The sequence below is a fragment of the Pseudophryne corroboree genome, chromosome 4 (genome assembly GCF_028390025.1).
Source record: "Pseudophryne corroboree isolate aPseCor3 chromosome 4, aPseCor3.hap2, whole genome shotgun sequence".
NCBI lineage: Eukaryota > Metazoa > Chordata > Amphibia > Anura > Myobatrachidae > Pseudophryne > Pseudophryne corroboree.
The window spans coordinates 599,305,339-599,435,562 of NC_086447.1; the positions used below are offsets into that span (position 1 = coordinate 599,305,339).

Consider the following 130,224-nt stretch of genomic DNA (forward strand, 5'->3'; position numbering starts at 1 on the left):
TACTGTATGTCCCTTGGTCCCGTCTATGTGTTTAATAATGTGGCTTGTGTTTTCTGTCTAGGGCAGGGCTGGCCAAACCAGTCCTCGAGATCTACCAACGGTTCACATTTTCCAGCCCACCTAGCTAGAGCACAGGTGTAGTCATTACTAATTAAGATGTGCTGCATTCATTCCTAACTGACAATTCTACAGATCTCCAGGAGGCCTGGAAAACATGAACTGTTGGTAGATCTCGAGGACCGCTTTGGCCAGCCCTGGTCTAGGGGATCTATATTGACTATGTGTCCTACTACTCCTACAATCTCTGGCAAAATGTCCTTCCTTCCTACAAGTGTAACATATTATTGACCATTAGGTATCTGGGGTTTGGACTGATGGGTCTCTCCTTTATGTGCCAGTATACTTACCGTCCTCAACCTCTCCACCTGTTGTTCTCTGCGCCTAGCACTATTCTTGTGATGTTCAATAGCACACTATCTAAGATTAGCTACTGTGACCCCTTTCCAATTTTGCAAAGAAGTCTACACCCTGACACTTAATGCCTTATTGAGCCCGTCCATTTGCACAGAGACAACCACCTCCCATTTGCCGAATTAGTGTTTACCAGTGGTCTTATCCAGATGGAGAGTTTTCTATTACTGCAAGAGACAAAAAAAAAAAAGTTTAACAAGCTTCTAGGTCATGCAAAGTATTTCATTCAATCCTTCTCATCCCGTATTAAGGGTCTGTACATGGTCAAACAAACATTTGCGAGCTCATCTTTACTAGGGGCATTACTAGGAATGAATACTTCTTATATTGTAACTGAAAGAAATACTCGGGGGTTACCTTGTCTCTGTCTGCTTTCCTACTGGCAAATACTAATGTGCGGACAGATTTTTCTCCATTTCTGACGTTACTTTCTTGATTTTTTTTGTTTTATTTTTGGGTTTTACTATATATGTAAACAAATTATACCATACTTACCTGTTCCACTGGTCTCAGCCACTTCCCCCACAGGCTACTGCTCTTCTTTTACCGGTTGGATACTCCTCTGGGTGCATGAGAAATGGCTGAAAACAATCAGGTCACCTTCTCCTCCTAAATAAAACTTCAACATTCATTAGTACATATATAGGTTAGTCATATTTTTCATATTTTTATTATTTTCTATAGTTTGTATGCTGGCCGTAACTGCTTCCACATCTACATATGGCGGTGTACTTGCATTCTCTTTTTTATTCTTCCTACTTGTTTATTGTTGCTACAAGTTCAAACAGTTCTTATATTTCCATTCTTGTCTTATATGACTTTGGTTAGACATACCACCTGCAATACCTTAGGATCAAACTCACCAACCCCTCTTGCTGCCACAGGTTTAAACACTTTGTATGTCTGACCCTTTGTTTTCTGGATTTTATCAGACATATCCTTATCCTTAAGTTCTGCAATACCTCTGGTTCAAAGCTGCTCACCTTGGGGAATGGTACCCTATCTTTGTCAGTCATACATAACCATTCATTGCAAAAAGCCTCCATGTGTGAACCATACTTTTCACACATAATAAACCTTGCTGACCATCTCGGTCGCAATTCTGACCTTTTCGGACCCTCTTCCTTAGCCTGAACCCTAGCTACTAAACGCCCACTGCTTGTGCAATTGGATCCCATCGCGGACTTTTTGCCAATAAACGCAATCCCCAATGCACACCGCAGATAGACGGTAAAAGACACCTAGCGCTTTCACTCGCTCCTTCTCCGCTGAGTACCACGACTCACTCCAATAGTGACCACCGCGTACCCAGTGAGGCCCTATCTAGTTTTTATTTACTGGAAGTTGTTAGGAGTGACTTACCTTTTCCAATAAATATCTGCCACTGGAGATTTTCCTGAGAGAGACCAGTGAAAATTCCCTATACTCTTATACATAAATCACGCTTGCGTATGCTCTATACAGCGCTAATTATACCACAATTCTGGGGCGTGGCTTGGACAGGCATGGAGTAGCAGCGGGAAGATTTAGCTCTCCATAAAAATCCTGTCTAATAATCCGTTTATCCCCTAACCCGTGGCTCCTGTGACTTGCCAGCTGGCACAAGAAGTTATACTGCCCCTCTACATACCCGCACTGGTCCGGTGTGCAGCGCGGCTCCCTGCATCTAACACCTCCGGCGGGCCGCCCCGGCTCCCTGCTTCTTTGCGGGACGGCGCGTGACGGCGCTTGTAGCGGCGGACTTGCCCTGATCCTCCGGCCGGGGGACCGAGACAGGAGAGGCTCTGACTGGCGGGCATATCGCGGCAGCACTTGCCTGGAATCCCGCGGAGGTGCTGTGGACGGGTGAGTGCGGGCAGGAAAGCCCGCGAAAACCGCCATCTTGCAGGCTCACATTCTTCTCCCTGCACCTGATATCCTCTCCGTCCTGAGGTGCCGTGCGGCGGAGTGAGCTGCGGCTGGGGCTGCCCCTCTCTCTCCCTCCTGGGCTTAATAGTTATATACAGAGAGATTCCCTGTGTATGGTTCCTCCCCACATATACTAAGAAATACATATAGCTGCAAAGAGGGGAGAGGTGAAAAAAGGAGAAAGGGAGAATACTCTCTGTGAACGCTTCCTGCATCTCTGCAATAGCCACACTTGTGCCCATAAATCAGCTTCCATGCAGGAATACTCCTTGTACACAGAATACTCTGCAGTGTGCCCATAAGCATACTCTGCCCTGCTATATTATTGTTTATCATATCTGCCTGACCCAGGCGGCCCCCGGTGCTGACCCCATACTGATTGGAGACTTTTTTGCTGTAATATCCTGACTCCGCGTCCAGTGCTGCAATGGTGAAAGGAGGTCATAACGCGGCTAACGCCGCTGCGAAACTAGAGAAATATGCTAGGTCGCAGCCCTCTCATTCGACAAAGCAGGGTGACACTGACCCATCCTCGCCTGCGACAGAGGTTGCTGCCTCTGATCCCGCTGAGCAAGTTCACTCTACCCAGCAAATACTACAGGCCATCTCTGCGTCTGAACAGAGGGTCACAGACAGAATTGGGCAGGTGCAGGCGGACGTCTCTCTGCTTAGACAAGATCTACAGAAAATCCGGGAAAGAGTGGGTGAAACTGAACATCGGATATCGACTTTGGAAGATAATACGTCACCCCTACAGACGAAAGTGGCCGACCTGTCTACCCAGATGGTATCTATGCAGGCTAAAATTTCCGATATAGAGGGGAGACTGCGGCGCAACAACATTCGTTTTGTTGGGCTCCCTGAAAGAGCGGAAGGCACCTCCCCGGAATTATTTCTGGAAACTTGGCTTATTGGTGTATTGGGCAGGGAAGCATTTACCTCTCAATTTGCAGTGGAAAGAGCACACAGACTCCCGCCTAGGATGCCGCCACCTGGGGCTCCGTCTAGAACATTTATTGCCCGTTTCCTACATTTTAAGGACCGTGACGCTATACTCCGTCTGGCCCGGACGCAGGGCCCTCTCCAACTGGATGGACATAATATATCCGTTTTCCCTGATTTTGCTCTGGAGGTGCAAAAGAGTAGATCACAGTTTCTGCATATCAAACGTCAGCTCCGTGATCGTAATATACAGTACTCTATGCTGTTTCCGGCCAGGCTGCGAGTGGTGTCCGCTAACACCACTCACTTTTTCTCAACTCCTCAAGATGCTGCTGCATGGCTGGAACGACAGCCTCACCCTCCTTGATGACGTGTTACTGCACAATTGTTGATTTATTGCTCTCTTAATGCTAAGCCTAATTGTCTCATTTTTCTTCTTATGATAGTCACACTGTGGTTCATATGCAATGTTTTGATGGGGCAATGTCGGGCAGCCTAATATTGATGTTGGTTCTCGTGCTTTCCCCCTATTTTATGTTGGGGTACGCTGCTAGATATGTTTTTTCAGGGTTAGGGCACTACTTCTATCGGTATTCTGTGGAGAGCCTATGCCGAAGATAGTGTAGGGGCTTTTCTTTGGGTTCTTGGTTAGGCCCCTATCCCTTAGTTTAGTTAATTTGGTGGGAGTTATGGGATCCAGGTATACCTTAAGTTTCCAAGGTGATACAGGGTGGGTGTGGGGGGGGTTAGTTTGTTTTTTTTCATGCCATCAATTTTTGCTTATGTGTGCGCTCTGTTATGCTGCGATGTTTGCGAACGATATTGCTTTGATTTCCTCTGTTTCCAGGGACATGGGGGGACTGGGTGTCCCTATTCACGACCTGCACTGCTCTGCGACCCGGGCTCTGATATTTGTCTCTCTTTTATATCCTGCCACCCTTTTCTCACCTACTTTCTATGTCTGCTGATTCTAAGGGGCTTCGTCTGCTCAGCTGGAACGTCAGGGGTTTGAACGAAAAGATTAAGAGAGCGTTGATCTTGACTCAGGTTAAAAAATACCAGGCAGACATAATTTGTCTTTCTGAAACCCATTTGTTTGGAAGTAGGGTGTTGGCACTTAAGAAACCCTGGATTAGTCATGTTTACCACTCCACTTTTTCAGGTAGCGCTAGGGGTGTCTCTGTACTAATTAGAAAATCTATACAATTTCACCTAGACGTCTGTGAAACAGATCAATATGGCAGATACGTCTTCTTGCGCGCACATATTAATCGTAGACTATTCCACATTTTGGCTGTCTATGTTCCCCCGCCATATAACAATGAGGTTCTGCGTCATGCTGCCCGATTTCTAGCCCAATCCCCTGCTACCCCAGTGATATGCTTGGGGGATTTTAACAATGTGATGGATCATGCCCTGGACAGATGGAGAGAGTCGGTTGCTTCTCCCTCCCCTTCTGTATCCCCTACTCCATTTGCACGACTGGTGGGGGAACTGGGGTTGGTGGATGTATGGAGGAGTCGCAATCCCACGGCTACTCAGTTCTCCTGCCACTCCGCTACCTACCATGCCTTCTCTCGCATTGATTTGATCTTGATCTCTCCTGACTTGTCCCCAGATGTGTTGGCGGTGGACTATCTTCCTAGGGGTATATCGGATCACTCTCCTGTATCACTTACAGTTAGTGTTGGTTGGGAGCGCGGTGCAAAAATGTGGAAACTTAATCCCTTCTGGTTAACCTTAATAGGGGAGGGTGCGGATTTGGTGGATGCCTGGGAGGGGTTCCAGGTTTGTAATCTGTCTTGCACCGAACTGGCGGTCAAACATGACGCTTTCAAAGCGTTCCAGCGGGGCTCCTTTATAAAACGAATATCTGAGGTTAAATTATCTAGTAAAAAGGAGGAAATAAGACTGGAGGCCCTATGCCAGCAATTGGAATCCCAATATATAGCTACCCATTTACGTTCTGATGAACTGTTGTGGCGAGACGCACAAGGAGAGTGGTCCGATTGCTTATTTGAGAAGTCCAGGCGTAGACTCCTTTTTGCGGGACATGCACACTATTTTCAGGCGGAGATGAATGGCAGTTATTTAGCTTTTCTGGCTCGGTCAGAATCTACTAGAACAATGATTCAATGTGTGAGGAACTCTGACAGCCAAATGTGTTACTCTGGCTCGGCGGTGTCTGAGACATTTCGTAGTTACTATTCCTCGCTATATACATCCCGAGCCACTTACTCCAATGATCAATTGAGGGACTATTTGGCTCGGTTGGATTTGCCCTGTCTGTCCCGGGAAGACTCTGGGGCTCTAGATGCACCAATTACTCTGGAGGAGGTGAACGCTGCGATCCTGTCCCTCCCAGCGTCTAAGGCACCGGGTTGTGATGGACTTCCGGGTGAAGTCTATAAGAAATTTAGCAGCTTTTTTGCCCCCTATCTTTTACAATTATTTGACCTATTGCTGGAGGGCGGGACTCTCCCTCGCTCTATGGCCGAGGCAAATATAATTGTCTTGCTGAAACCGGGGAAAGACCCCCTACGCCCCGAATCTTACAGACCTATTTCCCTCCTCAATACGGATGTCAAGATACTAGCAAAGATCTTGGCATCTAGATTGAACTTAGTTATTACAACAATCATTCACCCGGACCAGACGGGATTTATGCCAGGTAAATCAACTGCCCAAAATTTACGTAGACTGTTTTGTCATCTGCAGAGGCGTGATCTGGGGGAGTTGGATGCGGTGGTGGTGTCTCTAGATGCAGCCAAAGCATTCGACTCAGTGGAGTGGACATATTTGTGGGGGGTACTGGAGAAGTTTGCTTTTGGCCCTCGTTTTATTAAATTTCTCCAGTTATTGTATTTTTTGCCTGTGGCCCGTGTGACGGCCAATGGTTTCACGTCGGAGATGTTTGCGTTAGAGAGGGGCACTCGACAGGGTTGCCCCCTATCCCCTGCGCTGTTCGCTATTGCCGTGGAACCATTGGCCGCCTTGCTGCGATCTAATGACGAGATTAGGGGTATTAAGGTTGGGGATCATGTGGATGTTGTGGCCCTGTATGCAGACGATATGCTCCTTTTCTTGCAGGACTCTGAGGACTCCTTGCAGGCTTTGCTGCGGGTAGTGGAGGAATTTGGAGTATTTTCTGGTTTACTGATCAACTGGGATAAATCGCATATTTTTCCCTTGTCTGGTTTTCTCCCTGAAAATACCCGGGGGGCGTACCCCTTGCAGTGGACGCTGCGGTTTAAATACTTGGGTATCTGGATCACCCCTATGGCACGTAGTTATGTGGCCCAAAATATCGACCCCATTACGATGTCATTTAAAGAAAGGGCTCATAGCTGGAAAAAGCTACCACTGTCTATCCTGGGTCGGGTTAATTTATTCAAAATGATAATGCAGCCAAAGTTCCTATATGCCCTACATAACTCTCCGGTCTACCTCCCGAAAAAAGTCTTCACTGTAATTGAGGGCGTTATGTCCTCATTTATATGGGGTAATAAACCAGCAAGAGTCTCTATTAAAACGCTGAGTAGATCACAACTCTCGGGGGGTGCGAGTCTTCCCAATCTGAGACTATATTACGTAGCAGCACAAATGTCCCAGCTTGGTGAATGGACTGGAGATTCCTTGGATCCAACAATGGGGGGTCTTCTGGCTGAGCGGGCGAGGTGCTCTCCTGCTTTCTCCTTTTCTCCTCTTCAACTCCTTCTTTCTGGCCGTGCGGCTTCTGGTTTGCCTCCCTTGTTACGCCAAGCCTTGCTAATCTGGCGCTATGCACATACTCTATATGATTGGGAGGGGCAAGACGCCAATACTCCGCTATGGTTTAATAGTACGTATTCAGAGCTGTACAAGATATCTCCAGATAATATTTGGATAACTAAGGGTGTAATATCTCTAAAACAACTCTACCAAGATGGAGTGCTCAAGTCTTTTCAGCAATTGAAACTCGAATTTGATATACCTAACACTGCCTTGTTTCGGTACTTTCAACTTAGACACGCTGTGCAGACCCAGTTTCCTCATGGCCCACCTCCAATTGCAGATTCACCCGTTAAGTCGTTGCTCACCTCTCTTAGTCGAAGGGGAAAAATATCTGTCATATATACTGCTTTGAATAACAAATATGGTCATGATCATTTGAATACACTTCGCATCAAATGGGAGACTGATTTGGGACCTCTATCCCAGGAGCAGTGGATCCAGATCCTGGGCTCCATTAAATATACTACGCCATGTATACGATATAAACAAGTCTTTTTCTACATTCTGCACAGGGTGTATCGAACTCCTGTCACTATGCAGAGGGCTGGTCTTAGAGATAACGCTTGCTGCCCCAGATGCCGGGAGACCGATGCCGGATTCTGGCATTTGTTATGGGACTGCCCTGCAATTTCCCTTTTCTGGTGTAAGGTATGGGGCGATATAACCATGACTGCCCCATCCCTCCCCGTATTGGACCCCGGCCTATGCCTGTTTGGATTAGATCTTGAGGAAACACACTCTGTGGTATTGTACAAGTATGTCCTGTGTCTTACTACGCTGGCGAGGGTTGTCATTGCCAGGGTTTGGTTCTCAGCTGACATGCCTAGGGTGGAGCAGTGGAGGGCGTTAGTAAATTCAGTAATACGACACGAGAGATATATGTATAAGATAAGGGGTTCCTCCTCTCAATTTACAGAGAAGTGGGACCGCTGGTGCAGCACAAGGCTGGCCAGACCGACACTGGACACCTAGTCCTTCTTTACATAGATATCGTTTGATAAGAAACCTTAAGTGAATATAATTGACGCACACTACATGTTGAACTTTAACATATATAATTTTTATTGATGGCAATTGTTACAGTCAATAGAATGCTGATGTTTGTTTTGAGTTATGTATAAATGTCAAAAAAACAAATAAAAAAGTACTTGATTTAAAAAAAATTATACCACAATTCTACGCAAAAAGCTTGTAAAAGGAGTATCAAGTTGAGCTATATATCACACCCACAAACGCGCGGTCCAATCGCACAGCGTATAGGTACTTGTTACCTATCTGCCGTACAACCACGGGTCGATGTACAAACTGCGACCCTCAGCTCGGAGCGTAACAAAAAAACCTTTTTACTTCAATACTACACAATGCACAATTCCCTATTATGCTCCTCTGCAAATCTCCTCACGATTTGCGTATTTCAAGCTATATTAACGTGAGTCAGCCGCCTCACGCCACCAAGCCTCCACTTACTTGGTGTACCATGGGACCCGACTTTCGGATTTCAAATTTACTCACTCCTACGTTTGCTCACTCAAATGCACTTTGGTTTTTCTGTACAGAAAATTTAAATTCATTCAGATAGGCAGCTTTACCAATACAGTTTTTAAACTAAATTTAGAGTAACCTGCTTTTGAAATCTGATAGTTATACGCTATTGTATTAAATGTCTATTATCCCACCTTTGAACTAAACGACACTATTGTATAATTTGTACTCAGCGCCCGCATTCTTACACACTTTGCGTAAACATGCGACCGTGCGTGTCCCTTACGCTGCGTGCGCAGTCCTTTACTTTGTCCGAGACACGTATACAAAACCCTGCATCCGCAATAAATCACACAGCTCTATAAATGTGAACAATACTAATTACTATTGCCCACTAGACACAACTTGTTCTGTATAAACTTTTATGCAGACCTGCGTTTGTGTCTTTACACTTACTTCCTTAAAATACTGTTATTTCAAATTTACCTATATAGCAACAAATGTATCCTATTTCACACAGATCTATAATGACTCTTGCAATAATCAATAATTTCAATGATATGATTCAGATTGGATAGCTATCTTGCATAGACTGATATAAATATACACATAATTATAATAATATTATATATATGTACCATTCACTGGTCTCCTATGAGACACCTTACCACTTATTTGCATATCAAAGCTATTTGGTTTTCACTGCTAAAAAAAAAGTAGTTAAACAGGTTAATTTGCATTTCAATGGCTATCCTATAGCAAACAGAGAGTTAACTAAATCCTGGGAAAGAAGAAGACAAAAAAAAGTTTTTTGTTTTTTGTTTTTCAATTTCTTACAGCAAGCCAAGCATTTATCTCACCATTTACTCTCACTAGACCCAACTGAAACTATTTGTAATTGACTATGGCATGGGTTAAATAAATGCATTAGTAACTCATAAATGGTGTTTGATGTGACCAAGGAAACTGATTATTCTGAGCAGACTGAAAATCAGCTATTTAGAAAATGACCTTCCTAAAATGACCACTGCTTCCCCCCCCTTCCACATGCATGAGGTTTACACAAAATGGTGGACAGGCCATGTGGTTAGTCCAAAATGGAGGACAGACCATGTGGCTTCCTTTGTCACAAAGAAATCACACATTATACAAGCACCAGAAGTTATTTTAGGCCTGAGTTAAAAAAAACTATATCAAGGCTATGCAGCAACTCTTAAACGTACTTTTAAACCTACTTAACAGATAAACAATCCAATCTGAATCAAACACAATATGACTTATTTGAACTTTGTTTTGCAACAATAAAAATACATTTTAGCATCTTAAATATTATGAGAAATGCATTGTCCCTTGAAATTTCATATCATTGGCTTACTGATATCACAATACACGTGGATGTTATTTTCATCAGTGTCGCGATGCGTCCATCGGAGCCGGTCGATTACAGCCGCGTTTGTAATGTACAGTGCATCATTAAGACCCTGATATCCCGAAAGAGTACTCATCTGTGATGCCAAATTGCTTTCTCACAAATATTTAAAATGCCCACTCTGATATATATTGCAGACGCCAGGCACATCTTATTACCATATACGATAAAAGTGTGCTGTACATTGCAAAACACTGCATCCCATAAGAGAAAACAATACACCCACACATTATCTGAGTTCCAAAGCTCATTGATGTATATATTTGTTATTAAAAGGATATGGATTCAATATATTACAAAGTACAGTATACCTATAGTTACATGGTTACAACTCACACAGCAAGCAGTTAAAACATACAGTTACAGTCACAGTTACATACAGTTACAGGCCAGCATACAATACCATTATCCTTAACTTATATAAATTCGTCTTTCCAGATCACTCTCTCTCTCTGTAAATAAATGCAGGAACTGGCCTGCCAGCAACTCCTTCATCCTTTGGTACCAAAAAGCAATTGACCTCCTGTGTGGTCAGCAATGTGTTATCTAGTTTCTGGGGGAGGGGACTCACTCATTCATGATGAGTCACTAGTCTCTTTGTATATGCTGAACAGGTTCAGCCTTGGGGACGTCTAAAGGGGCTGGCCTGAGCTTCCTGTTCACTACCTGTTTGGAATATCTATTGTTCTAATAAAAGTGATTTTAGCTTACATACATTTAATCATAATTATTTGTTGCAATGTCCTACAACTTTATAACAAGTATCAAATGAATCTACACATTAATCTGGTTGCTTTAATAGTAAATATGACCGGTCTATCTTGTTTTGTTCAAATAATACACATACATGACACCACTTCATTACATAATTCCAAATCACCATGATGTCCGGCGCTTGACACTATCATAATTATGTACTGCATGAAACAAGTGTCGAATCCATCTCTGTGGCATGTCCGTGTAAATGCGTGTGTTACCATATACTGCTGTGCTCGCTGCGCGTATTTGCAAGTATAGTGACTTATATGTGTGTAGTTTGTATGTTCTTTTTATGTAATATTTTTTTGACTTCGACAAACCTTAATAGGGGTAACTGTGGTCACTCAACCCCAAAATTGTGTGGACAAGGGTGAGATTGGTACATCAGCCAGGTGTTGGTTATACCATGCCACATTTATGACAGACACCTGGGATATAATGTGTAACAGGACAGTAAAAAGATAATTATACTCAAATGCTGAGATCAGTGTAGCTGGCCCCATCAGGACTGCCACCAGGAGGAGACTGCAAGGACAGGAGTACAATGTCAGAACTGAGAGGGGGCCCACCTCTGCAGCTACAAACAATGATATCTGTATAGAAATGTCCTCAACAAAATGGCCACTGCTATGGAGGGGACAAAATAAATGACAATATGGATCAACAGATGCATAGAAACAGAAGGAAACATCATGTTTAATATTAATCAGAGTAAAGGCAGTATTATCTCTGCATGATCATGGCAGACCAAGTATCACCGTAATGATAGATCCAAGTGGGCAAAAGGACCTCTGACGTCTCAATCATATGCGCTGTGTCGGCAGGGGGAGGGGCAAGGTCAGTGGGCTAGCACTTTTACCTGTGGCGAGCGAAGCGGAGCGAGCAAGTGAGGGTACAAATTGATACAACCTTTCTTCTTCCCCTGCCATCGCGGATCATATGCTTGTGATGTCAGAGGTCCTTTAGATTTTAGACACAACTCAAGTATGACACTGACTGGGAAACTCCAGCTGACCAGTGAGACAGGACTACAGTATTTATATGTGTGAGGGAGGCGTCTAGGACAGGAGCATATATATGTGTGAGAGGTAGGTGTCTAGGATATATGTGTGAGAGAGGGACATATATACCCAGCCCTGGGAAAGTGCTGGGTATATATGTGTAAGAGGTAGGTGACTGGGGTATATGTATGTGATAGAGAGGTGGCTGGGGCAGGGCTGGGTATATATGTCTGAGAGGTAAGTGGTTGGGGGTACGTGTGTGTGTGTGTGTGTGTGTGTGTGTGTGTGTGTGTGTGTGTGTGTGTGTGTGTGTGTGTGTGTGTGTGTGTGTGTGTGTGTGTGTGTGTGAGAGGTGTAGCTGCCATGAGGGTATTTATATATCATACTAAGGTGGCTGACGCAGGACTAGGGTATCATATTATTTATATGATAAACTGAATTGTTATAATAACAATCACCCCCACAGCCCAAACTTTGTCAAATTGATGCTCTACCCCCACCATAGCTCCACCCACATTAACCATAGATCCACCCCAAGAGGGGCCCTGCATTTTTTTGTCAGTCCCAGGCCCCACAATTTCTGATAGTAGCCCTGGGTCCCATCAAACTATTTGGCACAGAACATTTTCCCCCGATACCCCACTGCACTCTAGGAAGCTATCATGGGGTTAATTGGTCTCCCAATGGCTCCTGCCTCTTGATGGATTAAGGACCATTATTGTTCCACTGCTGATTGTATTCAAACTCCGTGTGCCCTGGCCTTCCACAATGGAAACAACTGTGTTAACTAAAGTTCCCCACTCGACCATCTTGGGTTACTAGGGACCTGGGACATTTCTTCATTGAATTGCAATGTTAATTGCCCCTCTTATTCACACATGTTCTTTACTAAACTGACAACTCTTCAGATTGTACCTCTCTCATCAATTGTAAGAGGGAATTTGTTGTTTAATAGTGATATAATGTAACCTTTGACCTATAGGTTGTAGGGTCTGATGTTAAAGCTCCTAACAATTGCTGTATATACTGTAGCTTTCATATTTCCATCTTAATACTCTGGAGTTTTTTTTTTTTGTACAATATGAAGAATAAGCTTTTATATATATATATATATATATATATATATATATATATATATATATATATATATACGGACAGAAGTGCAGCACTCCAATAAACCAAACTGATAGCAGCAGTATTGAACAACGTTTCAATGCCTTTATTGACGTGGCATTTTCATCAGTCAATAAAGGCATTGAAACGTTGTCCAATACTGCTGCTATCAGTTTGGTTTATTGGAGTGCCGCACTTCTGTCCGCTTGTCCAAATCTCCCTCTGTGAAGGCACCCGCAACTAAGGACTTGTAAGTGGCTGTGCCAGACCCTTCTGCTTTCTATATATATATACACACATATATAAAATCGGGAACGCAAGTTGTTACAAAGAGAATCTTTTTGGATTAATAGATTAGAGACAATGGGGGCATGTACTAAGCAGTGATTAAAGTGGAGAAGTGAGCCAGTGGAGAAGTTGCCTATGGCAACCAATCAGCATTGACGTAACATTTATAATTTGCATACTATATAAGTATACGGAGCAGCTGATTGGTTGCCATGAGCAGCTTCTCCACTGGCTCACTTCTCCACTTTTATCACTGCTTGGTACATGTCCCCCAATGTCTCCTAAGGGGTTAAATGAACAACTTACTTTTGCTTGTTTCCTATTGTCCTCTTGTTACAGGAGAGGTAGTGAGAGTGCTTAGTTGGTTACTTTGTATATGGGAGCATGTATTGAAACTTTGTAATAAACACATATGACACACTGTATCATGATAGCTATTTTGAGAAAAATATGCTGATCTGTGTTTTTTTTATGGCAGTGATACACATGTTCTGACATTACCTATATTTATAGATGGAATTGATAAACAGTTTTTTTATCATTATGGAGTTCATTATAGATTACTATATATCAATTCAGAAGTGTTCTAATAATGGTACATACTGTACAGTAAAACTATAGGTTCAGTTTATTTACAGTTTTGTACAGAGAGATTGTGGTACATCTGTATGCGGCTGCCATGCAATTAACAATCTAATAGGATTTTCTTGAGATACCATATGTAGATTGTAGTTTGTTCCCTTTGGGGCTCTGTATCTGTTCATTGGGGGTAATTCTGAGTTGATCGCAGCAGGATTTTTGTTAGCAGTTGGGCAAAACCATGTGCACTGCAGGGGAGGCAGATATAACATGTGCAGAGAGAAAAGATTTGGGTGTGGTGAGTTAAATCTGCAATCTAAATTGCAGTGTAAAAGTAAAGCAGCCAGTATTTACCCTGCACAGAAACAAAATAACCCACCCAAATCTAACTCTGTCTGCAAATGTTATATCTGCCCCCCTGCAGTGCACATGGGGGGTAATTCCAAGTTGATCGCAGCAGGATATTTTTTAGCAGTTGGGCAAAACCATGTGCACTGCAGGGGGGGCAGATATAACATTTGCAGAGAGAGTTAGATTTGGGTGGGTTATTTTGTTTCTGTGCAGGGTAAATACTGGCTGCTTTATTTTTACACTGCAATTTAGATTGCAGATTGAACTCACCACACCCAAATCTATCTCTCTCTCTGCACATGTTATATCTGCCCCCCCTGCAGTGCACATGGTTTTGCCCAACTGCTAAAAAATTTCCTGCCGCGATCAACTCAGAATTAGGCCCATGGTTTTGCCCAATTGCTAACAAAAATCCTGCTGCGATCAACTCAGAATTACCCCCATTATGTGGTGAAGGAATGCTTCACATATGTTACTAAATCTCCACACCTGTCTGCAGACATGGGGGGTGATTCTGAGTTGATCGCAGCAGGAACTTTGTTAGCAGTTGGGCAATACCATGTGCACTGCAGGGGGGGCAGATATAACATGTGCAGAGAGAGTTAGATTTGGGTGTGGTGTGTTCAATCTGCAATCTAAATTGCAGTGTAAAAATAAAGCAGCCAGTAGTTACCCTGCACAGAAACAATATAACCCACCCAAATCTAACTCTCTCTGCACATGTTATATCTGCCTCCCCTGCAGTGCACATGCTTTTGCCCAATTGCTAACAAAGTTCCTGCTGTGATCAACTCAGAATTACCCCCATGGTTCACTTTTGGGTGGGGAGTGTTTTTAAGACAAGTTGGTGTCATTTTATAACTTTGTATCCTGACAAAAGGGTCTAAATAAATTATCCTGAAACGTTGAAAGAAACCAGAGTGATGGTGCTTTAATTTGGAAAAGACTTGAAAAGATGCCTCTAAGTGCCGTTGCTGCAAACTGCATATATATACACAGGTTCTGTGGCTGGCTGACTTCAAGACTCCATGTCACCTGGTTTTAATCAGCCACAGAACCTGTGTAATTAATATGTGTTCAGAATTAAAGGGATGAGGTAGCAACCCTAATATATATAATTTTTGTGATTTATTTTGTATTTATTAACAGTGCAGCATATTCCATTGCGCTTTACAATTGGAACAGCAATAGAACAAAACTCAAAATTGGGTAATAACAGACAGACAGATACAGTAGAGCAGTGTTTCCCAACCGCGGTCCTCAAGGCACACTAACAGTCCTGGTTTTAGTGATATCCAGGCTTGAACACAGGTGACTTAATTATTACCTCAGTTATTTTGATTTAACCATCTGTGCTGAAGCCTGGATATCACGAAAACCTGCACTGTTGGTGTGCCTTGAGGACCACGGTTGGGAATGCCTGCAGTAGAGGAAGGAAGGCTCTGCTCACATGATTACAATCAGGAATTGGCTTCCGATGCTGTATGGGAGCTGTAGCTACTGGAAACCAATTCCTTGTGTATTCTGTATTTTTGTACTGATATACTTGGCAATAAACTGATTCTGATCAATAGAGAAATAAGATTGATACACAAAGATAGGTTCTACCTACTGCATAAGAGATGCAGTTAAAATACCGGCTTTTGGGATCCCGACATTCAGGAGACCAATGCCAGAAACCTGACAGCTGGTAAAATACCGACGCCCCGAATCCCCGACCACTTCCTGGTATTCTCACTCAATTGATGATCCATGCCACCAACTGAGTGGGAATATATCCAGTGGTGACAGCATTGAGCCACCGGGCCTGAAGCGTGGCAAGTGCAGTGAGACCGTGAGGGGACTCACTGCCGGGATTCCAGCAGATGGGATGCCACTGTTGGTGTTCCCTGCATAATGGTCTGGCCAGATTTCAAAGGTTCTTAATGGACTATATATCACCCAGCAATGTTGGTCAAGGGTCAGGAGGATGTGAAGGTGAAGAAAGACAAAATATGTGAGGTTATGTGTGGACTGTACAGAGGGAATGTAACTAGATAGGGAGGCATTGAAGGTTATGTGGGTGGGTCTGGAATGTAATAAGTTTGTGAGGTGAGATTTCGGGGAACACTTGCAGGTTTGGAGACTAGGGGAGAATTGTAATAGGGTGAGAGAATCAGAAAGGGAGAGATTTTGGTAAAATTCTCCTGGTTTTTTTTAAAGTGGCAATCGTTTACATGGCAAAATCAACCTGGTTTTGCCATGTAAATGCCACTTTAAAAAAACAGGACTAGGTATAGTCTTATTTTGGATATGTTTTTTAGATGCATGTAACATGATTGTGAGACAGATGGAACGTGGGGAACAAAGGACAGATCAGAGTCAAGAATGACACCTAGGCAGCGAGCTTGTGGGGTAGGGTTGATTGCTGAGTTATCAACAGTGATAAAGATATCAGGTTCATAACTATTATTGGCCGGTGGAAATACAATTAATTCTGTTTTGGAATATTACGTTTGAGGTGGCGAGATGACATCCAAGATGAAATGGCAGACAGGCATTCAGTGACACGGACCAATACAGATGGGGACAAATCTGGGGAGAATAGGTAGATTTGAGTATCATCCACATACAGTACAGATGATACTGAAATCCAAAGCAGCTGATTAATATATATCATACATACTCAGCACTCACCTAATTAAATTCCAAATCGTATTTAATTTAAAAACTAAGAAATGTTAGTTTTCAATATATTGCAATAAATTGTCAAGCTCACCAAACCCGTCACTGTCTTCCCTTTTAATAAGTCTCTACATGGACTCTTAAAAAAAATGAGCATTGCTCTGCATTATTGGGCTCAGCGTATCACACACACAGATTTTAAATGCAACTTATACTTCTTCAATAGGTTTAGGTTCTGGCTTACTGTCTTAAAGAGCCAGAACCACACCCAAGCATATCAATAATACACCTTTCACACAGACCAAAATTTCCCGGGTTATTGCACATGAACGCGCATCAAACCGGGAATTTGCTCAGTGTGAAAGGGTCCCGGGACAAAATCCCGGGAATCATGCAACGGCATTTCACTCTTTGACCCCATCAACCTGTCATCCTCCAGCTCTGCCACTCCCTCACCCTTTGTGGTTGCTGATGAGAGTGAGTCCAGCATGGAAAGTACCCAATGTGGGCCATCAACATAATCCCCCATACTATTCCCAGATTACCCTATCTACCCCAATCTGGACTCATCCGTCAACCCAATTGATGACAGTATACCCGGCAACAGTGCAGACGCTGTGATTGTCCAGGAAACAGATGTGGCCGCGACACTCCAGGCAAATCACCCTGGACCAATAGTAAGTATTTGTCCTTGCTTAGCATAATTTCTGTTCAAAACACCCGCATTCCAAAAAATATGAATTCTGCACTATACGCCACCATAACCTCCCGCCATAAAGTTTATTGTCGCAGAGTATATCTACTGGGTGGGAGGAGGCCACAAACATGTACGATCACAACACTGCTTTTTCTTATATGCCCTTTTACTCCCCTTGCAGTATATACAGTTCCCAAGAGGAAACACAAAGCCACCAAAGTGGAGCTTGCTGCACGGGCAATGACCACAGTACTGGTTGCAGAACTGCGCGACATGGACAACAACATGCAGCAACAGGAGGATGCCCGCCAACTCCGTTTTATAGAGGCAGAAAGAGAGCTGCAGCAATCCTTCATAATGCAGATTATGGGACACCAATAACGCATCTTGTGTGACTACCAAGACCGCCAATTTCAGTTCCTGGAACGCTTCTTGCCTCACATTCAGAGTCCCAATATGTACCCAGCTATCCAGGCCCCTCCTGTCCCTGAAAACAGTTATCCCCCATATTCTCGAGGTCCGTACTATGACCCCCCAAACCCTAACCATAATCCATCATCTCCAGATTACAAAATATATAGGCAATTACCATTGGCAGTCTTTGGACTGTATATTTTTCTTTGATAGTTTTGTGCTTTTCTAAGTCACAATTTTCATGTTTGGGGGTGGGGAGGGGGGGTTGGGTTTGTGTTTTTTGTGTGTTATATTAATATAAGTTTGCTATGTGTTCCCCACATGTTGTCATTTTATGCAAAGTTGCACTCTATATATGCCTGTGCATTTAACATGTTACTTTTGCACCATTAAAACCAAGGATAAAACAGTGCAAACCTTTTGTTTATGTAAAATTGTTTACATTATTAATCACTTAACATCTCGTTAAGGTGGGTACAAATGGTTTCCCTAATGAGTTCGGCACTAGAGGAACTCATCTTTGTGGGCCTTAAAAAGGGCCATTTCTAATGACATTCTCACAAAATGCAGGGCCATCCCAGGTTCAGTATGAAAGGTGCCGACCCGGGATGTCCCGGCTCCAAATGCTGGTATAAACGGGGCCAACCCAGGAATGTCCCTGCATGATCCCGGGACCGAATTCCCGGGTTAAGTCCCTGCATTTTTGGTGTGAAAGGGATACTGCTGAGCACCTTGGGAGTATGGATGCGGTCACCATACCGGCATTTGTGATGCCAGCAGATGGAATAGCGATGCCGGAATCCTGACACTAGTGAGAATACTGACACTGAGATCCCAACATCGTTCGCAGCGCCGTGCTGGGAAGGGTTAGTCCATGTTGGGGGGGGGGGAAGATTTAGACACCACCCATGTTAGGCTGCGGGGGGAAGGTTAGGCTGTGGTGAGGGAGGGTAAAGCTTAGGCACCATCGGGGTGGGTTAGGGCTAGGCTGCGGGGGTGGGATGGTTACGGTCAGGCTGCAGGAGGGAGAGTGGGATTAGGGCAACACCCGGGGAGTATAGGTTTAGGCTGCAGGGGATGGGGTTGGTAAGGTCAGGCTGCGGGTAGGGAGAGCTAGTATTAGTGGGGTAGGATTCATGTTTGAACGCATGTGCAATTGCAATTATCTAGGCTACGAAGCTGCTAATTAGCAAGTGACAAAAAAGAAAAGAGAGCGCAAGCAGACTGAACTAAATCAAATTTAATCTTAAAATATGCATAATCCCAACATGATAAAATTAACCATATACTCACAACACATAGCATAAAAACAATAAATTTCGTATTGATATAGTATCCACACTGAAATTCCTAGATGTTCCCACAAACTAGTGCACTAGTAATTACCAAATTGACTGCTGTAGTGATCCTTATAGGAACCAATATATCCTGTGGTCCGTATTTTAAATGCACACAACTAATGGCTCGATTAAAGGGAATTCCAGATAGTACTCATAAGTCAGTTCCGTGGTTACCAGGTTACTTTTCTTTTGGCAAATAAAGATAGTAGACTATGTAGCAAATACTCTGCTACTTATGATGTTTAGTGTCTCTATTCCTTAAGCATCAATATGCCTATATCAAAGCACACTGCAGAAGCTCCGTCTGCCACTCTCTCACTGTGACAGCATGACGGAGCGATGTGTGCTTACCACTACCAATGTTCTGGCGGCACTGGAGATGACCGGGCGCCGCTCACTCCAGCGGCTTCGTCTGTCGCTCTCTCACCGTGTTGTGTCAGAGCAGTTGCCACTTGCCGCTTACAGGAGATTTGGCGGTGTTAAAGATGGCCAGATGCCACTGGCTCCAAGCAGGTTTAACTGACGGCCACGGTCCCTGTTTAGCAAGGGGAACCCGTGTAAGTGGCTCCAATCTGACAGCCTGGCGGTACGGATGGAAGTGGAGTGAATGAAGCCGTGGAGCTGTGAAGAGTACTTGAATCCTGATACAGCCCTGATGCGTTTCTCGACCGGCACACACTGGTCGTTTCCTCAGAGGGTTGGATTCCAGGCTGTCAGATTGGAGCCACTTGCACGTGTTCCCCTTGCTAAACGGGGACCGTGGCCGTCAGTTAAACCTGCTTGGAGCCAGCGGCGTCTGGCCATCTTTAACACCGCCAAATCTCCTGTAAGCGGCAAGCGGCAACTGCTCTGACACATCACGGTGAGAGAGCGACAGACGAAGCCGCTGGAGTGAGCGGCGCCTGGTCATCTGCCAGTGCCGCCAGAACATTGGAAGTGGTAAGCACACATTGCTCCGTCATGCTGTCACAGTGAGAGAGTGGCAGACGGAGCTTCTGCAGTGTGCTTTGATCGAGCCATTAGTTGTGTGCATTTAAAATACGGACCACAGGATATATTGGTTCCTATAAGGATCACTACAGCAGTCAATTTGGTAATTACTAGTGCACTAGTTTGTGGGAACATCTAGGAATTTCAGTGTGGATCCTATATCAATACGAAATTTATTGTTTTTATGCTATGTATTGTGAGTATATGGTTAATTTTATCATGTTGGGATTATGCATATTTTAAGATTAAATTTGATTTAGTTCAGTCTGCTTGCGCTCTCTTTTCTTTTTTGTTTCTTGCATTTGTATAGGGTTTGCTAATACCCTATTCCTGTGAGAGCGGCAGGCAGCAGATCAGCATTGGCTCAGTGAGGCGCCTTTTCTTTCGTAAGTTTGTATAATTAGCAAGTGAGGCTGCAGCCCTAACATGAAAAAAACAAAACGCACACCAGAGCCATTGCAAAGTCAATTGCAATTTTGTACACATTAGTGGACTATGGGGTAGAATACGAAGCATTGGAGAGGGAAAACGTGGAGAGAGATAAAAGCACCAGCCATCAGCTCTTAACTGCCAAGTTACAGGCTGTGTTTGAAAAATGACAGGAGCTGATTGGTTGTACTCTGCACTTTATCAAACTCACAGACTGGCCACAGCAGTAGTGACTCAGATGCCATGTACTTGCATGTACGATCACGCAGCAATCTGACAATACGTGCCCTGAAAATGGCCAAACTCCCTTAAACTCCCTGTTAGCACCTCCTAATGGCCACTTCCTATCAATCACTCTGCACCAAAGTTCTCAGTGCATGCGGGATCGCAGTGGCACCCATGCGCATGCACATTGCGATCACAGCACATGGGCAGTTTGCTTATAATCGCTCTGTTGCGCGATAATCATCCATTGCATACAGACATAAATTTGGCCCAGTATACAGAATGCCTCATTCCACCAAATCTGCCTCGCTCTGCTCTCTAATGGGCCCATTTATCATTGATTGCATATTCAATGCAGTCTAAGCAAGATATTAGCACCCAGGATAGTATTGCAATATGTGATTATTTTGGATGAATGTATTAACAGGATCAGGGGCTCCAGGCTGTAAGGTCTGCCAGGGCTTCTGCACATGTCCCACTGACTGCACATGCAGTGTGGCTATTTCTAGCAGAGGGTTTACATTGGGTAAATTGCAGCATAGAAACCTAAGGGGGATGCGGCTGCCGGTGATATTTGCTGCGGTCCCTCTGTAAAACATTCAGGGGATACTTCATATTTGCAGTTAACCCAAGAAAAAGTGTGTTTTGGGGGATTAAGCTCTAATTATTCAATGATAAAAGGGCTCCTAGGGGCAGCCAATATACAGCTAATCACACACATAACTGCACTTCTCTTTCTCCTGCACATGGGACAGCAGTATACAGACTTCTACCTTTACAGCTCTGACAGCTGCAGCCCACTCCTTTTCTACAGGAATAACTCATCTAGCCACACTATACCTCCCAACATGACCCTCTCCCGGAGGGACAGAATGCTCTGCTCCTGGACGTCCCTCTTAATGTATGATTGCCCTCACCTGTGCTGAAACACCTTCCTTATCCATTAACCTGTTCAACACAGGTGCCGGCAATCATACATTAAGAGAAAAGTCCAGGAGCAGAGCATTGTGTCCCTCCTGGAGAGGGTCCTGTTGGGAGGTATGGCCACACTGCCCCTATAGTGACCTCTCCTATAATGGCTGCTGGGAGGCTTCTATATGTAGAAGACACCTACTCCCCCTTACTCTTTCCTCCCAAATGTCGCAATTTTGGCATGACAGTCCCGTTTTTCACTGTCTGTCCTGCTGTTCCAGCCATGGGTCGCAGTGTCCAGTGGTGAAGGGAAGGGGGGTGGTGTTGTTGGGAGTCCCCCCCCCCCCCCCCTGTCACTCTCACTGATCTGAGCAGAGCAGTGGTGAATAGATGCTGTGCGCATGTGCACAGCGTCTATTCCCTGACAGAGAGAGGGGGCATGACCACTGAGTGCTGTCCATACCCCCATAGTGACAAAATTGGGGTGTGGTTTGCGATCACAGAGCTTCCCAGAGGCCACACACTCCTTACAATGAGACCACGAACCTTACAACAAGGGCACCCCCCCCCCCTAATTTTGGGCGCACGCCTTTGGCGCGTGTTGCTGTCCCTCTTCCACTTTTAAAAAATAGTTGGGAGATATGCCTTGATAGTAAAGCAAATTATAATTTGGAGACTTCTCTTCCCCTCTATCAGCAATACCTCTGCAGCTCAAACCCTCTCCTGCATGCCACATGATAGAGATCTCACTGGGCTGCTGACACTGCATGTGTCATGAATCAGGGACTACCAGAGGCGTCACTAGGGTTGGTGTCACCCGGTGTGGTAACTCATGGTGTCACCCCCCATGGACCTTCTCCCGTAGCACACCACACGGTTTCTTATCAGTGTGTGTGTATAAAATATATATATATATACACATATACATACATATATATATATATATATATATATATATATACACACACACACATACATATACACACATACGGTAATCGAAGAGGGAATTTTGAAGTGGGGGTATGGAAAATTGAAAGGGGTAGTGTCCACTCGAGGGTGTACTGTGGCAGATACCGAAAAAGGAGTGTGGCCAATCAGTAGGCGGGTGTCCTTAAGAGGCACTGGGAAAGAGGGAGGACACATGATGGAGGAAGGGACTGAGGAGGTTGGGGGCTTTAGGTGAGAGGGGGATGCAGGGTGGGAGAAAGACATAATGGATAGAGGATAGAGGGACAGAGGAAGGGGGAGATGCTGGGTGGGAGAGGATGCAGAGAGGGAGGGGGACATACCGGGGATTGGGACGCTGGGTGGGAGAGGACGCAGAGTGGGAGGAGGACATACTGGGGACTGGGACACTGGGTGGGAGAGGACGGAGAGTGGGAGAAGGGCATACTGGAGATTGGGATGCTGGGTGGGAGAGGACGCAGAGTGGGAGGGGGACATACTGAAGATTGGGATGCTGGGTGGGAGGGGGACATGCTGGGGATTGGGAGGCTGGGTGGGAGAGGACGCAGAGTGGGAGGAGGACATACTGAAGATTGGGACACTGGGTGGGAGGGGGACATGCTGGGGATTGGGACGCTGGGTGGGAGAGGACGCAGAGTTGGAGGAGGACATACTGGGGATTGGTACGCTGGGTTGGAGAGGACGCAGAGTGGGAGGTGGACATACTGGGGATTGGGACACTGGGTGGGAGAGGACGCAGAGTGGGAGGAGGACATACTGGGGACTGGGACACTGGGTGGGAGAGGACGGAGAGTGGGAGAAGGGCATACTGGAGATTGGGATGCTGGGTGGGAGAGGACGCAGAGTGGGAGGGGGACATACTGAAGATTGGGATGCTGGGTGGGAGGGGGACATGCTGGGGATTGGGAGGCTGGGTGGGAGAGGACGCAGAGTGGGAGGAGGACATACTGAAGATTGGGACACTGGGTGGGAGGAGGACATGCTGGGGATTGGGACGCTGGGTGGGAGAGGACGCAGAGTTGGAGGAGGACATACTGGGGATTGGTACGCTGGGTTGGAGAGGACGCAGAGTGGGAGGTGGACATACTGGGGATTGGGACGCTGGGTGGGAGAGGACGCAGGGTGGGAGGGGGACATACTAGGGATTGGGACGCTGGGTGGGAGAGGACGCAAGGTGGGAGGGGGACATACTGAGGATTGGGACACTGGGTGGGAGAGGACGCAGAGTGGGAGGGGGACATACTGGGGATTGGGACGCAGGGTGGGCGAGGACGCAGAGTGAGAGGGGGACATACTAGGGATTGGGACACTGGGTGGGAGAGGACGCAGAGTGGGAGGAGGACATACTGGGGATTGAGACGCTGGGTGGGAGAGGACGCAGAGTGGGACATACTGGGGATTGGGACGCTGGGTGGGAGAGGATGCAGAGTCGGAGGGGGACATACTGGGGATTGAGACGCTGGGTGGAAGAGGACGCAGAGTGGGGAGGGGGACATACTGGGGATTGGGAAGCTGGGTGGGATAGGATGCAGAGTGGGAGGGGGACATACTGGGGATTGGGACGCTGTGATTGGAGAGGATGCAGAGTGGGACATACCGGGAATTGGGACGCTGGGTAGGAGAGGACGCAGAGTGGGAGGGGGACATACTGGGGATTGAGACGCTGGGTGGGAGAGGATGCAGAGTGGGAGAGGGACAGACTGGGGATTAGGACGCTGGGTTGGAGAGGAACATACTGGAGATTGTCATTTAATTTTAAAGCCTACCAGCTCCAGCAGCGATAGGTACAGGAACCAAGCGCCCGGCGGTGCTCCTTCAGTGGCAGGGACGAGATCCAGGCGCATCTCCTGTGCGCGCCCGGCGGTGCTCCTTCAGCGGCAGGGATGAGATCCAGGCGCATCTCCTGTGCGCGCCCGGCAGTGCTCCGGCGGTGGCAGGCAGGGAGGAGAGCCGGGTACCCCGCTAGCTGCAAGACGGGAGCCGGGCGCACCCCACGTGGGCACCATGCACTCGACTCCCATTCTCCCTCACAGAATGATCTGCCCTGCGGTGCCGGCGTGCGTGGTGACGTCACAAGAGTGACGTCCTGCACCCGGCATCTATAGATTGCGGCAGTACAGATCAGGCGGCACCGCGGCGGTGAATAGAGTGTGGGTGTACAACTCTTTTTGGTGTCACCCCATTGAAGGGTGACACCTGGGTGCGGGCCGCACCCCCCGCACCCCCCTCATGACGCCACTGGGGACTACTAAGCATTACTTACCAAACCCTGGGGGTGAATCAGACCTCATCATAGATGTGCTAAATTTAGCACATCTACGATCAGCTTCCCTGACATGCGGGGGGACACCCAGCACAGGGCTAGTCCACCCCACGTGTCAGGCCCTGCCCCGTTGCACAAGTACAAATGCATCACACAGCAGCGATGCTTTTGTACTGCTAGAGTAGCTCCCCACCAGTGCAGGTCCTGCACGCTGATAGGGAGCTACTTGTCGCAGCCCGGGTCGCAGAAGCTGCATGTGACATCATGCAGCCGCCACAGCTTGCCCCCTCCCACCCAGCGACCGCCTCTGCCTTTTAATCAGGCAGAGGCAATTGCAGGGCTAAGACAGCCGTCGACTTTCTGGCATGCACCGGCGCATGTGCAGTTCAGACCTGATCGCTGCTGTGCAAACACGCACAGCAGCGATCAAGTCTGAATTAGTCCCCCAGTACTGTTATAGCAACTTACCCTGCAAGTCTCCAGTCTTATCATTGCTCTGTTCTGACTGTGCTGTTTCAGGTATGGTGGTCTTCAGGTTGCCGGCGGCCAGGCTCCCGGCGACCACCATACCTGCGCCGGAATCCCGACCGCCGGCATACGACATCTTTTCTCCCTCTTGGGGGTCCACGACCCCCCTGGAGGGAGAATAGATAGCGTACAGCATGGCGAGCGCAGCGAGCCTGCAAGGTGCTCATTTGCGCTCGCCCAGCTGTCGGTATGCCGGCGGTCGGGATTCCGGCGCCGGTATGCTGGTCGCTGGGAGCCCGACCGCCGGCATACCATACTACACCTCTGTTTCAGAAATCACCTGTGATTGCCATACTGTAGCTACTAATTGCACAAGTTGCTGGTTAATACTTATGACTACAGCAGTGATCTAACACCCTGATCTGTTATTAACCTCTAAACAAACTGCATGCTCTCTGTAGCCATCTTGGACTCTGTCATGTGTCTGTCATTCAGCCAACCTCAGTGCTGCAGTGGTCATCTGACTTCACCCACGAATGGACTTCCTCTTGTTCTTACTTAAATCTGAGACTGCAGAACCAGAAGAAAAAGTATTCCCTATTGTGGGCATGCATGGACTAATATATTCTCATAAAGTCAAATATCCTTATGGTAGATGAGCATTAATTCTAAAATGTAACCTTTTTTGTTGTCATTAAAACATTAGCAAAATATAGTGCATGTGAAATAATTTGTGTGAAAAAAAAATTAATAATAAAGCATATTAAAAAGCTTAGCCACTGAGGTTCACTGTTTTTTCACTATCTCTAGTATTCTTAAACAATGTTTCAATGTTTGTTGCAATATTGGTTGCTGAGTGTCTTCTACCGATACATTAGTATCTCAGTGTTTCCCAACCTCGATCCTCAAGGCACACTAAAGGGCCCTACTCACTGGCCGACCCGCCGCCGAGCTGCCCGACGGTGGATACGGCCGACGAACGACCCGGCGGCGGGGGGGCAGTGACGGGGGGAGTGAAGTTTCTTCACTCCCCCCGTCACGCGGCTGCATTGAAGTGCAGGCAAATATGGACGAGATCGTCCATATTGGCCTGCATGCACAGCCGACGGGAGACCAGCGATGAACGAGCGCGGGGCCGCGCATCGTTCATCGCAGGAGTCTACACACTAAAAGATATGAACGAGTTCTCGTTCATTTATGAACGAGATCGTTCATATCTTTCAAAAAATCGGCCAGTGTGTAGGGCCTATAACAGTCCTGGTTTTAATTATATCCAGGCTTGAACACAGGTGACTTAATTAGTACCTCAGTTATTTTGATTTAACCATCTGTGCTGAAGCCTGGATATCACTAAAACCTGCATTGTTGGTGTGCCTTGAGGACCGCGGTTGGGAATGCCTGCACTAGATAATGTGAGCGATTTGACTTTACGATTTGGCACAAAATGAAAAATCGTCTGATTTATCATCTAGTGAGTACCATAGGCGGATCCAGGAGGTAATGAGCTCCAGCCTCCCTCTGCTCACACTGCAACCTACCTCCCCCACTGCCAACCAGCCAGAGTCCAGCCCAGGCGCGGGGTTCAAATGCCAGCATCGAGTAAGACTGTTACTTATGATGGCGCAGAAGGCTTCATTAACCCTCACTGCACCGCACAGTTTCCCAGCACTTCCTCCTCCACTTCCTTTACCATCATGCTAGGTGCAGTCAGACTCAGCCTCAGCTTTGAGAAGGCGGCCCCTGTGGTTGTGACAGAGCTGCCCTGCAGATGTCTTATGCTGCTTGTTGGAGATCCAGCTGGCTGCTTCTGCTAATCAAAGATGGGCAGTTTGTGTCCTGCAGTCTGAAGGTGGGTACACACTAATAGATATATCTGCAGATCAATTGATCTGCAGATATGCAGAATGATGTGATCATACATACAAGCGCCCAGACAAGGGACTAGATGGTGTTTCGGAGTCCTTCCGCAGTCAGTTTTCAATGTTATTGTAACAAAGAAAAAAAGTGCATATAGTGATGTACCGTAAAAACATTTAATATACAATCACATAAAACATGACAATGGTTAAAACATAAAGTGCATGGAATCCAAAGTGCAAGGAGTGTCCAAAGTGCGTAATTACCAGCAGCAGGTTAAGTTCAGGCAAGAGATTTTTTTGTTCCACGGCAACTGCAAGTGTCACTTCCTCCCTTGGCTGTCCTGCAGACTGTCACACCCGGTCTCCTTTGGATATAAAAGCCAACACGTTTCTACCCTTCACGGGTCTTTTTCAAGGCATCCAGCAGAATGATCTGCAGATATATCTATGGACGGATCGGGCAGTGTGTTGAGCATACACACTGCCCGATCCGTCGGGGACTGACGTCACGAACTGGGCCAGTGTGTACACACGCCCGCCCAGTTCAGCTGTCAATCACCGCCGGCTGCCGCAGCATGTGTACGGGCGGTCGGCCAACCGCCCCGCACACACACAGCGACACGCCAATATATCGGTAGATATATTGGCCGTCGGCTGTGCTGCGGGGCCGACGCGATACGTCTGTGAACGACGGAGTTCACAGACGTATCGGCCGTACACACTGGCCGACGGTCCCGCGATATATCGGCCGTTCAAGAGAATGGCCGATATAACGGTTAGTGTGTACGGGCCTTATGTCTCAGTGCAGTGCCCAAAACAAGGTATGCTGCACCTGCCACCACCAACTAAAAACTATAATAATTATATTGTGCTGGGGTGCCATCCAGGCTCCCATAACTAATGGAACAGGTGACCAACATTTCAAGGCCCAATCAGCCTTTTCATCAGGGTGAAACATTGGCAATAAACCAGGATGCGCTCCTACAGCCAATCATTACCTGATGGCGTATTCTGTGAGGCCACGCCCCCTGTGATACCACACCCCTTATCTGGGAACACGCGTGCCTTAGATGCATGTAAATATAACTATTACCGTTCCCCTATCATGGTGCGCCCCCCCCCCCCCCCCCTTTCATTTTCTCCTGGATCCACCCCTGGTGAGTACCCAGGAGAGAAAAAAGTGCTGCTTGTAAAATTTCTGCTTTCTAATTTATACAGACCGCCTTTTCATACATGTGGTGAAGCAGTAATAACCCTTTTTTCAGTGAAAACAGAAGTCATCTCTGGAGGGTATGCATTTCCCCATATTTCCTAACCCTAAATGCAGCAATATAACAAGTATTATGTTCTTCTTATTCCTTCATTCTTTTAAGGAAAGCTGTAAATCAGCCTTAGATGGTGTGTGTAGAGTATACAGGCTGTCTGCAGCTGAGTAGAAGCACTACTATATAATCTGTACTACGGGGGCAGGAAAGGGAGGAGCGATCAGGATTTGGACTTCTCTGATGTTAACCACATAATAGCAGAGTATATATGTGTTTATTCACACACAGCAGTGGAGCCTGAGCTATGAAGCACGACATGAGTACAATCCTCCTCCAATCCTGTTAATGAACTGTGAGTATTCATCAAGCCCCAATGGGTTATCTCAGACAGTGCGGGAGAGAATATTATGCTCGCACAGCACATCTTATCTATAAATAACAGAATTGTATCGTCCTATGTAGGCTGCTGCTGCTGCACTCACACAAGTGTCATTTTTCCGCTAGATAGTGGGAAGATCGGCTATTTGTTCACACTGTTTTCTAGGCTATAGCAACAGATGCAACCCCGTCTGATAGCTACACTGTGTTTACATATCATGCTTGTGCCTGATTCAAAATCGGCGATCGCATAGCAATAGTGGAATGGGAACGGATGCAAGGTGGCATACACAGGGTGGCTGGGAATGTTTGTGGGGGAATGATAAAAATAGATCTTGCTCTCTCCGCGAGCCAGCCTACTGTGTGTAATAACTGATGATGCCCATGCCATCTGTCGCGGTCCTGTGTGTGGCTAAACTGAAGGTTGCTTTAAAATAATAAATCTATATATATATATATTTTTTATTATTTTTTCTTGGTTATAGATATGGATCGTGGTCAGTTTTTCCACGCTTTGCCATCAGTCAGGGAGTATCACAGGTGTGTTTAGCACCATATGGATGAGGAGTCAGAAATGAAGAAAACATGCACCATCTGATTTAGCACAGTGTATATGCTCTTGCTGGCAGACTTCCACTTTTTCCAGGCCACAATATACGGGTTATATAAGGAATATTTATTTATTTATTTTTTGTCAGAAAATACTGTCAGATTAACTACACCTGTGGTATAATGGAAGACTTTTCACATGCTGTTCCAATGCTCATTAACACGGTGGGAGGAGCACTATGTGCTGTCCAGGAAACTTAGGGCATATTTATATGCAGTATGCCCACAATGAGCGGGTGTACTATGGTATGCCGGGCTCCCGGCGTCCAGCATACTGGCTCCGGCATACCGACAGTGTGACGAGCGCAAATGAGCCCCTTGCGGGCTCGCTGCGGGCACGGTGGCGCGCTACGCATACCACGCTATTTATTCTCCCTCCAGGGGGGTCGTGGACCCCCAAGAGGGAGAAAAAGTGTCGGGATTCTGGCGCCGGTATACTGTGCGCCGGGATCCCGTCAGGCGGCAAACTGAAGACCACCCCAATGAGCAATATGTCGTCCGTTGCAGGAGATTGGACCGACGTATTGCTCACAACAGCACATATCGGACACTGGGGCAGATGTATTAAGCCTGGAGAAGGCATAAGGAAGTGATAAAACAGTGATAAGTGCACGGTGATAATGCACCAGCCAATCTGCTCCAATATGAAAATTAACAGTTCGGAGCTGATTGGCTGGTGTGATATCACCTTGCACTTATCATGGCTTTATCACTTTTTTTTTTTTTATGCCTTCTCCAGACTTAATACATAGTAACATAGTATCTAAGGTTGAAAAAAGACAATTGTCCATCGAGTTATGCCCCAGTGTGTATGCCCGATATGTGGGTTCCCATGGTCACTAGAAACTTTGTCAGGTTTGATGACAGTGGGGTAAATGTATGAAGCAGTGATAAGAGTGGAGAAGTTGCCCATGGCAACCAATCAGCTGCTCTGTATAATTTTGTAGTATGCAAATTATAAATGTTACTTCAGTGCTGATTGGTTGCCATGGGCAACTTCTCCACTGGCTCATTTCTCCGCTCTTATCGCTGCTTCATACATTTACCCCAGTATCATTAGCGTCCTGTAGTATGCTAATGAAGGACTGGTGAATGTGATCATTCCATCCTTTATTAACATCGCTAAATGTGTACCCAGGTTCTGATATGTAGGCCTGTTGGTCACACACATTGGCTGGGTTCACATCGCTAAAGATTCCTTTTTTGCTTAAATGTATTACTTCTAAGGAGTTCATCCCGGAGATCAGTAGAAGTATGCTTCAACCAGCTGTGCATATGTCTGGCAGAGCATGAGTGTGCAGACAGCAGTGGAGATCCCGTTCCCACTAAATTCTGCTAATTGTACCCTATGGGCTACAATGGGGTACCGTCATATAAAGATGGAGTTAGCTGCCAGGGCCAAGCTCAGGAGTGGAAAATAAATCTGTCAGTCTAGCAGCCTCGATAGAAAGCTATGAAGGTTGCTTTTGCTGTAAGAAATTTTCAGGAACTTGTTCCCAATGGCATTGCTTATTCTATGGGAATTCATAGGGACTGCAGTGCCAGAAGCCTGCAGCGTATATCTCCTATATACACTTCGTAGCACCTTAATGCATATGTGGATTGCTGCTAACCACCGAAAATGGCAGTTTTCAGAGGTTTGACAATATTTGTGGCAGTTAGTACATCCCGTCCTAGCTGATTTCAGCTAACATCCGTATTTGCACTTATGTGTGCAGCGTGATCTGCCAGTGGTAGCTCATGTGTAATTGAATCTGCTACTTAGCTGCAGACATGCAGTAGGTGAAAGTGTTACAGTGCCAGGTGCTTGCCATTGTATTAGGGCAGAGCTTCCCAAACTGTGTGCCGTGGCTCCCTGGGGTGGCTCGGGACACTTGCAGGGGTGCCCTGGATTGGTGGTCCAGGATCAATTCAAATTATTCATGGTCAATATAATAGGCAAAACCAGTGCTGGTGGCTGTCAGTCATAAAATATGTGGCCAAACAGAAGCAAATCTTGTCCCTCACCACACAACTGACCCTAAGGATGACATATACACGCAATCTACTTAATGTAATATTTCTTTCTAAATTTTTCAATAAGAAATTTTTGGCCTAGGGGTGCCGTGAAAAAAATTCTGATATTCTAGGGCGCTGTGATTCAAAAAAGTTTGGAAACCACTGTATTAGGGTAATAAAACATTTCTAATTTTTGATTGCACATCTATAGGCTGCAACCAACATTAATGTTTGTTTCCTGTAATATCCCATATAACACTAGTTCCCAAACTTTTTTGAATCACGGTGCCCTAGAGTATCAGAATTCTTTTCACGGCACCGCTAGGCCAAAAGCTTCTTATTGAGATATTTAGAAAGAGATATTAAATTAAGTTAGTTGTGTTTATATGTCATCCTTAGGATCCGTTCTGTGGTGAGGGACAAGATTTCTTCTGTTTGTCCACATATTTTATGATTGGAAGCCACAAACACTCGTTCTGCCTATTACATTGACCATAAATAATTTGAATTGGTGCTGGTCCACCAACCCAAGGCACCCCTGCAAATGTCCCGAGGCACCCCAGGGGGACACGGTTTGCGAACCACTGCCATAGAGTGTTATTGTGACCTTGCGCTTAATAAACTGTACTTTTACTAAGGAAATATGCTACTGTAGATATATAAATTGACTTGTTTTTATGTTATGTTTTCATATATCTTTAGGATGTGTCCTTTTATATTTTTGACAAATGTTTAAGATCTGTATTTATACAGATCTGCATTTATCAGTATATATACCTTTTTTAGAGTACTATTATACACTCTTGCTAATATATTAAACAAGCCAATCGCGCTGTTCCCGCCTGCACACCAGAATAATCTTGTGGTTTATTCGCTTTCATTTCTGTTTATCTATTATACAGGGTGTTTCACTCGCTATTGGCCCAAAAGTTTTTCTTATAACTTTTAAAGTAATTTATGTTAATTTAGTGAAATTTAACACAGACATGCCTTGGTCTATAAGATACATGAGGAAGTCATATCAAGTGTTGAAAGTAAAGGCGGGGCTACAGCGCATTCCAATGTTCAAATTGGGGAGCCACACCAACTGCCAGTGAGTCAGTTAGGGATGACAGTTTGTGGCAATAGGTGTTGCTCGCCTATTTGAAATTGGTTAAAACCTTCTATAACATGGAGCGACACATTCAAGCTTGCCTCAATGCTAAAAGCGAACAATCTCAACACTTGCTTACGACATCCTCATGTTTCTCATAGACCAAGGAATCTCCATGTGAAATTTCTCTAAATTAACGTAAATTACTTTAAAAATTATAAGAAAAACTTTGGGGCCAGTAGCAAGTGAAACGCCCTGTATGACATGTACTTTTATATATAAACATTTTTACCTAAACTTAGCTTATATTGCTGGTTTAACTCAAGTGGCTCAAGGTTATTACAATCAGAAATTCTGTATTTTATGTATAACACACCCACTGTGATGCTCTACGAACATGCCTTCAGCTTTGTATCAGGATACAATGTCACAAATCCTGCTCACACTTTTACAGTTTATGATGTTTAGGGGGCATCTTTATCACACACTGCATTTTTTTAAATGTTATTGAGAAGATCACAAAGTACAGAAAAATATACATGGTACAGAAAGTCAGAAACTGGCAAATATGAAAACACAGACTACCTGACCATTAAACAAAATCATAATCTAATTTTATCTCTGTAACAAAGAATGTAGAGAAGGGTTTTCAACAGAGATAATGCTGTGGCGAACCACAAAAGGTGAAAGCAAATGGAATGGAAAGAGAAAAAATAATCCAAAGGGGTGGTTCCCTCTTATAGAAAGAGGCTAGACTAGGCCAATATATTATCTATCATATGTCAAATATGGAGGGTGTGTTTTGCAAGGCCAGACACGGACCCCAATGATTTACTCCATGCGATATATATGTATCATATGCAAGAACTAACGGAATGCAAGGATGTGAAGGGGGGATGGGGGGGAGGTAGCAGATCACATGGGATAAGTAATCGAAGCATCTGGGAAATTAGGCTAATTATCTCCTGCTAAAGATTCCAAAGTCTTGGGCACGACCACCATATATGGAGAAAGAGTTTTCAGAGGCTCAACAACAACTGTACCTTTAGTTTTGATACAAATAGAGGTAGATGCTATTAGACAAGTCTTTATCAAAAGTATCACTGAGATCAGCCCCCCAAGCAATTATGTGAATCCCGTATAGGCCCTACACACTGGGCGATAATACTCAAAGATATGAACGATAGAACGAGATACCATTCATATCTTTGAGTGTGGAGGCTCCAGCGATGAACGATGCGCGGCCCCGCGCTCGTTCATCGCTGGTGCCCCGTCGCCTGTGCATGCAGGCCAATATGTACGATCTCGTCCATATTTGCCTGCCTTCTATGGTGACTGGGGGAGTGAAAAAACTTCACTCCCCCGTCACTGACACCCCCTCCCCCCCCCCTCCCCCCCATATCCCCCCTGTTGCTGGGTCGCCCGTCAGCCGTATCCGCCGTCGGATCACTCAATGTGTAGGGCCCATAGTCAGGAGGTTTCTTCGCTAAGCAGCGTGTATAATAAAAAGATTAAACCTTTGGTAAAGGAGCATCACAAGCCACAGTGAAAATTAATATTTTTCACACATTTTCTAACAATATCGTGCTAGGAGACAGCCTCAGATGAAAGCCGTTCCTGGCGAAGAGCTGGAAGCAGTGTGACAGCATAAAGTTATGACACTGCTTCCTGTTTCTGGTTCTGGCCTGCTCCCTCTACATAAAAATAAATAAATTGTGAATTAGCAGCCCATATGCTACTATATGGTAACGCATTCATGAGCTTGGTTAATCTGACAGCATTGCAGCCCCTATGGGGGCCGGGGCTGCGGCTACTGTCAGAAATAGAGGGACCACAGCGGATATCCGAGATGTCCGCTGCGGCCACTCCATGGTAAATTTGGTGGATACTAAATATTTGTGGGTTTTCCCCTGAAAATGTCTGTTTTTAAGGAATATCCTGCAAATATCTCCTATCTATTTGCCTTGTCTGTGCCTGGCCCTCTAACGCCCCCATAGTGTATGTGATTATCATATATATATATATATATATATATATATATATATATATATATATATATATATATATATATATAATATTCTCTCCTATATATTTACCTTGTGACTCTGTGCCTGCAGTTCTAACGCTGGGTGGAGTCACAGGGCTGGGAGGAGTTAGCAGCTCCTGCCCTGTCCCAGCACACCACTAGCAGACCGGGAGCAGCAGCCACACAATCCCCCCCACCATCCCCAGCCACCAGGGGACGGACCCACCACAGTGCCAGGTAACCATGGCCACCTACACTCCAATGCCACCCGCAGCACACACCCCCAAACCCCCCTCCACCAGCTCCCACATGCAGCCACTGACGGCCCAGACCCGACGCATAACGGACCAGCACACACACCCGCTAACCCCACAGCACTGATCCCACCTGCCGCACAAGCCCACCATCTCCCAGACTCTCACACCCATCCGCAGCACGGACACGGTGGCCGGGCCGCACCACAGCCGACCAGACAGCCGCAGGCCGCACCACCCCTCCCGCCCTCCGCACACCCCCAGCGCCAGCTCCCGCACTGCAGCCGCGCCTGGGACCCACTGTCACGCCAGTTACGGCGCAGCATCACCCGCGCCTGACTGCTGCCTCCCCGTCCGTCTCCTGCGCCACCCGTCCCTCCTAATGTGTATGGCGGCTTCATAGGCCTCCCTGCGCCGCGTACAGACACCCGCCGCCTCCTCCGCGCACCTAAGACAACGCTGCCTCCCACCATCCCCAGAGACCCGGACTGCACACCACAGGGACTGGCCTGCTGGCTGCACAAGCCTGAGAAGCGGGACAGCACACCTGGTACTGTGGACGCTGCCCCAACCTCACAGGTGAGAGAGAGTACATAGGCAGCACCGCGTCTCTGCGTCCCCTCTCTGCCGCCCAGCCTCTTTGCGTCCCCTCCCTGCCTCTCTGCGTCCCCTCCCTGCTGACCCAAATCTCTGCGTCCCCTCCCTGCCGCCCCGCCTCTCTGCGTCCCCTCCCTGCCGCCCCGCCTCTCTGCGTCCCCTCCCTGCCGCCCCGCCTCTCTGCATCCCCTCCCTGCCGCCCCACCTCTCTGCATCCCCTCCCTGCTGCACCGCGTCTCTGCGTCCCCTCCATGCCGCCCCGCGTCTCTGCGTTCCCTCCCTGCCACCCCGCCTCTCTGCAACCCCTCCCTGCCTTCCCGCGTCTCTTTATCCTCTCCCTGCCTTCCCGCCTCTCTGCGTCCCTCTCCCTGCCTTCCCGCCTCTCTGCGTCCCTCTCCCTGCCTTCCCGCCTCTCTGCGTCCCTCTCCCTGCCTTCCCGCCTCTCTGCGTCCCTCTCCCTGCCTTCCCGCCTCTCTGCGTCCCTCTCCCTGCCTTCCCGCCTCTCTGCGTCCCTCTCCCTGCCTCTCTGCGTCCCTCTCCCTGCCTCTCTGCGTCCCTCTCCCTGCCTTCCCGCCTCTCTGCGTCCCTCTCCCTGCCTTCCCGCCTCTCTGCGTCCCTTTCCTGCCTTCCCGCCTCTCTGCGTCCCTTTCCTGCCTTCCCGCCTCTCTGCGTCCCTTTCCTGCCGCCCCACATCTCTGCATCCGCTCCCTACCGCCCCGCATCTCTGCGTCCGCACCCTGCCACCCCGCGTCTGTGTCCCCTCCCTGCCACCCCGCCTCTCTGCGTCCCGCGTCTCTGCATCCCCTCCCTGCCGCCCCGCCTCTCTGCGTCCCGCGTCTCTGCATCCCCTCCCTGCCGCCCCGCCTCTCTGCATCCCCTCCCTGCCACCCGCATATCTGCATCCCCCTCCCTGCGCCTCTGCGTCCCCCTCCCTGCCGCCCCGCGTCTCTGCGTCCCCTCCCTGCCGCCCAGCCTCTCTGCGTCCCCTCCCTGCCGCCCAGCCTCTCTGCGTCCCCTCCCTGCCACCCAGCCTCTCTGCATCCCCTCCCTACCGCCCGCATCTCTGCCTCCCGCTTCTCTGCGTCCCCTCCCTGCATCTCTGCGTCCCCTCCCTGCGTCCCCTCCCTGCCGCTCTGCGTCTCTGCGTCCCCTCCTTGCGTCTCTGCGTCCCCTCCTTGCGTCTCTGGGTCCCCGCCCTGCTGCCCCGCGTCTCTGGGTCCCCTCCTTGCGTCTCTGGGTCCCCTCCTTGCATCTCTTGGTCCCCGCCCTGCCGCCCCGCATCTCTGCGTCCCCTCCTTGCGTCTCTGCGTCCCCTCCTTGCGTCTCTGGGTCCCCGCCCTGCCGCCCCACGTCTCTGCGTCCCCTCCTTGCGTCTCTGCATCCCCTCGCGTCCCCGCCCCGCGTCTCTGGGTCCCCGCACTGTGTCTCTGCGTCCCCTCCCTGCCGCCCCGCGTCTCTGCGTCCCCTCCTTGCGTCTCTGCGTCCCCGCCCTGCCGCCCCGCGTCTCTGGGTCCCCGCACTGTGTCTCTGCGTCCCCTCCCTGCCGCCCCGCGTCTCTGCGTCCCCTCCTTGCGTCCCCGCCCTGCCGCCCCGCGTCTCTGGGTCCCCGCACTGTGTCTCTGCGTCCCCTCCCTGCCGCCCCGCGTCTCTGCGTCCCCTCCCTGCCGCCCCATGTCTGTGCATCACCTTGCAGACGCGGACACACAGTAACGGCAACACGCCGCACGCACCACAGCCGCTCAGACCGCTGCCGCCCGCCCCACAACCTCTCTCATACACCCGGCCCACACTGTACCGCCAGATGCACAACGCAGCAACCCCCTCCACTTCCACATCCCCGTCACCCACACCTGTCTGCAGGCGCCCAGCCTCACGCCACTCCTGCCCCCAGCTCCACATAAAGTCGCTCCCCTACCTGCAGCTCTCCTGGCGCCATGCTGCCTGGGGGAGTGCTCAGTATCAGGGCCGGCTCCAGCATTAGGCAACTGCCTATGGGCACCTGCCACGCTCCCGCTTCACTAACTTTTTACTGGATTGGGATCGGAGGAGGCTCCGGCGGGGGACCAGAGCACGCTGCAGCTGTATGGGGAAGGGACGGCCTCGGGGGATGCCGGTCCACTGTCCACCTGACGGAGGCGCCGGGGAGCGGAAGAGGCTGCGGCAACCGACCCGAACGTGCTGCTGCTGCTGTGTGAAGAGGTGACTCTCTCAGGGCCTTCTGTGGATAACGACACCGAGGAGCGGAGGAGGAGTTGGCGGCGGTGTACAGCATTCTGCAGCTGTGTGAGGAAATGGCCATGGGAATGCCGGGGCCCATCCCAGCCACAAGTGGTGAGTGCGGACAGGAGTGCAGTTGCTGTGTCTGTATATGTCCATGCTGTACAGACCAGTATCATGCTGTGTGTGTATAGGAACCCGTCCCCCACCCACTGCTACCCCCACAACTGCGCCTCCACCACCCGCAACACTTCCAGACCCCCTCCCCCATCTGCCAAACCACCCCACCTACCTCTCTTCCACCCGCACCACCCATGCTTCTCCCACCCCACACGGCACCTCCCTACCCCACCAGCAGCACCCCCCCTCCTCCACCCGTGGCATCCACGCACCCCCACAACTGCGCCTCCACCACCAACGGCACTTCCAGACCCCCTCACCATCCGCCACACCACCGCGCCTGCTGCTCTTCCACCCGTGCTTCTCCCCCCCCCGACACTGCACCTCCCAACCCCCTACCCCACCTGCAGCACCCCCCCTCCCCCACCCGTGTCATCCACGTACACCCCCACACCTGCTCCTCCACCACCCGCGGCACTTCCAGACCCCCTCCCCCATCTGCCAAACCACCGCAACTGCCTCTCTTCCACCACCCATGCTTCTCCCCCCCCCCCCCCCCCACGGCACCTCCCTACCCCACCTGCAGCACCCCACCTCCCCTACAGTGCACCCCCACACCTGCCCCTCCACCACCCGCAGCACCTCCGGACCCCCTCCGCCACACCCTCGCAATCAACCCCTTCTCCACCCTGAGCACCTTCGGAGTCCTTACTCCATCCCCAACAGCCTGCACCTGCCCCTCCCCCACCACACCCCCTCTCCTACACTATACACACCGCCTCCAAATCCATTCTCCCATTCGCAGCCTCCCCCCCCCCCCCCCCCTCCCCAGCACCTCCCAACCCCCTCACCCATCTGCGCCAGCCCCATCAAACCCACCCGTACCATCTACAGACACCCTCCCCCACACAGCAGCAAACCCCGCACCCCTCCCCCACCCTCGGAACACCCACAACTGCCCCTCCCCTACTGCCCCCCACATGGCACCTCCCAACCCCACCTGCAGCATCCCCGCACCTGCCCCTCCACCACCCGCAGCCCCCTCACCCATCCGCACACCCCCTCCCTGCATCAAACCCCCTCCACCCGTACCATCTACGGACACCCTCCCCCACACCGCAGCAACCCCCGCACCTGTCCCTTCCCCACCCGCGACCCCCCCCGCCCTTCCCCCACCCATAGCACCTCCGGACCCCACTCCCCCGCCCAACCCCACCCGCAGCACCTCCCAACTCCCTTCCCCTTTCGCCCCTCCACCTGCAGCATCTACAGACACTCTCCCCCATCCACTGTCCCCCACACACCCGCTACATTCTCTACATCGGGCCTTGCAGCCACTGTTCACGCCGTAGCAAGAGGCAACGCCCCCATCACCATCCGCTGCCCTTACATTGCGCAATATTTTACCTCTAACAACAGTAGGAATGCAGGTAATACTCCATATAATCATATATTCAACCACACAAAGAAGTGAAGGGGGCGTAGCCCCCTACGACGGTGTGAAGAGCGCCCGTAGGGCGCGATGAAGCACCTAGTACTTTGATAAATAGGCTCCTAAATCTGCTATTACTTCTGGAAACTTCAGATGCTCACTTAGGGCCTCATTTAAAGTTTGATGTTAATATAATATGCATCTAAAAAATGCAATTATGTATGTTTGCTCAGCTGCATGTATCTTAAAATATGTTACATTCTGCATACTATAAAAAGATATCTTCATGCTGCAGATAAATTAAACAAAGTGTATCATATTGTACTGTGCAAAAGTATTAGGCAAGTGTAGAAAAAATGCTGCAACGTAAGAATGCTGTTAAAAATAGAAGTTTTAATAGTTGATTATTTTTTTTTTAACAAAATACAAAGTGAATGAACAGAAGCTAAATCTAATCAATATGTGGTGTGACCACCCTTTGCCTTAAAAACGGCATCAATTTCTTGGAAAACTAACCACAGATCTTCTGTGGATGTAGGCTTGCGCAAATCCTTCTGTTTCTTCATGTAATCCCAGACAGACTCGATGTTGAGATCAGGGCTCTGTGGGGGCCATATCATAACTTCCAGGACTCCTTGGTTTTTTTTACGCTGAAAATAGTTCTTAATGACATTGGTTGTGTGTTAAATGGCTCTGATGGGGGACCTGTGGACGGTTCCGGTATGAATGGTCGACCATGTTATGGTCGACAGTCATTAGGTCGACCACTATTGGTCGACATTGACATGGTCGACATGGACACATGGTCGACACATGAAAATGGTCGACATGGGGTTTTTTACTTTTTTTGTGTCGTTTTTTGCGTAAAGTGACTGGGAACCCCAATTAGTGCACCGCGACCCCTCGCATGGCTCGCTTCGCTCGCCATGCTTCGGGCATGGTGCCTTCGCTCCGCTACCGCTTCGCTCGGCACACTTTACCGTTCCAATCGTAGTCCATGAGGATCGTAAAGTATGGAAAAGTTCCCCAAAAGAAAAAAAAGTTAAACTCATGTCGACCTTTTCATGTGTCGACATTTTTATGTGTCGACCATGTGTCCATGTCGACCATGTCAATGTCGACCAATAGTGGTCGACCTAATGACTGTCGACCATGTGAACGGATACCCCTGTGGACACAGAAGCTGGCAGGGAGGTTGAATATAGCTCTTTTTCATGGCCTAGATTGTAGATTTAGCTTGAACCGAACTGGTAGTAGTCATAGTAGAACCGGTCTGGAACTGGTGAATGCTGTAGTAGAAAAGAGCTGGACTCACGGAAGCTGTGGCAGAACCGGGCTGGTACCATCCCCTTGTTTTATTTCTGGCACAGCTTAACGTTTCCGGTCTGTGACGAATTTGTAGCGGCATGATGCTTTCTTTAGGGAAAATTGTATCTCTTTTCAAGCCTGAGCGAGTTTCTTAAGTTATGAGGATGTGGCTAGTACATCTAACAATGGTAATGTTTGAAATTCTGGAATACATGGATGCTGGTCATAGTTTGCATAGACTGGAGTCATGTTGGTGGCTGAATGATAGTGGAAATTATGGAAGAACTCTGCCTAGGGTTGGTGTTCAGACCAGTTGTCTTGTGACAAAGTAATATATAACTGAAGGAATATCTTACTGCTGATTCACTCTTTCGACTTGCCGACTGATTTGGTGGTGATTTGCAGAAGAAAACATGAGTTTGATCTGCATGGCAGAATAGAATACCCACCAGAATCTTGTGACAAACTGAACACCGCGATCAGAAACTATTTCCTGTGGTAAAAAGAGGTTGACCATAATTCCTATTTAAATTATAAGAGTGCGCATCACTAATCACGGAAAAATAACATTCCCAAGGGACAATTGTTACGTATTAAACGAAATTGCTCAAGAATCCAAGCTTATGAGACTCAAGCGACCGGTTTACTAGAATCCTTTGGTGATAGGGATTATCCACAACACATACTTAAAAAAGCAGTATCAGAAGTCAACAAAATAGAAAGATCCACTCTTCTTTATCCTAAATCGAAAAATGTATCTGATAACGAAAATGAATTGGCATTTATTTCTAAATTCAATAACAGGTCAAATCAAATAAAGAACACAATTAAACAAAATTATCATATGCTCCTAAATGATCCAGTACTGAGTAACATCCTTCCATCGAAACCTACTTTTATTTTAAAAAAGAACAGATCTCTAAAGAATATATTGGCCCCAAGCCAAATTAAAACTCTTACATCAAATAAAGGGGTTAAATCTGTACAAGGTTGGCTAGCAAAAAAGCCCAAAGGATTTTTTAAATGCGGAGCCAACAGATGCACCACATGTGCTCATGCATGCAATAAAACTAAACTAATAGATCTAACCCCAGAAGGGAGAACTATAAATATTTCCACCTTTATTAATTGCAATTCATCATGGGTTATTTATCTACTCAAGTGTGGATGTAATTTAAAATATGTTGGTAGAACAACTCGTACACTGAAATTGAGATTTATGGAACATCGTAGGAATATTATCAATGGATTTACGAAACATAGTCTATCAAGACACTTTCTATATCACCATAATAAAGATCCCAGTTCTCTACGATTAGTTGGACTAGAACATATTACACCGACATGCAGGGGGGGAGATAGATACACTCGTTTATGCCGACAAGAAATCTTTTGGATATTCCGATTGAATTCTCTATATCCAAATGGCCTCAACGAGGCACTTGGACTGAATGCAGTATTATGATCTCTAGTATTGTTAACAATAAATAGGGATATCACTTAATTAATTTATTATATTTAACCTCTACTAATATTAATTGTTACCATTATTGATACCATTGATGAGTTTATTAATTTTACTTTTTGGCCACAAGAGGTCAACAAAGAGTTTTTTCTATGGGTAATAACCTGGTTCGCTATAATCCATTTTCCTACATATCAGAATCCGATAGAAACAGTCCATCTCTATTAAACTCAGTATTACTATACCATTTTATTTATATATATATATATATATATATATATATATATATACATACATACATACATACATACATACATACATATTTTTTTAGAAGATCTATGCCATTTATTGTTTTTCTGTTCCTGTGTGGTATACCTTACTCTTATGTTTAGTACAACATTGTCATTATCGTAAGAAGAGATCGAATATAAATATTCTATACAGAGGAGATAAAAGAAATGATGCTTATTCTTTAATTGTAAACTCTATTCCGACTGTGGGCAAAATTTGCCCTTCCACAGGTCTATTCACGTGACCGGAGTTACACATAAACAGAAATGATGTTCTTCCTGTGACCGGCGTCACAGACGGAAAAAAACCCCGGTCATGTGATCACTATTTTCCACAAAAGATTAGAGGAACCGTGTCATCACTGCGGGACTGCAGCCGATCACGTGGCCGGATACAAGACCACGTGATCGGCGCCATCCCGCAAACTCACCAATCAGGCTCTGGTATGCGTTCCGGAGACCGGAAGTATTACCCCGCGGTCATGTGATTCTCATGAAATGTTTCTTACTTTACACAGTTGTAAACGATGAATTATTATTCAAATTAAATCGTTAAATACATATCACCTTATCTCCGCTAATTACAATTCTATCTAACTGGTTAAAATTTTAGTTTTACGCTTTTTTAACTGTATGTTACCTACAATGAGCTACAGCTGCAATCATTGGGCAATCAGCACAGCCTTTATAAGGGGCACTCTCACTATGGAGACTTACACCTTGATGAAGCTGTTGTACAGCGAAACGCGTCGGTTTGGAGAAGCCTACACCACTATTCCTATAGATGTCCCCGAATAACGCCTAGAAGTCCAACATTGGTTCAAACAGGGACTCACTGTCGTCCACAATAAGGAGTAAAAGACCAAGCTCTGCATGGGAATTTGATGCTCGAATTCAAGCTCTAAAGGTCTGTGCAAACTACTCCGCAAGGACTACCAATATTCCTACAGTTTTTCATGCACCCCTGGGACTGTGGCAATCATTTCCATGGACTCTTAACAAAGGATCATGTGAGGCTTCCATTTGTGATATTAATTCATTTTAACTTGCTGTGCTGAGATTGCCCCATCTGCTCTAAGTTTTTAATTAGTGCTCATTGTGTTATTATAGTAATACTCACGTGATATTGCAATTTTTCTTTTAATAAATTATATATATCTACATATTCAGTTTATAGCGCTGCATGTTTCTCTTTCTATATTGTTCTTCAAGGGGTTAACTACCCCTTAAAGCAGCTGCTCCAGGTCAAACACCTCGTTTTAAAGGCGCCGGACTAATTACATTGGTAATTTTTCTCTTGCTATTTCCTGTGGTAAGTCATATATTCTAAAAACATTTCGGAAGAAAATTTTGCAAAGCCTGGCTGTTGTCGGTAACACAGTTAGAGGAACAAAATGGGCAATTTTAGTAAAACGATTGACCACTAGTAAAATGGTGTTGAAACACTTGGATTCTGGCAAGTCAGTGATCAAGTCCATAGCTAGGTGAGACCAAGGCTGAGTTGGTCTTGGAAGAGGTCGGAGAAGTCCACCAGGCAAAAGACGGGATGACTTGTGTTGCGCACATGTAGGACAAGAGTTGAGAAAATCTTGAATATCTGACCTCATCGATGGCCACAAATGGCTCCTCTGCAGGAACTTATAAGTTTTAAGTTCTCCTGTATGACCTGTGAACAAAGAGGTATGGGCCCAAGCTTCCGGCACAGGTCAGGTGGCTATACTGACATTCCTGGAGGAGGAATTTGAGCCAAGGAGGTGGTGGCAAAAGCAAGTGGGTGGATAATAGGGTTAGCATTCAGGGAATCCTCCCCTTCCATTAACACAGACCTAGATAATGCGTTGGCCTTGGAATTTAGAGAGCCTGGATGGTATTTGATTCTGAAGACAAACCTAGAAAAGAAGAGATCCCATCTAGCTTGACGAGTTTTCAGACATTGGGCTGGTTTCAAGTGAAGCCGGTTTTTGTGATCTGTATAGATTGTAATAGGATGCCTTGCAACCACCAGAAGATATCTCCATTCGTCAAGCTCTTGTTTTATGGCTAGAAGTTCTTGATCACCGATGGCGTAATTTCTCTCTGCTGTAAGTAAATCTCCTGAAGAAAAACCCACAAGGGTGGAGGCTTTTGTCCGAAGCATATTTTGGTAGCACTGCCCCAACCCCAATAGCTGACACGTCTACCTCTACAGTGAAGGGTCCTCTAAATCAGGGTGAAGGAGGACTGGTGCGGATATAAAAGCTTGCTTGAGATGTTGAGAAGCTGAGACTGCGGCTGGTGGGCATTGTGTAGGATGAGTCCCTTTTTTAGTTAGGGCCATGATTGGAGAAACAATAGTGGAGAATGCCCTTGATAAATTTACTGTAATAATTGGTTAAGCCAAGGAATCGCTGAGTTGACTTCAGAGTGGTCGGTAGTTCCCAATCTTGTATTGCACTTCATTTCTCTGGATTCATCCGAAGTTCTGAATTTGAGATTCTATATCCAAGAAATGAGGTACTGGGAACCTCAAAGATGATTTTGGATAACTTTCCATATAAGTGATTGGTTCGAAGATGTTGCAGTACTTCCCGCACTTGCCGACAATGGGTCTTTAAGTTTTGCAAGAAGATGAGGATATCTTCCAAATAGACGACCAAGAACTTGTATAAAATGTCTCAGAAAAAAAATCTTGTTTGCAAAGTACTGAAAGACCGCAGGTGCATTAAAGAGACCAAACAGCATGACTAAATACTCGTAGTGGCCATCCCTGGTGTTGAAAGTGGTCTTCCACTCATCTACTTTTATTCATATCAAATGATAGGCTCCTCTTAGGTCTAATTTGGTAAAGACAGTGGTACCTCAGACCCTATCAAACAGTTCTGTAATTAGAGGCAATGGGTATCTGTTCTTCAAGGTTATCTTGGTAAATCCATGTTAGTAGATGTAAGGCTGAAGACCCCCATCCCTTTTTTTTTTTTTTTTTTCTTTTTTTTCTTCTTCACAAAAAAAGCCAGCCCAGTCTGGAGCAGTAGAAAGCCGGATGAACCCTTTTTTTTTGATACGTCTACCATTAACTGTGGTTAGAGCAACTGGAGTTTAAGAGGCAGACCGAGTTCTTGGACCACGGCTGGAGAGATAAAGTTACTGACTGCCCCAGAGTCCACCAAAGCCATGAATTCATGAGTTTGTCGGAACACACAAACTGACTTGGGAGGGTGTTTTACTATTACTCCCAACCTGACTCCTCCGATACAGGTCAAGACTGATTGTTTCCCAGCCGGGAATCACAGGTTTTCAAGAAATGATCAGGGGAAGTGCAGTAAAGGCATAGTCTCTCTTGGTAATGCCAGAGATGTTAATCCTCTGTGAGACATGAATGACTGATCTATGTCCGTTCCTCAGTAGTTGGGGTCGTGGAGGAGGAACAGATCTGACCCTGGACCATTCCCCCTCTGCTTGTCTCGACACCCTGTTCATGAAGACATGGGTCTATCCTGATGCATAAAGAAATGTGATCTTCCAAGTGGACAGGCAAGTCTCTGGTGGGTAACTCATCTTTTAGCCTATTGGACAATCCTTTTTGTTAAGCTGCCTTAAGAGCATCGTTGTTCCACTTTACCTCAGAAGCCAGGGTTTGGAACTGAATTATGTACTGCCCTTCTGGGTGAGTCCCTTGCCTGAGCCAAAGCAGGTTAGTAGAGGCAGCAACTAGTCTATCAGGTTCATCGAAAATCCTTTTGAAGGCTGCAATGAATTCTGTGTAGCTAAAGAGGATAGTGGCTGAACATGGCCATAATGGAGAGACCCATTTCAGAGCAGAACCTCCCAAGAAATAAATAATGTACACCAATTTTTAGATCTGGAAGTCGGAAAGTTTTGTGGCAGTAACTCAAAGGGCACCTCGCACTGATTAAGGAAACCCCAACAGTGTTTTGGATTTACATTGTAATGATTTTGCATGGGAAGCTGGAGATGTGACTTGGGTGTAGAGGAAGGAGCCACAACTGGAGCTATAAGAGCTGTTACTAGATTTGGTGTAGCGGCAGGGGTCAAGAGAGCAGACTGAATTCTTTCCAGGTGAATGGAAAGCTTTTGCAAGTAGTATAGAACTTAGCCATGGGCATTTTCCGGTGTCTCCAATCTGGAGGTTAGATTTTGAAGAGTGTCAGCAGCCGTGTCTTGAGCCTACTTCGAGTCCATTTGGCCTGAATAAACTGTCATGACTTAAGATTCAGGATTACCTGCAACTGGCCCTGACTGGGGACTTGTGGACACGGAAGCTGGCAGGAATCAGGGAGTTGAATATAGCTCTTTCTCATGAATAGATAATGGCAGTGAAAACTGCCTAGATTGTAGATTTTAGCTTGAAGGACATCCAAACTGGTAGTAGTCATAGTAGAACAGGTTTGGAACCAGTGGAGACTAGTAGAACAGGGCTGGTACTGACTGGAGTTGTGGCAGAACTGGGCTGGACCAACGGAAGCTGTAACAGAACCAGGCAGGACCCAGTGGAAGTTGCAGCAGAACCGGGATGGTACCAGCAGAACTGGGCTCGTACTGGTAGAGTCTGTAGCAGAACTTGGCTGGTACCGGTGGAAACTGTAGTAGAACTTGGCTGGTACTTGCAGAAGCTGTAGCAGAACCAGACTTGTGCCGGTGGAGGCTGTACTAAATCCGGGCTGGTACCGGTGAGGCTGTTGTAGAACCAGGCTGGTACCGGTGGGAACTGTGGCAGAATCAGGCAAGGTGGAGGTTCCTTGCAAGTTTGGGGCTGCATTTAAGCAAATGGATTTGGTCAGGATTAATGGTGACCTCAATGCTTAGAAATACAGGCAGGTACCTATCCATCATGCATTACCATCAGGGAGGCATGTTGTTGGCTCCAAATTTATTCTGCAGCAGGACAATGACCCCCAAACATGCAGACAATGGGCCTAATTCAGATCTGATCGCAGCAGCAAATTTGTTAGCTAATGGGCAAAACCATGTGTACTGCAGGGGGAGCAGATATAATAATAATATTATTATTATTATTATTATTATTATTATTATTATTATTATTTTATTATTTTTATTTTTTTGGGACTGTCCTGCTGTCACACCTGCGGCCTTCAGTGTCCCACGGTGGTGGAGGGGGGAGTTGGGAGGCTCCTGTAGTCACTGCTCTGGCAAAGCAGCGGTGCATCTATTCATGGGAGAGAGAGGGACAGGGGGCATGCCAGCAGCTCTCAGAGCCCTGGCCATGCCCCCACAGTGATTAAAATGAAGGCGTGGCACATGATTGCTTGTACTCCACAAAGCCACGCCCCCTTTCATATAGGCCTCGCCTCTACCCCAGAACGTCGCTCCTTATCTTTTCCCAATGTTAGCAGCTATGATGCTGTGACAACGAAAGTACAGTATGGGCATGTAATTGCAAAATGAGACTTGTATGGCTGTAATTGTGGGAAAAACACCCATTTCTTCAAATTTAATAAAACAACAAGAGCCGTGTTTAAAAAGTCATTTTACACTACATGTACTATATATATATATATATATCTCTGTAGGGCAGCACACCTTTTATGAAATGATGGTCCCGGTGCCAGCCGAATAACTTCCCCAGCCAGGAGTCCAAATAAACAGCAAATGGTATCGGCAGCACACTGTAAATAATGACACAAGGAGTCAGGATGACTCCTTGTGTCATTATTTACCGTGTGCTGCCGATACCATTTGCATATATATATATATATATATGTGTGTGTGTGTGTGTGTGTGTGTGTATATATATATATATATGTGTATATATGTATATATATATATATATATATATATATATATATATATATATATATATATATATATACATAAAATTTATTTATTTAAAAAAAAAATTATATATAAAAAAAGATTACATATATGATTTGCATATACTTTGCAGAGGCCTATCCTGCCATTAATTTCAATATGTTTGTATTGTGTGCTGTGATTTTAGCATTTTCAATATTGTCTATGAAGCAAAACCTCCAGTCGCAATCCAGTCTCATCTCTGCCACATTGCAATTAAGTTTGAGACTGACTCTGGGCCCAGATTGTTTGTTTAAGTTTACCTGAGAATTTGTTTGGGAGCTTATTTGGTGAAATAGCTTTGTTTATATGGATTGCTTTTAAGGGCCCTACACACTTAAAGACATTAGTGAACGATATGAACATTCTCGTTCATTACTGAACAAGAACACGTTAATATCGTTCAGTGTGTAGGCACGAACGATGAATGATGCGCGGCCCCTCGCTTGTTCATCGTTGGTGCTGGGTCGCTTATGCATGCAGGGCAATATGGCCTATCTCGACCATATTAGAATGCAGTGCTATGGAGCCGGGTGATGGGGGTAGTGAAGAGACTAAACTACCCCCCCCCCCTCCTCCCCCTGCCGCCGGGTCGCCCATCGACCATATCCGCAGTCGGGCAGCTCAGCGGCGGGTCGCTAAATGTGTAGCGAGCATAAGTCTGTTTCTGTGTTGTTTTTTTACTTTGCTATTCAATAAACTATGATGGTGGGCTGTTTCAATGGCTAAATGTGATAATCTCTGAAAACCGCCATTTTCTGACTTTTTCCGTTTTCCTCATATGTTTTAAGTTGTGGAAAACAAACCTTTTTTTTTTTTTTTTTTTTTGTACCCAGTAGTCAGTGCCATCTATATTGGGCATTGTGACATTGTCTATAGAAGCCTAAGGGCTTCTTTCCACCATATTCCCAGAGAGGTCAATTTGTGATTGGAAAACTGTGGAAACTGTTCCCAGCTATCACTAGGAAGGTTCATTCCTTTAATGTAAAGTTACTTAACAGGGTATTGGGCCACCACGCTATGCTTGTATGTAACATGGCATTGAGGCTACAAATGTCTGATATTGTGCAAGAGGGACTAAGAGGGAGATGTACTAAGCCTTGGAGAGAGATAAACTACCAGCCAATCGGCTCCTAACTGCCATGCACTGGGAGGGATCTGATTCGCATTGCGAATAGTAGCCCATAGGCAGGGCCGAAACTAGGGTTCCTGTCACCCGGGGCAAGGCATGAATTTGGCGCCCCCCCCACCCCCCCATAAAATGATTATGTATACACATAATATATATATATACACAGAGCAGTGAAAGCAGCACTCGAAAACTGATAGAAAACAAAAGCATTAGATGACCGGTGCCCTCCACGGGTAACCAAACAGTGACCAGACATGTACTATAGCAGCTGGCGGCACTCACGGCTCCATTAAAAGGATGACACAGACGCAGTTTTAGTAGTCAACGTTTCAATGTTAAAGTCCTGATGAAAATTTTACTCTTTTAACATTGAAACGTTGACTAGTAAGACTGCGTCTGTGTCATCCTTTTAATGGAGCCGTGAGTGCGCCAACTGCTATAGTGTGTGTGTGTGTATAATATATATATATATATATATATATATATATATATATATATATATATATATATATATATATATATATATATATAATAATAATAATAATAATAATAATTTTTTTTGTTTTGTTTCCATTTGCCCGGCACTCCTACGGATAACAGGATTACTTGCTGGGGTGCCCTCTTAAGCTTATGCAAGCTAATTGTAGAGGAGGTAATGAAGCGGCACTCACCACACTTGCGATCAACTTGCATAAAGGTCCTTTATTTCTAAATTTCTATGTGCCTACGTTTCGGGGCACAACCTCCATCGTCATGGACAGCATAGTGGTGTCCCCGACGACGGGGTTGTGCCCCGAAATGTACGATTCAAATAAAGTACTTTAATTCAAGTTGATCGCAAGTGTGGTGAGTGCCGCTTCATTACCTTCTCTCTCTCTCTCTCTCTCTCTCTCTCTCTCTCTCTCTCTCTCTCTCTCTCTCTCTCTCTATATCTATATCTATATAAACAAAGCAATGAACCAGCACTCCCCTGATGCAAATGTAGATGCCAGGGTGCCCTCTGCAATGGTGAGTTATATAAGAAAGAAAGCATTGGCACTCCCAGTTGTCTTTGTAAAAAAAAAAATTTTGTAATTATTCAAGCATGAAGTATAAATTCAAGCGTATATTACATCTTATGCTGCATAGCCACCCTATGCAGCATAAGATGTAATATACGCTTGAATTTGTATTTCATTCTTGAATAATTACTAAAGAAGTTTACAAAGACAACTGAGAGTGCCGCTGCTTTCTTCCTGGCACTGGCTGCTACTCTGATTCACTACCCCTCCCTACCTCCCCACCTCCTCTTCTTTCAGTGTAGTTGCAGGCTTAGCTATCGCAGCTGATCTGCTGCAGCACGCACCTTCTTTTATTGTTTTTGGTGCGCATTCAAACTTCACTCCTGGCGGCCTGCCTCCAACCTCTGCTCTCTCCCTCTGTGGACATGACGTCACACGCACGCTGCGGCATCTGAAACCAGGAAGCGCTGTGAGCGTCTTGAGCCGGCTCCAGACTAGACGCTACCAAGTACCCTGTTTCCAGGCAGCAGGAGGCGGCTGTAGCAGTGCGCATTATAGCACCAGAAACGGACTTCCTAGCGCCCCCTACAGTCCAGCGCCTGGGGCACGTGCCCCCCTAGCCGCCCCCTAGTTTCTGCCCTGCCATAGGCTTCTATTGGGTGATGCCATCTAAAGATGGTGTTACCCATCAGGCCCAAGCTCCAGAAATGTATTGCATTCCGGAGCTTGGTGCATATGCAAAAAGTGTCAAAACCTTCGAAAATGGCATTTTCATATGTTTGACCACAAAATAGCATTTGATGCATGGACCCATAATGTGAACTAGGGCACTACTATGGTTCATAAAATAAACTAGGTAATTGCTACGGGGAACAACATTAACTAAGGCAATACTATGGTTCAGAAAATTAACTAGGGCACTGTTATGGTGCATAAAATTAAACACTGCTGCAGAGTGGAGTCTTTCTAGACGCATTGAGACAGGGGGCCAATCAAGATGTAGCTATGGGCCCACAAGGAAGGCTATGCCCCTGCATAGCACACAGGGTAATATGGTCTGGTGATCACCTGATAATAGCTACTAGGGAGCCTTTGCAAAAAATGCCAGTTAGAGACTGCGCCAATGTAGGGAGGTAATAGGTTAATTGGTAAATAAATGTATATCTGCATGTCGATATATCAATGATCAAAAAATGGCTTCCCTTTACAAATGATTTACAAATTTATTAAAACTAGACATATATAATAGACATTCAAGAAAAATAATAATCGCATTAATACAAAAATCTATAAATAGGACTTGCTACATATAAAATAAAACTTCTGCTGCCCGATGGTAATAGAATTGTAGGGTTTCTTTAGTGTATCATAAAGTGCATGTTCAAATTACCCAGGAGTGTCCAGAGATCAGGGGGAGCTCCAGTGGGTAGGGGGATCGACTCCAATAAATGTTATCCGGGTGCTGAGTGACTCTTATTGCGAATAGTACTGTTATATTGAGATCAGTATGTTTTCCCTACAATCAAAATCCCGAAGTTCAAAATTAGACAACAATTGGCCGATGGTTAAAATGTCGACACTATCAAAATGCCAACATTTAAAATGCCGACAGGTCGAAAAGTCATCACACGTTTTGAATTTTTTTTTGGGGGGGGATACATGTCAACATAGGTCGACATGGACACCATATAAGTGTACCGAGTCTCCTCGCATGGCTCGCTTTGTTCCCTATGCTTCGGGCATGGTGCACTTAGCACACTATTGTATTCCCCCTCCACGTCCACTGGGTATAAACAAGTCATGGAAAAACTCATGTCGATTTTATTTGTGACCTGTCGACATTTTAAATATCTGTATTTTGACTGTGTCGACATTTTGACCATCTGTCAATGGTTGCCGGTATTTTGACCATCGGGATTTTGACTGTAGGTAAATTAACTGGATCCCGTTATATTAGCCAGTCTGTATGGTATAATGTTGCACAGGATACATATGTATTGAAAACAAGTCAGTCCAGTAATGATGCATCACAGGATGTGAAACTCCTAAACTGCAATAAGATCATATCAAGGTCCTGGTATGGAAGGCAAAATGCAGCCGGCCCCTCACTGAAGTCCTTTCAGCAGTACACAGCACTTACAGTAGCTTACCCTCTGATGCATGGGGTGGATATCACAGATATAACATGTGCAGAGAGCGTTAGATTTGGGTGGGGTGTGTTCAAACTGAAATCTAAATTGCAGTGTAAAAATAAAGCGGACAGTATTTACCGTACACAGAAACAATCTATAATACAATTATGCTAACCAGGAACAGTACCTTGCAGTCTTACAATAAACACTGCTATTATGTATCTAAAACACCTCCAGGACGGTTAAATATATGTCCTTGAGACATTGTCATACCTATACAGTAACATGATATGATTGGAACATATGTTGGATGACGCACCTATTTAAACACTAATTTATGCACAGAGAGGAACAACAATTGGCTGTGACCACTTTATAATGCAGACTGGAATAAGATAAAGAATTAACAAAAAAATGTGCATGTGTATATCATATGAGATTGGTAACAAACTATTGTAATTCTATTATCATTCTGTTATCTTATCTTTGTCATTTTCAATCTTATGGGTGTGCCACATACAAAGATTGAGTCTAATTGGCCTCTCTACACTGCATAGATTGCATCAAGGACTAGTAGAAATGATCTTGAATGCTTGATACCTAATTTTTCGTCCTTCCAGCTAAGTACGGGTGCCACCCTCTCTCATTCCTCGTCCAATACCTCATGTGACATAACGAGTGAACAGCAGAAGGGAGGCACTACTACGATCTTAGCATCTGTTTAATTGTGTCCGTTTAAATAGTGTGCTATAATCCACCAACCTTGTGTCTAAAAAATACTTGTGTGGAGAAATCTGTGCCTCAAACCTCTTAATTAGAAAATATTACTTCAAGATATTAATGCTTCACATCTTGGCTTGTGTAAAAGGCATCATATAGCTAGAGTGCCTCATATTACTATAATCAGGTTTGGTTTAATTGTGGAATTTCTTATATTGAGGTCTTATTCAATAACATTGCATCTAAAATACTGAATTGGAGATATTGGTGCCTCATACCTCTTAATTACAATTTAGGCAAAATTGTTCATACTGAGAAATGAGTGCCTCATACCTCACCTCGTATAAAAGGCATTATACAGTACATCTGCAGTGTCTCATATTTTGCTTTGTGTAAACAGGCACCATATATGACAAATTTATAGTAATTTTTATCAAATACATTGTGACCAATGATTCACATCCCTTATACCCTTATTGAATTGGGTTACTATTAGGTGGATGAAGGTCACATTTAAATTAAAATCAAATTTAATAACAACTGTGTGGGATGACACGATTAACCTAAATAGCAGGGCTGACGCGCAGTATTGGCACCCCAGTCTTCCTTTTTTACTGCAATCATACCACACTGTATATGCCCAACCTCTGCTGATCTTGGAAGCGATACAGTATTGGGCCTTGCTAGTACTTGGGGCCTAATTCAGAGTTGATCGCAGCAGCAAATTTGTTAGCAGTTGGGCAAAACCATGTGCAGTGCTGTTGTGGCAGATATAACACTTGCAGAGAGGAGTTAGATTTGGGTGGGTTATTTTGTTTCTGTGCAGGGTAAATACTGGCTGCTTTATTTCTACACTGCAATTTAGATTTCAGTTTGAACACACCCCACCCAAATCTAAAGGGCCCTACAAATTCGCTGAGCTGCCCGACCGCCAATTCGGCAGACGGGTGACCCGGCGGCGGGGGGGAGGTGACTGGGAGAGAAGTTTCTTCACTTCTCCTGTCACCTGGCTCCATAGCAATGCATGCTAATATGGATGATATTGTCCATATTGGCCTGCATGTTTTTTTGTTTTTTTTTTAATTCAACAATTTTTATTAGATTTTTTTATAGAAATACAAGAACAGGGAAGACCTTCATGATATAGACATACCAAAAACCGGAGAGAAACCGGTATTGTTACAATAATCCATCGTAAGGTGCTTTTAAGCCACATCAGTGAGACAACAGACACATAGTCGGTAATTGTAGGCTTGAGTAAGAGGTAAAGGATATAAACAATCTTAACCTAAATGAGGTCTAGGAAATGATGAAGACATTACCGACGTGCGTCTCGGCATAAGAAATCACCATATTCCCAAAGCTAAGCATACAATTCTACCTGAGGATTCACAGGACATCAGTATACCCGAGAGGTCAGTAAAGAAGACAGACAGGAGGGGAGGGGTGGGGTGGGAAGAGAAACAAATGGGGAAAACAATACAAGTATAATCATAACATGAATGAGTAGCGGCCAAAGAAGTCCTAAGTAAAAATATTAAAGAAGTAATTCAGGCATGGTTAGCCGTTCTAACTAAAGAGAAGGTTCAGTACCCATATGGCATCAGACTAAACATACAGCATGGGGGTATTAAAATTAATATAATTGCATTTCCTAAGAAAACAGCAGGAGGTCCCAAAGGAACAGTACATGGGCCTAGGTTGTCAAGAGGCCCTATCGATTTGTCTATATAGATACCACGTTGTGGTCTCAAAAAGTTTATAGATGAACGACTGTACATCCGGGTCTAGAGTATCAATATACTTTTCCCACTTCTTGGCAAACCGCCTGACCCCCAATTCAATATCAGGAAGAGTAGCACGCCTCTCAAAATAAATAATCCGGAGGGTCATGTGTTTCACAGCCATCAAAGAAGGGGTAGATGGTTTGATCCAATTATTAAGAATTTGTTTCTTGGCTATTGTCAGGATAACAGAGAGTACCGGAACAATGTCTCTATCTTCAGGCCCAAGAGACCACTCCCTAAAATCAAGTAGCAAACAAGCCTTCGGGCGTTTTATTAACCGTAAGTTAAATACTATGTTGAGATAAGCGACCACCTTGTACCAAAACTTAGATATTTTCCGGCAAGACCACATATTGTGGTACAAGGTGGCACTCTGCGCAGTACATTTGATGCAACAGCCAGTGTCGTCAGGGACCATGTGTGCCCTCTGATTAGGCGCTATATATGCCCTTTGGAGCGTCTTCAAGTGAACCTCTTGCAAAGAGGCAGAGTATAAGAACCTAAAAGTGGGTAAAATGTTATCTAACAATTCAGCGCACGATCCCAAATTGGGGATATCTCTGGCCCATGAAGACAACGCGGAACCCCAGAGCCGGTCTCTATATGAGACCCTAAAGGTGTTTCTGAAGTAACTAAGATGGTAAGGACAATCTTTAGTAAGCACCATTAAGGTGCGCAGCGGGTCTGTGGTAGCCTCAGAAATCATTGGGTGAGACTGGGATTGAGCAAAGTGTCTAGCCTGCAGGTACATAAAAAACTCCCGGTGGGAAATGCCAAATTTTATCTGGATATCAGAGAAAGAAAGCACTGCGTTGCCTCCTGGGTCGTATATGTCTCTAATAGCTGCGATCCCCTTTTCTCTCCAACTCAAAAAATGTGCGTTCTCAAGGCCAGGAAGGAAACATGGGTTACCCCAAAACGTAGTGTGGAGAGAGGTGTCAGGTTTTCTCTGGGCTTTAGTGTGAGTGGCCTGCCATGCTCGATATGTATGCCAAAATAAAATATTGTGTTTTATCTCAGATGGGAGTCGGGAGTTTGGGGTGTGTAAGAGTGCAGCAGGGGAGAAAGGATGGAATACGGCCAGTTCAAGTGGCAAGTTAGTAAATACTGATCTGCCCCAAAGCCAGTCTGTGATATACCGGTACATCGCTGCTCTACTAAATAGAACAGGATCCGGGATTCCCATACCTCCCTCTTCACATAATAGCTGTAACCTAGCGTAGGGGACTCTTGGTCGTTTACCTGCACATAGAAATCTAGTGAAACACTGTTTAAGAAAAAGGACATCTTTCTCAACAAGGGCAATAGGGAGCATAAGAAGAAAATAAGTAATCTTGGGAAAAACAACAGATTTAATAACTTCTGCGCGACCCATAAGAGACGAGGGCAGAGACGCCCAGTCTGTAAGGATTTTAGACGGGTTCACTACGATATGCCGGCGGTCAGGCTCCCGGCGACCAGCATACCGGCGCCGGGAGCCCGACCGCCGGCTTACCGACAGTGTGGCGAGCGCAAATGAGCCCCTTGCGGGCTCGCTGCGCTCGCCACGCTACGGGCACGGTGGCGCGCTACGCGCGCCACACTATTTTATTCTCCCTCCAGGGGGGTCGTGGACCCCCACGAGGGAGAATAAGTGTCGGAATGCCGGCTGTCGGGCTTCTGGCACCGGTATGCTGGTCGCCGGGAGTCCGACCGCCGGCATACTGAAAACCACCCATTTTAGACACCTTGGACAAAATAGGACCAAAATTAACCGCATATAGATCCGGGAGGGAAGTAGGGATCTGAACCCCTAAATATCTAAGACTATCTCGAGCCACTGGAAATCGGGACAGGACCGGGTGTAATGGAAAGAGGGAAGAGTCTCCTGAAAGGAGGAGAGTCTCGGATTTAGATATATTAATTTTGTATCCCGCAAAGGAGCCAAATTGTTCAATCAGGGAGACAATCGCAGGGATGGACGTATCAGGATGAGAAATAAATAGAAGCATGTCGTCCGCATACAATGATAAGTTTACCATGGTGTCCATTATTTTTATGCCTGTAAAGCTGGGAGAATTTATTTAAATAAGACAGAAAGAGGTTCGCACAGTCTAGAAGATAGAATTTTATAGTAGTCATTGGCGAAACCGTCAGGGCCCGGAGTCTTCCCAATCTTCAGTCCAGCTATTGCTAAGTGGTGATAGGTGCAAGAAGAGAGGTACAGTGCGACTCTGATATTTGAGGCAGATCAGTAGAAGACCAAAAGCTAGACTTGTGGGTCTGGTTAATAACAGGACGTGCATAAAGATTGGTATAAAGACTGTAGCACCTCAGCAATCTCGGCAGAGGTCCGTACTCTGTCCCCACCTTGGGTGACCAGAGAGTGAATGACCACTTTAGGGTGTCTGCTTTTTAACAAACGGGATAACAGTTTTCCAGACTTATTGCCATATCTGTAGGTGCCACAGTCTCTTGAAAATGAATATTTAGCTTCCATTTGAGAAAGGAGGGTATCAAACAGTGTTTTTTGTGTAAGGTACCGTTCCCTAGTATAAGGGGAGGGGGAGGATTTAAATTCCTGAAAAGAGTGAGTAAGAGCCGCCTGGGCTTCCAAATATATTGTGAGTTTAAATCTAAATCCCTTTTTTTACTATAGGACATAGTGTGCCCCCGAATAACTGATTTTGACGCTTGCCAGAAAAGAGCAGGATCATCGCGCAGAGTTTCTCCATTATACGTATGATAATCCAGCCACGCTGCATCTAATGAGGAGCGGAATTTCAGAGAGCCACTTAAATGAGAGGGGAAGTGCCAGGAGCGAAAAGGGGATTTTTCTGAGAGGAGCATCAATTTCATCCAGCATAAAGCATGGTCCGAAATACAGATATCCTCAATTTTAGAGTCGGCCACTTTTGAAAAAAAGGAGTCAGATAACAGCAGATAATCAATCCTCGAGAACGTGTGGTGCACAGCTGAGAGGCATGTAAATTCCCTTTCTAATGGGTAACATGCGCGCCACACATCCACTAAGGACAACTGCGAGCAAATATAGGGGATACCAATACGTGGTAACGAGGGGGGAGCGAGAGGGGGGGGGGGATTTATCCAAGGTTGGAGAAGAATATAAATTAAAATCTCCACCCAGGATTATAGGAATTTCAGAGTGGCTTAGTAGCTTAGTGACAATGTTCGTATAAAATTGCTTAGAGTAATGATTTGGGAGCATAAATATTACAAAGTAGGAACCTGGATGCATACAATGTGACATCTGCCAGTACATACCGACCCTGAGTGTCATCTAAAAGCGCATGGACAGAGATAGGGACCGTGTGCCGTGCTAAAATAATCACTCCCCTAGCCTTAGAAGAGAAGGAGGAAGAGGCTACCACAGACCAACCCATAGTGTTCAGTTTTACCACCTCATTTGGCATAAGGTGAGATTCCTGAATTAAAACAACATCCATCCCCACCTTCCGAAGATAGAGCAAAATCTTTCTGCGTTTAGCTGGGGAGTTGATCCCTCCCACATTCCACGTACCGACACTCAAACTAGCCATGCATCAAATGAACTGGGAAAACCTGAAAACCTGCGCAGTAACCATAATATCTACAGCCGCCGAAAAACGGATACAAAACATACCGGGGTGGACACATAAGGAGAAGAAGGGGAGGGGGAGAAGAAAATAGGGACAGAAACATAGAAAACACACAAAATATAACATTAACATTGTGAAAGAAAGTCCTGCTAAGGACAATCATAACTTCAGAAAACGTGAACAACCGGTTCAAGCAAGCACAGAGGCTGTCATAGACCGCCAATGAGCCAGCCAGAATTATGAAAACCTGAGGAAAAAATGAGGGATGGGGCGCCCTTACCCACCCTCGGCAGCATAATAAATGAAAATATACGTAGGAAAAATAACAAGAAAATATCAGAGCACACAGAGCATGTTACAGAAAAAGAAAAACGCAGCCTGTCACATAAGAAGAAGGGGGAGATATCTCCGCTAAGCATATATAAGCATTCTAGAAAGATTATATAGCCACAGAAAGACAACAGATGAATAATAAAAATCTAAAACATAAAACAAGGCAAAAAGGTTCAGCCCGCTGTATAAGACCAAAGTCTCTTTTGGGGGAGAAAAAAAAAGAAAGAAAAAACACCTGCAGCAGATTCTACAGCAATAATTAAATTGGCAGACATAACCGGAAACGGAGAAGTCCAGGAGCAATACTCAGCCATCTCGATCCAGGGCGTCATCCGCCTGAGAGGAGTCGTCATCTGCCTTGGATGCCTCAGAAACATAAGCCTCTGCATCTGCAAGATTTGTAAAGTCCCGGAAAGAATTTCCATCAAACAGGCGTAGTCTTGCAGGGAAGAGCAGAGCAAATTTTTTATTCGCCTTTACCAAACTGGAGCAAAGGGGGGTAAATTCCCGACGTGCCCGGGAAACCTCCGCGGAGTAGTCCTGGAAAATGGCCAAACGAGCGCCCTCCCATTGTAAATTCCTATGCCTCCTGGATGCCGTCCATATTGCCTCCTTATGGAGAAAGTTCAGACATTTAAATATAACCACACGTGGTCTGCTATTAGGTGAAGAACGTGGGGGACCCAGTCTGTGGGCTCTCTCGATAACTAAGCCAGTGCATTCATCTTGGATATGCAACAAATCAAGGAGAGACGTTTGTAAAAAAAAAAAGTCAAATCGGGACCTTTCAGTGACTCAGGGAGCCCCAGCACCCGAAGATTCGATCTCCTCGATCTATTTTCAAGATCGTCAACCTTGTTCAGCAGCTGGAAGTGAGATTTCTGGAGCTCATCTTATCTGTGCTTAAGATCCCCAACATCCTGAAAAGTCTCCCCCAGCCTTTGTTCATTTGTAAGAACAGTCTTAGATAACTGCTTGATTTGGGATTTTAGGTCTTTTACTGCCTGCTGCATTTTAGCAGCATGTGCATCCATAATAGGCTCCATGGCATCCCTAACAGCTCTCACTACATCAGCATAAGTCACTGGAGAGGCAGGGGAACAGTCAGGCTCACCTGAGGGAGAAATGTGTTTTGCAGAAGCCTGTTTAATGCTGCCAGCAGCCTGCAGACTCGTTTGTGAGCTAGGTGCGGCGGCCATCTTGGATTCCCCCGGCCGTTTTTTAGACCTCGATCTCTGGGCTTTAGGGGGCATGGGGGAGGACAGAAACCTTTCCATCCAATCCCCAGTACTTTCCCACAGGTAGTGTGCGCCAGGTGCGGAGAAAAGCCGCGAGCGGGAGGCGCTGTGTGCTCCGGTTACCGAGGGTGCAGGAGAGCTGCAGCAATCAGCTTCTCCTCACATGGGCGCCGGAACCGGAAGTGGCCTGCATGTTTAAACGAGCTGACGCCAGCGATGTACGAGCGCGGGGCCGCGCATCGTTCATTGCTGGTGCCTACACACTGAAAGATATGAATGGTATCTTGTTCATTAATGAACGAGATCGTTCATATCTTTCACTGGTATCGACCAGTGTGTAGGGCTCTTTACTCTCTCTGCACACACTGGCGTGCGCAGCACATTTTATTAGGGGGTGCACCTTGGGAGGGGTGTGTCTAGCACCGCCTTTTGGGCATGTTTAGCACCATCTATTGATGGTCAACGCATATAAAATATCCACCTTTGTACCAATCCTAATAAAGCAGATACATTGTCAGATGTTGTGGTGTGCACCAAACAAGCACCCCTGATGGCACTCATGCAATTACACTGCTCCTCCTCAGCCTGGTCTGGCTCCCTCTCTCTTTCCCCTGCAAGCTGCAGTAGCTTACTTACAAGTCAGTCACTCACTGACACTGACAGTCACAGACTAGTTACTGCTGCTGCTGGAAAAACAAGTGACCTGTCAATGCTGCTGCCGGCCGTCTGCCAGTATTGAATTTGTCTTCCTAAGAGGAACGCTGGCTGCATGCTGCTCCTCATCAGTGGCTGGCGTTGGCATAGCATAGAAGGAGAGAGGTGGGCGTGTGACGGATGGGCGTGCGAGCAGCATGACGTAATCACATCACATCACACTGTTTTTGTACATGGAGGTGGAGATGGGAATTTGAAAACCGGTGGCAGTGGCACCCTTGATTAACCCAGGCGTCCGGTCAGTAATGCAGTCCTGCAGCGTGCAGCGCAGAGGGGACAGTAATCAGCCTGCTCGGCAATTGCTGCATCAGGCATGTGAGATCGGGGTGCCAGACATTAGGGGGTGCCTGTGCGCACCAGGCACCCCCCCTGCGCACACCTATGTCTGCACATGTTATATCTGCCCCCCTGCAGTGCACATCATTTTGCCCAACTGCTAACAAATGTGTTGCTGTGATCAACTCTGAATTACCTCCTTGGTTGGGAGTAGGGAGGCCAATCCCGGGCCTTTTTTTTTTTTTTTTTTTTCAAACCCAGGTATCTGGATTGAAAAATGATCAATCCCGGGATACCCGGGATTGGGTTGAAGATTTTAAAATTATAATCTTAATTGCCCCCACCCCCTTCCCGGGCCCGCCCAGCCCACAGAATTACATACCATCCTCTAGGAGTGCGGGCAGGTTCACTTGCTGTGGGCGGTGAAGTGCAATCTGGGCAGCGCGTGCGGCTGGCGTCAGACTGTGCAACGTGCCCACCAGCCCATCTAATTTCCAGAGACCCTCCTCCCACTCACTGAGTCAACCTGGATGCCTCCTCCAAGACGTGTCTGTAATCTCAAACCTGACTGTAAACCCCCTAGAATGTGCTCTTCTACTGCCACACAGTAGGCTGCTTTAGCATCTCTTCTGGAGCAATCTAATGCAGGCCATACACTATGTCAATATCATGTGCGAATACACAATGGGGGTAATTCCAAGTTGATCGCAGCAGGATTTTTGTTAGCAATTGGGCAAAACCATGTGCACTGCAGGGGAGGCAGATATAACATGTGCAGAGAGAGTTAGATTTGGGTGTGGTGTGTTCAATCTGCAGTCTAATTTGCAGTGTAAAAATAAAGCAGCCAGTATTTACCCTGCACAGAAACAAAATAACCCACCCAAATCTAACTTTCTGCACATGTTATATCTGCCTCCCCTGCAGTGCACATGGTTTTGCCCAATTGCTAAAAAAAAATCCTGCTGCGATCAACTTGGAATTACCCCCCATATCGACATCATTCGACCCATTGCATGCACATCGTGCATGTTAATGGGTGAGAATACTGGACCTAATCCAGAGTTGATCCCAGCAGCAATTTTTTTTTAGCAATTGGGCAAAACCATGTGCACTGCAGGGGGGGGCAGATGTAACATGTGCAGAGAGAGTTAGATTTGGGTGGGGTGTGTTCAAACTGAAATCTAAATTGCAGTGTAAAAATAAAGCAGCCAGTATTTACCCTGCACAGAAACCATAGAACCCACCCAAATCTAAATCTCTCTGCACATGTTATATCTGCCCCCCCCCCCCCAGCAGTGCACATGGTTTTGCCTACTTGCTAAAAAAAATTGGACACCCCCCACTAATCACTAATTAGGCATTTGAAAGTTTTCAGTTAGCTTAATTGGGCCAATTATTCAATCAAATAATTATGCAAAAACAAAAAGAAATGACCCCAAAATCAACTTTCATTTCTTTTATTCACCCCAAATTGAATTCAAGTATTTATTTAAACAAAAAATAAATACATTTAAAGTGACCTCGGCTTACTTTCATTTGTAATTAAATGTATCTAATTTGCTTTTTAGCATTTTTCTACTCCAAAAAAATAAATAAAAATAAAAAGTACAAATCGGCCATTTAACCCTTTTTTTTTTGTTTTTTGTTTTTTTTTGTTTATACCATCCAGTATTTCATATGCCCACTAAGAGCCTTCTATATGATTCTGATAACGAAGTTGTCACTTTTTGGGGTCAGGGAAGGTGACATTTTGAAGAAGTCCATACAGCTTCCGTGGATTGGCAATCTTTCTTTCACAGACTCGCACCTACTGTAATTGTATCGAACCCTTTGATGTAGTTTGCTCATACCAAGGAAGAGAATAAAATACAGAAACTCTCTTCTCTGTGCAGCAAATATACAATTTAGTGAAGGTGGAGTAAATGTATTCCATCTCTAGATCACAATTTCGTTTCTGTTGTATATTTGTGTGCAATATTTACATATTTTCATTATATTCTAAACGGTAACATAACATCAATCAGCACAACGAGTGTTTTACAGCACTGACTGGACTGCACTGCTCCTCTGCCTAGACGCGCTCTCATTGGTCTTCGGGCTTTTAAGGGGCGTGGCTCCGACAGTTGTTTTGGTTTAAATGGCCGTGCAGAAGCCAGCCTGCCTGCCGCAGGATTACAGCACATGGGGGGGGGTGTTTACTTTGTGTGTCGTGGTGTGGTTGGAACATGCCTGGCATGGAGAGTTGTTGTTGCCGCACCCGCTGGAAGTAACGCCACGCTGTAAGTTGCTCTGCCAACGGCGTGTACATAAAGCAGTGACACTGTGACAGCGGAGTAACCCTTTCCCTGTACCATCTTCCCTTTTATAGGACTCTGCATGTGACCTGAGCCCGTGTGTCGGGTGAGACCGGACAGGATGCACTGCAAAAATCTCCGTACCGAATATATGAAACGATTCAAAGACCCCCACTGGGATGCCTACAGGAAGTGCTATGAGGAGATGCTGAAGTACAGACTGGCACGCCGGCTGCTGGAGCACGCACATAACCCTTGGATGTGGGAAGGATGGGAGGGAAGCTCAAATTCAAGTAGTGGCCGTTCTACGCCCCCAATAAAGCCACCGGAGCCTGCTCCTGCGCCCCATCAGGCACCAGAGGCCGCTCAGGCGCCCCACAAGCTCCCACACACTGATGACGATAACCGGCCTGATGTGCAGCTGGCAGACCCTGTGGTGCCCACTAGTGGCAGTGGTCCCGTCACACAAGGTATGCTCTCGGGTTCCGGTATGAATGGTCGACCATGTTATGGTCGACAGTCATTAGGTCGACCACTATTGGTCGACATTGACATGGTCGACACATGAAAATGGTCGACACATGAAAGGTCGACATGAGTTTTTTAACTTTTTTGGTGTCGTTTTTTGCGTAAAGTGACTGGGAACCCCAATTAGTGTACCGCGTTCGCTCGCCATGCTTCGGGCATGGTGCCTTCGCTCCGCTACCGCTTCGCTCGGCACACTTTACCGTTCCAATCGTAGTCCATGTGGATCGTAAAGTATGGAAAAGTTCCCCAAAAGAAAAAAAAGTTAAAAAACTCATGTCGACCATTTCATGTGTCGACCATGTTCATGTGTCGACCAGGTCAATGTCGACCAATAGTGGTCGACCTAATGACTGTCGACCATAACATGGTCGACCATGTGAACAGATACCATGCTCTCGTGGGGATGTAGTTATGTGAGGTCACTACCGACGCCGGGATCCTATGTATTAGATCAACGGGAAATTTGGATTTTGTGTACTAGTGGTTGATTTTGAAAAATACAAATTTCTGTTTATACATTTTACTTGTGTGTTTTGTATAACACAATACAGATGTTTACAAATATAAAAAGTTCACAACTGATGTGTGGCTCTGCAGTATGTCAAGGGATTAGGTGGAACCGGAATGGTATGGAACACCAGACCTGCTCCCTATAGCAAACTCTGCCATTCTGGAGCTTGTAGTGCTCGTCCCCTGGGGGGTTCTGGCATCCTGTTTCTCTGACGTCCTAGTGGATGCTGGGTACTCCGTAAGGACCATGGGGAATAGACGGGCTCCGCAGGAGACTGGGCACTCTTTAAAGAAAGATTAGGTACTATATCTGGTGTGCACTGGCTCCTCCCTCTATGCCCCTCCTCCAGACCTCAGTTAGAATCTGTGCCCGGCCAGAGCTGGATGCACCTAGTGGGCTCTCCTGAGCTTACTAGAAAATAAAGTATTTGTTAGGTTTTTTATTTTCAGTGAGGTCTGCTGGCAACAGACTCACTGCTACGTGGGACTTAGGGGAGAGAAGCAAACCTACCTGCTTGCAGCTAGCTTTTGCGTCTAAGGCTACTGGACACCATTAGCTCCAGAGGGATCGAACACAAGGCCCGACCTCGATCGTCCGTTCCCGGAGCCGCGCCGCCGTCCCCCTTGCAGAGCCAGAAGACGGAAGATTCCAGAGAAAATCGTCGGCTGAAGACTCCGTTCTTCTATAAGGTAGCGCACAGCACTGCAACTGTGCGCCATTGCTCCCACAGCACACCACACGCTCCGGTCACTGGTGGGTGCAGGGCGCTGGGGGGGGGGGGGGGGCGCCCTGGGCTGCAATTTGTATACCTTACTTGGCAAAATGCACATAATACAGTTCTAAACTGTATATGTGCCTAATCCCCCGCCATAAATATTATTAAAAAAGCGGGAGAAGCCCGCCGCTGAAGGGGCGGGGCTATCTTCCTCAGCACAGCCAGCGCCATTTTCTCTTCACAGCTCCGCTGGAAGGACGCTCCCCAGGCTCTCCCCTGCAGTATACACTACGGAAAGGGTAAAAAAGAGAGGGGGGGCACATAAATTTAGGCGCAATTGTGATAATAAGCTGCTATTGGGGGGAAAATTCACTTTGTATTAGTGTAAATCCCTCTATTATATAGCGCTCTGGTGTGTGCTGGCATACTCTCTCTCTCTCTGTCTCCCCAAAGGACTTTGTGGGGTCCTGTCCTCAGTCAGAGCATTCCCTGTGTGCGGTGTGTCGGTACGGCTGTGTCGACATGTTTGATGAGGACGCTTACGTGGAGGCGGAGCAGGAGCCGATAAGTGTGATGTCGCCCCCTGCGGGGCCGACACCAGAGTGGATGGATATGTGGAAGGTATTAACAGACAGTGTCAACTCCTTGCATAAAAGGTTCGATGACGTAACAGCTTTGGGACAGCCGGCATCTCAGCCCGTGCCTGCCCAAGCGTCTCAGAGGCCATCAGGGGCTCAAAAACGCCCGCTACCTCAGATGGCAGACACAGATGTCGACACGGAGTCTGACTCCAGTGTCGACGAGGATGAGACAAATGTACAATCCACAAGGGCCATCCGATGCATGATTACGGCAATTAAAAATGTGTTGCACATTTCTGACATTAACCCGGTTACCACAAAAAAGGGTATTATGTTTGGGGAGAAAAAGCAGCCAGTGACTTTTCCCCCATCTGATGAGTTAAATGAATTGTGTAAAGAAGCGTGGAGTTCCCCAGATAAGAAACTAGTGATTTCTAAGCGGTTACTAATGACGTACCCTTTCCCGCCAACTGATAGGTTACGCTGGGAGACATCTCACACGCTTATTAAAAAAGGTGGCACTGCCGTCTCAGGATACGACCGCCTTTAAAGGAGCCTGCAGATAGAAAGCAGGAGGCTATCCTGAAGTCTGTATATACACACTCAGGTACTATACTGAGACCTGCTATTGCTTCAGCATGGATGTGTAGTGCTGCAGCAGCATGGTCTGATTCCCTGTCAGATAACCTTGATTCCCTTGATAGGGATACTATTTTGCTAACCATAGAGCATATTAAAGACGTAGTCTTATATATGAGGGATGCACAGAGGGACATTTGCCGGCTGGCATCTAGAATTAATGCAATGTCCATTTCTGCCAGAAGAGTATTATGGACTCGGCAGTGGACAGGTGATGCTGATTCTAAAAGGCACATGGAAGTTTTGCCTTATAAGGGTGAGGAATTGTTTGGGGACGGTCTCTCGGACCTCGTGTCCACAGCAACAGCTGGGAAGTCGACTTTTTTACCTCAGGTTCCCTCACAGCCGAAGAAAGCACCGTATTATCAAGTACAGTCCTTTCGGCCCCAGAAAGTCAAGCGGGTCAGAGGCGCGTCCTTTCTGCCCAGAGGCAGGGGTAGAGGGAAAAAGCTGCACCAGACAGCCAGTTCCCAGGAACAAAAATCCTCCCCTGCTTCCGCTAAGTCCACCGCATGACGCTGGGGTTCCACAGGTGGAGCCAGGTGCGGTGGGGGCCCGTCTCCGGAACTTCAGCGACCAGTGGGTTCGCTCACAGGTGGATCTCTGGGTTCTACAAGTGGTATCTCAGGGATACAAGCTGGAGTTCGAGACGTCTCCCCCTCGCCGTTACCTCAAATCAGCCTTGCCAGCTACTCCCAAGGAAAGGGAGGTAGTACTGGCGGCAATTCACAAGCTGTACCTCCAGCAGGTGATAATCAAAGTTCCCCTCCTTCAACAGGGACGGGGTTACTATTCCACAATGTTTGTGGTACCGAAACCAGACGGTTCGGTGAGACCCATTCTAAATCTGAAATCCTTGAACACTTATATAAGGAAGTTCAAGTTCAAAATGGAATCGCTCAGGGCGGTTATTGCAAGCCTGGAAGAGGGGGATTTTATGGTATCACTGGACATCAAGGATGCTTACCTACATGTCCCCATTTACCCACCTCACCAGGATTACCTCCGATTTGTGGTACAGGACTGCCATTACCAATTCCAGACGTTGCCGTTTGGTCTGTCCACGGCACCGAGGGTATTTACCAAGGTAATGGCCGAAATGATGATACTCCTTCGAAAGAAGGGAGTTTTAATTATCCCGTACTTGGACGATCTCCTTATAAAGGCGAGGTCCATGGAGCAGTTGTTGGTCGGAGTAGCACTATCTCGGGAAGTGCTACAACAGCACGGCTGGATTCTGAATATCCCAAAGTCGCAGCTGGTTCCTACGACGCGTCTGCTGTTCTTGGGTATGATTCTGGACACAGAACAGGAGAAGGTGTTTCTCCCGGAGGAGAAGGCCAAGGAGTTGTCATATCTGGTCAGAGACCTCCTGAAACCAAAACAGGTGTCGGTGCATCACTGCACGCGAGTCCTGGGAAAGATGGTAGCTTCTTACGAAGCAATTCCCTTCGGCAGGTTCCATGCAAGGATCTTTCAGTGGGATCTGTTAGACAAGTGGTCCGGATCGCATCTTCAGATGCATCGGTTGATCACCCTGTCCCCGAGGGCCAGGGTGTCTCTGCTGTGGTGGCTGCAGAGTGCTCATCTTCTCGAGGGCCGCAGATTCGGCATTCAGGACTGGGTCCTGGTGACCACGGATGCAAGCCTCCGAGTTTGGGGGGCAGTCACTCAGGGAAGAAACTTCCAAGGACAATGGTCGAGTCAGGAGACTTCCCTGCACATAAATATTCTGGAACCAAGGGGCATTTACAATGCCCTAAGTCAAGCAAAACCCCTGCTTCAAAACCAGCCGGTGCTGATTCAGTCAGACAACATCACGGCGGTCGCCCATGTAAACCGACAGGGCGGCACAAGAAGCAGGATGGCAGTGGCAGAAGCCACAAGGATTCTCCGATGGGCGGAGAATCACGTGATAGCACTGTCAGCAGTGTTCATTCCGGGAGTGGACAACTGGGAAGCAGACTTCCTCAGCAGGCACGACCTCCACCCGGGAGAGTGGGGACTTCATCCAGAAGTCTTCCAGCTGATTGTAAATCGTTGGGAAAGGCCACAGGTGGACATGATGGTGTCCTGCCTCAACTAGAAAGCTAAAAAGATATTGCGCCAGGTCAAGGGACCCTCAGGCGATAGCTGTGGACGCTCTAGTGACACCGTGGGTGTACCAGTCGGTTTATGTGTTCCCTCCTCTTCCTCTCATACCAAAGGTACTGAGGATAATAAGAAAGAGAGGCGTAAGAACTATACTCATCGTTCCGGATTGGCCAAGAAGAACTTGGTACCCGGAACTACAAGAAATGATCTCAGAGGACCCTTGGCCTCTGCCGCTTCGACAGGACCTGCTACAGCAGGGGCCCTGTCTGTTCCAAGACTTGCTGCGTTTGACGGCATGGCGGTTGAACGCAGGATCCTGATGGAAAAGGGCATTCCGGTTGAAGTCATTCCTACGCTGATAAAAGCTAGGAAGGATGTGACAGCAAAACATTATCACCGCATATGGCGAAAAAAATATGTTGCTTGGTGTGAGGCTATGAAGGCCCCAACAGAGGAATTTCAGCTGGGTCGATTTCTGCACTTCCTACAGTCAGGAGTGACTATGGGCCTAAAATTGGGATCCATAAAAGTCCAGATTTCGGCCCTGTCTATTTTCTTTCAAAAAGAACTGGCTTCACTGCCTGAAGTTCAGACGTTTGTTAAGGGAGTGCTGCATATTCAGCCCCCTTTTGTGCCTCCAGTGGCACCTTGGGATCTCAACTTAGTGTTGGATTTCCTAAAATCACATTGGTTTGAGCCACTTCAGACCGTGGAGTTGAAGTATCTCACGTGGAAAGTGGTCATGCTTTTGGCCTTGGCTTCGGCTAGGCGTGTGTCAGAATTGGCGGCTTTGTCATGTAAAAGCCCTTATCTGATCTTCCATATGGACAGGGCAGAATTGAGGACTCGTCCCCAATTTCTCCCTAAGGTGGTATCAGCGTTTCATTTGAACCAACCTATTGTGGTGCCTGCGGCTACTCAGGACTTGGAGGCTTCCAAGTTGCTGGACGTAGTCCGGGCCCTGAAAATCTATGTTTCCAGGACGGCTAGAGTCAGAAAAACTGACTCTCTCTTTATCCTGCATGCACCCAACAAGCTGGGTGCTCCTGCTTCTAAACAGACTATTGCTCGCTGGATCTGTAGCACGATTCAACTTGCACATTCTGCGGCTGGACTGCCGCATCCTAAATCAGTAAAAGCCCATTCCACGAGGAAGGTGGGCTCTTCTTGGGCGGCTGCCCGAGGGGTCTCGGCTTTACAACTTTGCCGATCTGCTACCTGGTCGGGATCAAACACGTCTACAAAATTCTACAAGTTTGATACCCTGGCTGAAGAGGACCATGAGTTTGCTCATTCGGTGCTGCAGAGTCATCCGCACTCTCCCGCCCGTTTGGGAGCTTAGGTATAATCCCCATGGTCCTTACGGAGTACCCAGCATCCACTAGGACGTCAGAGAAAATAAGAATTTACTAACGGTAATTCTATTTCTCGTAGTCCGTAGTGGATGCTGGGAGCTTGTCCCAAGTGCGGACTTCTGCAATACTTGTATATAGTTATTGCTTAACTATAGGGTTATTGTTCTGAGCCATCTGTTGAATGAGGCTCAGCTGTTGTTCATACTGTTAACTGGGTATAGTTATCACAAGTTGTACGGTGTGATTGGTGTGGCTGGTATGAGTCTTACCCTGGATTCCAAATCCTTTCCTAGTAATGTCAGCTCTTCCGGGCACAGTTTCCCTAACTGATGTCTGGAGGAGGGGCATAGAGGGAGAAGCCAGTGCACACCAGATATAGTACCTAATCTTTCTTTAAAGAGTGCCCAGTCTCCTGCGTAGCCCGTCTATTCCCCATGGTCCTTACGGAGTACCCAGCATCCACTACGGACTACGAGAAATAGAATTACCGGTGAGTAAATTCTTATTTTTTGCTAGTTCAGGGTGCTGCACGAATCCAGTCAGGAATTCCAGTTAATACTAATACTATTGGAGCAGTTTTAATTAATTAATTAGTGACCATTTAACTCCCAGGCTAAGTGTCGCAAGCTATTCCATTATATCTGGCAACTAACTTGAAGGATGCAATTATCACAGATTTCTGTTCGTACCCTCCTGAGGTGCAATCAGAAGTCTGTATTAAGTAGGTTTTCATGGCTATTTGCAACCAGACACCTGCAAGGCGGCTAATCCCGGCCATTATTATGTGAAAAAGTAGCCGATAGCGGGAAGTGATGGAATAGCTCCTGGGAGCTAAATTCCACAAATTAATTGAATTACCCTCCACTAGAGAATCTAAATATTTTACACAAATTCTCAATGGGAATATGCCTCCAATACAGTGAGGATTTCTTATAAGATATATTGCCATATAATACCAAACAAAACAAGTAGAGAAGTTGCCAAAAGCAACCCATCAACTTCTAACGATCATTTTATAGAGTATACTTGATAAATGCTAGCTATGGACATTTACTATACATTTAAGGTGTCTGCCACCCCGCCTGCCAAAGTGATCTCCCGTGCAACGTATCTGGGGTGCTGCTGCTGAGGGAGGACGCTGTGCATGCACTGCAGGAAATTCAGCAAGGGTGCAGTGTTACCACGGTGTAGCAAAAATCCTTCCTGAACAAGCAGCAACCAGTGACTCCCAGGCTTGCTCAAGTATCTCCAGTGGGCCAAGAGTCCATTCAGTAAGTGTATTTCGTAGACTTGGGTGGTGGTGGTGGTGGGAATGTGTTCTGGTTGGTATGGGGTCCCCCACAAGTTTGTTGCCCTGTGCTTCCACAAACCTTAATCTCCATTTATCCACTTCTCCTCTCTTTAAAAGGTTTAATACATTTCCCCCTATATTCTTGAAATCTCACAATGAAATGAGCAATATGCTTCTATCAGTATTTCAGTGTTTCCCTTTGCCAGTAGAATAAACTAAACTAATAATCCAATTTTGAGCAACCATGTTCTGTATATTATGGAATACATGAGAATATTATGTATTCTTGTTTCAGTGAACTCCTGAATTAGTACCTCCTTAAAAACCAAACATTTCCAAAATGTAATTATCTTGTGATTAAAGAGTGTAAAATTTCTATTCTATTATCCATGCATATGGTGCCAGATAGTTCAGTGGTTCTCAAACTGGGTCCCTCGGCTTGTTGGTCCAGGACCAAATAAAATTATTTATGGTCAAAGTAACAGGTAATATTCGTGCTAGTGTCTGGCAATCCTAAAACCTGTGGACATTCAGAAACAAAAACGACACCACCACATAACAGAACCTAAGGATGTCAGGTAAGCATGATTTTCATTTAATTATTTACTATTATTATTATTATTTATTAATAATTAAAAAAAAAAAAAATATATATATATATATATATATATATATATATATATATATATATAATATATAATTTTTTTTTTTTTTAAATGTATCAATAAAAAAAAGACCCGTTTTATGCCAAGAAAATAATGCTGATACTCTAGGGTGCTGTGATTTCCAAAAAGTTTGGGAACCACTGACCCAGTCAGTAATCATGTTCTGTTGTAAATATTACACCCCTGGTATTTTGAAGGTTACAGTACTAATCTTCCCAATTATCCGTCTTGGCATTCTCCACCTCCTGCCAATAAAATAACTACCGCTGCCAACAGTCGCAGTCTCTCCTAGCCCTGTACTGTCTTTCTCGGCATATTATGCTCCTTGCAGTGTATATACATTTGCTTGGACAGGGAGATCTTTACCTTCTGTTTTGGCAATGTATGTTATTTGTTTGTATCACGGTACCTACAATGTGTTGGAGCTTTATAATTATAAGATAAATCATTTTGTTTTGGGACAGAGACTACCAGTCACAGTGAGAAGAACACAGAACTGGATGAAAAATCTGTAAGTCGCTCCAGGCCACAGCATAGTCATCGAGCCGCATCCAGAAAGGACGGTCAAAAGGCAGCTAAAAGTCCACAAAAAACTAATTTGACCAAAGAAAGCAGGCACGCTTTTGCTCTCTATGCCTGTGGCGAGAGAAAAAAGGACACGGGAAGCCAGAAGACCCACAATGTGTGTGCTCCCACCCAGGAAAATGAGGTGTGTGGTTATTTCTCCAGAGAAAAGGGTTTATCTGATAATCTGTCTGCAGAGATTGTCAAGGCTATTAATGTGAGGAAATTCAAGACCGGGTGAGATTCCATCTGTGCGGGCCTTAAGGCCCGTATTCACGGACAGATGTGGGCAGAGATGTGTGCTGAGCGTGCGGGGGGATGGCGGAGGGGCCGCGGGTGAAATGAGTGACCTGCTAGATTGAGCCTGCATGCAGACCAATCCAGCACCAGCGATAGCGATGCACGGGGCTGCACATCGCTATTGCTGTAGGGGGTACACACAGACAGATCATGCTTAAAATCTAAGCAATCTAGTCAGATTGCTTAGATTATCGCTCCGTGAGTATCCCCCTTGGGTGGTATTCATGTGACCGCCGGTCAGCTGACCGGCAGTCACATGACCTCCTCCACCAGCCCGACGGGTCACTGTCCCGATGGTCGGCATGCCGACCAACAGGGACTATTTCCACTCGTGGGTGTCCACGACACCCACCGAGCCCGCAAGGGGCTTGCTGCACTCTCCCCTCCCCGCCGGGATCCCGGCGTCGGTATGCTGCCGGGATCCCAGCGTCGGTAAGCTGACCGGCGGTCAGGAGACCGCCGGTCAGCCGTACTACACCCTCCCCCTTTATAGTGCACTTACACACGTTATCATGATCTGTTTGATATGCCCACACATGTGGCTGTCCAGAACGGACAGGTCAGGTCATTTGGATGGTCATGTTGGGCCCATCATCCAGATCATGTCTCTTTGCCGTGGTTTTCCCCATTTATGAAACACATCAGCAGTCCTGATAAACCGTTTTAATCATTTTGGGCCCACACTTTTACTGTATGCTTGGGTACATTTTTTTCCTTTATTAAATAAACTACCTAAGCACCATTTTAATTGTCTTGTCGCAGTGCGACTATACATGTAGACATCTGTCTCCATTGGCAATGTTTGTTCTGGCATCCTGTATTTGCTAGTTCAGAGTGTAAAATTGTCCTTTGCAGTGTGTGAGACTCGGTGTGTCGTGGATATTGGGGCTAATGCAGAGCTATAAGTAAATTTATGTACATTACTCAAATAAATGTGTTTGGAAAAATAGTGTGTTTTTTAGCCCAGATTCGGTGCTATACAGCATGTATCTTGAGATGCAGGCGCCTCTCCTTAGATAGTATATGTGGGGGCGGGGCTCTAGCTGCTTGTAATGAGAGGTGCTACTTTAAGGAGATTTGTAGTACTACACATATAAAAAAAAAGGGGGGGGATACAGGTGCGCTATGCAATATCTGTAGCATGCGTCTGGTTTTCTACAAGCCATTATCACCACAAGTTCATATGCACACCTACATTAACCATCTAAGGTACATGCGCAAGCAGTTTCCCAACGATTATTTCATTGCTATAGCTGAATAGTTGGGATTAGCAATTGAAATGCAGACTGTCTGCATATTTTGTTACAGCCCTTCATTATTCAGATAAAGGGACAGATTCTTTAACCTTGAGAAGGGATAAAGAAGTGATAAGTGCAAGGTGATCACGCACCAGCCAATCAGCTCCTAACTGTCATTTTTCAAATCCATAATGACTTAATAGTGCGTTATCACCTTCCACTTATCACTGCTTTATCACTTCTCTAGGCTTAATACATCTGCCGCAGGATTCCCTCATTGCTCACACAACATTGCACTGTATTAGGACTGTAGTGGTCACTGTGGGCCACCTGACTCATTCATCATTGATTGGGTTTGGATACTTTTGAGCATGCATTAGGGTTCAAATGGACATTTCACTGCTTGATCTATATTATCTGGATTACTACTATTTTTTCTCTAACGTCCTAAGTGGATGCTGGGACTCCGTAAGGACCATGGGGAATAGCGGCTCCGCAGGAGACTGGGCACAAAAGTAAAAGCTTGAACTAGCTGGTGTGCACTGGCTCCTCCCCCTATGACCCTCCTCCAAGCCTCAGTTAGATTTTTGTGCCCGAACGAGAAGGGTGCATGCTAGGTGGCTCTCCTGAGCTGCTTAGAGTAAAAGTTTATTTTAGGTTTTTTATTTTCAGTGAGTCCTGCTGGCAACAGGCTCACTGCATCGTGGGACTAAGGGGAGAAGAAACGAACTCACCTGCGTGCAGAGTGGATTGGGTTTTCTTAGGCTACTGGACATTAGCTCCAGAGGGACGATCACAGGTTCAGCCTGGATGGGTCCCGGAGCCGCGCCGCCGGCCCCCTTACAGAGCCAGAAGAACGAAGAGGTCCGGTGAAATCGGCGGCAGAAGACGTTCCTGTCTTCAACTAAGGTAGCGCACAGCACTGCAGCTGTGCGCCATTGCTCTCAGCACACTTCACACTCCGGTCACTGAGGGTGCAGGGCGCTGGGGGGGAGCGCCCTGAGACGCAATAAAAACAGAAATACCTTAGGATGGCAAAAGAAATACATCACATATAGCTCCTGGGCTATATGGATGTATTTAACCCCTGCCAGTTTTCCAGAAAAAAGCGGGAGATAAGGCCGTCGTGAAGGGGCGGAGCCTATCTCCTCAGCACACAAGCGCCATTTTCCCCTCTCCGTTCCGCTGGAAGGACGGCTCCCTGACTCTCCCCTGCAGTCCCTACAGAATCGGGGTAAAAACGAGAGAGGGGGGGCACTATTGGCAGCTAAATTATAAACAGCAGCTATAAAAGGGAGTAACACTTATATAAGGTTATCCCTATATATATATATATATATATATATATATATATATATATATATATATATATATATATATATATATATATATATATATATATATATATATATATATATATATATATATATATATATAATATAGCGCTCTGGTGTGTGCTGGCAAACTCTCCCTCTGTCTCCCCAAAGGGCTAGTGGGGTCCTGTCCTCCTATCAGAGCATTCCCTGTGTGTGTGCTGGGTGTCGGTACGATTGTGTCGACATGTATGAGGAGGAAAATGATGTGGAAGCAGAGCAATTGCCTGTATTAGTGATGTCACCCCCTAGGGAGTCGACACCTGACTGGATGGTTGTATTTAAAGAACTACGTGACAATGTCAGCACTTTACAAAAAACTGTTGACGACATGAGACAGCCGACAAATCAATTAGTGCCTGTCCAGGCGTCTCAGACACCATCAGGGGCGATAAAACGCCCGTTACCTCAGTGGGTCGACACAGACCCAGACACGGATACTGAGTCCAGTGTCGACGGTGAGGAGACAAACGTAATGTCCAGTAGGGCCACACGTTACATGATCACGGCAATGAAGGAGGCATTGAACATTTCTGACACTACAAGTACCACAAAGAAGGGTATTATGTGGGGAGTGAAAAAACTACCAGTAGCTTTTCCTGAGTCAGATGAATTAAATGAGGTGTGTGATAAAGCGTGGGTTTCCCCCGATAAAAAAGTGCTAATTTCTAATAAATTATTGGCACTATACCCTTTCCCGCCAGAGGTTAGGGCGCGTTGGGAAACACCCCCTAAAGTAGATAAAGCGCTCACACGTTTATCTAAACAAGTAGCGTTACCGTCTCCTGATACGGCCGCCCTCAAAGAACCAGCGGATAGAAGGCTGGAAAATATCCTGAAGGGTATATACACACATACTGGTGTTATACTGCGACCAGCAATCGCATCAGCCTGGATGTGCAGTGCTGGAGTGGCGTGGTCGGATTCCCTGACTGAAAATATTGATACCCTGGATAGGGACAGTATATTACTAACTATAGAGCATTTGAAGGATGCATTACTATATATGCGTGATGCACAGAGGGATATTTGCACCCTGGCATCAAGAGTGAGTGCTATGTCCATTTCTGCCAGAAGAGCGTTATGGACGCGACAGTGGTCAGGGGATGCGGATTCCAAACGACATATGGAAGTATTGCCGTTTAAAGGAGAGGAGTTATTTGGGGCCGGTCTATCGGACCTGGTGGCCACGGCAACGGCCGGAAAGTCCACCTTTTTACCCCAGGTCACCTCTCAGCAGAAAAAGACACCGTCTTTTCAAACTCAGTCCTTTCGTTCCCATAAGTACAGGCGGGCAAAAAGCCACTCATTTCTGCCCCGGGGCAGAGGAAGAGGAAAAAGACTGCACCAGGCAGCCTCTTCCCAGGAGCAGAAGCCCTCCTCTGCTTCTGCCAAGTCTTCAGCATGACGCTGGGGCTTTACAAGCGGACTCGGACACGGTGGGGGCCCGTCTCAAAAATTTCAACGCGCAGTGGGCTCACTCGCAAGTGGACCCCTGGATTCTGCAGGTAGTATCACAGGGGTACAAACTGGAATTCGAGACGTCTCCCCCTCGCCGGTTCCTAAAGTCTGCTCTACCAAAGTCTCCCTCCGACAGGGAGGCAGTTTTGGAAGCCATTCACAAGCTGTATTCCCAGCAGGTGATAATCAAGGTACCTCTCCTACAACAGGGAAAGGGGTATTATTCCACGCTGTTTGTGGTACCGAAGCCGGACGGCTCGGTGAGACCAATTTTAAATCTAAAATCCTTGAACACTTACATAAAGAGGTTCAAATTCAAGATGGAGTCACTCAGAGCAGTGATAGCAAACCTGGAAGAAGGGGACTATATGGTGTCTCTAGACATCAAAGATGCTTATCTCCACGTCCCAATCTACCCTTCTCACCAAGGGTACCTCAGGTTTGTAGTACAAAACTGTCATTATCAGTTTCGGACGCTGCCGTTTGGGTTGTCCACGGCACCTCGGGTCTTTACCAAGGTAATGGCCGAAATGATGATTCTTCTTCGAAGAAAAGGCGTTTTAATTATCCCTTACTTGGACGATCTCCTGATAAGGGCAAGGTCCAGGGAACAGTTAGAAGTCGGAGTAGCACTATCTCAGTTACTGTTACGTCAGCACGGGTGGATCCTAAATATTCCAAAATCGCAGCTGATTCCAACGACACGTCTCCTGTTCCTAGGAATGATTCTGGACACAGTCCAGAAAAAGGTGTTTCTCCCAGAGGAGAAGGCCAGGGAGTTATCCGAGCTAGTCAGGAATCTCCTAAAACCAGGCCAGGTGTCAGTGCATCAGTGCACGAGGGTCCTGGGAAAAATGGTGGCTTCTTACGAAGCGATTCCATTTGGAAGATTCCATGCAAGAACGTTTCAGTGGGATCTTCTGGACAAATGGTCCGGATCGCATCTTCAGATGCATCAGCGGATAACCCTGTCGCCAAGGACAAGGGTGTCTCTTCTGTGGTGGCTGCAGAGTGCTCATCTACTAGAGGGCCGCAGATTCGGCATTCAGGATTGGATCCTGGTGACCACAGATGCCAGCCTGAGAGGCTGGGGAGCAGTCACACAGGGACAAAATTTCCAGGGCTTGTGGTCAAGCATGGAAACATCTCTTAATATAAACATTCTGGAACTAAGGGCCATTTACAATGCCCTAAGTCAAGCAAAACCCCTGCTTCAGGGTCAGGCGGTATTGATCCAATCGGACAACATCACGTCAGTCGCCCACGTAAACAGACAGGGCGGCACGAGAAGCAGGAGGGCGATGGCAGAAGCTGCAAGGATTCTTCGCTGGGCGGAGAATCATGTGATAGCACTGTCAGCAGTGTTCATTCCGGGAGTGGACAACTGGGAAGCGGACTTCCTCAGCAGACACGACCTTCACCCGGGGGAGTGGGGACTTCATCCAGAAGTCTTCCAAGAGATGGTAAACCGTTGGGAAAAACCAAAGGTGGACATGATGGCGTCCCGTCTCAACAAAAAACTAGACAGATATTGCGCCAGGTCAAGGGACCCTCAGGCAATAGCGGTGGACGCTCTGGTAACACCATGGGTGTACCAGTCAGTGTATGTGTTCCCTCCTCTGCCTCTCATACCAAAAGTACTGAGAATCCTAAAAAGGAGAGGAGTAAGAACTATACTCGTGGTTCCGGATTGGCCAAGAAGGACTTGGTACCCGGAACTTCAAGAGATGCTCACGGAGGACCCGTGCTCCAGCAGGGACCTTGTCTGTTCCAAGACTTACCGCGGCTGCGTTTGACGGCATGGCGGTTGAACGCCGGATCCTGAAGGAAAAAGGCATTCCAGAAGAAGTCATCCCTACCCTGATAAAGGCCAGGAAGGATGTAACCGCAAAACATTATCACCGCATTTGGCGAAAATATGTTGCGTGATGTGAGGCCAAAGAGGCCCCTACAGAGGAATTTCAACTGGGTCGCTTCCTACATTTCCTGCAAACAGGACTGTCTATGGGCCTAAAATTAGGGTCCATTAAGGTTCAAATTTCGGCCCTGTCGATTTTCTTCCAAAAAGAACTGGCTTCAGTGCCTGAAGTCCAGACGTTTGTCAAAGGGGTACTGCATATACAGCCTCCTTTTGTGCCCCCGGTGGCACCTTGGGATCTCAATGTGGTTTTGGGGTTCCTAAAATCACATTGGTTTGAACCACTCACCACTGTGGAATTAAAATATCTCACATGGAAGGTGGTAATGCTGTTAGCCCTGGCTTCAGCCAGGCGTGACTCAGAATTGGCGGCTTTATCTTATAAAAGCCCTTACCTGATTTTTCACACGGATAGGGCAGAATTGAGGACTCGTCCTCAATTTCTCCCAAAGGTGGTTTCAGCGTTTCACGTGAACCAGCCTATTGTGGTGCCTGCGGCTACTAGGGACTTGGAGGACTCCAAGTTACTGGACGTAGTCAGGGCCCTCAAAATATATATTTCCAGGACGGCTGGAGTCAGGAAATCTGACTCGCTGTTTATCCTGTATGCACCCAACAAGCTGGGTGCTCCTGCTTCTAAGCAGACGATTGCTCGTTGGATTTGTAGTACAATTCAGCTTGCGCATTCTGTGGCAGGCCTGCCACAGCCAAAATCTGTAAAAGCCCATTCCACAAGGAAGGTGGGCTCATCTTGGGCGGCTGCCCGAGGGGTCTTGGCTTTACAACTTTGCCGAGCAGCTACTTGGTCAGGGGCAAACACGTTTGCTAAATTCTACAAATTTGATACCCTGGCTGAGGAGGACCTGGAGTTCTCTCATTCGGTGCTGCAGAGTCATCCGCACTCTCCCGCCCGTTTGGGAGCTTTGGTATAATCCCCATGGTCCTTACGGAGTCCCAGCATCCACTTAGGACGTTAGAGAAAATAAGAATTTACTTACCGATAATTCTATTTCTCATAGTCCGTAGTGGATGCTGGGCGCCCATCCCAAGTGCGGATTGTCTGCAATACTTGTATATAGTTATTGTTACAAAATTTGGGTTATTATTGTTGTGAGCCATCTTTTCAGAGGCTCCTTCGTTTATCATACTGTTAACTGGGTTCAGATCACAGGTTGTACGGTGTGATTGGTGTGGCTGGTATGAGTCTTACCCGGGATTCAATATCCTTCCTTATTATGTACGCTCGTCCGGGCACAGTATCCTAACTGAGGCTTGGAGGAGGGTCATAGGGGGAGGAGCCAGTGCACACCAGCTAGTTCAAGCTTTTACTTTTGTGCCCAGTCTCCTGCGGAGCCGCTATTCCCCATGGTCCTTACGGAGTCCCAGCATCCACTACGGACTATGAGAAATAGAATTATCGGTAAGTAAATTCTTATTATATACTGCCTGCTGTCTTCCATTCCACTTACTGTGCTACAAAGTTTTCTCCTTCAGTACAAGAGCTTCACAGATTTTTATTTCATGCAGTATATAACCATTAGCCCATCTGTTTAAGAATTTTGATACAATTGCACATCACTGTATCTAATTTGAGTACAATGGAGCACTATTACAGTGGTTAGGTTTTTACATTGCTAGAATAAACTTTTAGGTTTCGAATTCTGACTCCCGGTATGTGTGTTTAATTACCACAGCTATGCATGCTCAGCACTGCCCGATTGTTGTGTTTATATCCCTCACTGAATTTTGCCAATGTGAGCATGGCTTCCCACTTCAGTACCCTCCTTGGTTGCATGGGCTGGGGCATATGACTCTGCATAGCTGCATTTACACAAATTGGTTTTGGGGCTGTATTGTTCCCCCCTCCCCCCCACAATTATCGGTCGGGTCACTTTGTTTCCTTTTCTGCTTGCGAGTTCTTGGAGGAATGTACTCATCCCGTACATTCTCCTCCTCCCCCATCCCAAAAGGGCTGTCTTATTATGTACTTAGTGCCTCTGATTTATATTGATTATAGTGTGGTTCCATTTTACGGGCATGTGTTGTTTTTTTGTTTATTTCTCTTAAGTCCTAGAGGATGCTGGGGTCCATTTAGTACCATGGGGTATAGACGGGTCCACTAGGAGCCATGGGCACTTTAAGAGTTTAATAGTGTGGGCTGGCTCCTCCCCTCTATGACCCTCCTACCAGCCTTGGTTTGGAAAATGTGCCTGGTGGAGCCGGTCACAGTTGGGGGAGCTCCTAGGAGGTTTTCTAGTTTTATTGTTTTTCTAAGAGTTGTTAAGTACGGGCAGGCTGCTGGCAACAGCTTTCCTGCTTTGTGGGACTGTGGGGTGGGGTGGGGGGAGGGGAGGAGGAATAGGAACCAACTCTTGAAGTTAATGGGGGGGGGAGGGGAGGAGGAATAGGAACAGGAACCAACTCTTGAAGTTAATGGTTCTGTCTCCGCCGACAGGACACTGAGCTCCTGAGGGCGCTGATTGCAAGCCCACGAGGCGAGGACTCACTCCCACAGCACGGCCGCCACCCCCTAACAGAGCCAGAAGAAAGAAGAGTGGTGAGTTCAGCGCCTGCGGCCCGTTAAGCGGGTCGCCGGAGAGGATGGCGGCACAAGGGTGGGAGCACAGCTCTGTCAGGCTGCGCTCCATGAAGGCTCAGCAACAGGTTACTGTAGATGCGGCTGAGGGGTGTCCTGGGCCAGCGCGATCACCCTGACACTGGTAATGTAGCTAACGGGCTAATCCCACTGTTGGCATTAAAAACCTCAGGCCAGTATAAACCTAATGTGCGGTAAGTCGCACGCCATTTCAGGGGGCGGGGCTTCTCCTCAGAGTGGATCCAGCACTCCTCAGCGCCATTTTCTCCCTACAGAATGCTGAGACATGCTGACAGGGAGCGCTGACCGTCCACATAACTCCAGTTACTGCGGTACCAGGGTGTTATAGACAGGAGTGGGAGAGTGTAGTTGGTACTTTTTAACCTGTTAAGGTTATTTAGTTTGCACCGGGCTGTTATCATAATAACTGCTCGCTGTGGCTGGCTCCTTATACTCTGTGATCTCTGAAAGTACTCTGCGGGAAACTGTCAGACATTTTCCTGTATCTGTGTGTTTTACGTGTATATATCCACATTACCATGTCTAAGGGCTCTATACTGTGCTGCAGAGTGTGTATCTTCTTCTGAAGAGTCTATCCAATGTACTCAGGACTGCAATGTGCTTTCCCAACCTGTCTAATCCGAACCCCCATGGGTGGATTCTTTAAGGGGAATGATATCACAGATTTCATGAAGGATGTCACATAATGAGAAAGAGGCGCAGTTTTTGAGAATCTGTAGAGTGTTTGCAGAATTCAGCTCCTACTCCCTCAAATACCCAATGTACACTTGCCCAAATAATGCAAATTGACACTGATACCGACTGATACAGGGGACAGTGATGGGGATATGCAAGGGGGAGATGCATCCCTTGCTAAGGGGGTGCAGTTGATGATTGAAGCCATTAGGGATGTTTTGCATATTATTGAGAAGGTACCTGAGCCGGAAGAGGAATCTTATTTTACGGAAAATAAGAAATCCTCCCTCACCTTCCCTGCTTCTAAAGAGCTGAACTCTTTATTTGAAAAATCCTGGGATAACCCAGAGAAAAATTCCAGATCCCTAAAAGAATTCTCTTTTTGCTTTTCCTTTCCCTGAAGAGGATAGAAAGAAATGGGGAAACTCACCTATAGTAGACTCTTCTGTATCTAGGTTGTCTAAAAAGGGGTTTTACCTGTCCCTGGTTCAACCGCCCTAAAGGAGCTGGCTGACTGCAAGATTGAGACTTTGCTCAAATCTCTATACACTGCTACAGGTGTGGCTTTAAGGCCCATTATTGCTTGTGCGTGGATTTCTAAAGCCATAGTCAAGTGGTCAGGCACATTACTAGAGGACTTAGAAACTATGTATAGGTGTGACATTGCTTTGTTTTTGCGTCACATACAGGATTCTGCTGGGTTCATGGTGGGGGCCACGAAAGACGTTGGAATGCAGAATGCAAGGGCTACTTCCATGGCGGTATCTGCACGCAGAGGACTCTGGTTACGCCAATGGACTGCGGATGCAGAATCCAAGAAAAGTGTGGAGAACCTACCCTTCACAGGTCAGGCTCTGTTTGGGGATGCATTGGATGCGTGGATTTCCATGGCAACTTCAGGTAAGTCAACCTTTCTACCCTCAGCAGCTCCACTGACTAGGAAATCTCATCCTACGTCCACACTGCAGTCCTTTCGGACCGCAAAATTTAAAACCTCCAAATCCCCTTCCACCTTCTTTAGGGGTGGTCGGGGAAAATCCAAAAAACCTGCACCAACAGGTTCTCAGGAACAGAAACCAGGTTCTGTTCCCTCTAAATCTTCAGCATGATGGTGGACCTCCCAGCCTGGAGATCGGTTAAGTGGGAGCCTAAAAAATTTCAGTCACATCTGGGCGTCCTCAGGCCTGGACCCCTGGGTGACAAACATTGTTACCAAGGGCTACAGACTGGAGTTTCAGGAAGTCCCACCTCACAGATACTTCAAATCAGGCTTACCAGTTTCACTGACAGAAAGTGCTATCCTACAGGAAGCCATTCAAAAATTGGTCAAAACAGATGTTATTGTCCCAGTTCCACCTCACCTACACCACAAGGGTTATTACTCAAACCTGTTTGTGGTGCCAAAACCGGATGGTTCGGTAAGGCCGATTCTAAACCTAAAGTCATTGAACCTCTACTTAAGGGAATTCAAATTCAAGATGGAGTCTCTGAGAGCGGTGATCTCTGGTCTGGAGGAGGGGGAATTCCTAGTATCCCTGGATTTCAAGGATGCGTCCCTTCACATTCCGATCTGGCCGCCTCACCAGGCTTATCTAAGATTTGCGCTGCTGGATTGTCACTATCCGTTCCAGGCACTGCCGTTTGGCCTCTCCACAGCACCAAGAGTGTTCACCAAGGTTATGGCAGAAATGATGCTACTCCTCCGCAGGCAAGGAGTGAACATAATTCCATATATGGACGATCTCCTGATAAAAGCATCTTCCAGGGAGAGATTGTTGCAGAGTATTGCTCTCACCACTCAACTACTCCAGGATCATGGGTGGATCCTGAACCTTCCAAAGTCGCATTTGGTACCGACAAGGAGACTGCCCTTCCTGGGGATGATACTCGACACAGAAGTGCAGAGGGTGTTTCTACCAGTAGAGAAAGCGTTGGTGATCCAATCAATGGTACGGGATGTCCTCAAACCAGCCCGGGTATCAGTTTATCAGTGCATTCACCTTCTGGGGAACATGGTAGCCTCCTACGAGGCTCTTCCGTACTGAAGATTCCATGTGAGGTCCTTCAAACTGGATCTCCTAGACAAATGGTCAGAATCACATCTTCACATGCACTAGCGGATACACCTGTCGCCGAAAGCCAGAATTTCGCTCCTCTGGTGGCTGCAAACTTCTCACCTACTCGAGGGCCGCAGGTTTGGGATTCAGAATTGGATCATTCTAACCATGGATGCAAGTCTCAGAGGTTGGGGAGCGATCACCCAAGAGGAAAACTTCCAAGGAAGGTGGTCAAGTCTGGAATCCATCCTTCAGATAAACATTCTGGAACTAAGGGCCATATACAACAGCCTTCTACAAGCTGCACATCTTCTGAAAGATCAAGCCATTCAGGTTCAGTCGGACAATGTAACGGCAGTGTCCTACATAAACCGACAGGGCGGAACGAAGAGCAGAGCGGCAATGTCAGAGGTAACTAGAATCCTCCTCTAGGCAGAAAGCACGCGGTGGCGCATTCGGCAATCTTCATTCAGGGAGTGGACAACTGGGAAGCGGACTTCAGCAGACACGATCTCCATCCAGGAGAATGGGGCCTCCACCCGGAGGTATTCGCAGAGGTGACAAGCCATTGGAGCGTACTTCAGGTAGACATGGTCTCTCGCCTCAAGAAGAAGCTTCGCAGGTTCTGTTCCAGGTCGCGAGACCCACAGGCAGTGGCGGTGGACGCACTGGCAACTCCGTGGGTGTTCCAGTCAGTGTATGTGTTCCCTCCACTTCCACTCATCCCAAGGATTCTCAAAATAAAAAAAAGAACAAGAGTTCAGGCGATCCTCATTGCTCCGGACTGGCCAAGGAGGGCTTGGTACGCGTATCTTCTGGAATTTACTCCTGGAGGATCCGAGGCCTCTTCCTCTTTGCGAGGACCTTCTTCAACAGGGGCCGTTCGCTTATCAAGACTTACCGCGACTATGTTTGATGGTATGGCGGTTGAACGCCAGATCTGAACTCTGAAGGGCATTCCGAAGAAGGTCAATCATACCTTACTTCAGGCTATGAAGGGAGTTACGTCTAAACATTACCATCGAATTTGGAAGAAATGTGTCTTGGTGCGAATCCAAGAAGTTTCCAATGGTGGAGTTTCAACTAGGACTGTTTCTCCTCTTTCTGCAGGCAGGTGTGGATGTGGGCTAACGCTTGGGCTCCATAAAAGTCCAGATTTCGGCCTTGTCCATTTTCTTCCAGAAACAATTGGCTGCCCTCCCTGAGGTTCAGATATTCTTGAAAGGGGTTCTGCACATCCAACCACCCTTTGTGCCTCTTACGGCACATTGGGCTCTTAATGTGGTGCTGCAGTTCCTGCAATAGGATTGGTTTGAACCTTTTGCAGGAGGTGGACGTCACGTTTCTTACTTTGAAGGCGGTCATACTGTTGGCATTGGCATCTGCTAGACGTGTGTCAGAATTGGGGGCATTGTCATGCAAGAGCCCCTATTTGATTTCCTCTAACGTCCTAGTGGATGCTGGGGACTCCGTAAGGACCATGGGGAATAGACGGGCTCCGCAGGAGACAGGGCACTTTAAGAAAGAATTTGGATACTGGTGTGCTCTGGCTCCTCCCTCTATGTCCCTCCTCCAGACCTCAGTTTGAATCTGTGCCCGGACGAGCTGGGTGCTACTTAGTGAGCTCTCCTGAGCTTGCTAGAAAGAAAGTATTTTGTTAGGTTTTTTATTTTCAGAGAGATCTGCTGGCAACAAACTCTCTGCTACGTGGGACTGAGGGGAGAGAAGCAGCCCTACTCACCGAAGATAGGTCCTGCTTCTTAGGCTACTGGACACCATTAGCTCCAGAGAGATCGTACACAGGATCGCACCCTTGGTCGTCCGATCCCGGAGCCGCGCCGCCGTCCCCCTCGCAGAGCCAGAAGTCAGAAGCCGGTGTCTGAAGCAAGAAGACGTCGAAATCGGCGGCAGAAGACTCCAGTCTTCACATGAGGTAGCGCACTGCAGCTGTGCGCCATTGCTCCCACGCTAACCCACACACTCCGGTCACTGTAGGGTGCAGGGCGCGGGGGGGGGGCGGCGCCGCGCCCTGGGCAGCAATTAAGAACCTCTTGGCAAAAAGCAGCATATATACAGTTGGGCACTGTATATATGCATGAGCCCCCGCCATTATTTTTACACACAAACGCGGGACAGAAGCCCGCCGCTGAGGGGGCGGGGCTTCTTCCTCAGCACTCACCAGCGCCATTTTCTCTCCACAGCTCCGCTGAGAGGAAGCTCCCCAGGCTCTCCCCTGCAGACTCACGGTAGAAGAGGGTAAAAAGAGAGGGGGGGCACATAAATTTGGCGCAAAAACAGTATATACAGCAGCTACTGGGTTAACACTAAGTTACTGTGTGATTCCCGGGTCATATAGCGCTGGGGTGTGTGCTGGCATACTCTCTCTCTCTGTCTTTCCAAAAGGCCTTGTGGGGGAACGGTCTTCAAATAGAGCATCCCCTGTGCGTGTGTGGTGTGTCGGTACGCTTGTGTCGGCATGTTTGACGAGGAAGACTATGTGGAAGCCGAGCGGGAACAAATGAATGTGGGGTCGCCGCCGACGGCGCCGACACCCGATTGGATGGATATGTAGAAGGTTTTAAACGATAATGTTAATTCCTTGCATAAAAGGTTGGATAAAGCTGAAGCCTTGGGACAGTCAGGGTCTCAACCCATGCCTGATCCTATGTCGCAGAGGCCGTCAGGGTCTCAAAAGCCCCCACTATCCCAAATTGTTGACCCTGATATCGACACGGATTCTGACTCCAGTGTCGATGGCGATGATGCAAAGTTACAGCCTAAAATGGCTAAAGCCATCCGTTACATGATTATAGCAATGAAAGATGTGTTGCACATCACAGAGGAAACCCCAGTCCCTGACAAGAGGGTTTATATGTATGGGGGAAAAAAGGTAAGAGGTGACCTTTCCCCCTTCACATGAGTTAAATGAGTTATGTGAAAAGGCTTTGGAATCTCCAGATAGTAAACTGCAGATTTCCAAACGGATGCTTATGGCGTATCCCTTCCCGCCAACGGACAGGCTACGCTGGGAAGCCTCCCCTAGGGTGGACAAAGCTCTAACACGCTTATCTAAGAAGGTGGCCCTGCCGTCACAGTATACGACCACACTAAAAGATGCTGCTGATAGAAAGCTCAGATCAGCCCTGCCAGCTTCCCCCTTAGAGAGGGAAATAGTGTTAGCTGCAATTCACAAATTGTATCTTGAGCAGGTGGTGGTAAAGGTTCCCCTCCTTCAACAGGGAAGGGGTTACTATTCGACCATGTTTGTGGTACCGAAACCGGACGGTTCGGTCAGACCCATATTGAATTTAAAATCCCTGAACCTATACCTGAAAAGGTTCAAGTTCAAAATGGAATCGCTCAGAGCGGTCATCGCAAGCCTGGAAGGGGGGGATTTTATGGTGTCTCTGGACATAAAGGATGCATACCTTCATGTCCCCATTTATCCACCTCATCAGGCGTACCTCAGATTTGTGGTACAGGATTGTCATTACCAATTCCAGACGTTGCCGTTTGGTCTCTCCACGGCACCGAGAATATTTACCAAGGTAATGGCGGAAATGCTGGTGCTCCTGCGAAAGCAAGGGGTCACAATTATCCCATACTTGGATGATCTCCTCATAAAGGCGAGGTCCAGAGAGCAGTTGCTGATCAGCGTAGCACGCTCTCGGGAAGTGTTACAACAGCACGGCTGGATTCTGAATATTCCAAGTCGCAGCTGATTCCTACGACGCGTCTGCCCTTCCTGGGCATGATTCTGGACACAGACCAGAAGAAGGTTTTTCTCCCGACGGAGAAGGCTCAGGAACTCATGACACTGGTCAGGGACCTCTTAAAACCAAAACAGGTGTCGTTGGATCACTGCACGCGAGTCCTGGGAAAGATGGTGGCATCGTACGAGGTCATTCCCTTTGGCAGGTTCCCTGCGAGGACCTTTCAATGGGATCTGTTGGACAAGTGGTCCGGATCACATCTACAGATGCATCGGCTGATCACCCTATCCCCCAGGACCAGGGTGTCTCTGCTGTGGTGGCTACAGAGTGCTCACCTTCTCGAAGGCCGCAGATTCGGCATTCAGGACTGGGTCCTGGTGACCACGGATGCAAGCCTCCGAGGGTGGGGGGCAGTCACACAGGGAAGAAATTTCCAGGGTCTGTGGTCAAGTCAGGAGACTTGCCTTCACATCAATATCCTGGAACTAAGGGCCATATACAACGCCCTAAGTCAAGCGGAGAACCTGCTTCGCAACCAATCGGTGCTGATTCAGTCAGACAACATCACCGCAGTGGCTCATGTAAACCGCCAAGGCGGCACAAGGAGCAGGGTGGAGATGGCAGAGGCCACCAGAATTCTTCGATGGGCGGAGAATCACGTAAGAGCACTGTCAGCAGTGTTCATTCCGGGAGTGGACAACTGGGAAGCAGACTTCCTCAGCAGGCACGACCTCCACCCGGGAGAGTGGGGACTTCATCAAGAAGTCTTCGCGCAGATTGCAGGTCGGTGGGAACTGCCACAGGTGGACATGATGGCATCCCGCCTCAACAAAAAGCTACAGAGGTATTGCGCCAGGTCAAGAGACCCTCAGGCGATAGCTGTAGATGCACTAGTGACACCCTGGGTGTTCCAGTCAGTTTATGTATTTCCTCCTCTTCCTCTCATACCCAAAGTGCTGAGAATCATAAGAAAAAGAGGAGTGAGGACAATACTCGTTGTTCCGGATTGGCCAAGAAGGACTTGGTATCCAGAGCTGCAAGAAATGCTCACAGACCCATGGCCTCTGCCTCTAAGACAGGACCTGTTGCAACGGGGACACTGTCTGTTCCAAGACTTACCGCGGCTGCGTTTGACGACATGGCTGTTGAACGCCAGATCCTAGCTGAAAAAGGCATTCCGGATGAGGTTATTCCTACGCAGATAAAGGCTAGGAAGGATGTGACCGCTAAACATTATCACCGTATATGGCGAAAATATGTTGCTTGATGTGAGGCCAGGAAGGCCCCTACGGAGGAATTCCAGCTGGGCCGGTTCCTTCACTTCCTACAGTCGGGAGTGACTTTGGGCCTAAAATTGGGTTCTATTAAGGTCCAGATTTCGTCCCTATCCATTTTCTTTCAAAAAGAACTGGCTTCTCTTCCTGAAGTCCAGACGTTTGTAAAGGGAGTGCTGCATATTCAGCCTTTTTTTGTGCCTCCAGTGGCACCTTGGGATCTTAACGTGGTGTTGAGTTTCCTGAAGTCACACTGGTTTGAGCCACTCAAAACCGTGGAGTTAAAATTTCTCACCTGGAAGGTGGTCATGCTATTAGCCTTGGCTTCGGCTAGGCGTGTGTCAGAATTAGCGGCTTTATCACATAAAAGCCCCTATCTGGTTTTCCATATGGACAGGGCAGAATTGCGGACCCGTCCACTTTCGGCAGAAATTGCGGTGTCATCCTTTCATATGAACCAACCTATTGTGGTGCCTGTGGCTGCTCGTGACTTGGAGGATTCCGAGTTACTAGATGTGGTCAGGGCTTTGAAGGTTTATGTAGCCAGAACGGCTAGAGTCAGGAAAACTGAGTCGCTGTTTATCCTGTATGCACCCAACAAGCTGGGTGCTCCTGCTTCAAAGCAAACTATTGCTCGCTGGATCTATAACACTATTCAGCAGGCTCATTCTGCGGCTGGATAGCCGCTACCAAAATCCGTAAAAGCCCACTCCACAAGGAAGGTGGGCTCTTCTTGGGCGGCTGCCCGAGGGGTCTCGGCATTACAGCTTTGCCGAGCAGCTACTTGGTCAGGTTCAAACACTTTTTTGCAAAGTTTTACAAGTTTGATACCCTGGCTGAGGAGGACCTTGTGTTTGCTCATTCGGTGCTGCAGAGTCATCCGCACTCTCCCGCCCGTTTGGGAGCTTTGGTATAATCCCTATGGTCCTTACGGAGTCCCCAGCATCCACTAGGACGTTAGAGAAAATAAGATTTTACTTACCGGTAAATCTATTTCTCGTAGTCCGTAGTGGATGCTGGGCGCCCGTCCCAAGTGCGGACTTCTTCTGCAATACTTGTATATAGTTATTGCTTAAATAAGGGTTATGTTGGTTGCATCAGGGTTGATCTGATGCTCCGTTGTTGTTCATACTGTTAACTGGGTAAGTTTATCACAAGTTATACGGTGTGATTGGTGTGGCTGGTATGAGTCTTGCCCTGGATTCCAAAATCCTTTCCTTGTACTGTCAGCTCTTCCGGGCACAGTTTCTTTAACTGAGGTCTGGAGGAGGGACATAGAGGGAGGAGCCAGAGCACACCAGTATCCAAATTCTTTCTTAAAGTGCCCTGTCTCCTGCGGAGCCCGTCTATTCCTCATGGTCCTTACGGAGTCCCCAGCATCCACTACGGACTACGAGAAATAGATTTACCGGTAAGTAAAATCTTATTTTCCATGAAGATAGGGCTGAGCTCAGAACGCGTCAGCAGTTTCTTCCAAAGGTTGTCAGCTTTTCGTATCAACCAACCTATTGTGGTGTCAGTGGCTACTGACTCCTCAATTACCTCAAAGTCCTGGGATGTGGTGAGGGTTTTGAAGATTTTATGTGAAGAGAACCTCTCGTCACAGGTAGTCGGGCGCTTTGTTCGTCCTTTATGATCCCAGACTATCTAATCTAAGCAGACTATTTCTCGTTGGGTCAGGTTTACTATCCAGAATGCTTATTCTACGGCAGGCTTGCCGTGTCCAAAATCTGTTAAGGCCCACTCTACTCATAAAGTGGGTTCTTCCTGGGCAGCTGCCTGGGGTGTCTCGGCTTTACAGCTTTGCCGAGCAGCTACTTGGTCTGGGTCAAACAGATTTGCTAAGTTCTACAAGTTCGACACTTTGACCAAACTTTAGATCCTCAGAGGCCAAGGGATCAGTATGTAATCCCACTGGACGGGATCCCGGCGGCCGAATCTGTTCTGCAGGAACCTCGGCACTCTCCCTTCCGTACTGGGAGCTTTGGTACATCCCCATGGTACTAAATGGACCCCAGTATCCTCTAGGACGTAAGATAAAATAGGATTTTAATTACCTACCGGTAAATCCTTTTCTCGTAGTCCGTAGAGGATGCTGGGCGCCCGCCCAGTGCTTCATATTCCTGCATTGTTACTTGGTTCAGTATTGTTGTTTCAGCTGTTGCTGAATTGTTCCAAGTTGGTTAGCTTGGCTTTCACACCAACTCTCACATAACCAAAAAGGAATCTCTCCACTATCTGTGTATTTCCTTCTCTCGAAGGATGTCTGAGTCTGGTAGGAGGGGCATAGAGGGAGGAGCCAGCCCACACTATTAAACTCTTAAAGTGCCAGTGGCTCCCAAAGGACCTGTCTATATCCCATGGTACTAAATGGACCCCAGCATCCTCTATGGACTACGAGAAAAGGATTTACCGGTAGGTAATTAAAATCCTAATTTTTTTTATTTATTTATTTTTATTTATTTATAAACTTTATTGTAGAAACTTCTACTATAGCTGTTGGCTTCTATGAACAGTGTTGGATTAATAAGACGGTGGTCATACAGTGGGGGCCCCAATCCATATCTACATCGCAAACCTTAGTTCACATATGCCACAATGCCCCTCACATTCGTGAACATTCCCTTTTCTGTTGGGGTCGGGGGATCAGAGAAATTGAACACATTGGATTGCCCCAACTCACCGAATCTGGCCAAAAAATGGTTGAGATTGGCAAATCAGGTGTTCTTAACATGCCGGTTTACCCCAATCTGTCATCTGATCACCGATCATTGGATTGGCATAGCGGGGCTGTAGATATATGACCTGCATAACATAAGTCACATTCAGAACTGAAGTTTATAAATGCATTAAAAAATCTTAAAACCAACAAACTAAGCAATTTAAAAAGATATCCTATAATGTTGGAAAAGGGCAAATAAAATTAATTGGCTGTATGCGTATTTTACGTTAGGAGTTTTGCAGACAGTGTTTGTTCACTGCGGTTTTAATCTGCATGTAAATCTTATGTGGGAAATTGACTATTGCAGCCTTTTCCGTCAGGAAATGCTTATTTTTGATATTTCTATGGTATTTTTCTCCTTTAAGATTCATGAATCTGCTTTGAGAGCAAAGAACAGGCGACAGAGAGATAAGAAGCGGCAGATCCTGCAGAAGCAGAGGGCTCGTTCGGCTGATGCAGAGAGTGTTCGAAGGAGACAACCCTTAGCTGTAGATAATCCATGGATGACTGAATACATGAGATGCTACTCAGCCAGAACGTGCTGAATTTTATGATTGTACATTAAGTTATTTTTTTGGGTGTTTTAAATAATGTGGCTTTGCCAGTTATGTCTACTGCAAATCAGGTTTCCACTGTTTTCATTTTTAAAAATGAAGACCACACACAATTTTTACATGGTATTAGCAATATTAAGCAAAATGTAAAGTACACTTTCATACTGGATTTTTATACATTTTCAAAATGGTGATAAGGCTATTTTAAAATGTACATGTTATGTTTTTAATAGTATTTTGAATACCTTCTGTCATAATAAAAAGCACGCTAGTTATGTTGATACGTCTGAAATATACCAATATCCCAAGCTATCTATAGATGTGGGGGGGGAAACAGAAATGTATAAGATTATCAGTGTGTGTACTACTAGTAGGGCTAGGGGAGTTGGGTCTGCAAATTCTATGGCAGCTGTGCTTCTTTCTGTAAATAGTGCTGGTCAAGATGGGGATAAATTGTCTACTACAATTTGCCTGTGTGAATGGCTTTCAGATGGTTAAAGACTCCTTATTTTTGAGACACGGCCAATCTGTTCTATTACCCAGACTCCCTTTTGGAGGTGTGAGCTGAAATCTACTTTAGCTGTTGAGTCTGGGTTTATCTAATTCAATAATTTCTGACACTTTTTGTGGTCTCTTTAAAAAGAAATGTCAAATTATATATTTTGAAGTGCCAGAACAGTGTTGCGGTACTGTCCTAGCGAGGAGACTTTTCTTTCACAGCTTTGGCGTATGCTTTTCACGTCTCGTGTGTGCATTCACTAAGCGTGCGCCAGTCAGTGTCTGTGACATTAGGCGCTGAGCATGGCGCCGGTCCAGGAACTGTGAAAGGCAGGAAGAAAACATCTCTTCCCTGCTTTTCTCCATTTCAGAAGGCAAAAAAATCTGTAACTCTATAAAGAGATGGCATTACATTTGTCAGAAAAGATGAGATGCTTCACGTTCTAAACTATATAAATACCATTTCTACACAGGCCCATTTCAAAACCATGTATGCTGCAAGAACCCAGAATTTATTTAAATTAATTATAGAGAAAACAAAGCTTTGGATTCTCCAGCTAAAATGCTGCAGAAAAGTTTTTGGGTTTTTTTGTAGTTTATTGAATAGAGATCAGTGAATCCAGCTTATAGTGTATTTTTGTATAGATAATTTTCTTATCTCTGTGTACATTAAATACTGTAGTAGGAGTACATTTTATTTTGTTTCTACCATATTTTAATGCAGAGACATATTTGTAAAACTATCTTATTATTTTGCATTACAAGACATTATTTTTTTTTTTTTTTTTTCTTTTTTTTACTATTTGTGATTTAAAGGAGTATGATCAATGTACACACAGCACCTAAAACTGGGGAGTCCTAGTGCATAACTGAATTAAACTTAAAGTGATGGACATCAAGTTTTTAAATTGATGTCTATGAGTAGTGGAGTGCAATGTGAGAACATCCCACAGGTGTTCACCTCTTCTGAAAAGCAGTACAAACTATTGTCTGTTCTACTGGAAGGCTATAAAGTGCAGAGACCAATATGTCTGAGAGATGTCCTAAGTAATGGGTCTTCAACCTGTGGCCCTCCAGCTGCTGTGCAACTACACATCCCAGCATACCCTGCCACAGTTTTGCTATTAAGGCATGCTAAAACTGAGGCAGGGCATGCTGGGATGTGTAGTTCCACAGCAGCTGGAGGGCCGCAGGTTGAAGACCCATGTTCTTAGTCCTTACACTGTTGCATTGTCAACCATTGATGGATATTGTGGTTATTGCTTATGTTAGGTGTCTATGTAGTTATGATCCCGGCGGTCAGAATGCCGGCAGGGGGCACAGGACTATTCCCACTCGTGGGTGTCCACGACACACCCATATTCCATGGGAATAGAACCTGTGGCGAGCGCAGCGAGCTTTGTTGCGCTTGACCCCCTGTCAGCATTCTGGCGGGCGGGAGCTCAGCATCGGTATGCTGACCGCTGGTCTCTCGTACCCAGTCCGTTAGGTGAGTGCAACTGAATATACACATAACATTGATAAGAAAATATTCTAGGACTTCCGGGGGCGTGGCCAGCTAGTATGGCTGCTTTTTAACATAGCTCCTCTACACTATAGAGAGAATCCCTCTGAATCCCCCTTTTTGGTGGATCCAACTTCCATAAAAACTGCATCCCCTTGCTGCTGGGACTTCCCTGACTGCAGGGATACTTATATTGTGGAGGAAGGTGGTGGATTACCCTGGAGTCAGGCCATCGGATTTGATGGTCAGCATGGCGTTGGCGCGAATTGGTCTCTGCTTATAACCCTCGCTGTGAGCCGCTGCCGCTGGAGGGGAGCTGCTGCCATTCACTTGCAGTTCGTCGCTCCTGGACCCTGTGCCTGCTCCCAACGGTGTGGGGCTGCAGAGACCCTTACCACTGCTGGGTGTGTGACTGCTTGGACAAGCACCGGCCCTTACCTGTGACCCACGCTGCGGGCTGCTGAGACTGGGTGCGAGCTGCCTCCAGTCTCCTACGGACTCCAGCTCCCCGGTTCGGCGCCCGCTCTACTTTAAACACAACTGTGGGGACCTGCTGCCGCCCTGCCACACGCGGCTGCAACGGAGGAGGACACTCTATCCTGGACTGTATGTGACGGCCGAGACTCGTGCGGGACGGGGCTGCACCTCTGCAGCCACTGCGCTGCCTAGGCGCTTGTCTGCCCGTACGTGGAGCGGTCGACCCGATACGATACTGCGGGGTGTGTGATTGCTTGGACGCGCTCCGGTCCTTACCTGTGACCCTCGTTGTGGGCTGCTGAGACTGGGTGCGAGCTACCTCCAGTCTCCTACGGACTACCGCTCCCCGGTTCGACGCCCGCTCTACTATAATCACAGCTGTGGAGACCTGCTGCCGCCCGGCCACACGCGGCTACAGCGGGGGAAGACACTATCCCGGGCGGTGTGAGACGACCGAGACTCGTGCGAGACGCAGCTACACCTCTCCGGCCACTGCACTGCCTAAACGCCCGTCTGCCTGTTTGCGGAGCGGGGGACCCGATACGTAACGGCACCGCTTCGTTTTCCAAACCTGATACACCGTGTGGCCCTCGCGGTACATACCGTGGGACTTGAGGAATCTGCTGACTCTCGTACCATCGGCTCTGCTGCTGGGACGGGGACCTCCTAGTGACCTTGATCCGGGGAGTCCTGCAGCCTCTGCTGTAACTTCGACACGGCTGCTGTTTGCCTGCACAAGACGGCATACACTCTCTCCCCCAGGTACTAACACTGTGTGTCACCCCCCTCCTTTTTCTTCCTCTACTAACAGTCTCTGATATCCATTCTCTCCCTTTCTCTTAAATCCATTCTCTCCCAGTGTGTCTCCTACTCCCTCACCACTCTTCCTCCCTACCCATCTTATTTTCCCCCTCTCTGTTCTACTACTGCTTCTCTCCTAACACCTTTCTGGGCAGCTGTGCTTGATTACAACGGGACGTCTGCACATATTTGCACATATCTGTGTGTCACGTTTGAGGAGGTGAGGTGGCTGGTTGCAGCCAGACTGCAGGACTTGCCCCTGAACTATTTCCACTCCTCTGCTTTTAGAGAACTGCACTGTAGCTGTCCGTGGATTATATACAGACTGTTTATATGAGGACTCCTGCTTTCTCAATTACATACCCCAGCACGCCCCTTACCCAGGGTGACTTTATTTGTACCTAAAGGTCCATGTGTTTCTTATTTGGAATTAAGAGTTTTCTATATTGATACTGGAGCTGCCACCTTGTGGTTAGATTGTGAATTTTTCATATCACCTTTCATTTCTTATTTCTAATTATCAATATTCCAATTTTGTATTCACATGATTCTTATCTTACTGTGCCACAATTGTTGATGTGTTAAATTGCCCGTGAATTTTTTATTTCTCTATCGTCCTTGTGGATGCTGGGGTTCCTGAAAGGACCATGGGGAATAGCGGCTCCGCAGGAGACAGGGCACAAAAAGTAAAGCTTTCCGATCAGGTGGTGTGCACTGGCTCCTCCCCCTATGACCCTCCTCCAGACTCCAGTTAGATTTTTGTGCCCGGCCGAGAAGGGTGCAATCTAGGTGGCTCTCCTAAAGAGCTGCTTAGAGAAAGTTTAGCTTAGGTTTTTTATTTTACAGTGAGTCCTGCTGGCAACAGGATCACTGCAACGAGGGACTTAGGGGAGAAGGAGTGAACTCACCTGCGTGCAGGATGGATTGGCTTCTTGGCTACTGGACATCAGCTCCAGAGGGACGATCACAGGTACAGCCTGGATGGTCACCGGAGCCGCGCCGCCGGCCCCCTTGCAGATGCTGAAGTAAGAAGAGGTCCAGAATCGGCGGCTGAAGACTCCTGCAGTCTTCTAAAGGTAGCGCACAGCACTGCAGCTGTGCGCCATTTTCCTCTCAGCACACTTCACACGGCAGTCACTGAGGGTGCAGGGCGCTGGGAGGGGGGCGCCCTGGGAGGCAAATGAAAACCTTTTTTGGCGAAAAATACCTCACATATAGCCCCCAGAGGCTATATGGAGATATTTAACCCCTGCCAAGATTCACTAAATAGCGGGAGACGAGCCCGCCGAAAAAGGGGCGGGGCCTATCTCCTCAGCACACAGCGCCATTTTCTCTCACAGAAAGCCTGGAGAGAAGGCTCCCAGGCTCTCCCCTGCACTGCACTACAGAAACAGGGTTAAAACAGAGAGGGGGGGCACTGATTTTGGCGATATTGAGATATATATAAAGATGCTATAAGGGAAAACACTTATATAAGGTTGTCCTTATATAATTATAGCGTTTTGGTGTGTGCTGGCAAACTCTCCCTCTGTCTCCCCAAAGGGCTAGTGTGGGTCCTGTCCTCTGTCAGAGCATTCCCGGTGTGTGTGCTGTGTGTCGGTACGTGTGTGTCGACATGTATGAGGACGATGTTGGTAGAGGAGGCGGAGAAATTGCCTGTAATGGTGATGTCACTCTCTAGGGAGTCGACACCGGAATGGATGGCTTATTTAGGGAATTACGTGAGAATGTCAACACGCTGCAAGGTCGGTTGACGACGTGAGACGGCCGACAAACTATTAGTACCGGTCCAGGCGTCTCAGAAACACCGTCAGGGGCGTTAAAAACGCCCATTTACCTCAGTCGGTCGACACAGACACAGACACGGACACTGAATCCAGTGTCGACGGTGAATAAACAAACGTATTTCTCATTAGGGCCACACGTTAAGGGCAATGAAGGAGGTGTTGCATATTTCTGATACTACAAGTACCACAAAAAAGGGTATTATGTGGGAGTGAAAAAACTACCTGTAGTTTTTCCTGAATCAGATAAAATAAAATGAAGTGTGTGATGATGCGTGGGGTTACCCCGATAGCAAATATTGGCGTTATACCCTTTCCCGCCAGAAATTAGGGCGCGTTGGGAAACACCCCTTAGGGTGATAAGGCGCTCACACGCTTATCAAGTGGCGTTACCGTCTCCAGATACGGCCGCCCTCAAGGAGCCAGCTGATAGGAAGCTGGAAAGATATCCTAAAAAGTATATACACACATACGGTGGTTATACTGCGACCAGCGATCGCCATCAGCCTGGAGATGCAGTGCTGGGTTGGCTTGGTCGGATTCCCTGACTGAAAATATTTTATTCATATAGAGCATTTAATAGGATGCATTCTATATATATGTACGTGAGATGCACAGAGGGATATTTGCTCTCTGGCATCAAGATAAGTACGTTGTCCATATCACCCAGAAGATGTCATGGACACGACAGTGGTCAGGTGATACAGATCCCATACGGCACATGGAAGTATTGCCGTATAAAGGGAAGGAGTTAGTTGGGGTCGGTCCATCGGACCTGGGGACCACGGCAACAGCTGGGAAATCCAACCTTTTTACCCCAAGTTACATCTCAGCTGAAAAAGACACCGTCTTTTCAGCCTCAATCCTTCCTTTCCCATGAGGGCATGCAGGCAAAAGGCCAGTCATATCTGCCCAGACATAGAGGTAAGGGAAGTAGACTGCAGCAGGCAGCCCCTTCCCAGGAAAAGAAGCCCTCCACCGCGTCTGCCAAGTCCTCAGCATGACGCTGGGGCCGTGCAAGCGGACTCAAGGTGGGGGGGTAGTCTCAAGAGTCTCAGCGCGCAGTGGGATCACTCGCAGGTTGACCCCTAGATAGTACAAGTATTATCCCAGGGGTACAGATTGGAGAGTCGAGACATCTTCTCCTCGCAGGTTTCTGAAGTCTGCTTTACCAACGGCTCCCTCCGACAGGGAGGCAGCATTGGAAACAATTCACAAGCTGTATATCCAGCAGGTGATAATCAAAGTACCCCTCCTACAACAAGGAAAAGGGTATTATTTTTCCACACTATATTGTGGTACTGACGCCAGACGGCTTGGTGAGACATAGTCTAAACTGAAATCTTTGAACACTTACATAAAAGGTTCAAATCGAGATGGAGTCACTCAGAGCAGTGATAGCGAACCGGAAAAAAGGGGACTATATGGTGTCCCTGGACATCAAGGATTACCTCCATGTCCAAATTTGCCCTTCTCAACAAGGGTACCTCTGGTTCGTGGTACAGAACTGTCAATATCAGTTTCAGACGATGCCGTTTGAATTATCCACGGCACCCCGGGCCTTTTACCAAGGTAATGGCCGAAAAGATGTTTCTTCAAAGAAAAAAGGCATCTAAATTATCCCTTACTTGGACGATATCCTGAAAAGGGCAAGTTCCAGAGAACAGTTGGAGGTCGGAAGAGCACTATCTAAAGTAGTTCTACGACAGCACGACTGGATTCTAAATATTCCAAGAATCGCAGCTGTTTTCCGACGATACGTCTGCTGTTCCTAGGAATGATTCTGGGCATAGTCCAGAAAAAGGTGTTCCTCCGGGAGGAAAAAGCCAAGGAGTTATTCGACCTAGTCAGAAACCTCCTAAAACCAGGCCAAGTATCAGTGCATCAATGCACAGGAGTCCTGGGAAAAATGGTGGCTTCTTACGAAGCGATTCCATTCGGCAGATCTCAGGGGATTTGCTGGACGAATGGTCCGGATCGCATTTTCAGATGCATCAGCGGATAATCCTGTCTCCAAGGACAAGGGTGTCTCTTCTGTGGGGGCTGCAGAGTGCTCATCTTTTAGAGGGCAGCACACTCAGCATTCAGGACTGTGTTCTGGGGACCACGGATACCAGCCTGAGAGGCTGGGGAGTAGTCACACAGGGAAAAAATTTCCAAGGAAGTGTGGTCAAGTCTGGAGACTTCTCTCCACATGAATATACTGGAGCTAAGGGCAATTTACAATGCTCTGAGCCTAGGAAGACTCCTGCTTCAAAGTCAACCGGTGCTGATCCAGTAGGACATCATCATGGCGGTCGCCCACGTTATCAGACGGGGCGACACAAGAAGCAGGAGGGCAATGACAGCAAGGATTCTTCGCTGGGCGGAAAATCATGTGATAACACTGTCAGCAGTGTTCATTCCGGGAGTGGGCAACTGGGAAGATTTCCTCAGCATAAATGAATTCCACCCGGAAAAGTGGAAACTTAATCTGGAAGTTTCCACATGATTGTAAACCGTTGGGAAAGACCAAAGGTGGTTATGATGGCGTCCCACCTGAAGCGCCAGGTCAAGAGACACTCAGGCAATAGCTGGGACGCTCTGGTAACACCGTCGGTGTATGTGTTCCATCCTCTGCTTTTCATACCCAATGTATTGAAAATGATAGGAAGGAGAGGAGTAAGAACTATACTCGTGGCTCCGGTTTGGCCAAGAAGGACTTGGTTCCCGGAACTTCAAGAGATACTAAGAAGGGTCTTGATTCGGCAAGAACCGTGTCTGTTCCGGGACTTACCGCAGCTGCGTTGACGCCAAGGCGGGTGAACGCCGGATCCTAAGGGAAAGAGGCATTCCGGAAGAGGTCATCCCTACCCTGGTCAGAGCCAGGAAGGAGGTGACCGCACAACATTATCACCACTTAGGTGAAAATATGTGCCAGGGTGTGAGTCCAGGAAGGCTCCACGGAAGAATTTCAACTAGGTTAATTTCTACATTTCCTGCAAACAGGAGTGTCTATGGGTCTCAAATTGGGTCCATTAAGGTTCAAATTTCGGCCTGTTGATTTTCTTCCAGAAAGAAATTGGCTTCAGTTCCTGAAGTCCAGAAGTTGTTAAGGGAGTACTGCATATACAGCCCCTTTGATGTCTCCAGTGGCACTGGGCGATCTCAACGTAGTTTTGGGATTCCTAAAAAATCACATTGGTTTAAACAACTCAAATCTGTAGATTTGATATATCTCACATGGAAAATGACCATGCTGTTGGTCCTGGCCTCGGCCAGGCGAGTGTCAGAATTGGCGGCTTTATCTCACAAAGCCATATCTGATTGTCCATTCGGACAGAGCAAAGCTGCGGACTCGTCCCCAGTTTCTCCTTAAGGTGGTGTCAGCGTTTCACCTGAACCAGCTTATTGTGGTACCTGCGGCTACTAGGGACTTGGAGGACTCCAAGTTGCTGGATGTTATCAGGGCCCTGAAAATATAGTTTCCAGGTTGGCTGGAGTCAGGAAATCTGACTTGCTGTTTATCCTGTATGCACCCAACAATGCTGGGTGCTTCTGCTTCTAAGCAGTCGATTGCTCGTGGGATTGGTAGCACAATTCAACTTGCACATTCTGTGGCAGGCCGGCCACAGTCTAAATCTGTTAAGGCCCATTCCACAAGGAAGGTGGGCTCATCTTGGGCGGCTGCCCGAGGGGTCTCGGCATTACAACTTTGCCGAGCAGCTACGTGGTCGGGGGAGAACACGTTTGTAAAATTCTACAAATTTGATACCCTGGCAAAAGAGGACCTGGAGTTCTCTCATTGGGTGCTGCAGAGTCATCCGCACTCTCCCGCCCGTTTGGGAGCTTTGGTATAATCCCCATGGTCCTTTCAGGAACCCCAGCATCCACAAGGAGGATAGAGAAAATAAGAATTTACTTACCGATAATTCTATTTCTCGGAGTCCGTAGTGGATGCTGGGCGCCCATCCCAAGTGCGGATTATCTGCAATACTTGTACATAGTTATTGCTAACTAAATCGGGTTATTGTTGTTGTGAGCCATCTTTTCAGAGGCTCCGCTGTTATCATACTGTTAACTGGGTTCAGATCACAGGTTGTACAGTGTGATTGGTGTGGCTGGTATGAGTCTTACCCGGGATTCAAAATTCCTCCCTTATTGTGTACGCTCGTCCGGGCACAGTACCTAACTGGAGTCTGGAGGAGGGTCATAGGGGGAGGAGCCAGTGCACACCACCTGATCGGAAAGCTTTACTTTTTGTGCCCTGTCTCCTGCGGAGCCGCTATTCCCCATGGTCCTTTCAGGAACCCCAGCATCCACTACGGACTCCGAGAAATAGAATTATCGGTAAGTAAATTCTTATTTTTTTTTCTTCCCAATGTTCTAGAGAGCATTGAGCTATCCCTTTTCTGTTATGCTTTTCTAGGAAGATACCGCTCAATGTTGATTTGTTTCTACAGGTGAAATGTAGATAGTAGAGTAAAACAACAAGGTCTAATCTGCACACTTTAATAAGACTATAGCCCATTCCTCTGGGCTCTTCCACCTACCTGTGAGTGTGGGATAGCCCTACAACTTTTCTTTGTTTTGGTCCATAGTGTTATGGACAAATTTCTAGAAAGACATCAGAATTCCTCAGCAGACATGCCTACTTCTAATGCGAAATCAGCCTATAAACGCCAAACCGCCCAAAAGGGAAATGCTTCCCATCCGCCTACTCCTCCCTCTCCATTATCCGGAGGGGAGGATTCTACCTCCCAGTCATATTCTCGCAATATTACCTTTCCATCGCCGGCTGAAAATGCTAAGGAGGTTATTAACATGTTAATGCCCCTTATAGATAAGAAATTTGAGGACTTACATGCTAGGCTGGATACTTCTTTGGCTAAGATAGAAGCAAACACAGCTAGACTTGACACTCTGGAATAGAGGACCAGTGACACTGAGGACTCATTGCATGCTTTACAACAGGAACTGGCCACTAAATCTCAAACTATCCACGTTATGATGGAGAAACTTGATGATTTAGAAAATAGAAATAGAAGATGGGGCGTGGCCTGGCTACTGAAGGAGGCAGTAGTGTCCTGCATGAGCTCCTGTGACCCGGGGCTTTTATATCCTTATAAACCCCCTCCTCGAGCTTCCTAAAAGTGCTCTCAGCACCCTCCCTATCCCTCCTGCTTCCCCTGCTGGGTCCCCGTTGGCGCCGCGGAATCGGGGAGCAGTTTTTACTGCTCCTGCGGGTTGCGGCCTACGGAGCTCATACAAGCCGGGACCTCAATTTCCACCTTAAGCCGACGGCGGCTCCAGGGCCCTCCGGATCGGACCGCGGACCTCTTCCGGAGCTCCGTCCTTCACACCGCCGCCGGCCGCGGCTGGAGGACGCTCCCTGCTGCCCGCTGCTCATCTCTGCCGCCCGGGGATCCTGCGCCCGCCGCACGGGACGGAGCCGACGTGCACCCGGCGGCCATCTTTGATCCCTGCTGTGGGGCTGCCTTGGCTCTCTCTCTCTCCTGCTGGGCCCCGGACGTGAGTACGATCCCCGGGCTTGCGGTCTGTGGTGGTCCGGCGGGGGGAGGGGGGGGGGCGACCACGGGGCTGCACATCAGGGACACATTAAAGGAAGTGGTCTCACTGACGCCCGCAAAAGGCCCGCAGCGCTGGTGTATTTTTCTGTTATTTCTTTATTTCATCTGGCTCCCTGCTCCCATTGGGACTCACACAGACCACCACCCGCTACTGCCACTCATATATTATATAGCCTAAGACCCACTCTTCCGGAACCGCAAAGAGTTGAGGCCTAACCTCCGGACCGGAGCCGGGACCTCAAGTGAGACGCCGGCCCGCCCACGGGTCACGGACCCGATTTGCCCACTCTGGAGCCACCTAATAAGCCCCGCAAGCTTTGCCACTGCTGACTGCTGAGGCCTATCTGAAGGGGCACTGACGCCGCAGGGCATACCCCCTCGATTGCTACCCCCACAAAAGTCAGAAATTTTGCTGGCATTCGATCCTGCAGGAGACCCGATCCACCTCTACATAGGGGATCATTGGAGCAAGCTCCGAACCCAGCCAGTGAACCCCCCTTTCCCGCTCCCAACTGCAGTTCTTATCCCCCGCTGAGTGGTGCTGCCCCGGTAACTGGCTGGTCCGTGTCCGGGGCACGCTTCCGCGTTCTGAACAGGGGTCAACGCATTACACGGCCGCCTCAGGTCTCATTACACCCCCCTCCGGTGGTGTGATACCGCCTCTCCCCACCAATATTCTCCGCACCTGCAGAGTCCCTCCAGCCTCTAAATTTCTCCTACTGGCTGTCTGGTGCCCATACATCGCCATGTACTGCCCTGGACTTTTGTTCTCTACTACTCTACCCGAAGCCACCTGATGATCCTCTGAGACCAGGCCACGGGGGGTGACCGCTCCCTAAGAGCCATGTCGCCACATGTATCCTGCTGATCCTGACACACCTTGAGCTACTTGCAAACATCCTCCCTACTGCTTCCCTCCCGGAATATGAGACGTACCTCGAAATCCTCTAGACGGAGCAAAAACAACCAACCACAAAAAGTCACGAGGTCTCAAGCTGATCTGAGGCCCTTCCTTCATCCCACGATATCCCCACAGATGGAGAGCCGTTCCTCTCCCCGCTCCCCTACCTCTCCCTCAGCTTCCTCGACCTCGAATCCAGCCGATGAGATGGCTGACCTTACCTCAGCTAGTAGTCGCGAGCTCCGGGATATCCTGACCTTCATGAGGTCCCTTCCTACGAAGCAAGACCTTCAAGATACCATCAGGAACGAGCTCGCCTCCATCAAAAGCGATATTTCACACCTATCTGACCGGGTGGTTACCCTAGAGGACGACCGGGAAGCCAACGCTTCCTGTATGTCCCAACTGAGGGACTCTGTCCTTGCTCAGTCCAAAGAAATCCGAGCTCTACAATCCAGAATGACGGATATCGACAACAGGGGCAGACGGAACAACATCCGAGTCCGGGGTCTCCCGGAGGAGGTCCCCCAATCTGGACTAGTGGACGCCCTGTCCAAGATATTCAACAAACTTTTGGGAACAAACTCGGATAATGTTATCACCTTCGACAGAGCCCACAGAGCCCTTAAACCGAGGGGCCTCGCCACTGACCGGCCACGTGACGTCATTTGCCGGCTCCATTACTTCGCCCAGAAAGAGGAAATCATGTTCAAGGCCAGACAACTTGATGGCATTGATTTCAATGGCAGCACTATAAGCCTCTATCAAGACCTTTCCTGGTACACACTCCAGCAGCGGAAATCCCTGAAACCCCTGACAGACGAACTGCGGAAACGTCAGATCCGCTACCGCTGGGGATTTCCCTTTCACCTTCAAGCCTGTTCCTCGGGGAAATGGTACACCCTGTCGTCCCACACAGGCCTCAACCCCTTCTGTACCTCTCTAGGCCTCCCTCCATTGTCCATTCCGGACTGGGAATTTCCTCTTTCGGATATACCTCCTCCAAAACGGGCTTCTAACGTGGAACCATGGCAAGAGGTTAGAGGCACTGGGAGGAGATCCCAGTCAACGACATCTCCTTCCAAAACCAAATAGCTGTAAAAGACCCGTTTGATTGATAGTGTTATTCCCCCCCGACAGAAACGCTTGCTGTTAAAGCAATGTTGGAGGGTACTTTTTTCTCTCTCGAAGGGTACACGACGAGGTTACATGTGATTTCCCAGTTGTCTACTGAAGTTGTTGATAAATGGTTAATGTTCCTGTATATGCTGACCGGCGAGGAGAGGGGGCTGCGGACTTAGCCGCTACCCTGGTCCCCACTCTGGCCACCCCCCCCCCCCCCTTTTTTATCCCTATTCCCTCTCCCTGTGTCAGTTTCAATATGTTATTGCTGTTATCATGGTTCGGGTTGCGGTTCACCCCCATTCCCCCTACAACACCCGCCTCTGGCTATTTTGCCGGTAGGGAGACTGACGGAGTTACGGTTCAGTCTCTCTCCTGCGGGTCTTTTGCTGATGTTATTACATTGTTTTTGTACTCCTTTCTCTTTTATTTCTTTTTCCATGCTTGCTCTTCCTTCTCCCCCTTCCTCCTCCCTCCACTTTAAGGTTCCTAGGCACATGTTCTACTTCACTCCACCATGAGTACCCCGGGGAAGATTAAAGTACTGTCCCTCAATGCACGAGGTCTCAACTCTCCGGAGAAGAGATCCAGTCTTCTACGTCTGTTAAGGTCTGAAAGAGCAGACGTTGCATTAGTACAGGAGACCCATTTCAAGGTTGGAATCCGTAACCCCTCTATCACCAACCGCTACTTTCCAGTAGCGTTTTACAGTAATACCCCCGGTAGTAAATCCAAGGGAGTGGCCATTGTCTTCTCCAGGGATCTACGTGTCTCGGACGTAGCCATACACAGGGTGGTTCCGGGAAGGTTCCTTATTTTGACTTGCAAGATCTCTGAGCAAATATTCACCTTTGCGGTGATGTACGCCCCTAACCAGGCTCAACTATCCTTTTTTAACTCCTACCTCCCGAAATTAGACTCTTTGTTGCAAGGTGTCACGGTTTTAGGTGGTGACTTCAACTGGACATTGGACCCTAATACTGACACCTCTTCCCAAGCCTCCAGATTTGTTGCATCTAAATACCGCCGCGTTAAACACCTATTCCACACACAACAATTAGCCGACTCCTGGAGAACCCTCAACCCCTCAGGACGTGACTACTCCTATTACTCACACCCCCACCGGGTTTATTCCCGCATTGATTATTTATTCCTCAGCCACAGACACCTCCCACTTCTCATAGATGCCACTATTGGCTCTATCACATGGTCTGATCATGCTCCGGTGACCCTAACCTTGACCCTCCCTCACGGCTCTCACAAACAATGGACCTGGAGACTCAATGAGTCCCTCCTATATGACACACTCTGTAAAGAAGCCCTAGACAAAACTCTAGATGACTATATTGCCGCGAATGTCACGGATGATGTCTCCCATCTCACCGTGTGGGAGGCGCATAAATGTGTCCTTCGCGGCAAGCTGATACAACTGGGCACCCACAAAAAGAAACAGAGACGGTCCCTGATCACAGGTCTTTTACATAAAATTCACACCCTCGAGACATCTCACAAAGTATCTCTGTCAGATGTGACCCTAGTAGAACTGTCAGAAGCCCGCTCCCAGCTGAATAAGCTCCTCTCTGACAACATAACCCACTCCATCCGTAAATGTAAACAGAAATACTACCAGTGGGGCAATAAGCCTGGCCGAGTCCTAGCTCAGGCTATACGGGCCCAACACTCGGCCTCATTTATTAGCTCGGTGAAAGACGCCGGAGGGACTCCCAAATTTAAATCACCTGAGATTGGGGCCTGTTTCGCACACTTCTACACCTTGCTCTATAATCTAGAGAACACATCCCCTGATGCAGATCCCCACCTTCTACACCAAAAAATAAGGGACTATCTGAAGTCCATCGATTACCCTATTCTTCCACCTTCGGAGCTTAATACATTAGAAGCCCCCTTCACCACTCAAGAGATAGATCGGGCCATCTCCTCTATGGCGTCGGGGAAAAGTCCTGGCCCCGACGGCTTCACTATCGCATACTATAAGGTGTTTAAAAATAGACTACTCCCTCTCCTGCTCCGTGCATTTAACTCAATTTCATCTGGCTCCCACTTTTCCCGTGATTCACTTGAGGCCCACGTATCGGTGATACCGAAACAGGGCAAAGACCCTTCGGCCTGCTCTAGCTACAGACCCATCTCCCTCCTCAACGTAGATCTGAAAATCTATGCGAAGATTTTGGCAAACAGACTTAACGGGCTGATCCCTTTCCTGGTCCATAGTGACCAGGTGGGTTTTGTGATGGGTCGAGAGGCCAAAGACAACACCACCAAAATCCTTAACCTTATCCACCTAGCATCCCACAGTTCTATCCCCACCATTCTACTCTCTACTGACGCCGAAAAGGCATTTGATAGGGTCAGTTGGAAATTTATGGAAACCATCTTGGAGCACATAGGCTTAGGTCCCAAAGCACTCTCAAGGATAATGGCCCTATATGACTCCCCAACGGCAAGGGTTCGCGTAAACGGCACCCTGTCGGATCCATTCACCATAACCAATGGCACCAGGCAGGGCTGCCCACTATCTCCTTTGATTTTCGTGCTATGTATCGAGGCATTGGCCAGGTCCATTCGGGCTAACCAGGCTATCAAAGGTTTCACCGTAGGTGATGGGGAATATAAACTAGCCTTATTTGCCGACGACCTCTTGGCCATAATATCACACCCTACTGACTCCCTCCCGCACCTAATGAAAGAACTAGACCTATTTGGATACCTCTCCAACTTTAAAATGAATTATAATAAATCTAGTGCTCTTAACATCTCCGCTCCTGCAGACTCCGTTACAACCCTTAAACGCTCCTTCCCTTTCTCATGGCAACCTTCCCATATAACATACTTAGGTGTTAAGTTGAGCGCTAACGGATCCCAGTTATTCTCACTGAACTATTTACCCCTATTGCAAACAATTCGAAATGACTACTCCAGATGGAATATGAAACTCTTATCCTGGTTCGGGAGGATAAACGTAGTTAAGATGAACACCCTCCCTAAATTATTATATGTAATGCAGACCCTCCCGATCCATATCCCGGAGACCTGGTTTCGATCTATTTCATTCTTGATTCAACAATTTGTTTGGCAACGGAGGAGACCTAGGATTAGTCGCTCCCAATTGACAAAACCGATTGTAAGGGGAGGCCTTCAGCTTCCCGATATAAAACATTACTACCATGCCATCCTTTTGAATAGAATTATAGATTGGACGAGATACCGAGAGCTTAAACAATGGGTGAAGTTGGAGGGCCTGTACGTACAACAATTTCCAGAAATATTCCCTTGGCTCCCCTCCCCCCCCAAATTGCCCAACCCCCACCCTACCATTACTCCTACACTTGCTACGTGGAAATCACTGCGCATATTACCCTACATCTCTTCTAAATTCAGCCCCCTGACGTCCTTCCTGGCCAACCCTGAATTTGCTCCGGGAATCAATCCAGCCCACTTTTCACACTGGGCATCAACAGGTTTGTTCAGGGTCGGCCAGATGGTGTCATCAACTGGAGTAAAGCAATTCTCAGACCTTAGGGCAAGATGGGACATCCCCCAACAGGACTTTTGGAAATTCCTGCAAATAAGACACTTCTTGGTGTCTAGCTTTAGACTCCAGGAAGCCGCCAGAGAGATGACCCTTTTTGAGAAACTTTGCGTCGCCGTCCATGACCCGACTCATACTATCTCCACGCTTTATAAGATCGTCTGCCATACCCAACCTACCGATACTCCATCCTTTGCTGAGGCATGGGAAAGAGACCTAGGCATCTCTCTATCTTGTAGGGACTGGGAAAAAATTTGCTTAAAAACCCATACAAGCTCTGTTTGTATCCAAGTAAGAGAGACTCAATATAAAGTCATGACAAGATGGTATAGGCACCCCTCCCTTCTCCATGCTATGTACCCCTCTTCATCAGCACTCTGCTGGCGCTGCTCCTCCTCCTCTGGCACCCTTCTACATATTTGGTGGACATGTCCACTAATACGACCCTTCTGGAAGGAAGTTATACACATTTCCCGGATCATCCTTAAGACCCAAGTCCCACACGACCCAGCATTCTGGCTTATCAATCATTCAACAATTCCAATCTCTCAACACAAACACTCCCTACTAAGACACTTAAGCAATGCAGCACGGGCTGTGATCCCAGCCAGGTGGAGATCCCAAACACCTCCCACGAGTCGTACATGGTTCACGAAATTGAATCATTTCATGAGAATGGAGGACCTGTTCCTCTCATCGATAGGCAAATCAAGTGAATTCGATACTACTTGGGCCCCCTGGTTGGAATACAAGACCTCCCAGGCTTACCTGGCCACTCCCTTGGATGGTAACTGAAATTCTCTCTTCTCTACATCCCATAACCTTTTTAAGTGGTAACCCCCCCTCCCCTCCCCCCTCTACATTCCCAACCCCCTCTGCCATTCTCCTACCCTCTTCCTTTCTTACCCTACACATCTCTTTACTTCTATCTTTTCGCCCTCGGGCGCCCCTATTCTTTTACTCTTTTATTCTATTACTCTACATATTCATGAAGTGAGGGAGCGCCTTCACAGGTGCAGGACAAACTTATTTCCTACACCACTTAGTAAACGCTACCCCTAACACACCTATTCGTTCACACAGGGTTGTTTACTCTTCCCTTTGACATCTGTACAACTCGACTTGTATTTAAATACTATGCACTGTTGGTGTTGATGTTTCTCTACCTGTATTTGTGTGGGGGTTTTCCCTCTTTTTGTCGATGCATTTAAAACCTTTAATAAAAACTGATTAAACAAAAAAAAGAAATAGAAGATATCATTTACGCTTTATAGGCATTCCTGAGTCTGTATCAGATACACAGTTGCAGGCTTACATCAGCACTCTTATTCCAGTGGCGCTGGGGTTTCCAGATACAGACCCTCCGTTGCCGGTGGAAAGGGCACACAGATTAGGTGCGCAACGCAGAGACAGGGGAGCACAGGCCAGACCGACTATTGCCAAGTTCCTCGACTATAGAGACAAAGAGACTGTTGCAGGCATATCGCGCTACCCCCGAGCTTAAGGTGGAGGGCCAAAAAAATCTTAGTGTTCCAGGACTTCTCAGTCATGGTCTCTCAAAAACGCAAGGCCTTTTCAGAGGTCTGTAAGTTCTTGGTAAACAAAAAAATTAAATTTGCTTTGCTGTACCTGGCCAAATTGAGGGTTGTTGAGAATGGCCGTACTCTGTTGTTCACTGACCCTCAACAAGCGAAATCATATTTCTTAAGGAATGGCCCTCCCTCACCAGCTCATTCTGACGTTTGTGTTGATAACTGATTCCATGGGTTTTCCCTGACAGATGGGAATGTTACCTGTTGAAGGGGTTTGGGTGCACTATGGCTCCTACTCGGGGAGCATTGCCTTTCTTGTTACCAACAGCTCTATTTATACTATGCTCTTCACGGGGTACCTTAGGAGGTATACGAATGAGTCCTCGAACCCCTGTTATTGAGTCTTACTATACAACTGAGTCATAATATATGACCTTGATTGTTTATGCTTTCTAATTTGCTTTTATTCTTTTACTCTAACTTGATGTTTTGTCAATTTCACAAAATATTGATGTGGTTTTTGTTACTTATACTAGGGTTACTGACAGGACGGAGCATCCCCTACGATGGAGTTGGGGATCCTCAGTAGTTTGTTTTGGGTCTGTTGGTTGGCCCAGATTCCAATGTTTATACAAAAAAAGTTAATACATTGCTTCAATTTCACTGCCGAATTGTACTGACCTGCCTTGTTTATATGTGAGAGACTCTGAGATATGAGGTGGGGGGAGGGGGCTGGGGCCCACGTCTCCTGGCACTTAGGACCCACCCGATACCCCTTCTAGCTGTGGGGAAGTTTTTCCTTGTGACCGCGGGAGGGAGGTTGGATCGTAGCTCTCCCTCTCTTATTTTCGATACTGATGGCGGGTGATACCTCTGACGTCCCTAGAGTTAGGGATAGCCCCCATTGTTCCATATTATCCTGGAACGTGGGAGGATTGAACACCCCAATTAAAAGGAAAAAGATTCTCGCCCACCTCCGTAGGAAATGCCCAGCTATAGCCTTCTTACAGGAGACTCATTGGAGACTGGGTGATGAGTCTACGCTACGTGCCCCCTGGATAGCGGAGTGTATACAAGCCTCTTACTCATCTAAGTCCAGAGGGGTGGCGATTGTATTTCACAAACAACTAAGATATGAAATCCTACATTCCATAGCGGATCCTGAGGGTCGCTACTTAATACTAGATACACTGATTGAGGGTAACAAATTCACACTAGTAAACCTATACGCACCTAATGTTGCAACTGGAGAATTTTTACGCCGACTCACTCAGGTCTTGGCTAGCAGGGTTAACTACACCCTTGTGGTGTGTGGGGATTTCAATACAGTAGATGATCCTGCATTGGATAAATCGACTCACATCGTGGGGCCGTCCTCCCCATGCTGGAAGTATTTGTGGGAAATGAGGGATATTCTACACTTGAATGATCCGTGGCGCCTACTACACCAGGCTGACAGGTCTTATAGCCATCTATCCAGGGTGCATGGTTCATTGTCAAGGATAGACTACATTTTGCTGGCAGACCACTTTCTGGATCAGACCAAAAATGCTGATTTAGATGACAATCATCTCGGACCATGCGCCGGTGCGATTGGAGATATATGCGGGCTCCCGTGCGGGTGTTGACTGCCTTTGCCGTTTCCCTGATTACCTGTCCGCGACGGATGATTTTAGGAAATTTCTATTGCACTCTTGGAATAATTTTGTGGATGATAATATAGAGCATTGGGATAACCCGATTCTATTCTGGGAGACGTCAAAGGCGGTGCTGCGAGGTCATATAATTGGATACGTAGCAAAAAAAAGGAAAGACAGCTCCAAACAGTATCATGCATTGTATGCAGCCATGTCCCGTAGTTTTAATGCTTACAAAATCGACCCTTCTGAGAATCTTCTGGAAATATATCTGCGCGATAAAAAATTACTTGATGCCTTTTTAACGGCCCAGGCACAACAACGTTTGGATTTTACTAAATTTCATTATTACAAATGGGGAAATAGAACTGGAAGTTGCTGCCACTATGTCCAAAGCAAGGAGGAAGCGTTCCTTTATTGCGGCCCTAAGAGATAACACCCGGAATGTAACCCATACTAAAACTGCTGATATCTTGGCACATCTCAGTGACTTTTACACTGAACTGTATAGTCCCATCGTCCCACAGGATGAGTTACAGACGGTTTTTCTGTCTCAGGCGAATTTACCCACACTTAGCTCGGAACAGAAAGAAACATTAGATGGGGACATTCGGGAAGAAGAAATTAGGGCGGTTATAATGTCTTTGCAACCCAATAAATCACCGGGACCGGATGGGTTTACTGGGACCTATTATAAACTATTGCAGCACGAACTCATGCCGACGTTATTGGAACTTTAACAAAATCTATCGGGAACACCCCATATATCCGACGTTCTCTCAAGCATACACTACTCTTATCCTTAAACCAGACAAAGATCCACTATTAGCAGATTCATATAGACCCATTTCCCTCTTAAACTCTGATTTTAAAATTTTCACAAAAATCATAGCGAATAGATTGCAGCTAATTCTCCCGGATTTACTGACAGGTCATCAGTATGGTTTTGTGCGTGGCCGCCAATCGTCAAGGCCATCCGTACAGCAATAGCGGCGACAGTGGCGTCCAGAAACACACCTAATTCGGAACACATGCTCTTGAGCCTGGACACACACAAGGCCTTTGACACTGTGTCATGGCATCATCTGTTTAGTGTATTACATTACAGAGGGTTTAATGAGAATTTTATAGATATTGTTAAAATATCTCTACACTGCTCCGACGACCTCTTTGCTGGTTAACGGCAAACGGGGTCCTCTGATTTGTATGCGAAGGGGTACGAGACAGGGTTGCCCCCTGTCACCCCTTCTCTTTAATTTATCCATAGACCCCCTTTTCAGAGTACTACAGAACTCGGTGATTTATCAGGGTATCCCGATTGGGGAAAAAGAAATAAAACTGTCAGCATTCGCGGACGATGTGCTGGTTTATATTGGGAATCCTAAAGACTCATTGCAGGATATTTTGGATTTATTAGACAAATTTGGACAAATTTCAGGTTTCCAGGTTAATCTTTCAAAATCTGTAGGGCTATATTTAAAACACGGGGTAAAACGCCCGGGATGGGGGAAACGGATCCCTATAAACTGGGCTAATACTTACATAACATATCTGGGCATTAAACTCCCAAAATATCCTTCGGATTTATATAGGTTGAATATTAAGGCGACAATCACCCTCATTGCGAAAGAGCTTGAAGGATGGAACCACTTAATGCTCTCGTATTTAGGAAGAGCTGCTTTGATAAAAATGTGTACATTTCCACGACTATTATATATTTTGCAATCCCTCCCGATATTACTCAGTAGTTCTGACCTGACCCACATAACTAAGCTGTTTCGGCAGTTTATATGGAAAGGCAAGAGGCCTCGCATTGCCATGCACAAACTACAACAACCAAAATCTAATGGCGGAATTAACTTCAAAAACGTTTTGCTTTACAACCACACATCTTTATTGAGATTCCTAAGAGACTGGCTAAATGGTACAGACACATATGCAAATACACACCTTGAGACACAATTCATATCATCTAAAAACTTGACAAACTTCCTTCACTCTACGGAGATGGACTGCGATCAGGATCTGAAGGATAATCCCCTTCTCTGGTCGGTCTATCGCCTTTGGCACTCCTTGAGAAGATCTGGAAATTTGGGGAGACACAAATCCTTGTTCCTACAGTTTCTGGGTAATCCTGACTTCCAGCATGGGGAGGTGGGGTTCCCCTTTACGATGTTCCATGAAGAGGGTCTGCAGGACATAGGACAAATAGTTAATACAGAAACAGGGAAACCTCTCACATTTATTCAATCGCAGGGAAAATTTCCATTCCTGCGAGATTATCCATTGGCCTTTCTCCAGTTGCAACATTATGCCTGTTCGGTGCTTAGGGTATTATCAGGGGAAGACTTGAATAATGTACTGGATACCCTGTTACGTACACCTCCAGCCACAAAGAAAGCCCTTTCACTACATTACAAACGGTTAACCACTAAGCTAGATCACTCCCATTCGGACTCAGGAATACGCAAGTGGCTATCAGACTTTCCTGAACTGACGTGATATATTATTGAAAAGCCTGTTAGATTCCTGCAAACTTTTGCCCTCCGCACAATACCAAGAGATGTTTTATAATATAGTTCACAGAGCTTACTTTTGCCCGTATAAACAATATAAAGCAGGTATGACAGACTGACAGAGGTCTGAAATGTCATGCTCCCAAAGCAGACCTATTACATTGTTTCTGGCCGTGCCCAATGCTTCGTCGCTTTTGGCTTCTGATACGCCAGTATGCTATGGAACATCTGGTAAATTTTATCCCCTTTACAGCAGAATGGGCAATTTTTGGAATAATCCCAGCTGGGCAAAGGATAACGAAGGGGGGTAGACGGCTGCTGCTGGCAATCAGCGCAGCTGCATGTAAAGCAATCCTACAGTCCTGGATTCATAAGGATCCTCCTACTTTATCTTTGTTCAAAGGGAAGCTGCATGATATATTTCAAATGCACTGGATAGAAACATCTTTGCAAAAAGACAGGCTAGTGGAGCAATTTTTTGAATCCTGGGAAAGCTATGTGGCTACCCTTCCGGTAGATTTCCAGACTAGAATTCAAACTTCACTAAAAAACACTGAATGGTTTGAAACTCGAATGGCAATTGGGGATCCTCCCATAGTATTGACGGACTAGGGGTTGGGGGTGACACGGGACCCCGGCCTCCTCATATCTCTGCTATGGTTGGACTGGCAGGTTTTTGGTATATACTTTTGCTTTGCACTTTCTTTTACATGATGTCTGTGGGATTGCATGGTGTATATGGGAGGATTCACTAACGATCATTTGGTGTTCTCATTTCATCATGTTGTGAAGCTATATATATATATATATATATATATATATATATATATATTTGTTTATTATGGATGCAACCGACTCTGTAACATGAAGCAGTGTTTTAATAAAAAAAATGTTATACTTAAAAAAAAAAAAGAATAAAATATTCTATATGAATTGCTGGGGTAGTGTTTGTCTTTTGGTGGGTGGGGTGGGGTGTTGAATTTTGGTACATACACGGAGATTAACATCAATAGATACCCCTATTTCAACTTGGCAAATAGAACTCAAACAAATGAAGTGCAAGAATTTTGGAGCTAGTTTAACATCTGCTTTTGCTTGGCTGCATCTTCTGTTCCTTCACAGTTTCATTCATGCTCAAGCTAGTGTATATCATCTGCATCTCTGTATACATATACTTAACTGGTAGGTCATTAACCTATGCCAACAATCCTACATTCGTTTTTTTTCTCTGCAGTTGCAGATTAGGTTTAATGAACTCTATTCTTGGCATTACTAAAGGTTCGCATTACTGCTGATAATGTCAATTATTATCTTTAAACATAAAGCTATACACTATTACCGTGGAGCCGCTATGGCCGCCAGACCACGTGCATGTGCTACGCACTTTGTACGCTATTTGCGTACAGAGTCCCGCAAGTAGTACGCACTTGGCGTACACACGCTGCCTGAGTGTACGGAATACACACAGCGGGCGCACACATAGTTGATAACCTTTAAACCTTGTTAATAAAACACAGTAAGAATATGCTTATACTCTAAACCTTTGTAGTCAAATACTGTAATGATGTAACGCTTAAAAACCTTAACAATGTGTATGCTGTTTGAGCGATTAAGACGCTAAGAGAGCCCTTTGCAGGAAAGTGAAAACACAACACCGGGTTTTGGTTAAAACCACAGCAGCTCTAACACTGCCGTGGATTATTCAGAGAAAAAGGGGAAAACAATACAAGTTATACACTACAAGCTAACACAGAAATCTAACAGAATAACAGAGAATAAAACGAACAATGGCTACAGAGAATATACATACGTGGGGAATCTTTCGCATGCGCGACCTGGAATCCAGTCCTCAGCTATTCAGGTAGAAAGCCTTCAGAGACATGAGGCTGGCCAGGCAACAGTGGTCTTTATATACACAACATACATTCACAATACAATGGTACCTGTAATCTCCTTGTTCATTGGACACAGGGATGTGTCTCTACATTACAGCAAAGGTCATAGGTGGATTTGAACAGGTGGGGTGTGTCTTTCCCCAACTGCTCTGGTGGGAGGTATCCTCAGGATTCCCGCCGCATGTGTAATTTACAGCAAATACAGTTAATGTTCATAATCTACTTCTGTACATAACTATACGCAGGAGCGAGCGATCCTTTCCTAACTAACACCGGAATGTTACTCTTAAAATACCCTACAGCTGGATACTAGACACCACCTTTCAACCTTTATCTGACCCTTCCTATCATGCAAAGAGGAATCTCTCTGTCCAGGAACAGTTTAAACTAATCATACTCGCTGACATGGTCTAGGGGAATATTAACTTCAAAATGCACTATTTGGGTTAAATATGCTACGATCGAGTCGCACGCTACACGCTCACAAACTCCGCCGTAAATACACATCTCATGCGCACGATCGCCGGAGCGATCTTACGCAACTTGCGGGTATGTGCACGCACGGGGGAACAGGTGCACGAGCAGCGTGCATGTGCATGAGGGGTTAGTACAAGGGGTATGCATCATATTTTTCGACTTTGACACTGCTTTACAGCACTTCGGTCATGGGTTCGATTCCCAAATTTGCCCTAACTGTGGAGGGTTGAATATTCTCCCCGTACTTGCGTGGCTTTCTCTGGGTACTTCAGTTTCCTCCCACAATCCAAATATATACTGGTAGGTTAATTGGCCACTGGCAAAAAAATAAAAAAATTAACCCGTGTGTGTACATGTACTTAGGGCAGATTAGATGGGCCTAATGCCTCTTACCTGCCTTCAAACGCTGTTTCTGTGTCTAGTCATATAGGATGGCAAAGTACAGATCTGTCCACATACATCTTTGCTATATCCCGCCATGTATGCCTTGGTTTTGCATGCCATAGACTCCGACATTTAGCCATGCCTTGTGATTTTTCTTAATTTAATTCTTCAATATGTTACTTTATACATATTCTATAATGGCAAACAAAAATGTTAAAATCCATCCACTCTCTACTCGTGAAAAACAGCTTAGCCGTGTTTTGCATGTTGTGCCAAATTGAGCAAAACCGCAAAGATGTAAGTGGACACATCTTGTAAACTTCAGTTATGTAGGCTAGGTTATCCTGGGTGCTCTGGTCTGCTGATCATTGGGTCTATCTGATATGCTGTACACGTAGGTTTTTACTCTGCCCATCTGGTAAAGTAATGGTGGCTAACTGCTGTAGCTTTGTGGAATAGTAGACTAAGAGCCACCTACGCTAAATATTTACTTATATAATGCCAGTATGTTCCACAATACTTTACATTTGGGAACAAACACTGTAATAAAACAAGACTGTCATAAAGTAAGCGATAAGTAATAACTGTCAACAGTTACAATGGAGACAATTAGTATTTAACAGTATCGGCATTATAGCTTATAATGCAGATGCCATTGAAGTTATCTAGTTAGCATTACAGGTTCAATATCCCATATCCGAAAGCTTGGGCCTAGAAGTATTTTGGATATTGAATTTTTCCAGATTTTTGAATATTTGGATTCCATGAGATTTCTTGGTAATGCATTTATGTTCCATAATACACTTTATACACATAATATGAAGGTAATTTATACTTTTATGTTTAATAAATTTGTGCATGAAACAATTTCTAACCCTATATATACAAAATTTATTCATATATAGTTTTTATAGTCATATATTTTTTTATTTTATTTTTGCAACAATGTTTGTGTGCATTGAGCGATCAGAAAGCATAGCCACGCTCAAAAATGGATATGGGAGACTCAACCTGTACTACCGCGACATACTAACCATTGAAAAATCATAGCACTTATAATATTTGAGAAGGTCATCTTACATATGTAACGTTTCAGTGGCAACATGGGATTTAAGGGGTTTGAAGTTTTACTAGTCAAGCAAGTGCGAAATATTATAATCCACATGTCATAGAGAGAAGCCAGTATCTTCCATTACGTAAGATTTCTGAAAATATATTTGTTTGTGGATTTTTCTAAGTGCAGCCTCATATAAATTTATGTTCACTGACAAATCTAATGTTTTCTGTTCTTAGATTTATAAATCTATTTTGTAATTTTTAGATTAGTAGGGTTAAATAATAGACGAGGGATGTACCATAACCTCCCGGATATGCAGTGCATAGGTAGAGTAGATACAATCTGGTTGTGAACTGTAATCTCTGACATAAATTCTTGTGAAATGTGAAAGCACAGAACCACATATAAGCAGCACAGCTCACCAAAGAATTCTGCATGTTCCCTTCCTTCACAAACTCGTTATGGAGCTCAACAGCAGCCACTGGAGAGCCATGATCTTCTATGACTACAAGAGTGGTCTGCAGCCATTGGAGAGGTTTGACCGACCATGAGCTGCTTTTGGGAAGAAAGCACCATCCTGAAACACTAGCTTGAGTGGTTTGAAGAATTTCTGTGGGGGAGACCTATGTCCGCCATCACTGAGGACAATGTTGCTGCCTTGTAGGTGGACGCCGAGGTGACTGGCCCAGTTAGAGAAGGGGATAGGCCTCTAATCGGAATTTTTCCTCTTGATTCTCCATGAAAAGCTTGGCCAGAGCAAGGTTTCTGGGGTTTCCCATCGGCTGACTCGAGAGCAGAAGGAGGCTCGGGTGCCTTGGTGCCACATCCTGGCAAAGTTTGATGAAGGCCGCTCAAACTCTGTCTTGGAGATCCCCAGTGGCGATGAATCCTGGATATACAGTTTCGACCCCGAGACCAAACACTAGTCAGCCCAGTGGACTCCAGTTGGGGGTGCGCCACCATAGACGTTTTAACGTGAACACAGAGTGGCCAAGCAGATGGTGGCTGTTTTTGTGGCCAGGTCTGGTGCAGCAGTGCTGGGAACTGGTATGCCTGCTCAAGTGCTGGAAGCCATTTCCAGGCACCGTCCAAGAACTTGCGCTCTTTGTTCCCTTCTCCATTACAACAACGCACCTGCCCACAAGTCCAGAAAACAAATGGATTTTTTGGTTTATGAACACATCTAGAACGTGGTCATCCACTGTACAGGCCAGATCTGGCCCCCTGCAACTTCTTTATGTTCCCACAAATCAAGTGCAAGATGCGTGGGTTTGTTTTGAGTCACCGGAAGCTGCAGTGGAGACCTTCATCCAGCATGTAGAAGACATACCTGCTTCAGACTTGTCCATCGGCTTCAACTATTGGTTTGAGCGCATGCAACTTTGCATACACTCCTCTGGTGAATACTTAAAAATATATATATCTATTTTGTGCATCCGCAAACTTATTGCACACCCCTTGTACTAATCTGTTGTCAACAGAATATCAGAAGTGAATTAATGTGCATTACATTTTTTTTTTTTTTTTCCAGTGTATGAAAAATGAATGCTTATAGTATATTAGGATAATATCTGTGACATTATGTGTTTTGATATACAGTTTTGTAATCTGCAATATTATGTAGCACTGGATCCGGATGGCACTGAAACCAGGTCAATCTCTAGCTTTATGCTAAAAATGAGTGAGTTTACTAATTCAAGTACTAGATTATGGAAGAATTGCTGGCGTATCATCTGCAGTGGGATTCTTATGTTTTGTCAAATATTGACATGTATTTGCACATATTGTACACACAAAATTAAGTCTCAAACGGTAATTTGTGGGATGCATAATGTATTATACATAAGAGCTAACACACTGTACATCAGTATATGCGATCATTGTGTGTATGTGACCTCAGTGTTATTGCCAGGGATTGAGATTTTGTTTTCTCCCATGAGACATTGCTATTTATTGGTCAGGATGGTTGGCATAGTGTTTAGCATTACTGTCTCATAGCACTGAAATCTTGTATTCAATTCCAGCCAAAGCCATATCTGTGGTGTTTGCATGTTCTCTGTGTTTGCATGGGATTCCTCTGCTTTCCTTCAACAAGCCAAAAACATAATGGTAGTTTAACTGGACTTTAAATATACAAAAAAATAAGAATTTACTTACCGATAATTCTATTTCTCGTAGTCCGTAGTGGATGCTGGGAACTCCGTAAGGACCATGGGGAATAGCGGCTCCGCAGGAGACTGGGCACAAAAGTAAAGCTTTAGGACTACCTGGTGTGCACTGGCTCCTCCCCCTATGACCCTCCTCCAAGCCTCAGTTAGGATACTGTGCCCGGACGAGCGTACACAATAAGGAAGGATTCATGAATCCCGGGTAAGACTCATACCAGCCACACCAATTACACCGTACAACTTGTGATATGAAACCCAGTTAACAGCATGATAACAGAGGAGCCTCTGGAAAGATGGCTCACAATAACAATACCCCAAATTAGTTAACAATAACTATGTACAAGTATTGCAGACAATCCGCACTTGGGATGGGCGCCCAGCATCCACTACGGACTACGAGAAATAGAATTATCGGTAAGTAAATTATTTTCTCTGACGTCCTAGTGGATGCTGGGAACTCCGTAAGGACCATGGGGATTATACCAAAGCTCCCAAACGGGCGGGAGAGTGCGGATGACTCTGCAGCACCGAATGAGAGAACTCCAGGTCCTCCTCAGCCAGGGTATCAAATTTGTAGAATTTAGCAAACGTATTTGCCCCTGACCAAGTAGCTGCTCGGCAAAGTTGTAGAGCCGAGACCCCTCGGGCAGCCGCCCAAGAAGAGCCCACCTTCCGTGTGGAAATGGGCTTTTACAGATTTTGGCTGTGGCAGGCCTGCCACAGAATGTGCAAGCTGAATTGTACTACAAATCCAACGAGCAATAGTCTGCTTAGAAGCAGGAGCACCCAGCTTGTTGGGTGCATACAGAATAAACAGCGAGTCAGATTTTCTGACTCCAGCCGTCCTGGAAACATATATTTTCAGGGCCCTGACTACGTCCAGTAACTTGGATTCCTCCAAGTCCCTAGTAGCCGCAGGTACCACAATAGGCTGGTTCAGGTGAAACGCTGAAACCACCTTAGGGAGAAATTGAGGACGAGTCCTCAATTCTGCCCTGTCCGTATGAAAAATCAGGTAAGGGCTTTTACAGGATAAAGCCGCCAATTCTGACACGCGCCTGGCCGAAGCCAAGGCCAACAACATGACCACTTTCCACGTGAGATATTTTAAATCCACAGATTTAAGCGGTTCAATCCAATGTGATTTTAGGAACCCCAAAACGACATTGAGATCCCAAGGTGCCACTGGAGGCACAAAAGGAGGCTGTATATGCAGCACCCCCTTGACAAACGTCTGAACTTCAGGCACTGAAGCCAGTTCTTTCTGGAAGAAAATCGACAGGGCCGAAATCTGAACCTTTATGGATCCCAATTTGAGGCCCATAGACACTCCTGTCTGCAGGAAATGTAGGAATCGACCCAGTTGAAATTCCTCCGTAGGGGCCTTCCTGGCCTCGCACCAAGCAACGTATTTCCGCCAAATGCGGTGATAATGCTTTATGGTTACATCCTTCCTGGCTTTGATCAGGGTAGGGATGACTTCCTCCGGAATGCCTTTCTCTTTCAGGATCCGGCGTTCAACCGCCATGCCGTCAAACGCAGCCGCGGTAAGTCTTGGAACAGACAGGGTCCTTGCTGGAGCAGGTCCCTTCTTAAAAGTAGAGGCCATGGGTCCTCTGTGAGCATCTCTTGAAGTTCCGGGTACCAAGTCCTTCTTGGCCAATCCGGAGCCACGAGTATAGTTCTCACTCCTCTCCGTCTTATAATTCTCAGTACCTTGGGTATGAGAGGCAGAGGAGGGAACACATACACTGACTGGTACACCCACGGTGTTACCAGAGCATCCACAGCTATTGCCTGAGGGTCCCTTAACCTGGCGCAATACCTGTCCAGTTTTTTGTTGAGGCGGGACGCCATCATGTCCACCTTTGGTTTTTCCCAACGGTTTACAATCATGTGGAAGACTTCTGGGTGAAGTCCCCACTCTCCCGGGTGGAGGTCGTGCCTGCTGAGGAAGTCTGCTTCCCAGTTGTCCACTCCCGGAATGAACACTGCTGACAGTGCTATCACATGATTTTCCGCCCAGCGAAGAATCCTTGCAACTTCTGCCATTGCCCTCCTGCTTCTTGTGCCGCCCTGTCTGTTTACGTGGGCGACTGCCGTGATGTTGTCCGACTGGATCAGTATCGGCAGACCTTGAAGCAGAGGTCTTGCTTGGCTTAGAGCATTGTAAATGGCTCTCAACTCCAGAATATTTATGTGAAGTGATGTCTCCAGGCTTGACCACAAGCCCTGGAAATTTCTTCCCTGTGTGACTGCTCCCCAGCCTCGCAGGCTGGCATCTGTGGTCACCAGGACCCAGTCCTGAATGCCGAATCTGCGGCCCTCGAGAAGATGAGCACTCTGCAACCACCACAGGAGAGACACCCTTGTCCTTGGAGACAGGGTTATCCGCTGATGCATCTGAAGATGCGATCCGGACCATTTGTCCAGCAGGTCCCACTGGAATGTTCTTGCGTGGAATCTGCCGAACGGGATTGCTTCGTAGGAAGCCACCATTTTTCCCAGGACCCTTGTGCATTGATGCACTGATACTTGGCCTGGTTTTAGTAGGTTTCTGACTAGCTCGGATAACTCCCTGGCTTTCTCTTCCGGGAGAAACACCTTTTTCTGGACTGTGTCCAGGATCATTCCAAGGAATAGAAGACGTGTCGTCGGGATCAGCTGCGATTTTGGGATATTGAGAATCCAACCGTGTTGCCGCAGCACTACTTGAGATAGTGCTACTCCGACTACCAACTGTTCCCTGGATCTTGCCCTTATCAGGAGATCGTCCAAGTAAGGGATAATCAAAACTCCTTTCTTTCGAAGGAGTATCATCATTTCGGCCATTACTTTGGTAAAGACCCGGGGCGCCGTGGACAATCCAAACGGCAGCGTCTGAAACTGATAGTGGCAGTTCTGTACCACAAACCTGAGGTACCCTTGATGAGAAGGGTAAATTGGGACATGGAGGTAAGCATCCTTGATGTCCAGAGACACCATATAATCCCCTTCTTCCAGGTTCGCGATCACTGCTCTGAGTGACTCCATCTTGAATTTGAACCTCTGTATGTAAGTGTTCAAAGATTTTAGATTTAAAATAGGTCTCACCGAGCCGTCCGGCTTCGGTACCACAAACAGTGTGGAATAATACCCCTTTCCCTGTTGCAGGAGGGGTACCTTGATTATCACCCGCTGGGAATACAGCTTGTGAATGGCTTCCAATACCGCCTCCCTGTCGGAGGGAGACGTCGGTAAAGCAGACTTTTGGAAACGGCGAGGGGGAGACGTCTCGAATTCCAACTTGTACCCCTGAGATACCACCTGAAGGATCCAGGGGTCCACTTGTGAGTGAGCCCACTGCGCGCTGAAATTCTTGAGACGGGTCCCTACCGTACCCGAGTCCGCTTGTAAAGCCCCAGCGTCATGCTGAGGACTTGGCAGAAGCGGGAGAGGGCTTCTGTTCCTGGGAACTGGCTGTCTGCTGCAGCCTTTTTCCTCTTCCTCTGCCACGGGGCAGAAAAGAGGAGCCTTTTGCCCTCTTACCCTTATGGGGCCGAAAGGACTGCGCCTGATAATACGGCGTCTTCTTATGTTGAGAGGCTACCTGGGGTAAAAATGTGGATTTCCCAGCAGTCGCCGTGGCCACCAGGTCTGATAGACCTACCCCAAATAACTCCTCCCCTTTATAAGGTAATACTTCCATATGCCTTTTGGAATCCGCATCACCTGACCACTGCCGCGTCCATAACCCCCTTCTGGCAGAAATGGACAGCGCACTTACTCTTGATGCCAGTCGGCAAATATCCCTCTGTGCATCACGCATATATAAAAATGCATCTTTTAAATGCTCTATAGTCAGTAATATACTATCCCTATCCAGGGTATCAATATTGTCAGTCAGGGAATCCGACCAAGCCACCCCAGCACTGCACATCCAGGCTGAGGCGATTGCTGGTCGCAGTATAACACCAGTATGTGTGTATATACATTTTAGGATATTCTCCTGCTTTCTGTCAGCAGGTTCCTTAAGGGCGGCCGTATCAGGAGACGGTAGTGCCACTTGTTTTGACAAGCGTGTGAGCGCTTTATCCACCCTAGGGGGTGTTTCCCAACGTGCCCTATCCTCTGGCGGGAAAGGGTATGATGCCAATAACTTTTTAGGAATTATCAGTTTTTTATCGGGGGAAACCCACGCTTCATCACACACTTCATTTAATTCATCGGATGCAGGAAAAACTACGGGTAGTTTTTTCTCACCAAACCTAATACCCTTTTTAGTGGTACTTGTACTATCAGAAATGTGTAAAACATCTTTCATTGCCTCAATCATGTAACGTGTGGCCCTACTGGAAGTCACATTTGTCTCTTCACTGTCGACACTGGAGTCAGTATCCGTGTCGGCGTCTGTATCTGCCATCTGAGGTAACGGGCGTTTTAGAGCCCCTGATGGCCTTTGAGACGCCTGGACAGGCACAAGCTGAGTAGCCGGCTGTCTCATGTCATCAACTGTCTTTTGTAAAGAGCTGACACTATCACGTAAGTCCTTCCATAAGTTCATCCACTCAGGTGTCGACTCCCTAGGGGGTGACATCACCATTACCGGCAATTGCTCCGCCGCCACATCATTTTCCTCCTCATACATGTCGACACAATCGTACCGACACACAGCCCACACACAGGGAATGCTCTGATAGAGGACAGGACCCCACTAGCCCTTTGGGGAGACAGAGGGAGAGTATGCCAGCACACACCAGAGCGCTATATATATATATATATATATATATATATATATATATATATATATATATATATATATATATATATATATATATATATATATATATATATATATAGATAACCTTATATAAGTGTTTTTCCCCTTATAGCTGCTGTTATGTTAATACTGCGCCCAATTAGTGCCCCCCTCTCTTGTTTTACCCTTTTCTGTAGTGCAGGACTGCAGGGGAGAGTCAGGGAGACGTCCTTCCAGCGGAGCTGTGAGGGAAAATGGCGCCTGTGTGCTGAGGAGATAGACTCCGCCCCCTTCTCGGCTGACTTTTCTCCCGCTTTTTGCTGTCTTCTGGCAGGGGTTAAAATACATCCATATAGCCCTGGGGGCTATATGTGAGGTATTTTCGCCAGCCAAGGTGTTTTTATTGCTGCTCAGGGCGCCCCCCCCCAGCGCCCTGCACCCTCAGTGACCGGAGTGTGAAGTGTGCCTGAGGAGCAATGGCGCACAGCTGCAGTGCTGTGCGCTACCTTGGTGAAGACTGATGTCTTCTGCCGCCGATTTTCCGGACCTCTCTTCTGGCTCTGTAAGGGGGCCGGCGGCGCGGCTCTGGGACCGGACTCCGAGGCTGGGCCTGTGTTCGGTCCCTCTGGAGCTAATGGTGTCCAGTAGCCAAGAAGCCCAAGCTGGCTGCAAGCAGGCAGGTTCGCTTCTTCTCCCCTTAGTCCCTCGATGCAGTGAGCCTGTTGCCAGCAGGTCTCACTGAAAATAAGAAACCTAAAACTAAACTTTTTCTTAGAAACTCAGGAGAGTCCTAGAATGCACCCTTCTCGGCCGGGCACAAAAATCTAACTGAGGCTTGGAGGAGGGTCATAGGGGGAGGAGCCAGTGCACACCAGGTAGTCCTAAAGCTTTACTTTTGTGCCCAGTCTCCTGCGGAGCCGCTATTCCCCATGGTCCTTACGGAGTTCCCAGCATCCACTAGGACGTCAGAGAAAAAGAAAAGTGTGTGTGTGTGTATGTACATACCCATCATAGGGAATATAAACTGTAATTTCTACTGGGTCAGGGACTAATGTAAGTGAAAAGTAAGTGCTGCGGAATACGTGTGTGTTATAAAAAATAATAAATATTCCTTACAAGATGCATCTTTTCAGTACTTACGTGCAGAAATTGTTTTCTTAAAATTAAACAATTGTAAGTTCACATTTTATAGAGCAAATTGTATCCATTTTTTTTAGCTCAGTGTTTCCTTTGCATTATTAACCGGTTGGTGAGATTAATACTCAAACCTCTACTTGTTTCCAAGTGGAGTGTAACCAGATCTTTGTTTCAGCCAGTCAGTCACCAAGCTCCTCAGTGGTCAAGTGATTGCAGAGGTAGAAGGTGGAGTAGATGGAGCAGGTTTCTTGGCTTTATTTTGCAAAGCCTGTTGCTCAGAAAGGGGTCTATGGGGGTCATTCTGAGTTGATCGTGCAGCTACGATCATTCACACTGACATGCGGGGGGACGCCCAGCACAAGGCTAGTCCGCTCCGCATGTCAGTGCCCCCCCCCCCCCCCGCGCGCAGAAGTGCAAAGGCATCACACAGCGGCGATGCCCTTGCACTTCAAGAGTTTGCACTCCAAGAGAGCTTCAGCGTGCTGGCCGGGGAGCTACTCATCATTCCCTGGCCCGCAGCCGCTGCGTGTGCCGTCATGCAGCCACTGCGGCCCACCCCCATTTGGTCCGGCCACGCTACTAATCAGCTCCTAACTGCCATGTTACAGGTTGTGTTTGAAAAATGACAGTGGCTGATTTGTCGGTACTTTATCTCTGTCCACTTTTATATCCCAGGCTTAGTACATAGACCCCTAAATCATGTAATATAATAGTACTATGGTAATTGCATGGCCCTTTCACTGTCATTGAAGGCAGTTTGAATCAAAACACTAATGAAAAATTACTTGTGTGTTATTACAGGTAAGTAGTGTATTGTGTACAATTAAAGAAAGAAATATGTACAGATTGCATCTTATAACACATTCCTAGGGGTATACTTAAAAGACATGGGGCTAGATGCATCATCGCTTGGAAAGTGATAAAATGGAGAGTGAAAAAGCACCAGCCAATCAGGTCCTAACTGCCATGTCACAGGCTGTGTTTGAAAAATGTCAGTTAGGAGCTGATTGGCTGGTACTTTTTCACTCTCCATTTTATCACTTTCCATGCGATGATGCATCTAGCCCTCCGTTTAAAACAGCAACTGTAATACATGCAAAATCAGAAGGCTTTTGTGTATATTACTTTTACCCTTTTAAATCCAGCCAGATGGTATTGAAAAATTATCTTTAGTAAATATACCCCAGAGTGTATCACTCAAGCAATGAACTGCCTTCAGCATGTTTATTCAACCTGCTTGCATGTGAAAAGCAGCAACGACTGAGTGCAAAACTTGACCTCCTTTTTTTTTATTTATTTTTTATTCCTCCACATAATGGGTTTTTACTGTTTTCAGCAGTTTATCAACTTTTTTTTTTTTTTTTACTGATATGCCTATTACTGTAACTGTACTGAATCCACATTAAGAACAGAGTATGACAACTGAAATGTAAATGCAATATGTTCTCCCAAAAACATGAGACAATGCTGTTTTCCCGCAGTCACCTTAATGTGTGGCACACAAGTATTTTGTTTTCAACAATGTTTCTTTACACAAGCAGGATATATAGCAATGCACATAGAATTAAAATGAATGTATTTTAATTGTGACATAATGTGTTTACAGACATGTCCACTTTGTGCTGGTGTATTATTGCGACTAGAAAAGTGTGGTGTATGGATATGTTTAATCACCTGCATTACACAGGATAAAAATGAACAAATACAGTCAAATTCAGTTGATAGAAGATGCATCCCAAAATGTGCAAAGACCATATTTTTATAGGAGAAAAATTTCCGGTTTGCATTTGAATTGGCTGCATTCTATAACCTTGCTTTTATTGATTAAGGAACAAACTGTGAAAAATTTGCAATAATACATAGCAATTTAGGCTAAGGCCCTCATTCCGAGTTGTTCGCTCGCTAGCCGCTTTTCGCAGCAGTGCACACGCTAAGCCGCCGCCCTCTGGGAGTGTATCTTAGCTTAGCAGAATTGCGAACAAAAGACGAAAGATTCGCAAAATTGCGAATAGACACTTCTTAGCAGTTTCTGAGTAGCTCGAGACTTACTCTGCCACTGCGATCAGTTCAGTCAGTTTCGTTCCTGGTTTGACGTCAAACACACCCAGCGTTCGCCCAGACACTCCCCCGTTTCTCCAGCCACTCCCGCGTTTTTCCCAGAAACGGTAGCGTTTTTTTCACACACACCCATAAAACGGACAGTTTCCGCCCAGAAACACCCACTTCCTGTCAATCACACTCCGATCACCAGAACGAAGAAAAAACCTTGTAATGCCGTGAGTAAAATACCTAACTTCTTAGCAAATTTACTTGACGCAGCCGTAGTGCGAACATTGCGCATGCGCAGTTAGCGGAAAATCGCAACGATGCGAAGGAAAAGAACGAGCGAACAACTCCGAATGAGGGCCTAAGTACATTGCTGACTTCTCTAATACCCTTTTCCACTGCAACCCGGGAATTTTCCGGGTCTACCAACTTGGCAATTTCCCGAGTCTCGGCTCCGTGACACTGATCAAGAGTAGTGTCGGGGACCCAGGAGTTATTTCCGGGTAAGTTGTGTTTACACTGACCAAAATCTAGAGTTTTGTATGTTCACGTGCAAAATCCTGGCATTTTGAAGTCCGTGGAAAAGGGGTATTAGTTTAAGTCTTGGTGCACAATACTCATTTATTGAAGTGTGTGTGTGTGTGTGTGTGTGTGTGTGTGTGTGTGTGTGTGTGTGTGTGTGTGTGTGTGTGTGTGTGTATGTATATGTATTTTATACAATATTTGGACTGTTTATTGTACAAAAAAATGCACATTACAGAACTAAGTTTGCTTAGTACATTTTTCAAACTTGATATATTCTTGCATTAATGTGTTGATATTAAAATTGCTGTATGTGTATTTACAGAATGGATTTTTGTGAGATTTCTGAACAGTAATGTAAGTGTTTAGTAAAGTGCAGTTAGATAAAGGCATTCTGGTTGTAAGATATTTCTTTAGAGACAAAGATCGCAAATGGACATTGGGAGAGTTTAAAGTAAGTAGAACTTGAGTAGGGCAGGAAAAGGCCTTCACAACAATGGGTGCGGTATAATTTACCTACGGACACAATACTGACAGTCATAATCCCAACAGTCAAAATACCGACACTCATGCCGACATGTTCAAAATACCGACATGAGTTTTTCTGGGGTTTTTTGTTGTCAATGTGGACATAGGTCGACATGGACACTGTAAGTGTACTGCGTCCTCTCGTATGGCTCGCTGCGCTCGGCACACTATTATATTCCCCTTCCAGGTCCACTGGGATGGTAAAGCATGAATAAGTCTGTTTTGGGGCAAAAATTCATCAAAAACACTTCGGCATTTTAAATGTCGGTATTCTGACTGTTGTCATTTTGGACATGTCGGTATTTTGACTGTCGGTCAATGGCTGTCGGTAAATCAACTGCTACCCCATAATGATCACATTAACCCTTATTTCTGTAGGAGAAGGAACATATATTTTATTTCAGTTTTAATTAAGAAATCGCTTTGATTGTATGTTTACAATAGCCCATGGGCTTTAGCAAAGCTGTAATCTTTATCTTTAAATAATATGATGCCACGAGGTGTCTGCAGCACCATATGGAGGTTAAAGAAAACAATCATATCAATACATGCAGTGTCGGACTGTGGCGTGAAGGTTCCACTGGAGGAATGCAATAGTAGGGGCTCATGAGTATGGGTGTGGCCAGCCACCACAGAGGTTTCTAACCATTAGTGAACACATGGTCTGGACCCCTTCATAAACCTATATCGTAAATACCGCTAGTGCATGCAATGTAATAGATTTTAACACCAATACACTGTAGAAAATAATATACCACAGTCCTGTGCAATATAAGGTAACATGTATAATTCAAGTGCACAGTTTGGAACCTGATCCCTAGGGCAGAAGGTGGGCCCTTAGGCAGTGGGGCCCACCGGTGGTTTCCCCTGTACGCCTGTGGGCTAGTCCAACCCTGAATACATGGGATAACATGATAGCAATGATGCCACCAAAGACAGGGTTGAGTCTGGAGGAATGTAGTGACTGTTAGGATCAAGTGAATACCTATGGCTAGCGAAAACAAGTTGTAATAAGGAGGGGGGGAGGGGGGGGGGGGACGATTAACATCCACTATTGGCAGGGCTAGTGCTAAGAAGAGAGCATGAGGAAAAAGGGCTCTGCCTGTCATGATGAAGGTAACCAGGAAGGTGAATTGGGATCAAGAG

The 130,224-nt window shown here is 46.6% G+C and overlaps 1 protein-coding gene across 2 annotated transcripts; it reads left to right on the forward strand.

Moving 5' to 3' along the window:
- The first annotated feature begins 28,791 nt into the window (after positions 1-28,791).
- On the forward strand, positions 28,792-92,689 carry CCSAP (centriole, cilia and spindle associated protein). Of its 2 annotated transcripts, none has more exons than XM_063917559.1 (4): positions 28,792-28,941; positions 63,464-63,859; positions 72,233-72,477; positions 92,046-92,689. In XM_063917559.1, exons 2-4 carry the CDS (start codon positions 63,511-63,513, stop codon positions 92,223-92,225), a joined length of 774 nt encoding a protein of 257 aa, XP_063773629.1. In that variant the 5' UTR covers positions 28,792-28,941; positions 63,464-63,510; the 3' UTR covers positions 92,226-92,689. The 2 variants fall into 2 exon arrangements, with proteins under 2 accessions (XP_063773629.1, XP_063773630.1); XM_063917560.1 differs by lacking the exon at positions 28,792-28,941 and adding an exon at positions 63,245-63,374.
- The last annotated feature ends 37,535 nt before the right edge of the window (positions 92,690-130,224 follow it).

Coding starts and splice junctions, on each gene's coding strand:
- CCSAP (XM_063917559.1), top strand. CDS start 63,511: ATGCACTGCAAAAATCTCCGTACCGAATATATGAAACGATTCAAAGAC. Junction 63,860..72,232: donor CAGTGGTCCCGTCACACAAG/GTATGCTCTCGG, acceptor GTTTTGGGACAG/AGACTACCAGTCACAGTGAG. Junction 72,478..92,045: donor CTCCCACCCAGGAAAATGAG/GTGTGTGGTTAT, acceptor TTCTCCTTTAAG/ATTCATGAATCTGCTTTGAG.